Source organism: Cucumis melo, chromosome 6 (genome assembly GCF_025177605.1).
Source record: "Cucumis melo cultivar AY chromosome 6, USDA_Cmelo_AY_1.0, whole genome shotgun sequence".
NCBI classification, from domain to species: domain Eukaryota; kingdom Viridiplantae; phylum Streptophyta; class Magnoliopsida; order Cucurbitales; family Cucurbitaceae; genus Cucumis; species Cucumis melo.
Window position 1 is genome coordinate 23,292,505 of NC_066862.1, and position 144,179 is coordinate 23,436,683.

Genomic DNA, 144,179 nt, shown 5'->3' on the forward strand with positions numbered 1-144,179 from the left:
TCTCTCCTCCTCCACACTATCTTTTATCTTCACCAAATAACTTTGTTAAAATTATTCCAAAATAAACTATTATTAACCAACTCAAAGTAATTACAACTCTATCCTTAATTAACACAAGGTCAAAATAATCCAATCCCATAAACAAATTCGAAAATTACAAAATTACTCTTGAGACGAATACATGAGAAATCCAATCTGTTGGGGCGTTACATGGGGATCCTACTGATCGGCGTTCTACAACAGGCTACTGCTTCTACTTAGGCAATTCTCTCATTTCTTGGCGTAGTAAGAAACAAAGTGTTGTCTCTCGTTCTAGTACTAAATCAGAATATCGTGCTCTTGCTGATACTACCGCTGAACTGTTATGGCTTCATTGGCTTCTTGTTGATATGGGTGTTCCCCAGCAAGGTCCCACTCTCCTTTATTGTGATAATCGTAGTGCCATCCAAATTGCTCACAATGATGTTTTCCATGAGCGTACAAAGCACATCGAAAATGATTGTTACTTCATTCGTCATCATCTCTTGAGTAACACTCTTCTTTTGCAACCTGTCTCCACCACTGAGCAACCAGCTGATATCTTCACCAAAGCCTTACCATCTACTCGCTTCAATCAATTGCATACCAAACTCAAGCTGACAGCTACTCTGCCACCTTGAGTTTGAGGGAGGGTACTAATTTCAGGCTTTTATATATTACAAAAACTTTTCAACTTTCATTCTTTAAATTTGTATTGTTAATTAGAATTAATAAGATATTTAATTTTTAACTGATTTCTAAAATGTAGATGGAAAACAATTTCCATTTCAACTTTTCAAAATTTGCACACTTTAATTTCACTAAACTTAATATAATTCATTCAAAAAGTAGCGGGTAAAGAAAAAATCATTTGCATTCAACCTTTCACATCCTATATACTTTAATTCCACTAAACTTAAAGTATAGTTATTTCAAAAGGTAGTGGGAGAGGGTGTCTTTAATAATTATTTATATTACAAAAAATAAAATGAAAAATAAATTTACCATAAAAACCAAAGAATGATTTGGAACATAGAACTAAATTCAAGGATATAATGGAGATAAAAAAGTTTCTCCATATTGAGGTATTTATATATACTATAGATTATGATAGTGTTTTTAAAATACACACTTTTTATGCTTTCCTTTTCCTTGCAAAATTATTTTATCTACGAGTTAAACTTGTTAATAGTCATATATGGAGATTGTAGTTAAATTTATTAAATGAATAGCTTAACTAACAAGATTTAATTAAATCACATCAATTTCTATAAAATGTGTTATAATAAAATTGTAGAAGACATGCATCCCAACTAGTAATAAACTAGTTTGTATAAATTAGTGGAAGGTACAATTCGAACTATGTTTTCAAAAAATTGGTATTTCATGTACCTAATACATGTATACCAAAAAATGATCAAACACAAACTATAACAATCAAGACTATATAATTCTTTTGATCCCAAACATAGACTAACATAACCTAGATTATAGTACTCTCTGCACCCAAACACAAACTATAATAACTAATAGACAATTATAACCCACACACTATAATAACCAAAGATTATAATAATTCACCTTGCGACCCAAACACCCCTTTCGTAGTTAGGTGACGTATCATGATTGCTTGGTGTGTTCTCTTAATTTCAACACTAATCTTGTTTTATTATGAGATTGCAATTCATTTTTGCGTGAATCTCTCTTTAAATAGAAAATGATTAATAAAATTAATTCCACTTAAAAGATTGAATTTCTTAGCAAATTGTTGGAAGAACTCATACTTACTAAAACTCTTTCAACTCTCTAAATTATTCTCAAATCCATCACTCACAGAATCCCACCCTCTTGTTCTAATGCTAGAGAATAGTCAAAACGATACTTATAGTCATATATGTCCTAGACGCATGTTCATGATCGAAAAAACTTTTAGAAGATTGCATCAATTTTGAGCTACAACACGTAAGTTTTCAACCTCTATTTTTCCTCTCTCGAACTAGCATGCTTAATCCATTAAATTAATGAGTTTAGAGTGTTTTAGATCCTAATTTGCTGTTGCAAGCATATTGTTTACCTTTTCAAAGTCAAATTTACAGTAATTTTCTCTTAGAATAAAACACAAATTAACTTTCTTATTGGCGTAGGACATTATCTACAAGATCCAACGAATTATATTTTGTAGAAATAAACCAACGAACTTGACAAATTTACAAAAAGGGAGAAATATGTTTTATGAGAGAAAATGATGGTAAAAAAGTTTTCTAAAGTAAGATGAAGAAGAGATGTATTCATTGGATTATTCGTGGCCATTCGGTTGTGTTTTCTTCAAGTTGGTTATTTTTCAAGATATATGTATACTCATAAAACAATGCACCTTTACATGAATGATCACATACGATTTTTTTTCAATAATCTGTCCATGAATTGACCACATATGTCACACCCCTCCCCAAGCACCTGCTTGCTTGGCCCAGGATGTGGCATGAAGTCAACTGATATCGGTCCCTTCAAGAACGACACCAGCTAACCTTAACCTAAACCCATAAACAATAGACAACAACGAAAGCTAACACAAACTTTTAACAACAATAGGGTAGAACCCTTTTCATTAAAACAAACTTTATATAAGTTTTACATAGACAAAACACATTCTTATTTACATAGAACAAAACCTAATGACAGCCTTTCCAAAAACCTATGTCTCAAAGTACAAAAGGCTAATTGATCACAAATACAAAATAACAAGACACATACGATAACAAAAGAAACCCTTTAGCAGACAGGTAGCGGCGATTCAAGCTCTGAGGACAAGATTTCTACCTGGAAAGTAGGAAAAAACATTTTGAAGAGTGAGAGCTTAGAGCCCAAGGAGCTATGATAGTTTTCTTGGTAACTTTACATAAACTTAAATCATAAACCTTAATTAGAAATATTTCTTCAGAAATCCTTTGAACGGTAAACAATAAATCATAATCATGAGAGCTTAAATCTTAAAGCATTTAGAGAACAGTAACATAAAGTCTTGTTTTTCCTGCTCGAAACTCAAGTATCTACTCCTGGGAGGTGGTAGAGATTACTCAAGGCCAACTCCAAACCTCAGAGATGGTCATGCTCAATCCCTGTTCCTTAGAGATAGGCGTCTCTAGCTCCAATCCTGGAGATAAATGTCCTTATCTCAAATTCCTCGGCACCCCTTAATCCTGTCCCGTAATGGGTAATTTATAATTTTGCCCCATAGTGGGTAATTTAAAGACATCTTAGTTCCGGTAAAAACTATTATAAAACCATGAACCTTAAATCCTTTTGCAATAAGCAACCTTTAAATCATTTTCAATAATCCTTAAATATTCCTCAATAAATAGTAATCTTGGATAAGTACTTTAATCAATAACATGCTTGAAAATCATTTATAAAATAGCTTAAACATTAAAGATAAATCATTAAAAAACACTGGCTTAAGAACATGCTTTAAATCACTTTAATAAAATCATTTTCCATTCATAGATACAAGCTGAAATCCTTGGCCTATAAATTTGCCCGATCTTGTATTCTCCTAAAATAATGGTAAAATGGTCTAATTAGTTTCCTTTTACCAAGAAAATATCAAAAGTGTACTTAACAATTTTCAAAAATTACTAAAAGACCCAAAAATATGCCTTGACACATGTTGGCGTGCATGGGGTGGGCAACAGGCCTTGGCCACACGCGCTGGGCATGCTTGCGCTAACCTCAAGCGAAGGCACATTGCATGCCTCACATAATCGCGCATGCCTAGCATCTTGCACAACCCTCATGTGCACAAGGCTTGCCATGCGCCTCCATGATCGCACGCCTTGTGGGTGGATTGTGAGTCTAATGCCAACCCTAACCTTTACACACACTAACCTCTTTGTTCCCAAAAAACCATTCCCATTTCGCCAAACTTACCATGTCACTTGGCTAGCCACCAACATCCTAAAAAACTCATTTCTTGTCCAGAAACATAACCCGAATTTGAAAATTCAAAAGTAAAAATCCAGAACTCTTTTAAGGAAACTTCCTTCTGAATAATTGCTTAAAATTGTCTTAACTATCTTACCTAAGCTTTTAGCTCATAGTTCTAAAGGTTGAACTTTGTAGCCATATGAAAGTCCACCTTGATTAAATTCACCCGAATTTTGACCTTTCTTCTTTTCTTCAACTCAAACTCAAACCTCCTTTACTCAAAATCATACAGCAACCTTAATCTAAACATTTGACTCAATTTTTGATCTTCTAAGAGTAATTTCAATAAAAACGCACAAGTGAAATGGTTAAAATGTTCATCTGAAGGGACCTATTTTTATTAAAGCATGCATGAATCTTTATTGACACCTCCTACTAGCCGAAATCTAAATTAAGCATGCAAGGATACATGTAAAGTACTTCACCGACTCTTCATCATCCACTACAACAAATTTGGGCTTTAGCGACGTAAATTTTATGTCATAAAGACTTTCAACAACATAATTTTCGCGTCATTGAAGCCACTGTCAAGAAAGGCTATTTAACAACACGTTGGAAAACGTGTCATCAAATATGCTTAGATGACACCAAAATTGTGTCACTAATACATTTACCTTGATGCAATAAATATGTCATCGTTATCTATAACTCGACACCAATATATTGTCATCGATACCCTTACATTGACGCAAATCATGTGTCATCGTTATCTATACCTTGACACTAATATATTGTCAATAATACTCTTACATTGATCCTTTAAATTTGTCACCGTTACCTATTACTCGATACAAATATAATGTCACTAATAACCTTATATTGATGCTTTAAATATGTCATCGTTATCTATACCTTGACACAAATATATTGTCATTAATACCCTTACATTGACACTTTAAATGTGTCACCGCAATCTGTCACTCGACACAAATATATTGTCATTAATACTATTACATTGACAATTTAAATGTGTCACCGTTATCTATAACTCAACACCAATATATTGTTATTAGTACTCTTATAATGACGCTTAAAGTGTGTCACCTTTCAATATAACTCGACACTAATATATTGTCGTTGTAAATGTTTCGTTACAAAAAATTGTTGTCAAGAAATGTGCTTTAACGACATTGTTTCTATTTAAATAAAGACTTATATGTCGACACATGTTTGGTGTCGTTATTCTTCATTTTCGCAACACATATTTTTCTGTCATATATTTCTTCATTCAAAAAAATTAAATACTAAAGTTTAGCATTACCCACATATATTTGGAAAGATATTTATATTGATAATAGAAAATATAACTTACATTATCGGTAAAGATTTTACAAGAATCCAAAAGATAAATTTACTGTAATATTACATGTATGTGTGACCTAATCTAAACAAACTCACGCATAATTGAGAACTTGATCGATACCATGGTCAATGGATTCTTCAACTACCTGTAAATTTGAAAAAAATGAACCTTAGCCAACATTCATTACGTAAAATGCATAAGCATAAGCATAAACATTAAGTACATGTCAAACAAAAATCACTTTCTTAATAAGTAGACCAATAAACTTTCAAAATAAGCGTGCAAAGTTCATACAACCAAGGTTTTTAATAAAAACCTATAAGGAATGCAAAAGATTAAAAAACAAAAAACACCGACTACATAGGCATATGCATAAGCATAATATATAAATATTGCAAATGAAAGTTTCGATTCAATCTTTACTGACCAAACAATGTTGTAGTTTGCATCAAGTTGAAACTTAGCATAAACTTACCCTTAGGCCCCCCTCCTCCAAAGTAATTACAAAACACTATAATTCCTATAACATATGTCTAAGCGGATTGTACATAAAATAGCTTTTCAATGGCAACCACTGCAGGATAGTCAAAGCAACATATTAACATGATTCCTAAAACAAAATAGTTAAGTTACATTACAAAACATAAACACGCTTACCTCGTTCTTTTACTAAATCCCCACCCCAGATCTTAATTACCCTCCACAGAGGCTTCTTCTTTCTTGCAAGTTCGGAAGTCCTAATAATGAATAGTAAACTCCGTAAGTTATACAATTATTGTTTCATATGCAACATATTAACTCATTATTTGATCCCTAACGGAGTTCATGATAAATTCAGTTAACATCATTCTCAAAGTTATTCCAAGAACAAAAGTTGCAACCAATGTTTTGAGAAAACAATAAACAATGTAACAAATAACAAACAATCTAAAAATTTACATCAGAAAGTGACTACAAAAATCCAAATAATATATAAAATGCAGTTGCAAAATAAGTAACTTTCAAAACTTTCTTACCATGAGTATGGGAAGTGTTACTATCAAAGATCTTTTGTAGTTCCTTTTCTATCAAATTCAACCCAAAAAATCAAGTAGACAATATATTGATCCAAATAATCCTTGTTTTTCACTGGAAACCATAGCATAAGAAAACATCATCATTGACATACAACACATAATCAAATCTTTAATGGCTTAAATTGAGAAGTCCTAGTTTTGTATCTTATCCTCTTATAGTTTTTAATTTAATCTATCACTATTCTTAAATGTTAAAATTAGATAATAATGAAACTTACATAGCATGATACTTCATAGATTGACAGAAGTTTAAAAAAAAACAAAAAAAGTCATCCAAGTAAGAAAAATGAAAAAAAGTCATCCAAGTAAGAAAAATGAATTTTTTTTTTACTAATTGGAAAATGTAATATACTAGTTGCAAGCCAAGAACCAAGAAAAAGGGTAAGGAACTAACCAATTTAACTTGCAAAAAAAAAAAAATTTACTCTTATTCTTTACAATAGCTTGTTGGCAAGTTAGGATGTCGGATCCAAGGGAATGATTGCTAATAAAAATTCTTTAAACTAAAGCTTGAAAGGAAAGTGATTAGTAGAAAAAGGAAAACAAAAAAGAATATGTAGGGAAAATCAAGAGAATCTGTAACAAGAATCAAAACAAGTTGTTTTTTAGATACAAATTTAATTCACGAACAAAAAGTAGAAAAAGATGGAAGAAACTCTAAAACAAATTAAATACTCATTGCCCTCTTACCTTAGAAGATTACCATTCCATAGGATATACAAAACAATTGATGGAGTTTTTAGGAGAAAAATGGTAGAATGGAGAGGGAAGAATAAAGAAGATTGCTAGAGTTTTTGGAAGAAAAGTGACAAAATGGAGAGGGAAGAGTTCTTGACAAATTGAGATTTAGATTGAATTTTGGGGAAAATTGGAGTTGGATTAATGAATTTTGAAAGGAGAGTGGTTAGTAGAAAAAAAAATATAAAAGAATATGTAGGAATATCAAAAGGATTTGTAACAAGAATCAAAACAAGTTGTTTTTTATATGCAAATTTAATTCACATACAAAAGTTAGAAATAAATGAAAGAAACTCTCCAACAAATTGAATATCCATTGCCCTCTTACCGTTTTCGCGACACGAAGCGATCGACATCCTCAATTATTTAATCTTAATAAATAGTAGATTCGGACTCGCCACCAACCATATTATGGTCTACTTAAATTCAGATTTAAGGTTGAAACCAATTCAACCTTGATTGGAAAAAATCCAAGATTAACTCTAAAAAAATTTAGTCAATTGAACCTAAACCCCAATTAGAACCAAAATTAAATTAAAAAATTATTAATTTAATTACCTTGGTTTATCAAACTTAATCAAATGGAGGTTGAAAACTCATCTAAACTTGGTATCTTAGTGAAGAAGATGAAGAACCTTTCTCTTTTTCCTTTTCTTTTCAACTTAAATATTCCAATGTTATTTATAAACCCAAATAACAACAATAATATTTATTATTGTTATTTTCTTTTCCTTTTAGGATATATATATAATACGAAAATATACATATATCTTTATTCCTATTATCTTTCTTTAAAATAATTAATTATCTTTCATAATAATTAATTATTATTTATCTTTCTTCAAAATAATTAATTATCTTCCACAATAATTAATTATTATTTATCTTTCTCCAAAACAATTAATTGTCTTCCACAATAGATAATTATTATTTATCATTCTCCAAAATAATTAATTATCTTCCACAATAATTAATTATTATTTATCTTTCTCCAAAATAAATATCCTTTTATAAATAATTATATTGTCCCAAAATATAATTATTTCCCTTTTTCTCCCCTTAAATAAATATATTTTCTCTAAAATCAAATTATCTTTTCCTTAAATAATTATATTTGAACAAATATAATTATCTTTTCATTTCCCATAATAATTATATATATATATTTCCACATATACATATAATTATCAAATCTCCAACAAAATTTCTCCTCTACAATTTAATTAAATAGCATCTATAATTATTTAATTTAATTCAATCTCAACAACATCACATGCCAAAACCTCTAAACGAATTAAATATTCATCCAACAAATATTTAATTAATTTCAATTCCCACAAAATCAAATTATTCTTATTGAATGAATTCAAAATAACGCCCAATAAATTAAATCTAATTAAACAAAACTAAGATAATTAACTATTGTGGAAGATAATTAATTATTTTGGAGAAAGATAAATAATAATTAATTTTGGAGTTAATTATCTTAATTTTGGGGGAGTTACAAGGTGTTAGCACCCTACAACACCCACAGAAATGGTTACCAAAATTTATCATTTAAACTAAATTAAGGTTCACAAAACAAAACTTTTTATTTGTTTTTTTTTAAATGTCCTATGGTAATCAATTTACATATAAGAAAAAAGCTAAGCATGAAATGATAATTATATGTATGGCATGAGAGCCATTAGAAAAATAGAATTTATTCTTTTTGTTTCAAAATATTTTTTTTATTCACCTCAAGAATACCAAAATATCGAACTTTGATATTTTGATCTCCATCATAGGCGTTTAATGGGAAATTTCATATATCTAAAGAATTAATAAATTCCAAATAAAACACTACTCAGTCCCATTTTAAAATATAAAATTGTTGATATATTTTGTTTATAAACAATTTATGAATTAATTTTTCAAAATGAGAAATTTCATATATTTATGGAATTTAAATCATAAAATCCATAAATGAAAATTACTTTTTTCCTATCTCAAATTTTTACATCCATATGACAAAGAAAAATGAATTTTTTCATACATTTTGCAATTATAGAAATTGAAAAATAAATAATAATAATAATAATAATAGCAAAACAATGTGAAATATGATAAATGTAGGTTAGCATATAAAACAGTTGACATGATATGGTAAATAATACAGCAAACAATACAGTTAACAAATAATATAGGTTAGAAATAATATACAAGTTGGGAAATAATATACAGATTGAGAATAAATATATTTGAAATAATATAAAATAATATATTGAAAATAATATATACGTTGAGAAATAATATAGGTTTGGAAAATATATACAAAATGTAATATGCAGATTGTGAAATAAATATCAAACCTAACAAACTATTATGTCTTTCACAAGTCTAATCAATTAATTTCAAACATGCAACATATTTAATAAAAAGTAAACAAAAAAAAATTAACAACCAAATTAAATCCTAAATCTAACAAATTCAAATTAAACCCTAAATCTAACAAATTTAAATCGAAGGTAAATTAAACCCTAAATCTAACAAATTTAAATTAATTGGCTTAAACCTAACAAACTTAAAGTAGCAAAATACAAACGACCTAAATCTGCTAAATTTGAAGCAATGATAAATTCAATTAGCTTAAATCTAACAAAATTAAAGCAAGCAGAGGTAGTAAACTCAAATGACCTAAATCTAACAAATTCGAACACATTGAAATCAATTGGCCTAAATCTACTAAATTTGATGCAACAATAAATTCAATTGGCTTAAAACTAACAAAATTAAACCAGAGTAAACTCAAATGGCCTAAATGTAACTCATTTGAAGCACATTGAAATTAATTTAATTTCTAAATAGTTAATGTTCACAGGTAAATATATTTGGAATACAAAAGATATTTATATTATCTTATAAGTTAAAATTTTTATTCATCGTTAGATTAGTAGATTTATAATTGTGCTATTTTCAAATTTAAGTTTTGATTTTGTAGAAAATTTTATATTCAATAGATATGTTTTCATAAACGTAAATCTTGAACAAAAAAAAAAAATCATGTGTTCACACGAGATTTCTAGAGAATTGTAATTCGTGGAATTGAACTTTATATATTGATTTAAAGTGTAGTTGATACAATCTCTAATATTTACTCTTTTGATGTTTTTTCTTGAAAACAAATTAAAACTTAGAACTTCTTGTTTTTCGATCTTCAAGAAGTTGTGGTTGCAAATCGATTTGAGTTCAATCTTCTAGAATTCAAGGAAGGTTTAATCTTCCAAGTCTTCAATCTTTCAAAAGATGGCAATCTTAGGGTTGATAAGAACTTTCACGTCTTGAGTGCTTTTAGAAATTGGAATATTCAATTCTTTAGAGGTTCAATTATTCCTTCAACCAAAAATCCTCCAAATGAATGACAACATCTCTATTTACAGAGAAATTTCATGGGCTTTAGGTGGGCTTGGGCCCATTTGCCTATTGAGCTTGGACTTCGGTTTATGTACTTATTAGACTTGAGCTTGTGCTACTTGTTGGACTTAAGCTTAAACCTCGTTATCCTCTTTGACCCAATTTTTATATAGGGCCTGTAATTTGGTTGGATATGAGAAAACTTAATTACCCAAACCGAATCAAATTATAATTATCACAACTTTTGTTGTGATGATGTGACAGAGTTTAATCAAACAAATTTCTTGCTCAACATCATTTTTTTCTGCTTTTATAAATTCTTGTCACAAATTTTAATGTTTTTCTTTTATTTCATTACTTTAACATAATATTATATGATAGAAAGAATTTTAGAAGGATAACATAGGTTTTCGTTCAAAAGTAAGAAAAATTATTAATATTTGAACATGCTAGAATGTCGGCAATTATCCGAAACTTATTTTCTCAAAAAATTAAAAAGTTTTGAATATTATCTTTAGATTTAATTTTTAATTCATCTCTATTCATTAGCAGAAATATTTAGGATAAAAATATTGATAGACCAATTCAAATGAATTCAGACTTGCTAACACATTGCAGGAAATAAATTCAAGATCTATTAGATAAACATGAAATAAGATCTTCAAAAAGCCCATGGAATGTGCCGCCTTTTATGTCAACGCCGCTGTCGAAAACGTAAGGCCCTAAAATTTTGAGGTAGTTTCAACGATTTATACTAATTTTTTATGATTTAAAAATTTTTTTGGTGTTAAAATTAATTAGGTTTTAGAAGAGAAAAGGTAAAGAAAGAAAAAGGAAGGGTATAAATTTTAATAATATAATATAATAAAATAAAATATAATATAACAATAATATAATATAAATTATATTATTATTATTTATTTATTTATTTACTATATATATATATATATATATATATATATTAACCTAATTTCAAACCACCTCGAGCTCATCGCGTGCCACACAGCAACCCCCCTTCAGTTTTTCTTCTTCTTTCTTCGTTCTCCCAACAACCGCCGCCCGCCACACTCTAGCTCGTCTTCTCTTCTTCTTCACCACCCAGTCGCCACTAGCCATTGCGTAAACCTCTGCTAGCAAGCTCCGCCGCCGTCGTCATCATCTCTTCGTTCGCAGCAGCCCATCTCCGACTCTCTCTCTCTCTTCGTTTCACGTGTTCGGTTGACCAACGGCCAAGCTCGTCCCGTTACGCCTGTAGATCCGCCGACCCAACCGATCTCTATTGCGAAGTCTGGCAGCCGCGCGTAGTGCAGCAAGGTTGCGTCGCTTCCTTGTCGCCGGTCACCTCAGTCTCCCTCTTCCTGTCGCTTGACGCAACCTCTCGAGAACACAGTTGTCGTTCTTCTTCAAGCCTCGAGTCAAACCGAGAGTCGCGAGTCAAGCTGAGTAACGAGTCAAGCTGCACTGATTTAAGTCGACTCTAGCCGACGCGAGCTAAGCTGCCTCCCAACCCAAGCCGATTTTCCAAGCCGATCTCCCTGTTCACCAAGCCACTTAAGTCGTGTCCTTCCACACGGAGTCATGGTGACTCACGTAAGGGTGATTTAGTGAGTTTCCTAACGTTTTTATTAACCGATTCAAGTATAAATGTTGAAATAAAATGTTAGACTTATTTGGTTGACTTAACTTTTGATCCTTGAAGGTGTTGGAGAGGTGACACTCAAATTCTTGGGTTTTACGGAAAGTGTAGTATGGAGTCAACTCTTTTCTACTTGGTTGTATGTGAATGTTGCTTTGGAGCGTTTTAAGTGTGGATTTTGGTGGTGTCATTGTTTAAATCCTTATGTTTGTGTTTAGGTGAATTCGTTTAGACGTTGACTTGAACAAGGATTGTAGTTAAATCTCAGGTAAGGGATTTCTTACTACTGGACCCCAAACCAAAACGGAAAACGTAGTAACTCATATGAAGATTATACAATAGCGACTATACTGAATTGATTGATACATGTATGCTTAGAAAACATCACTAATATGCGTTCTTGACTGATTAAAGGTGACATGATTGTTAGTTGTAGCTTTGGAGCATTTTAAATGTGTGTGTGTGTGCGTGTGAATGGGTTGTTCCGTTGATGAGGCTTGGATGCTTAAAATGTTATGCGTAGTTTGTATATACGTGAATGGGTTGTTCTGCTGATGGAGTACGGACGCCCAGATGTTCTGTGTAATATAGTTATATGGATGGGTCGTGCTGTCACCTGAAATAGTGAGGTCGATGGAGTAAGAAAATCTTGATGTTATGTATAATTGAATTATGTTGTTGGGCTGCATATTTTTTAGATATGACGTTGATGGACTAAGGGTTCGGGACCTTATGTGTAAGTTGTGTATTTGCTGATGGACTGTATTGTAGACTAAATATAAATGTTATGCATAATATGGATGTTATGCATAACACATATTACTTGTAGTTGTGCTAGGGTTTGGACTGAGACGAAGTGATTGTCAAGTGAATTTACAAAGTGATGATTTGATTCGTTGACTGGATTTGGGTAATGTAACAGTATTGTGTGGATTGAAAATATGTATAGTTTGCAGCAGTAGTTTTTGCACTGAAGATATGGAGACATTACTTGTATGGTGAAAAGATATAGATCTTTACGGATCATAAATGCTTGAAATACTTCTTCACTTAGAAGGAGTTGAATATGAGACAGCAAAGATGGCTTGAATTAGTAAATGATTACGATTGTGAGATATTGTATCATCCAGGCAAGGCGAATGTGGTAGTTGATGCTCTTAGTAGAAAGGTATCACATTCAGCAACACTTATTACCAGATAGACCCCGTTGTATCAAGATTTTGAGAGGGCTGAGATTGCAGTGTCAGTAGGGGTAGTCGCCTCGCAGTTAGCTCAATTATCGCTGCAGCCGAATTTCAGATAGAAGATTATTGTTGCTCAACGTAACGATCCTTATTTGGTTGAAAAGCGTTGCCTAGCAGAAGCAGGGCATGCTGTTAAGTTCTCCATATCCCCTGATGGTGGGTTTTTGTTTGAGAGGCGCCTTTGTGTGCTGGCGGACAGTGTGGTTAAAATAGAATTATTGACCGAGGCTCATAGTTCCCGATTTTCCATGCACCCAGGTAGTACAAAGATGTATTAGGACCTGAAATAAGTTTACTGGTGGCATAATATAAAGAGTGAGGTGGCACAATTGGTTAGTAAATACTTGATGTGTCAGCAGGTTAAAGCACCAAGGCAAAAACCAGCAGGTTTCTCACAACCCTTGAGTATGCCGGAATGGAAGTGAGAAAATGTGTCTATGGATTTCATTACAAGACTGCCTAGAACTCTAAGGGGTTTTACAGTGATTTGGGTTGTTGTTGACAGGCTTACCAAATCAGCACACTTCATTCCGAGAAAATTCACTTATACTGCTAGTAAGTAGCCACAGTTGTACTTGACTAAGATAGTGAGACTGCATGGAATGCCAGTGTCGATTGCTTCTGATAGAAATGCCCGTTTCACTTTCAAGTTTGGGAAGGGTTTACAAGCTGCTATGGGCACGAGGTTAGACTTCAGTATAGCTTTCAACCCCCAGATTGATGGTCAGACTGAGCGTCTGAACCATGTTTTAGAGGATATGTTGCGTGCTTGCGCATTACAATTTCCAGGTAGTTGGGATTCTCACTTCCATTTGATCAAATTTTCTTATAATAAAAGTTTTCAAGCTACCATCAGCATGACATCGTTTAAGGCCCTGTATGGCAAATGTTGTAGATCCCCTATTTGCTGGGATGAGGTTGGTGAGCAGAGATTGATAGGTCCTGAGTTAGTTTAGTCAACTAACGAAGCAGTACAGAAAATTAGACCATGTATGCAGACCGCACAGAGTAGACATAAGAGTTATGCTGATGTGAGACGGAAAGATCTTGAGTTTGATGTGGGGGACAAAGTGTTCTTGAAAGTAGCCCCTATGAAAGGTGTCTTACAATTTGAAAAGAAGGAAAAGTTGAGTCCTTGTTTTGTTGGATCGTTTGAGATTCTGGAGCGAATTGGCCCTGTGGCGTATCGTTTGGCGTTGTTGCCCTCACTCTCGACAATTCATGACGTACGCCATGTTTCTATGCTGAGAAAGTATGTGTTAGATTCATCCCATGTAGTAGATTACAAGCCATTGGAGGCTGATGAAAATTTGAGTTATACAGAACAACCAATTGAGATATTGGCTAGGGAGGTAAATATGTTGAAAAACAGAGAGATCGCTTTAATTAAAGTCTTATGGTGTAATCACAAAGTTGAAGAGGCCACGTGGGAAAGAGAAGATGACACGAGGGCTCGTTATCCAGAGTTGTTCGAGGAATAGAACTTTCAAGAACAAAAGTTCCTTAAGTAGGGAAGAATGTAACGCCCCAAAATTTTGAAGTAATTTCAACGATTTATACTAATTTTTTAGGATTTAAAAATTTTTGGGTGTTAAAATTAATTAAGTATAGAAGAGAAAACGAAAAAAAATAAGTAAGGGTATAAATTTTAATAATATAATATAATATAACAATAATATAATATTTTATATTATTATTATTATTATTATTATTATTATTATTATTATTATTATTATTATTATTATTGTTATTATTATTAATTAATTAATTATATACATATATTTTAACCTAATTTCAAACCCCTTCAAACCGCGCCGCACAGAAACCCACCTGGTTTTTCTTCTTCTTTCTTCCTTCTCTCGACAGCCGCCGCCCGCCACACTCCGATTCATCTTCTCTTTTTCTTCTCTGCCTAGTCGCCACCACCCACTGCGTCTGCCTTTGTTAGCAAGCTCCTTCATCGTCGTCATCATCTCTTCATTTGCAGCAGCCCATCTCCGGCTCTCTCTCTCTCTCTCTTCGTTTCACACGTTCGGTCGACCACCGATCAAGCTCGCCCTGTCGCACCTGTAGATCCGCCAACCCGACCGATTACTGGCCACCTCAGTCTCCTTCTTTACGTCGCCCGTCGCAGCCTCGCGAGAACACAATCGTCGTTCTTCTTCAAGCCGTGAGCCGAACCGCTAGCCGCGAGCCTAGCCGAGCCCCGAATCGAGTCGAGCCACGAGTCGATCAGAGCCGACTCTAGTCAACCCAAGCCGAGCTACCTCCCAATCCAAGTCGATCTCCCTGTTCACCGAGCTACTTAAGTCGTGTCCCTCCCCGCGGAGTCACGATTAGTCTCTGTAAGGGTGATTTAGTGAGTTTCCTAACGTTTTCTATAGCCGATTCGAGTATAAATGTTGGAATAAAACGTTAGACTTATTGGTTAGGTTAACTTTTGATCCTTGGTGTTAGAGAGGTGACGCTCGAATTTTTAGGTTTTACAGCAAGTGTATTTTGGAGTCAACTCTCCTCTACTTGGGTAAGTCTGTGGGTGTTGCTTTGAAGCGTTTTAAATGTGAATTTTGGTGGTGTCATCGTTTAAATCCTTATGTTTGTGTTTAGGTGGATTCGTTTGGATGTTGACTTGAACAACGATTGTAGCTATATCTCAGGTAAGGGATTTCTTTCTACTTGACCCCAAACCAAGACGAAAAATGTAGTAACTCATATGAAGATTATACAATAGCGATTGTACTGAATTGATTGATGCATGTATGCCTAGAAAACATCACTAGTATGCACTCTTGACTGATTAAAGGTGACATGATTGTTAGTTGTAGATTATATATATAGATGTGAATGGGTTGTTCTGTTGATGAGGCTTGGATGCCTAAAATGTTATGCGTAGTTTGTATATACATGAATGGGTTGTTCTGCTGATGGAGTACGGATGCCAGGATGTTCTGTGTAATATAGTTATATGGATGGGTTGTGGTGTTACCTGAACTAATGAGGTCGATGGAGTAAGAAAATCTTGATGTTATGTATGGCTGAATTAGGTTGTTAGGTTGCATATTTCTGAGTTACGTCGTTGATGGACTAAGGGTTCGGGACCTTATGTGTAAGGTGTGTATTCGCTAATGGACTGTGCTGTAGACTGAATATGGACGTTATGCATAACACATATTACTTGTAGTTGTGCTAGGGTTTGGACTGAGACGAAGTGATCGTCAGGTGAATTTACAAAGTGATGATTTGATTTGTTGACTGGATTTAGGTAATATAACAGTGTTGTGTAAATTGGATATATGTATAGTGATAGATGAGACTGTTGACTAAACCTAAACTCTCTGACTGACTAAGCTTATAAATTGAACTACTAGTGAAATGATATTGTGATGTGGCTGTTGTAGACGGTTTAGTATGGACTGAAGGGTAATGGTTAGCTTTATCTATGGGGTAGTGTACCTTGCAGGCACGGTGTCCTTCGAGATTCCTAGATTGATATGTGTATCCGACGAGATCACTAGACTGAAATGTGTATCCTTCGGGATCATTAAACTGATATATGTATCCGACAAGATCACTAGACTGATACGTGTATCCTTCGAGATCACTAGAATGATAGGTGTATCCGACGGGATCACTATACTAATATGTGTATCCGATGGGATCATTAGATTGATATGTGTATCATTCGGGATCACTAGACTGATAAATATATCCGACGGGATCACTAGACTGATATGTGAATTCGACGGGATCACTAGACTAATACGTGTATCCTTAGGGATCACTAGACTAATTGATGTGTGCGTTCTACGGAACCACTAGACTGTTTTATGTAGGACACCCCTTAATAGGAAGCTAACTATTATTACTCCCAGCGAGCCCAGTAATGGGTCCCTTACTGAGTATATTTTTATACTCACCCTTTACTCTTTAACTTTTTCAGGCAAAGGTAACGCGAGGGGCAGACCAACGAGAGGCAAGAATGATGCATGAAGGTCATATGGACATGTCTAGTTTTTGTGCTTCCGCTGAACGTATTTGTTATTTCTGTTTCTTTTTACTTATTAAATGGTGTCATGGTTAGAACAATTGTTCTTCTGTTTTGTCTTTATGACTTCATGAATTATGATTTGAAACTTTTGGAAAGTGATTTAAAATAGGGCCTGAAATTGCTTCTCTTATGTATTGAAGATTTTTTTTATGAATCATAAACAGGTCTTTTTATGAGTTTGTGTGTTTTACTGTCGAGTCTTAGCAGTAACTAGTGACCTCAGCTTAGTCTGAAAAGATGGGTCGTTATAGAAAAGCAGCATGGAGTTCCAAGGTTAGTAATCAACTACAAACCTTTAGACAAAGTATAGGAATGGATTAGATATCCAATTCCCAATAAACAAGATTTACTCAAAAGAATTGAAAATGCAAAAGTATTTTCAAAATTTGATATGACATATGGATTTCAGCAAATTTTAATTTTCGAAAAAGATAAATATAAAAGTACTTTTAATGTTCTGTTCGAACAATACGAATGGAATGTAATGTCTTTTGGGCTAAAAAATGCCCCACGAGAATTTCAAAAAATTATGGATGATATTTTTAATAATTTTCAAGATTTTACAATTGTTTATATTGATGATGTTTTGGTTTTTTCTCCAAGCATAGAAAAATATTTTAAGCATATCAATATTTTTATGGATGTTATAAAAAGAAAATGGTTTGGTAGTCTCTCTATCAAAAGTAAAATTATTTGAAACAAAAATAAGTATTTTGGGTTTTGAAATCCACCTAGGAAAAATTAAGCATATTCAGAGATCAATTGAGTTTGTTTCAAATTTTCTTGACCAAATCCTAGAACAAATCCAACTTCAAAGGTTTTTGGGTTGTTTAAATTATGTATTTGATTTTATCTAAAACCTTAGGCCCATTTGTAAACCACTATACTAAAGGTTAAAGAAAAATCCAAAACCTTGGTCAGATAGACACACCCAAACTGTTCAAAAAATTAAGTCTTTAGTCAAATCAAAATAAAAATAGGCATACATGTTCTAAATACAAAAAAAATGTTTTTTGGATTTGAAGCTTGCATAGATTGTGAGTCGAGAAATGGATTGTCCAGATCGTATTTCGAATCTGCTTGCTCTTCGTCTTCCTATATGGAAGAAGATGGTGACTTTGAAGATGAAGAAGCATTTACTGCATGTTGTTAATAATAATCTCTGGAAATCTGCATCAATTGTGACTTGAGCGAGCGTTGCAAGAAGTTTAGATTTGTCATTTAAGAACTTGACGTTCTCTCTTTTATCAATGTCTTGCAGATATCCATTCTCGGCGAACCATTTCTTTATGTGTTTGATGGTGACATGTTGAAAATTGTATTTTTCCCACCATTTTATTTTGAGATTTTTTACCAACATCTTGTATTGAAGATATGATGTTGTGTTGTAGCTTCAACAAAATATCCATGGAATTTGAAAATAAAGGCATAATCTCATCGAATTATGAAAAGAATTCTCTTGAATTGTTCTTGAGAAATAAAAATATGATTCTTGAATTGGAGTTGGTAGAATATCATCTGTAAGACCAAAATTATTCCACCATAGAATAAACCATAAGGAAAAATTAATTTTGTAGGCGTTTTGACAAAAAGAAGTAAACCATGAGTGGTTCCTATTTGAAAACCAAAATACTATATATCAAGCTTTGATGTAATCTTGGTAAGAGTAGGATTGAGGAACGAAAGGTTTTCAAAGGGATTTTTCTGTAAAAATTCCTTAATTTCAAAGAGTTAGATTAATTGCTTTGAAAATTTTAAATCTTGAATAAGCAATTTTTGAAAGGTCGTTTTTGTCTGGAACATGAGTTATTTCTATAGACTCAGTGTCTACTACAATAAACTCGTAGAATTTTCTTGTTTTTCTGAGGTCTTTTGGAAGAAAATTAAAGTGCTTAGGAAAGATTTTTGAAACTGTCTCTTCTAAAGTGAGACTTTGATATTCGGGTTCTATGATAAGATCATAAACAATAACAGGTTTAAGAAAAGGAGATTTAATCTCAAGTCTTGACATAAACCATTTATCAGAGGTGACAACATGAGAATAAGTTGTCAGAGGAGTAGAAGACTCCCTATTGGATGAAGGAGAGCAAGAAGCCTCATTTGAACAACTCCGCCAAAAAGACATATGAGATTGGTCGAAGGCCTAGGTGGAGTTGATGACTCCGTAGGAGATCCAATCCGTATACTGGACAATCTTGATCTGGATCGGGTTACCATGGTAAACCCTAAATCCATGTCATATTGATCTACACTCATAGCCCTTTAAAGAGGTAGAGTTTGTTCTTCCTATAGCATTTCCCTTTTCCAAACTCATTTTCTTTCGAGAGAGAGTTTTTAGAAATGAGAGAATATTTTGGAGTTAGAAACTCAATTGATAGATAATCGGCTAAGGAGTTTTATTCTCCTTTTATAGGCATAACTTCAAAATCAAAGCTTTTTTACATCCATTGATAGTATGACTTACCATCTGACAAAAAATTATTTTGAGACAAGATTTTTTACATCTTTTTCGAACACAAATTTTGAGGCTCTAGAATTAGTTTTGATAGTGACTTTTTTATTAGTCAATTGTCCTTGAAATTTTTTAACACAAATAACTATTGCAAGTAATTCATTTTTTATTGTTGAGTAATTGTTTTTGTGTCATTCCAAATTCTTGAATGGAATCAGATTATTGATTTGGCCTTATCTAGACATTGTTCTTAAAGGGAAAACAACAAGAGACATGCTACAGCGGAATAATAAGGATCATTTTTTACTATATACGCATATAAACAATTTAGAAATTAACATGCATATGCTATGCGATGGACCTAAACGAAGAGCATAAAAGGTAAACGATGAACTTACCTTTTATAGTTCTAAACTTCTTATTCGATTCAATGCTTCCTCTTTACCTGAAAATCACGAGCAAGGACAACCACTAAGTTGACCTACTAATCTCAAGACCAAGAAAGAAGTTATGGGACTCGATTTGTGAAGTAAAACTTTAAGAGAAGGAAGGAGGTAGTGTATCGTTTAGGTAGTTTTTGAGAAAAACATCATCCTTTTCTCATTCTGTAATGAGAAGTTTATATATGAAATTTACATGCAAATTGCATGCAAATTATTTCATATAATCTCAACACCTAATTAATCCATTAACTATTTAATGAAAATAGTGGCTTCTAATTCATAATAGGCTGCCACATTGCCCACTAACTTTTAGTTAATTAAGTTATTAGCAAAGGGGCATTTTGGTCATTTGACCAATAAAGTCAAAGTCAAACTTTTTAACTTTTTACTATTTTTCTCGTCTTGACTAATTCTAACCTCCCGAGTATGAATCCACATTCATTTTCTAAAATTCAAATTATATTTGAATATAAATTCGGTTAAAGTTTTGTTTCTCAAAGTTAAAAATCAACAAGTTGACTTTTACAATTTTGATCGTTTCAAAAGTTTCCAAGCTTCTAAATATGAAAAACATTTTTATATTTATTTTTTTTAGAAATTTGAATTTGCTAGAATCCGAATTTCATATAAAATTTTGAAAATATTTTTTGCATTTACGTTTGCAATTCTTTTGAGTAAATCTTGTTTATTGGGAATTGGATATCTAATCCCTTCCAAAACTTTGTTTAAAGGTTTGTAGTTGATTACTAACCTTGGAACTCCACACTTCTTTTCAACGGCGTTGTGGAATATGACCATGGACTTTTTAAAGGTTTATCTAATAGATCTTGATTTTCTTTCCTACAGTGTGTTAGCAAGTTTGAATTCATTTGAATCAATCTAGCTTTAGTTGGGATATCGATTCTTTGAATTCTTTGGAATATGAAAGATCAACTATGTGTTTTTTTTCTTTTCCAAAATGCATTTGGTAAATTGGAACAAATTTATTTTTCAATTTTTAATTGAATTACTTTTATTCTATTTTGAATTGAAAATTCTTTAAAAAATTCTTTAATTCTTTTGTAATCAATTTTTCTTTTAGAAAACCAATTTGTTGTTGTTTTCTTTTTAATTGCTTACTTTTTAAAACATTAATTTCTAAAAATTTATGAATTAAAATTTGGAGTGATAAATTCAGAAATCAATTCTTCACCAAATTTCTTTGTTACTAATCCTTTTTTTTTTTTTGTTGTCGTTAAAGGATATAATTAAGTAATAAAAGATGTTCCAAGAATTAATTCTTGGTAAAGATCTATAACTAAAAGAAAAGATGTTTTGAAACAATGTTCTTTATTACAAACATGTACTTTTGAAAGTCTAAATTTTATATTTAATCTTTTTCCATTTGCTCCAGTAAGAACTTCCGTGGTTTTTTCAAAATATTTTGTACGAATTAAACCTTCTTGAATACAATTTTGATTAGTACCTAAGTCTGAAATCTTCTATTTTTAGTGTAATAAAACAATAGGGGTCTTTTAAAAAATATAACAAAGTGGCAAAATATTTACACTGTATAGAACAATTCCAAAAATGGAAAAAGCCCACAGGCCCATCGTGAAAAATACCAAAAATGCCTCATCAACCACGCTGTCAACAACGTACGCGTAATATATTTGGTACACGAATCATTTAGATTTGGCTATTGTTTGGTACACTATCGCTTAGATTTTGTCGTTCAGATTTGGTTATAATTTATTTTTTCAATTCTATCGTTTAATTTTGTTACACGATCATTTAATTTAGTTATGTTTAAATGTGGTTACATGATCGTTTAGATTTGGACCCAAATTTAAACGATTTTTTTTTAATTTAGTACGCAATTGTTTAGATTAAACTCAAAATTTTATACACGATCGTTTAGATTTGGCTAAACGATTTTCTTTAATTCTTTTGGTACACGATCGTTTAGATTTGTCTATACGACGATGATTTATTTTTTTTACACAATCGTTTACATTTGTCTACTTGAATCTAAATGATTTTTATTCAAGATTCTTTATACACGATCTATTAGATTTTGCTATTTTTTGTACACGGTTGTTTATATTTGATTGCTCAAATTTAGACGACGTAAAAAAAGAAGAGAAAAAGAAAATTCTTTATACAAGATCTTTTAGATTCTGCTATTTTTTGTACACGGTTGTTTAGATTTGGGTACCCAAATTTAAACGACGTAAAAAAAGAAGAGGAAAAGAAGAAAGACATGGAAAGAAATCGCAGTGAAGAGGAGAAGAAATATGGAAGAACAAATTTGGAATATTTAAAAAACGGCTAAATTCATGAACTTTGTTACACGGGCCGTAAATAGTTTGGTGTTTTGTTACATTTATGAAAATTACCCTTAAACAATACCATTTTTGAAAACTTATTCTTGAGATTAAATTAATTTCATGATTTAAATTACTTAAAAAATCTTTTCCTAAATCCAAATCTCCTATATTATCATTTTGTTTGATTTGAGAAATTTCTTTTTTAATTTCTAAAATTTCATACTTAAGTTGAGAAAGTTTTCTTTTTAAGCAATTAATTTCAAATTTTAAATCATCAATAGAAGCTGGTGTTTCTTCTTTTGGAGTTTTTAAAATTTCAGAAAGACTTTTTTCAGGTATTGTTTTCCTTATTGGAAATAGTTTTGAAGATGACTCATTTGTTAAAGAATCTCTAAGTGTTTCTAAAATATTTCTTTTTAATTCTTCATTTAAAACATGGTCAATACACTACAAGAGGTGGGTGTACTCCCGACGCCAAAAACGTCGAAAAAAATGAAAAGCCTCTTCCGACGCCGATCTAAGCGTCGACATAGCCTGCATCAGGAATTCCTCTTTCCCGACGCACACTATGCCAGTGCAACTTCCAGCATCGGGAAATTTTCTTTCCCGACGTTTCTTTCCGTCGGGAATTCCTTTTTATATATTTTTTTAATATTTTATTTTTACTTTTTTCCTTATAATATTTTGCTCAAACATTCACAATGATGTTCAGATTGCTCAAAAAAATTTCCTAACGTTTTGGATTAAATTTAAAAAAATTGAATATAAATTAAGAAATATACAAACACAAATTAAAAAAATATAATTAAAATTAATAATACGAATAAGTTCACTACAATAGATATAGTTCTCAAAATAGAAAAAACATAAACATAAGAAAAAGTCTCATAACGAGGTGCGTATGCGCGTCATTCTACACCTTCGGTCCTAAAAATGATATAAAAATAACTAAATTTAGTACATAATCATATATTTGCAAAAACTTAAGAATAATATAGACATATACGTACCGCAGAGCTAGAGATCATGTGGTGGTCCCTGTTGTGCACGAGTAAATTCTTCTATCATCTTTTTCATACTTTCCACTTGTGAAGCTAATGCTTGGTGATTTCTATCTTGTACTTCAATCCGTTCCAAAGCTTATTGAAGTTTAGCTTGTAATTCAATCTCTTTTTCTGTGGACTGCGAACAAGATGTCGATGAACTGCTTGCACTCGCCGTTCTGTGGGCCTTCGGCTTCGGTCCCCAACCAAGGCCTTTTAAGTAGCCTAGTCGTCTACCCAACACTTGATCGTATATCTCATCCTCAGAGAGTGGCTAACTACCCTCTAGGGTAGGTTAGGATTAGAGTTCCAGCATTTAATTCTGCAACAAATTTAAAAACTCTGTTAGGTAACGCGCAAAATATATAATGAAAGTGGATAATTAATAAGGGCATAACTTACATGTGCATCCTCGACGGCCTGCGACACGAATGTCCCAACTCGAACGTGTGTTTCCCGAAACAATTGCACACGATCGACCGACTCTCCTTTTCTCTCAGCAAGCTCATACTGTCGTTGTAGAAACGACTTGGACCCACTTCTATGATTGTAAGGCTGCTTCTGTCTAGCAGCCTTGTTCGTCCGTGATTGCTCGTGCATTAAAACAATTATATTGTTTATTTATATTGTTTATTTCTTATACATATTAAAACTTGTTATCATAATTAATCATGACAAATACCTGGAATGCACGGCTGATATAATGGTCGCAGAGGAAGCACCAATTCTCATCAGGTCCAACCAATGCGTTTGGTGGGTTGGCACGAGCCTCCTCCGGGTTGCTGTACTTTTTGAAATGTCTATGACAGTCGGCCCGAAACTCTTTAAAGGTCGTGACCATCTGATGCTCAACAAACCTGTTCATTGCTTGATCATTGAAATCAAGCACAAAGAATCGTTACACATTACAAACATAACACATTAGTTTAGTTAAAGTTAGATATGTTTCAAATGAAATCATATATAAATGTGTAGTGCATTTAATTACCTGGAGATCGCCCTTGACGACCTCAATACATTCTCTCCCAAAGTCTGCTCACTTAAGACAGCGGACGGGAAATGTCTTTCGCACGCACACGCCTATCGCCTTATAGAAGCAAACGGCGTGTGGAGAAATAGGCTTTTCCGCTCCAGGCGCGATCGTCATCGGAATGCGCCTATTTATTGCAACGTGGTGCTCTAACTTTAAGAGTCGAGATTGCGCATGTCTCCTAGGAGTCAGAGTCGCTTGTTAAGAAGAAGACCCTGCTCAATAAATCGATAATGACATATAAAGTTAGAAAAAAGAACATGAAATATTTGTAAGTTAAAATGAAAAAAATTCTTAGACTCACCCGTATTGTCGCCCACAAATGACGACCCTCCCACGATGTTATCTAAATTGTCCTCAAACTGAAGGAACATATCGTCCGTCTCTATAAAATTTGATCGTCGATATGACATAATGGCTATGGACATAGAAAACTAGTATTATAATACTCCTAGTGTTATGATAGTATGCGTTTAGGTGAAGGATTATGATAGGCGTAGTGTTATGATATGTGTTTGTTTCTTTTATAATATGCTTGTACAATTTTTTTTTTCTAATTTTACTTAGCTTTTCCCATGGTCATGTACCGCAAACAACAACAAAGACCAAAACTTCTTTATATCTAATTTTATGACAAACTCCAAAGAAAAATACAAAAAAAAAAGTCCAAAACTAACATATAAAATCCAAGAAAAAGTTTATATACACCAAGAGAAAAGGAAGATAGCAAACTATCAAGTTAAATAAGCAGTATTCTTAAATGAATTTTAATTCAATACTTCAAAGCTCCATGAACCATAATCAACAATAGTACCTAAACGTCTTTCTACCAAATTTTAAGACAGTTTCAAAAGAATAACACAAAAAGTTCAAGACCAACGTATAATCAAAGAAAAAGTTTATATACACATGAACCACCAAGCAACAAGACCTATTTTTTTATTTCAAATTTCAAGATAAACTAAGAACTTATGAACCATAATGATTGAAATAAAAAGAGAGATTAAAAATAACTTTAAATTACTAAATTGGAAAAACAAAATTTAAAAATTCACTTTGCTGGTGTTTTAAGATATGAAAGGGGTTTTACTCAAAGGGGAACTTGTTGAAAATGAGGTTTAACTGCAATGTCGATTTAAAATTGCTGGTGTTTGTTTAAAATCAACATTAAAAATTACTTTTTTCAACTTACATTACACACCGTGTCTATTCTTTTCATTTGGCATTGATCAACCAAACATGTATGAGAATGATAATATATATGGTATAACTTCAAGAATAATAAAATTTTTAGATTTAAATCTTGAAGTATTCTAAGAGTTGAATTTCACAGAGACTATTTATGCATTTTGTTTTTTTCTTTAAGAAAGTGTTTTTTGATACAACCATGGGGTAACTTAAGTGAAATTTTGTGGTCAGTGGACATGAATCTAAGTAAAGAAAAAAACAATAATTTTAATTTCTCACTTACCTAAATTGGCAGACGGCAGCGAGGGACAACGGCTGGACAGCGACGGAACAGCGGCGGAAGGGCGACGAAAACGACTACGGCTCTCGGCTTCTCCTCTCTTTTCCCCACTCGATTTCGGCTCTGTAAAATACAAAACTAAAACGATTAAAAAGGGGATTTCCTAACGTAGTGCTACGGCATCGGGAAATCCCCCAAAAAGCGTCGGGAAACGGGGAATTCCCGACGCGAATTAAACGGTTTTTCCCGACGCTTAAGGCTGCGTCGGAAAAAACCCATATTCCCGACGCCGCTCCCGACGCACTGTGCCGCAGCGTCGAGAAATCCCCCAAAAAACGGAGAATCCCCGACGCGCATTAAACGGTTTTCCAGACGCTTAAGGTTACGTCGGGAAAAATCCCTATTCCCGATGTCGCTCCCGATGCACTGTGCACGGCGTCGGAAATAGTTCGTTTTTTAAAATTAATTTACCCTTTTCCCGAAGAATACTTACCGACGCTTCGTTATGCGTCGGGAAAGAGTGTTTTCCCGATGCTTCTTCCGATGCGGTGTTGATGGCGTCGGTAAAGCCCTTATTCCCGACATTCTTTATGTCGACGTCCTTTTCGGCGTCGGGAATGCTCCATTTTCTTTTAGTGATAGTTTGAAATAATAAATCCTATTCGGAAGTTAAAATATTTATTTCATTTAAAACACATTTGCATGGGTCTTTGATACAATCCCATACTCTTGGCCCCTCATTTGAGGAAGATTGGCTTGAAACTTCTGAATCGGTTTCATCTGCAATTTTCAATATATTAAAGTCAGAAATATATGATGAATTTGAAGAATATTCTTCTTCATTTATCTCATGCATACCTCTTTGTGGACGCTTATTGACATAATGTCCTTCTTTTCTGCATTTGTAGCAAAAAAAAAATAACCTTTTTATTTGATTTTCCTCTTTTTTGAGTTTCCTTTTGCTGTTTTTCAGTGGGTTTCTTGTAATTTGAATATTTGTGATACCTCTTGGGGGTATAAGGTTTTCTATACCTTCGAGATTTTCTATAATATGTGGGTTTCATATTATAGTTTTTGGACGAACTTTTCTTGAAGATGAACCCGGTTCTTTGACTTTCTCAAATCCATATTGAGAACAAAATCTTCATTTCTTTCTTATGAAGATTTGAATGCTTTTGAACTTTGGTTTGAATCTTTATTTTGTTGTAGATATCTAAACCACACTCTATAACTTTAGAGGTTAATTGAGCATAAGTAAGGTTCTCTCAAGGTATTTGCTTAGGGTAAGTTTTGTTAAGAGAATTGTAGACACGTTCTGCCATTAAGCTAGGAAGTCCATCAATGAACATTTCTTTCCAGTGTCTAGTATTGAAATACTTGAAGATATAAATTCTTAATAAGAACATATCCATATACTATCTAAAATTTCCCATAGAGGAGTACTTTACATTTTTTATTATTTTCCTTTGATTTTCTACATCAGTGTCACTTCCTACATCGAAGTGCAAATTAATTCCATAGAGAAGAGTTTTTACAATGTTTTCTACTTCTTCTTCCACCTCTTGAGTTGCTGAAGTTCTTTCTTCAACTTTAATTATCCTTCTAACCTTTGCCTTATGTCTTTTTATTGCTTCTTTTTGTTTAGAGGTTAGGACATGATCCCAACACAATTTAAGACTTCCACTAAATCCATTAATTAGAAGCATCACAGCTCCTCTATTTGAATGACTATTAGATTCATAGGCTATGACACAAGTTAACATATTATTTAATATGTCATAGATTTGAAATTCTGGAGTTCTATCAAGGTTCCAAACATATATGGATTCTCCAATGAACTCAATATTCACTGAATATCTTTTTCTTTACTCTAAGCCTTCTTCTAGAAATGAAGGTCGATGATAGAAATTAATTTGATTTCTTTTGTTAATATACCTTCCAAAATTTATATTATTGATTTGTTTTTCTTCTTCATTGCCTGAGTAATTTTCAAAACCTTCCATGAATTGGGCTGCATCTTCTTCATTAATGACGTTGATTGAACTTTCTACCTTTAAGCTATCTAGGCGTTTGTTAATTTCATCTAGAAGATTTTGTTTCTGAGTTTTTATTTTAACATTTTTTAAGGGTGGGAAGAGATTAGGATTTTCTTCTGGAGAAGGATGATCAATAATGTCTTCTAATTTAAAAACTTGGTTTGCAATTGAGAAAGGCATTATGTTAGCATAATTGTTTTGAACTTGGATATTTTTTATTTCCTTATTTGTAGGAGCCTTGTGCTCTTCGGATTCTTTGATAATTTGAAAGGGTTTTGCTATAACATTTTCGTTATAAAAACTTTTGAACTCAACATCTTCTATCAGTGGAAAATCACCTTTGATTTCTCCTCTTTGAGTTTTCCACAATTCTTTTTCTTTGATTGTACAAACATGGTCAGACTCTTTTCTTTGGTTAAACCATCTAAAATATGCAATATGTTCTTGAAGTATTTCAAAGGGTTTTGAAATACTCTTCTCTAAATAGTTTCCTTTTCTGTTTTTGAAAAAAAAAAACAATTCTTTCAATACGGTTTTCTTAGACATAAATTCCTTTTGAAGAGATTCTTTGTCAAGCTCAAACTTTGACTCTTAAATAATTACATTTAATTAAAAACTAGTATCCATTTCTGTTTAGGTTGGAGAATTTGGAAGATTTTTTTCATAAATAATATTAAGTATTCTTTGATCTATTTTAACAGATTTAGTTTTGAGATTAGGAATCGACTCACTTCTAATACTAGATGTACTTGGTCTTAAACTCATGAAATCTGTAGAACTCATGTTTTCTCTAACAATAGGAAAACTAGGTGATTCATTTTCAAATTTGATTTCTACTTTCCCATCAGAATGCTCAATGTTGTGGGGAAGTTCTTTTTCTTTCTTTTGAGGGACAAAAGCGTTGTCTAAAACCTAGCGGAGATTTTTTGTAACTTCATCCCAAGAAAGGAGTTTTGGAACACTAACAAATGATTTATTGAGATTTGTTTCTATCAACATAGTTTTTCCTTTAGTTGAAGACAATAAAGTTTTTGGATGGATGGTAGTAGTCAAAACTTTATAAGTGACTTTGTAAACAAGGGTTAATTTTTTAACTCCTTCAAAATATAATCCTTGGCCAATAATATCTAAGCCCAAGGTTTTGAGAATGTGTGGATCATCAAGAGACACCATAAAATTTGGAAAACAATTAAAATAGACTGGGTCATTGGCCAAATTTGATTCAATTATTCCTAATAAAGAATTTGAAAAATCTTTGTGACGTTTATCGCGTAAAATTGCTAAACATAATTAAAGCTACTTGGATGGCTCCTATATGAAGAAATGAAAATTCTTTTGATGCTTTTCAATATCATTTCTTGGAAAAAATTGTATGGAATCAATTTTTACACAAAGATTTTCTTTAAAATTGAAAGTATTTTGGAAATAAATTGTTTTTGAATCAAGTTTGGGAATTCTCCAATTGAGAAAATCATTTTCTATTTTTGCAATACAAATTGATTCATTTGTCGCATCACTTTCACAAGAAGAAGCAGTATGTTGCTCCTTAAATTCTTTTTGAGTAAGATCTTTTGAAGAAGATTTAGAAGATAATTTTATTTTTATGAAATCAAACATTTGAAAATTTTAAGTTCTCATACTATAAATATTTATTTTTAAAATTTTATTAAATATAAAAATAAAATTTATTGGACCAAGAATCTATACCTATATGTGCTAAGACGGATTACTGTTGACCAACGATCTCACCACGCTTACTTGCGTCTTACTTCCACGACCACAAACTTAGAGACGGACATACAAGCGAACGTAGAATCTGGATCTATGAAATTGAATCTCTTGAATTCAACAAAATTTGAAGAATAAGATTTATTGTAGAGAACTAAAATTATCAAACTCTTCTCCCCAATAATGAAATTTGAAAAAGAATTGAAAAGAAATTGAACTTTTATTGAAGGTTATAATACCAATTGCTCGATGCTAACCACGGAGAGAATTAAGACAAGTCATAGTGTGCAGCATAAAATAGAAAAGCTAATCATTTGAATAATTTTTTTCCATAAAAATGATACAACAAGACAAGAGAAGGCAGACCTGAATCCAAAAGTTGATGAAAAATCATCATCAATAAAGACACAGATACAGGACTTCTTGAGAATAATGGTCCCCTCGTTAGTTATTTCAGTTAATAATGACAAATCACAAGTTCAATTACCACTCAATGACAGTCCTCCAACTACATGCTAAAAACCAAATTCTAAACCCATGAAAAAGAGAAATAATCAACACACAATTGAGCTAAAACATTGGAAAGCGATTTTAAGAACTTCCAACTTAACTTTGATGTGAAGATGAGTTTCAAATCAAAGAATTTTAGATAACTAATAAGAAGACTAGAAGAGTACCTTTTCATCACCACAGTCTCTACAACTGCAAGGTTTGGAACTCCAGCTATTTGGTTATTGCAAAAGTAAAAGTTAGAAACAAAGGAACAAAGCAGATGAGATGGAGCAAATAAATATCTGAAACAATCTGCTTCTTAGATGAGATGACAAAATATTGTTTTTAGATAAGAAACATTATTCATTGAATAAATGAAATAAGGGGAGACTCCATGCACCTAAAGTTGATTACACAATAGATTTGGACAAGGATTCAGTAAGATATATTTATAGTCTAAATTCTACTTAACTTCACCTCTAAATGACCTTGATTAAGATAAGAAAAGCAATCTGCTTATGGTATGGAAAATGAATTAGTAGAATAGAAAAATGAAATATCAGCAATGGAATTAAATAGAAAAAAAAAAGACAAAATGAAAGAACATTACTGTTATGGGAAGATGTTCTTACCTTTAACAAAGTTTTAAAAATTAGCTTCATAAGAGAGGAGAGTTAACCATCTTGACTAGTCTTCAAATTTCACAATTTATCAAACTTATTTGAGAAAGCAAAGAATATTAGGAACACGAAACTCGAGCTTTCTCATATCAAACACTTTCTTAACTCTAAATTGTTGTAAATTTAGATCCCCTATTTGTAACTATAGCTTCACTAATTCGAAGGTTTTCCTACAATATCAATGAAATGAATTCACGGTTTCCTATTAAAAAGATAAAAGAGCGTCATCTTAAATTAGCCAATGACCTTCACCACTCATGATATTTTAGCTAGCAATGTACAAGTACTATCAAACTTCTTTTAACATAGTTCTTCATCCAATCAGGAAGAAGTATGATGTTTAAGCATAATTTTATCCGGAATTGGGAAAGAGAAAGACTAACTTACCTTCTTTTTCTAACACAGCTGGAAAGCGTAGGGTTCCTCCTCCTACCCCAAAGTAATGTTTCTTTCCAGCCAAGTATACAACTCCATGAGGACGACTCAAGCACTATAAGAGTGTTCAAAACTCCATTACATAATGATACAATGAAATAATAGAAATAGAACGTTTCATCAGAAATTATATTTATACTCATACAAAATAAGATGGACGTGTCTATAAGTTCTACTTGTGTGATATGTCTTATACTTCATTGTTTGAGAAGTTGCAAAAGAAGCTCAAATAAAGTTATCAGGAACAACTATACATAACAAAGGTCATTGAGGTCATCAAACTCAAAGGTTAATAATGCTATAGAATAAGCAACAAAGTGACATAAGGATATAAATCACAAGCCCCTTGCCTCACATTAAGTAGTAAAAATAAAACCACTTTCATATTCTTTTTCTTAACAGGGAAACAAAATGCAGAACTCTAATATTTGTAACATAAGTGCAATAATGGATCCATTCAAAAATTTGGAAATAAACAAACGTTTTCTTTTACTCAGGCTTGCTATTTGAAAGACAATCAAAAGCTTACTACTCTTCTTAGCTTACACCATAGAGAGTTTTGGCCATCACTTCGGCTTTCTTTGCCTTCTTTTCATCCTTTGTTTTCTTAATTCTCTCCTTAATTTGTTTTCTTAACTTTCATATTGAGTATGCTAATGTCTAAATACACTAATAAAAAAGATCACTTCTGATGCTATGGAAATCGAAATAGTGAACTGAGCTGCAATGGTTGAACAACATGTTGCAATCGCTATACTTTGAGTTGCATAACAGACACAGGAAATTCGAATTGTATGCTTCTTCACCTTCTTCTTCGTCTGCATTCTTATCGTCCGATCCTTCTTATCCATCTTCTTGATCCTCCTGGGTATCATCTTCTTCTAGGACTTCTGAGAAGGAGAAACGAACGGAGATTGAGAGACTTCTGACCAGGAGAAACAGTCAGAGATTGAGAAGGGGAGACGATTGAACGCCGCCGACGGCCTGAGATGACAGGCCGAGACAAGAGGAGGAGCCAGAGAGATGGTAGAGGCAGCGTGAACTTTGAACCTTGCGTGAAATTGAAAAGTTGGGGAAGGGGAAGAAGATTGGCATTTTGGTGGGTATTTAGAGAAAAATAGTAAATGTGGGGAAAGTGTACAATAAAGGAAAAGAAATAAATACTCAGGGGCTGTTTGGGGTTAGGGTTGGGGCTGTGGGCTTAGGTTAGCCCAACCCTAACCCCCGTTTGGGCCCAATGTTAAGGAAACCATGTAGGGTTTCCTTAACACGTTTTCGTCTGCCCCTTCCAACGGCGATACGTGTGTTCTCCGTTTTCGTGAATCCGGTTTCGTCCTTCCCCGCAATCCGTGTTCCATTTCTTCCTTCAAACCGATTTCAATCTTCTCCTCAACCCTTCTTCATCAAAATCTTTTTCGTTTTTCTCTTCTTTCTGTCATCTCCCTCAACGAATCGATGTTTCGTTTCGTCTTCTCCCTCAACGAATGGATGTTTCGTTTCGTCTTCTCCCTCAACTTTTCTAGGGTTTGTGTTGGTTCTGTGTTGTCCGGTCGATTTGGTTTTTTTCGTCTTCATCCTTTAATCCATTCCTTCCTTTTGTATCGTTTTGTCCATTTGTTTCATCTCCCTCAACGAATCGAGAGATAGTTGTTTTCTTTCGTCTTCTCCCTCAACGAATCTAGGGTTTGTGTTGGTTCTGTGTTGTCCAGTCGATTTGGTTTTTTTCGTCTTCATCCTTTAATCCATTCCTTCTTTTCGTATCGTTTTGTCCATTTGTTTCATCTCCCTCAACGAATCGAGAGATAGTTGTTTTCTTTTGTCTTCTCCCTCAACGAATCTAGGGTTTCGTCTTCATCCTTTAATCCATTCTGCCGTTGCGTTTTCGCGATGAAACCGGATTTCGTTACGCCGAATCTCTCTCTACATCTCTCTCATCCGTCTTTCTCACTCCCGAAAGGACTTCTGTGTTTTTTAAGCCGACGATTTCGTTGGCTCCGAACACGATTTCCTTTTTGGAATCGTGGGTTTTGGCTCCTTCAAACCTCCTTGCCGCCGTGGTTCGATTATGTTGTCCGGTCTTTCGCTTGGCAATAATACAGATACTTTACTCTGCCATTGGAGCTTGGTAGGGAGGTATTGGAGTTTTCAATCCACTTTTTTTTTAAAGCCGATGATGAGATCGAATTTGTGTAATACTGAATTCTTTTGTAATGTATGTAGTTGTGTTCTGTATTATTCCGACCATGTCGTTGCTTTACCTATGTGTTCTGTATTCTTGCACCTATGTGTTCTGTGTTATTGGTTATATTTATCCGGCCATGTCTTCTGTATTCTTCCACCTATGTGTTCTATGTTATTGGTTAAATATATCCGGCCATGTCTTCTGTATTCTTGCACCTATTTGTTCTCTGTTGTTGGTTCAATTTCTCCGGCCATGTTACAATTTTGTTAGAATTGTGTTATGTCTTCTCTGTATTCTTACCAATTTTCTTACAATTGTTGTATTTTTTTACAATTGTTCTATTCTTAGCTCTCTGTACAATTGTTCTATGTCTTCTCTGTATTCTTTTGTTACATATTATTTCCTTAAAAAATTTGTTACATTTTTTTACAATTCTTGTATTATTCTCTGTATTCTTTTGTTACATATTATTTCATTAAAAAATTTGTTATATTTCTTCTATTCTTATCTCTCTGTATTGTATTCTTCTCTGTATTCTTTTGCCATGTCTTTATTGCTTTAACCTTCCAGTGTTGTCTCTTCCATGTCTTTTTAGTGTATGGTTTTGACTTCACATTTGCTTACAAAATTTATTACAATCCTTCTCTTCTGTATTGTTACATTGTTCATTTACTTTCATTTACTTCCATTTACAAAATTTATTTCTCTGTATTGTTACATTGTTCATTTACTTTCAATTGGTCTTGGTTTCTGTCCAGTGTTGTCTCTTCTTCCTTTCGGTCCAGTGTAGTCTCTTCTTCCTTTCTGTCCAGTGTTGTCTCTTCCATGTTTTTGTAGTGTATGGTTTTGGTATAGGTTTCAGTATATAGCCTTTGACTCTTTGGACTTTGCTATGTTTTATGTCAGTTGTAGCAGAGAGATAGGGCCTGTCTTTTATTGATAGATATGTTGCAGTTGGCTGAACTTTGGTCTTTATATTTTGGTTTACCTCCCTCCAAGTCCTCTCAACTTGCCCCATCTTTCCCCTATATATTACCACCTTTCCTCTTTTGATTCACTGCATTCTTCTCCCTCTTTGTATCCTCTCTGTGGTTCTAACTTATATTTTGTAAGTCCTCTTCTTCTTTACTGTTACCATGTATATTTTGTACCCTCTCTGTGCTTGTAACTTATCTTTTGTATTCATTACCGTTACCATGTATGTTGTCTCTTCCATGTCTTTTTAGTGTATGGTTTTTGTGATATGTTTTGTATACCTTTATGTCCTTTATTTTTTTTTTCTATAACTATGATGGAATTCCATTCATTATTTTGAATGGAATCAAAACTCTGAGGCTACTAAATTAAAATTAATCTTATTCTTTCGGTTTCCCGATTCAATCTTCATTTGGAGTAACATTTTTCGTCATAAAAGATATGTATATTTATTTTTTTTTCATACGTTTTTTATTGTGTTTTAATTACAAATAATAATCATCTTCTTGTCTTATGTAGGACGTTGCGACGAACGAGTTCGAAAATATTTGAAGAGGTACTCTTGTAATAGCCGTTTGTAGGCTTTCGATAATGTATTTTATTTTTATTTATTTTTTTTCGGTTTTGTATAATTTTATAATTAACATTTTGTTTCGTTTATAATATGTATATATAGAACATTTGGTTTAATTTTGTTACATATTGTATCCTATTAATTTTCTGTTTTTTAACAATTTTTTTCTATATAGTAATAAATTTTTTTTTCTATTGGTTTTAATTTTTTTCTATGTAGTAAGAACATTTTTTTCTCTATTAGGTTTAATTTTTTTCAACACACAATCCAAATACAAATTATATTTTAACCACAAACTTATTAAGATGTTTTAGCCAACCATAGATAACAATAATTTTTTTAAAAAAAGTTTCTTAAAGAAAAATGTATATCGGAAGAGAAAGAAGATTGATATTAATTTTCTGTTTTTTAACAATTTTTTTCTATATACTAATAACAAATTTTTTTTCAATTGGGTTTAGGGTTTATTTCTATATAGTAATAACAATTTTTTTTTTCTATTAGGTTTAATTTTTTTCAACATACAATCCAAATACAAATTATATTTTACCCAAAAACTTATTAAGATGTTTTAGCCAACCATAGATAACAATAATTTTTTTAAAAAAAGTGAATTAAAAAAAATAAATTGCGGAAAAGAAAGAGGATAGATAATTAATTAGTTGCATATATTTCTTTGAACACCGCTCAATTATATATTATTAAATAAAAATGATATCAATTTATCAAAAAGATTGAAAAAAAAAATTTATTTCCATGATAAATTTTCTTTGGTTTTTTAAAAAAAGAAACTTCTTCAAACGTCTTCTATAAATACTTGTTCAAACTTATTCAAAGTTCTTCATAAACTTCTTCATAAACTTTATTTTCCTTTTTTCTTATATTTTTCTTTTCTTTTAACCTTTTTTATGTTTTGTTTAAATTCTTTTTTTTTCAACCAATTTTATTTCTATTTTTAAAATACTTATTTTAGAACTAAAATACATTGTAAAATTTGTTGAAAATAAAATAAAATTATAAGTCATAATTCCAAATTACAAATTCCAAACTATTGTTCGGTTTTAAAAAAAAAATAGTCTTAAAAATTAGGGGTGTTTTAAGAAAAACAAAACACAAAGGAAAATTAGTTAAAAGGAATTGAGTTGAAAAATATTAGGAAAATAGGATAAACTTCCATTTGCAACTTATTTAAATTTATGTATAATTTTCAATGTTCTCGTCACTCATAATCTATTTTTTTTGTTCTATGTTTATGGTTTTACTAAATACGGATATTACTAAGTTTACATATCTTTTCACAATATATCGATATTGTACTACCCACCTAAAAAATTAATTTAAATTACTAAGTTTATGATATTTACAATTTAATTTAAAAATATTATACCACATAAAATATTAATTAACCCAACCCATTTAACCATTTTCCCAAATAAAATTTATCACAAAATCCACATAAACCTACCCACCTAACCCTTCCTCCAAACACATTTTATCATAAAATTCCCATAAAACTACCCACCTAACCCTTCCCCCAAACACATTTTATCATAAAATCCCCATTAAACTACCCACCTAACCTTTCCCCCAAACACATCTTATCATAAAATCCGCATTAATCCTGCTCATCTAACCCTTCCCCCAAACACATTTTATCATAAAATCCCCATTAACTCTTCCCACCTAACCCTTCCCCCAAACACATATTATCATAAAACTACCTTTTTAAACCCTTCCTCCAAACAAGAGTTATGATAAAACTAGGTTTAACTTAACACTAGTTTTATCTTAACACTAACCCTTCCCTAAATCAACCCTTCCCCCAAACGCACCCTCATAATTTTATTATTTACATTCAATGATACTTAAAACTGTCATAAATTCTTCAAATCTGAACAATTCCGTTTTTTCTGCCAAAAACTTGCGTTTTTAGCATTTATGACATTTTTTTCTCCTTCCAATTTCAATTTGACTATACCCAACTATCATAAAAACTCATTTCTTGTAGTGTTTCTAATTATCAAATTGACAATAATAGATCTTCCAATTACAAAAGTATTCAATATATGGACTGAATCTTGTATCCAAAAAGAAAGAAACAAAATAAAACTAAGAATTGAGTCGGAAGAGAATGTAAAGTTAAATGTTAAAGATCGAAGATGAAATAATAGAAATGATGATTATTTTAGATTTAGAAATGTAGAAGTTGCAGTAATTAGTACACTACATTTTGTAAATAATTTCTTTTTAATTTTCTATACTTATGACAATTTTTTATTTTATTTTATTTTAATAATATTTGAATTTGTCTTCCTTTTGACAGTGACACATTTATACAGAGTTGTCTTCCTTTCATAAGCAACAAATATTTGTAAATTTGTGTTATTTTAAATTGTAAATTTATAAGGGTAGACTGTGTTTTAATATATTTTACATTACAAGAAATATCAGTTACGATAGCATCCAAAAAACGTTATAAAAACGTTTCGATAGCGTTTTCGAAATACTACCGTAGCCGATGTTATTGAAAGTCCATGACTTTTCATAGCGTTTTTCCACCGCTATACCAACCTCTATAATATGTCCTCAACGATAACACAAATATGATGTTCTAAATGGCTATCGAAACGTTTTTATAGTGTTATTTATTACGTCGAAAAATCGCTATGAACTTTCAATAGCATTTTCAATAACATTGGAAAAATGCTATAAAAGACATTTTATAGCGTTTTGTTTTGCGTTAGAAAAGCGCTATAAAAATGTTTCAATAGCGTTTTTAATAGCATTTCAAAAATGCTATAAATTTTTTGGTAGCATTTTTTGTTACATTTTAAAAAATGTTATCAAAATCATTCAATAGCTGTTTAAAAAAATGCTATAAACAATTTTTTGTTGCGTTTTATGAATGCTGTCGTCGTAATCATATGGATATTTACATATGAAGTCGTGATTTGCCATACTATAAAGGTCTAATTGACATTCACCCAAATCTACAATCATAAATTTATAAAATAAAAAAAAGCATTATATTCATCCAAAGGTTATGTTTGAAACAATCATCAACGCTAAGTTTCAAAGTCATTAACTATGAGAACAAGTAAATTCTTAATTCAGTTAAAATGACTTCATATCATCAACACTAAAGTTTCAAAGTTCCAAATTTTTGATAGGATAAAAAAAGATGTTCAAATTGTAACAATAGTTCTATTATCCAACTATATATGTTGCTCCAATGTTTTCTCCACACATCAATCACCTAACAAAAAAATAAAAAGAAATATCATTATCTAACTCTAATAATAAATTAGTTAAAGAACTAATAAATACCTAATTCACAAAGTAGATTAAATTTCTTACATAGTTTGACTTTATCCATTGGTCATGCTACAATAGTACCCAGATACCTTCAGCAATGACTTCTCCTGAACACCCAATCTAGTAGCAAGCACTTATGGGGAGTCTTGGTAGTAACACTCTTTTTCAATAATAATATGGTTAGAAAAATCTCAAACAATAATAATTTAAAATAACAAAGATGATTAGAATTTATCGGTGGGGAATTTATGATTGGAGCAGGAGTAGGAGTACGAATATGTGTCGATGATGGTACTCTTCTAACAAGATGATTAAAATTGTCATCACTTGTTTTTCCTATATAAACAACATTGTCAAAATGTGCTATAAACATACTCAACAGTAAACAAAGCATGGAATATAAAAAAGATCATTAGGGGGGAGAAGGCATTAAAGAATGTCACAACATTTAAAACCTACTTCAACTAAATCTCACTACTCGATGGGCAGCAACCTAACAAGAGATCAAAACATAAAAATGACAGCAACTATAAAAAATGGCAGCAACAACATTCACATCAAGATGTTGACATTCACAACAAGATGTAGTTACCCATCTATAGAATATGGCAGCAACTATAAAATATGACAAACACTATAAAATATGGCAACCACTATAAAGAATACAAAAGTTTAACCAACCAAGTAATAATCACCATTAACACCAACAGAATAACAGTCACCATCACCATTAAAAAAAACTAACATAACAATGGCAAATAAGCAAAGACTAAAGAAAAATTATCTTAATCAATAATATGCAAATATTCACATTTATGCACAAATAAAAATCCATGAACTTTAAAAATTAATAATGCTGGAGAAATTGAGAACTTACCTTAACTAGGAGCTTGAAAAAGATAAAGATTCTTCAACCCAAACTTCAATGTCACCAATCCAGCGCGACCAATGGTAAGAGATTCAGTTTCTGGATCCAAGTCAATGTAAGTTATAATTGAGGGACAGGGCTACAATCAAAACACAACAAAAGTATCATATGTCGATAGCATCAATTATGTCCTACATTACATATGTCGACTAACATCTAATTCAATTAAACATTAAACAAAAATATATGTCTATAGTTAAACACTCCTTTCTCTAAAACCTACCTCACTAACTTTAACGATATTTACCAACAGTAAATCATCTATTGACTTTAACGATATTTTGTCACTTGTATATAAGTTCTTGTTCTAAACATTTTACACATTACCTTGAATATGAGATTAAAATTGGAAGAATGAAACTTTCTAAAAAAATTTGTAAAAGATCTTTAATCAATCTTCATCCGATATAGTCCTTACAATTATGTTTATACAAAAAAAAAAAAAAAAATACTTAACACCACCTTCAGTTTTATATATAAAAGAACAAAGAGAGCTTAAAGAAAGTTAAAATTTGAATTTATACAAAAATCATGGCCGCATATTCCAAAATTTATGGTTCAAGATTACATTTTTGAAGCTCTTGAAAGTCACCAAACAAATAAAAGAAAAACAAACAGAACAACGTCCTCTAACTCCTCTGTTTCCCCCTTTTTTAACATTACAATGAAAGCTTCGATTCTCTCATTCAAATCCTCTTTTGACAACCCAATTTCTTCTTCTTAACCTCCCTTGAAATTTCTATTTTCAATCTTCTTCTGCTTTCTTTTATCACTTGTCTCTTGTTTTTGTGTTTCACGGTAATTTGCACGATCTGATGCGAAGAATATTGCAACAAGAATAAGGTTTAAAATCATTTTAACTATCGAAAGGAGATATACCTACCTCACTAAACTTTAACCATCGAATCATCTAAGTAACAATTCAATGAAGAAAAAGATCATGAAGGCATACTTTAATCACATCATAAATTTTAGATCAAACTTTCATCACTCCAAATCATACTTTGAATAGTTAACATCTCAACTTAGCTATTGTAAGGGTGTCAAGAAAGCCATTAAATTTACATAAACAAACTAAGCTTAACAAACAATGAACGAAGCCATTGAATTGACAACAACAATTTAGCACAACACTATAGAAAGAAATGGTAGATGCTTCGCAACACCAATTAAACACAGTACAAAATGATGAAGTTTTGGCAGACAATTCACTAGTGAAAACAATACACTATAGACAAATTTCATCTGCTCAAGCTAGCTTTGCATCTGTGATGTTTCAATGAAAAACTCCAAGTCAATATACCTTTAATGTTCAATAGAAAAAGAGAAAATAACAAATAAGCATAAATTTCTTCACCTACACTCACCTGATTCAATTATACCTCTAATTCAAGGAGTGGGTAACCTCTAGATTTTCTTTAAATCAATCCATCAGCAACAAAAAGAAAAGAAAAAGAAAAGAAAAGAAAAAAACGCATCAACAAAAACAATAAGCAGGTGATGGAAACCCTAATTTTAAGGGAGATGGAGATCAACAGGAGACAGAGCCATATTTTGACTTGCCGAAGAATCATCAATAAATAGAGAAAAAAATACATACCTTTAGCCAGAGAACGAAGGTGAAAGAGGAACAGGGCGCTGGAGAAGGGAGAAGAAGAACGAAGAGTTGAAAAGGAACACCTAGCCAGAGAACGAAGATGCAGTCCAAGAAGAGAAACGGAACAGAAAGTCGGATAGGAATGAAGAAACGAGAAGAGGAACAGAATGAAGAAACGAGAAGAGGAACAGAGTTGTACATAAGACGAAATTAGAGAGAAGACGAATCTGAAGAATAGAGAACGTCTAGTTGGGAAGTAGACGAAGCCGGAGAAGGGAGAACACCTAGCTAGAGAGAAGACAAAACCAAGAAATAGATGGAGCTTGGAAATAAAGGTGATGGACTGAAGAGAACAGAGAAGACAAAGTAGGAGATTTCAGTTGTCGAGAAGAGAAGAGAAGAGAAGATGATGGAGAGAAGAGAGTCAATGGGAGAAGAGACGATCGAGTATTGCTTTTAGCTAGGTTTTGGCTCTAAATTGTTTTTTCGCCCAAATATATCTTTCACGCTTTTCTTTTTCTTTTTAATAACATTTTAGTTATGCTTTTTTTCATTTTTTTTCTCCCGCGCGCTTTTCTTTTCTTTTTTTATAACATTTTATAATAGGTGTTATTAAAAAATGTTATTGAAAGGCTAATCTGACGTAGTGTTAGTTATTTCATTATTTTCTTTTGGAACTTTGATTAGAATTCTGTTATCTTAAAGTTGTATTGAATTTTCTATTTAGTGATATGTTTTGATCTATTTTGAATGTGTTTGAATATATACAACTGTAACGACCTAACTTTTCGGACTAAGCTGAGGTCACTACTCAGTACTAAGACTCGACCACAAAACACACAAACTCATAAAGGACCGGTTACGATTCATTAAAAACGTTTTATAATATTACAAAAGTAGTTTCGGGCCCTATTTTAAATCACATTCACGAGAGTTCCAAAATATAGTGCTCAAATCATCAAACACAAAATCACAAACCAAATATTCTAACCGTGACTCGATCTGACAATGAAAATAACGAGTAACAAAAATACATCAGCAGAAGCATAAAGAAAACCAGAGGCGTCCATATGGCCTTCACGCATCCTTCTTGCCCCTCGTCGGTCTGCCCCTCGCCGTACCCTTACCTGAAAAGTTAAAGAGGAAAAAGGATAAGTATAAGATATACCCAGTAAGGGACCCACTACTGGGCCCGTTAGGGATTAACAGTTACCTTCCTATTTAGGGGTACCCTACATAAACAGTCTAGTGGTTCCGTAGAACGCACACATCAGTCTCGTGGTCCCGAGGGATGCACGTATCAGTCTAGTGATCCCGAAGGATACACGTATCAGTCTAGTGATCCCGAAAGATGCACATATCAGTCTAGTGATCCCGAAGGATGCACATATCAATCTAGTGATCCCGAAGGATACACATATCAGTAAGGTACACTACCCCATAGATGAAGCTAACCATTACCCCTCAGTCCATACCAAACCGTCTAGAACAGTCACACTCCGACAACGTTCATACTAACAATTCCGTCATAGGCTTCGCCAGTCAGACAGTATAGGTTTAAACGACTATATCCTCAGTTGCTATATGCATATCCAGTTCACACATCATGGTGACATCCTTTAGATCCAGGCAACTAGTCAAATCAGAATCGGACTCTTAGTCCTTCCACGACATAACTTCATAACTCATATCCAGACAATAGACTACCACATACCTAACATTAAGACTTTAAAGTCCAACGACATACGATTCCAGTTCACAACGTAGCCCACCAACACAACTACAATACACAGAACATCCGGGCATCGGTGTCTATCCGTAAACAACTCATTACACATGATGGCACACAAGCTACAACTAGCGGTCACGCTACCTTTAATCAGACAAGAGCATATAAGTGATGTGTATTAGTCAAACATGCGTCAATTCATTCAGTACAGTTACTAACGTATAATCCCCTGTGAATTACTACGTTTCCAGCCTCGATCCGAGATCCAGTAGTAAGAAATCCCTTACCTAAAACTTGGTTATGCCCCCTGATCGAGTCCATGCCCAACGAATCCACCTAAACAAAAATCATAAGGGTTTAAACGATGACACTAGTAAAAGCCACATTTTAAATTGTTCAAACAACATACATCGGCTTGCCCGAGTAAAGAGAGTTATCTCCAAATAAGCCTGTCGTGGAACCCGAGAACTTGAATGTCAACTCCCTAATACCTTCAAGGAACGAAAGGTAGGACCATGTCTTAACCCAAAATCTAAACTCGAATCGATTATCGCAACATTAGGAAACTCACTAAATGATTCTTACCGAAGGCTCACCGTGACCCGAAGTGGAAAGAAAATGGCTTAGGTGGCTCGGCTTGGCTCGGCTCAACTCTCGGCTCGCGACTCGACTCAGCTTGACTCTCGGCTCGCGGCTCGTGGCTCAGCTCGACTTGACTCGGCTCGTGGCTCGGCTCAGTCTTCGGCTCGCGGCGCAGCTCGACTCAGTCTTTGGCTTGCGACTCGGCTCGCAGCGCAGCTCGGCTCAGTCCTCAGCTTGACTCGGCTTGCGGCTCGGCTCAGTCTTCGGCTCACGGCTTGGCTCAGTCTTCGACTCGCGGCTCGGCTCGCCTCAGCTCGCAGCTCGTGGCTCGGCTTGGCTTGGCTTCGCAGATCAGATTGATAAAGGATGGCTCGGGTCGGGTCAGTTGGTTGGATCGGTTTGAATCGCTTGAAGACGGGGCAACCACGGTCGACTGGTTTTAAGGCGAACGACGGCGGTGGCGTTTCGCGGACGACGCACGAAGGAGCGACGACCGACTGCTCCGTAGAGAGACGACGAGCGGCGACAGATCTAGCCCCGCGTCTCTGTGGCTGTCGCGGCTCTGGCAGATCTGAAGGCCGACCGAAGTCGAAAGGGGCTGGGGAGAGGAAGCTGCCACACGCCGCTGACGACATTTGGCCGAGGCAGAGACGACTGCTAGCGCTGACGGAGAAAACGGTGGGGCTGTGTCGGACGACGGTCGGGCGAGGAAGGAAGAGGGAGAAGACGGACGAACGTGGAAGAGGAAGAAGACGGACAGGGGGGGTGTCGGCGCGCGCATTAGGGTTTTTTAAAAATAATTTATATATATATATACATATATATATATATGTATTAAATAATAATAATAATGTAATTAATAATAATGATAATAATAATAATAGTAATAATAATAATATAGTTAATAATAATAATAATAATAATAATAATAATAATAATAAATAATAATAATAATAATAATAATAATAATATAATTAATAATAATAATAACATAATTAATAATAATAATATAATTTATATTATATTATTATTATATTAATTTACACCATATTAATTAAAAAAAAAATTCACACTTCGATTTCTTTTTCTTCCCTCGTCAAAACCAACAAAAAAAAATTAACACCAAAAATTTTAAATTTTCCAAAATTAACATGAAATGACAAAAAATTTACCTCGAAAATTGGGGCGTTACAACAACATTTTTAACTCCTTTATTTTACTTTAGGAGCATTAACAACGTGGTAGTAATTAATAGTGATGATAAAAAAAAATCCAATAATAACATTTATGTTATTTAATTATGTAGGAGCAAACAAATCCTTTTAGAATCACGCAAGTACGTCACCCAAATCAGTAAGCATTTACGAGTTTGTTGATGATTTGGATTGTTCTTTAATTTCATTCCTTCTTTTATCTCAGGTCACATATTTACAATTTAAACTGTCATAAAAAGCATATACACATTTAGACTTTGCATGTCATCTCTCATCATCCAAATTTATATTCCAAGCATTCTAACATCCTTCCTCATTCCTCCAACTCATTTTATGTTCGCTACGAATTAACCTAAAGTATGATATGATAATACACTTATGATTTAGATTTAATTAACTAATAAATTTCAAATTTACTTGATCTTGAAATTTCACCAGCTATATATATAGATGATCAAAAGAGTTTTTTTGATAACGCACGTGTCTTATATCTGAAAAAAAAAAAAAGTCTTTTGCATAAATGTATAATCATTTTTCACCTTTCTTACTAGGTGTCTTTTCAAAGATATAACAAAACGGCAAAATATTTATATTGTATAGAATAATTTCGAAAACGGAAAAAGCCTACAGGCCCACTGTAGAAAATACAAAAAAATGCTCTTTTAATCACGCCGTCAACAACACATGCGTAATATATTTAGTACACGATTGTTTAGATTTGACTATTGTTTGGGTACATTATTGTTTATATTCAATTTGGTCATTTAGATTTGGCTACAATTTGTTTTTTCAATTCTATCGTTTAATTCGACTACGTTTAAAGTTGGTTACTCGATCGTTTAACGAATATTTTCAAGATTCTTTTATACACGATCGTTTCTATTTGGCTAAACAATTTTTTTTAAATTCTTTTGGTACATGATCGTTTATTATTTTTACATGATCGTTTAGATTTGTTTACACCATCATTTTTTTTTTCAAGATTCTTTAGTATGCAATCGTTTAGATTTGGCTAAACAATTTTTTTAATTCTTTTGGTACACGATCATTTAGATTTGTCAACATGATGGTTTACTTTTTTTACACGATCGTTTACATTTGGTTACTCCAATCTAAATGATTTTCTTCAATATTCTTTATACGCAATTTTTTAGATTTCGTTATTTTTTTGTATACGGTCGTTTAAATTTGGTTAAAAGAAGAGGAAAAGAAGAAAAACTATGGAAAGAAGTCGCAACGGGAAAAAGAGAATAGGAAAAGAAAAAAGATGATGGCAAGATTAAACAACATAAAAAAAAGAAGAGGAAAAAAAACGATACAAAGAAATAGTAGTGGAAAAAAAGAAGAGAAAAAGAAGAAAAGCGATGAAAGAAATGGCAGCAAAGAGGAGAAGAAAGACGGAAGGACAAACCTGAAATATTTAAAAAATGACAAACTTCATGGGCTTTGTTACACGGGCCGTAAATATTTTGTGTTTTGTTACGTTTATGAAAATTAACCTTCTTCTTAGTATTACCTACTAATTAATTAAAATTAACTATTTTTTATGCTATTAAAATTTATCGTTTAAATTAATTATCATACTACATTCTAAGACTGAAAATGAATAAAAAATAAATAAAGATTAATGTTATATTTTCTGCACTGATTCATAGTGTGAAGCTAGAAACAGAGTGATGCAGCATGCACAATTCAGACAAAATCAACAAAGCAATAAAGAAGCAAGAGAACACAACGATATATAGTTGTTCGACCGATTTGGTCAACATCCACTTTGAGAACCAACTTGGAAGGATTTTATTGAGAGTAAAAATTCAAGAAACAATTACAGAAATCTACGAGATCAACAATCTGTAATTAAACAAGGCAAACCCAACTATACCGTCAACTAAAATTTCAAGAATATGAGAGACCCAAGGATACCCTTTGAACTGAGAACCAAAACCCGCCGAACTAACCAAAAATCAGAACTCAAACTGCCCGAAACTTAGCGCTGCGAAGGTCGTCAGAGTATACCGTCACTGTCGTTGATCGTGACTTAAAAACCCCCGAAAACCAAAGCCCAATCACTGTCCAACTCACGCTGACACTGCCCATTGTTGAGTTGATCGAAAAACCACGCCGAAGCTGCCAGTCGCTGTGAAGACCGAAGCTGCCGTCGAGATCCGCCGTCGCTTGCTGACCAACTCTCTCTCTCTCTGTGTGTGTGTATGACTGTCGGTCGCTCCTCTCAATGTTTTTTTTTTCTTTTTTTTCTTCCCCAATTAACCTAATAGAAAAGAAGAAGATTGATATAATTGCAAAAATACTATTAGGCATAATTACCATTCTGCCCTCAATGTTAAAAAAACCCATTTTCAAACCTCTTAAATAATTTGTCACCTTTCACGGTTAAAATTGTAGATTTTGATACTTAAACGAAATCTAAATAAGGAGAAAAGGGAGAATTTTTATATTTCCTTTTTGCCCCTACAATTTTTTTTTAAATAACTACTTTGTCCTTTCATCTTTAGGACATGTCTTTTCAATGGATGCCTTTTGAGAAATGATAAAAACGTAGAGGTGCAACTTTATGTTAATAATATAACTCAACATGTGTAAGTTGTGTTCGAAAATTTGAGAATAGGGATCAAGGTAATTGTTGTGCTGTGACAAACCACTGTCTTGAAAGCAAGTTTGGCTGATCGCGGTGCTAATCGTGATGTTGGTTGCTTCCCAAGGTTAACACAACTTCCTAGTACTGACGTGCACTCGTCGGAATAGGGAATAGAAACAAAGACTGTGTTGAAATGCTTAGAACGTGGAGAGGGAAGCAAACATATGAGAAGAGAGAATTGGAAGAACGTTTTGGTGTGTTGAAACCAAATGAGTTTTGTCCAATTTATAGAGAACTGAAGGAGGTAGAGAGTGGACGAGAGTGATCGTCGACGCACGTTGAACAAAAAGATGGGGCGGTCATGACTGTGTAAACGATAGGATAAAAAGGTAATTATCAAAAGTATAAGGAATAAAAAATATACATCTCAACTGAAAAGACGACGGTGGGTCGCGCACGTGGAATGACAAGGGTATACTATCACCACCAACTTAGTTTGAAATTCCATTTGAAGGTTTAAGAATATACACTCACTAGTCACTTCAAAGAATAGCAATGTTAGACAACTACTTAACTTTGTTATTTGGGCCAAAGCCCATAAGTCATTTGTAACAAGTTGTTACAAATTTTATATACTTCTCTTTATAACAACATTTGGTATTTCCCAATTATGAAGAACCTATACCGAGATAAGTAGTAAAAACTTATACTTTTGATGGTGAACATCAATCATGTTTTTTTAACTAATCATTGAACTCGGTGCCTTGTACTATCAATCATTCAAGAGTAAGTAAAGACAATTGAAGTCACACAATTTCTCTTTATAACAAAGTATGTCCTTGTTACTGGTTCCATGACTATTTTAGAGAATTCTTGTTAGAATTTCCATAGAAAAGACACATTCCACTCACACTAGTGATTCGTCTTATAAAGAATATTGTACAAGCTATTTTCATAAATAATTATTCAACCACTTACAGAAATCATTAAAGCATAAAGCTTACCCTAAAACCACACATTGCATTGTCTCATCGTACTTAGATTGTGGGTAAGAATAAAATTCAACACAGTCCACACTAAGTTATCTAGAGTTTGGTTTACCCATCAAACCTAGATCATGGGATTTTCAATGATCAGTAAGGTTGAGTTGCCTTTTTGGTTAACCTTTTAAAATTATTAGCTATATATAATTTCATTTTGCTTGATGAACTTTTAGCTAACTCTCAAGTTGGATTTTTTTTTTTTTTTTTGGTGAGAGGATATGTGCAAGACTATCTTTTATCTTAATTATAGAATTCATTTGCGATAATTCCAGTAAGGGTACATAAGCCAGGTTAGAGGAAAATTATGTACCAACCCAAAGTATCCGGGTTGGCAAAAAAATAATGAACTCTATCGGTTCAATGTGCAAGCGTCAACCTAACCCAAGCCAACCCAAAAAATTCGAGTTGGGCCGGGATGGGTTGGTGGATTGGTTTTTTCTTTTTTCATCTCTTCATAATTTAGACAAATTTCCATATTGTTTTCCAATATGTAAAGTGAAAAAATTGTCATTCAAGATATATATATATATATATATATATATATATATATATATATATATATATATATATATATATATATATATATATATATATATATATACACCCCTTACTTGCATAACCCGATAACTCGACTCCAACTTTTTTTTCTTCAATTTTCTAACCCAACCCAATTCTTACGATTTGGGTTGGATAATATGGGTTGGTTGGATTACTAAATGCCCCTAAATTCTACTGAAATTCCACTAGAATGTAGTTGAATGTATTAAGTTTTCTCATCATATATATATACACTTTCAACTTCATGATTATATTCCAAGCTGAGCACAACATCCTTTGTACACCCATTCCACACGTTAGGTGTAGCTTATTCAGTAGCCCCTTATAAAGTGCTAAGCATGGTTCCTTGGTAACTTCTAGTTTGATCAGTCAAATCACAGAAAATAAATTTACTAATGAAGGTTACATATTCGGTCAAGAGGAAGAAATTTATATATATATATATATATGTCGAGACTTATCATTAATTCACTAAAAAGGTATAAGCTATATTCACACTTTAGGAATACCATGCGAAACTTTTTAAGCCCAGCTAAAAAATATACCAACTATTATGAATATTCTACATTAAAGTTAAATACTATTAGATGTCCATAACCTCCTTAGGTTACAAATTCATTTACTAACCTCCCCATCATTTTTCATAATTTTCTTGTCTCCTATTTATATTTGATTTTTTAACCTTTATTCTCACAACCTATAAACAGATGTTGTAGAAATCATTTGTATACACACCACAGTTGAGTTCAATTGTCTTCTCTTCTTCTTCTCTTTTCTATTCTTCTATTTGGTTGTTTCTTTGTTCTTTATTTTATAACATGTTATCAACACGAGTCTCACCACTTTGGAGATTGTGTAAAAATTGATTTTGATTCATGTTAAAGATCCACTAGAATCTTCTATAATTTTGAGGTATTTAAAATCCTGTTCAAGTACGATGAGTGTTTAAATTTTGTTGACTTTGTAGATGTATGTATTTGGTGTATTCATCATTTATCTTCTCAACACCATGATTCATCTTTCTTGAATTTAAACATAAAGTCGAAAGAAATTTAATTTAAACATGTGATAACCAAGTATGTAATATATGTGAACTGTGAAATTGTTTGCTAAGGTACATTTGTTATTAGTTTTACAATTTGATTTGATCAAATCGAAAAACTTTACTCATATTTTCATATATTTAATAAAAGTTGCATGTACTTTATATTCCTACTTTGGTAGAATGACTAAATAGAAAAATTTGCAATTGCATAGAGTTAATGAAAAACCAATCTTTAGTTGTTGGTTTCAAGTTATGTATGACATTTCAAGATAAAACTTTGTGATGTTAAATTTTGGGTGCATGAGATATGTATATCATGACATATGTGTTGAATAAGTATATATTCAAACTTAAATTCTATTTGAAATATATGTATATATGTGTGTGGTTACTATTTTAGACCATAGACAATTCTCGTATTTGTTCAGGAATAAAATTTATGTTTGAGAAACTTAAATAACCTTGTTTTGAGTGATCCAAAATAGAAAAGATATTGAATATCATGTATTTCTTGACTTTAATTTTTTCGTTAAATCTTATAGATTTGTCAAATATGCTATATCATTTTAGATGTATGTTAAAAATGTTATAATGTTATTTAGATTAAGGTGGTAAATTATGCCTTATTTTTAAATATAATTCTTATACTTTAGATATTTGATTGAGACGTTTTCTAATAAGTTTATATTTTCTATATCTTTAAATATGCTTGTTATATATATAGAATGTAAAGTTAGGATATTTGTTTTCTTAATCGAATTGCATTCTTCTTAACAAAAATTGTGATAATATTTCTTTTATTTTTCAAATATGAGAATAAGTATTCAATATTATCTTTAATTTTATTTGTTTGTCATGTTTATATCGAAACTTATTTGATTGTCATTGAATATTTAAATTATTCCCATTTGAACTTTGTGAGTGTTAAAAATTTTATATGTAGTGATTATATATATTTGATTAAATTCTCTTATGACAAAATTTATGTAACGACCTAAACTTTTAAATTAAGTTAAGATCATTACTTAAAAGATAAACATCAAAAGGCACTTTCTTGAAAAGAGGATAACTAAAAATTTTATAAAATTAATATCAAGATGTTCACAAAAATATAAGATTATCAAAATTAACAAAAATAATTTGAAAACATGCCCACAGGTTCTAACAATTTTAAAGAACTAAAAAAGAAAAAAAAAATCTTAAGTAAACTGGTTAAAATTTAAAATATTGAAAAACATATAAATAGACGCGGAAGCTAACTATGTCTCCATATGGCATGCCATGCACGGATCACTTTCTATCGCTCATCAGCTTCTCAAGTTCTCTACCTTAGCCAAAAATATTAAACGTAGGAAAGAGTGAGTATATATATACACTCAGTAAGAGACCCAATACTAGTCTTGCTTGGTGATCTGTTAACTTTCCATTAGAAACATAATCATAACGTCATGTGTCCAATGGAGCACACCTGAGTGAGTGATAGACCGTACGAACATCCCTAAATCATGCGAGTAATCCCTGGGAACACCCCTAGTCGTGAGAGTGATCGCAAGTACACACTCCATAAACATATATGCAATACATAGGTACACCCTTAATCGTGCGAGTGGTCCTGTCGGAACACCCTCATTCGTGCGAGTGACCTCGTATACACAATATAATTGTCCCCTATCCGTGAATGTGATCTGTAAGTACACCCCTAAATCATGCGAGTGATCCCGTATAACACCCTTAATCGTGCGAGTGAACCCATAGATAGGATCACAATAAAGGTTGGGTAAAAAGCTCAACAAACAAAATTAGCAGACACACCATAAACCAAAGCATGTAACATCATCATAAACATCATAACATGACATGAATATTAATAATCATAACGTCCTTATTCATGTGATTAATATATCATATATCATAAAAATCATAAACATACCAGTCATCAGCGCCAATCATAATATTCGTCATCATCATCAATTATAATATCAGTCATCATCAATAACATCCCATTGGGCATTTTTAGCTACCATCAATGCATAATCGTAAATACATGGAGTCTCTCTTAAATTCAGTTCAAAGGTCTAGTTGTAGAATCTCTTACCTGGAGATTAGCTAAAAATATTTCTTTGCTGATAGTAATTTCCCAATTAAAGCAGATCATAAACAGTAAAGGAAAATGAATATCTTAATAAAATTTACCAATGGCTAGTATCTAGAATTTCCCAATTTAACTTATCCAAAATTTAAGGTTGAAACCAATTCAACCTTGATTGGAAAAAAATCCAAGATTAAATCTAAAAAAAAATTAGCCTATTGAATCTTTAAAGAAATCTCAATTAAATCCAAAATTAAATTAACAAATTTTGCCTACAAATTACTAATCCTAACTATCTTAACTTACAAACTTAACCAAATGGAGGTTGAAAAATCGTCTAAACCTTAATGAGAAAATTTATCAATTAAATCTTCAAGCTTTGCCGAAGGGACCTATCACAACTAAAATTGGTAAGGCAGCAACGGTAGAAGATTATCTTAGTGAAAAAGATGAAGAACCTTTTTCTTTTTTTTTTTTAACTTAAGCATTCTAATGCTATTTATAAATCTAAATAATAACAATAATATTTATTATTATTATGTAACGACCCAACTCTTTATACCACGCTGAGATAATTACTACTCAAAAGGAAAATAAAATTTCTTAAATTAAATTTAAAGGTAAAACAAATGTTCATGGTCAAAACTTCAAATACTCATTTAAAATCATAAATACATAAATCAATGGAAATAAATCTCAAAATAGCAAATTTCTAGTTTGGGCCCTATCTAGTTTTAAAGAGTAAAATAAATAAAAGTGCATAAATACAAAAATCACAACTAATATCATTAGGCGGAAGCAAAACGTTTCATATGGCATGCCACGGTCACTTCTTATCATTTGCTAGCTTTCCTCTACTCTTACCTCAACCTCTGCCTGAAAAATTAAACATAAGAGAGTGAGTATAAAAATATACTCAGTAAGTGACTTACTACTAGTCCCGTTAGGTGGCTGTTAACTTCCTATTAGAGTCCTATAAAGTGGTATTTCTAGCTGACACGTTTCCGAACACGTGCAATCTATGACCCCGTAGGAACATCTCTAGTCTTCGGTAAACCCAAAAGAACACCAAGGACAAAATTGGTCTTCGGTGAACACAAGGAACACCTAAGACAAACGGGTCTTTAATGAATCTCGAGAGAAACACTAAGACAATCGGGCTATAAGTGACCCTGTCGAACCACTCGTAAACATATCATCTCATACTCGACTGGTGATCCCGTCGGACTACACAGTCATAAAAAAATGGTGATCCCAAGGGACACCCATATGGGTATGACTCTAATAGAAAAAGCTAACAGTACACCCTATCCATAGCATGCAAACATAACATAGCATCATCATAAACATGACATGAGCATTAATCGAAACATTCTTGATCATGAGATTCATACTTCATTCATAAACATCAACAACATCAAGTATCATCATCATAAACATAACTCAGTCGGATCTATCAATCATCATAAACAAGACTAGTCATGACTAGCAATTATCATAAGCATAAACACATTATGCATATTAGCTACATCAATGCATAATGGAAAAGTTACATGCAAGCTCTAACTTCAATTCGTAGGTTTAGTAAGAAAATCTCTTACCTAGAGATTAGCTTAACCAAATGTAATTCTGAGAGCAAGGTCAAGCTCCCAAAGAATCAATCCTAAACAGTAAGGGCAAAATACTAAGATAATAACTCAATTTGCAGTTAATTTAGGATCCAAAAATCTAGTTACTTCAGCTTACCCAAAGTTAAGGTCGAATTCAATTTACACTTAGTTGGATAAATTCCCAGCTCAGCTTCCAATTTAACCAATTTAATCCAAAATCTAAAATTACATTAATTAGAGTCCAAAAATTAATCTTTGATGAGTATGCCAAAAACCTAATCAAAACTTACAAAAATAGGTGAAAAGGGCCAAAAATAAGCTAGGTGGCTCAAAATGACTTGGCAGGAGGGGAAATTGGCTAGGCGGCTCGGCTGAAGAACAGGACAGCTCGCGGCTCGCGGCTCATGGCTGAAGCTGGCATGTATAGGAAACCTCGGTGCAGCTTGGTTCCAACAGACACACGGTTCAGGTTGGACTTTGCAAAGGCGCGACTCAAATCTAGCAGGCGCACGATGCGGGTCAGCTCGAAGAAGGCGCGAAGAACGACTCGAGTATGACTAGCGAGGGCGGATCTTGCGCACGGATTCGGTGAACGCGGATTGGGTTTGACGGATGATCGACTAATGGAGATGGAGACGACCGACGATTGACTGACACAGCGGCTTGCGTGACTCGACTGTTGTTCGACGTGTGGGACAAAACAGGGCGACGACTGGCGAAAAGGCTCAAACGAAGGACAAGTTGAACGACTGGGCTTCGGTCGACGATACGTGACGGTGCGAAGAGGCCCGTTGGTTTTGACGGCGAGGCTAGGTGGTGAAGGCAGCAGATTGACTGATGGCTAGGGTTTGTGAAGGAATTAGGGTTTTTTTCTTTTGTGATGAGAAAGAAGAAGATGAATAGGGTTTCTACGCATTCCAAGGCTATTTAATGAAATAATAAAAAATTATTATTATTTTTCTTTTTATCCTTCCCTTATTTTATTTTCAATAAAACAACTTCCTCTCCCTCTTCATTTAAACCCATCAAATCTACTTTTTAAAACTCAAATATCCCTCTCTCCAATCAATCACTTTTATTTTTCCCAAAATAACTACCCTAACATAATTATAACATAATTATTTCAACTTTAAATTTAATTAATTAATAATCACATATAATTAATCAAATTTATTCCAAATACAAATCTTTTATTAAAAGAAACAACCTTAATCAAAATTCTAACTTCAAACAATTAGATATTTCCAAAATATACAATAAATTTCAATCTCCACAAATCTAATATTCCAACAATTGAAACAAAATTACACCAAAATTTTTCAAAATTACACTTAAGATAATTAAAATTAGATTACCTTACTTTGGGGCGTTACAATCTTCCCTAAACTTTCGTCCTCGAAAGTTCTAATCCTCGAACAGCTTAGGGTACTGGGCTCTCATGTCGTCTTCTCTCTCTCATGTGGCCTCTTTTCTTTTCTTTAAATAATTATATTTCAACAAATATAATTATCTTTTCCTTTCACATAATAATTATATATATATTTCCACGTATACATATAATTATCAAATCTCCAACAAACTTTCCGCTCTACAATTTAATTAAATAACATCCATAATTATTTAATTTAATTCTAACTTCAACAACACTAAAAATTCACAACTTTACTTAATCCTCTTAACCTACAATTTAATCAAAATCTCAACAAACACCACATGCCAAAACCTCTAATTAATTAAATATTCATCAAACAAATATTTAATTAATTTCAATTCTTACAAAAATCAAATAATTCTCATTAAATGAATTCAAAATAATGCTCAATAAGTTAAATCTAATTAAACAAAACTAAGATAATTAACTCCAAAATTATCTTAATTTTGGAGGCGTTACAGTGTACTTATATCTTTACTAGTTTCTACACTACCTATTGTAATATCTTTAGTAATTTTGTTACATATAAAAAAAATATTTCTCCAAAAATATTGAAGTAGAATTAAGCTATGTTATCTTTAATTTAAGAATTATTAACTCACATTAATTTACTTTATTCTAATAGATCTAATTGTGATCTAGTTGACTATGAAGATTCAGGTTATTTATCAAACTTACGCAAGCTAGATCTTACATGAGTTACTTAGTACATATAGAAGATTTTTTATGTTATGACAGCTTAAGAAGCAGATCAGAACAACTACTTTAATCATGTTGTGATATTGATGATGTACAAAACCAGTCAATAGTGTTCTTATGTGAAGACAAAAAGCATCAAATGATGATATCAATATTTAACAAAAATTTTCAAAAGACAACTTGCCAGACTTATTTACAAACGCAATTATCAACTCCAACATTTGAAAAGCTTAAGCACAACATTCAAATGAGACAACTCGAAGAACTCAAATGTTGTACTCATGAGGGGAGTAAAAATACTGCATTTTTCCCTTGACTATGGTTTTTTCCATTAGGTCTTCCTAGCAATGTTTTTAACGAGGCAGTGTAGGCAGTGTTATTAAAGTATATAAAATGATGTACTTTTTTTCCTTCACTAGGATTTTTTTCCCATCGGATTTTTTCCTAGTAACGTTTTAACGAGTCATTTATTTTATATAATATGGACATCTAAAGTAGAGTATTATGAATATGCTACATTAAAGTTAAATATTATTCGATGTCCATAACCTCCTTAGATTACAAATTCATTCACTAACCTCTCCATCAATTTTCATAACTTTCTTGTCGCTTATTTATATTTGGTTTTGTAACCATTATTCTCACAATCCTATAAATAGAGATTGTAGAGATCATTTGTATACACCTTACGATTGAGTTCAATTGTATTCTTTTCTTCGTCTCTTTTCTATTCTTCTATTTGGTTGTTTTTTTTATCTTTTATTTTATAACACCAACTTTATTTTTAAGTTGTTATAACTTGGGAATAGTTGTTACTTTTCCCAAATACCCCAACACCATAATATAAAACATTAATTAGGTTCAACTTTTCCCTAATTCCCCAAATTTTAATTCTATTAGTTTTCGTGTTCACAAGACGAAACAAGACGTATGATTGATTATCTTTTTCCCATGTGGCGTCAAGGAACGTCTTTTACAAATATATATATTTATAAGCAACAAATTGAAGAAAAAGTAAATTACAAAGTAAAACCAAATGTAAAATCAAAGCCAATTATAATCTTGCGGTAGAATTGCAAAAATTTAAATGCACCAACAATAGTAAAACTTGCATATACAATACAGAATTGTTTTAAGATGAATAATATCATTAAAAAAAAGAAAGAGAAAAATGTTAGGACTACTTTTTATATCGAACAAAATTTATCTCACTCTAGTATTTGTTTATTTGACACATGAATTAATAAATTATTATCCAAGATCCAACAAATTAACTTTCTCGTTGTCTTATATAATAGAAGCAACACCTCATCTACAAAATCATCCAAAACACACTATAGTTTATATTATGAACCAAACTTAAGCATATTTACAAAAAGGAAGAAATGGTTTATGTAACGACCCAACTCCTTATACTGAATCGAAGTCATTACTAAATATAGAACAAGTGGTTTAAGTCATAAAATTTATTAAAAACGCGTAACGTTTAAGAAATTTTATTTATGAAAATTTAAACAAGGTAGTTATGCAAAAAGGTGTAATGCGTTCTAAAGTCCTACTCGGGCCCTATCTACATAAAAAGATGATAAGTAATGAAAAGTACTCGAGCTCAAATACGAAAGTCTAAAATAAGGATAAGCGGAAGCAGTAGCCCCTATGGCCCTCCACGGTCACTTCGGGTCGCTCGCCAGCTTGCCCTTGCCCTTGCCTCGTCCTCTACCTGAAAATATAAAATGAAGAGAGTGAGTATAAAATACTCAGTAAGGGACCCACTACTAGTCCCACTAGGTGCCTGTTAACTTCCTGTCAGAGTCCTGTAACTGGTACCCAATTTCTGGCACGTTCCCGAACACGTGCAACATGCGCTCCCGTAGGAACGTAACTCTGGTCTTCGGTGCCCCGGGGGACACCTAGGACAGTCGGGATGCGAGGACCCCATCGAGTCACTCGAGTCATATCTATATCCATGCTAGACTGGTGTCCCGTCGGACCACACAGTCCTCAATAGGTGGTGATCCCGAAGGACACCCATGCAGGTACGACTCTAACAGATTAAGCTAACATGTACCCTAATTGCAGTATACATACACATGGCATCAGCATATAACATATCACATAAATCGTCTCTACACTCTCCGTCTCGACATTCGTCGTATAGCCATAACAGCTCTCGCCACACATAACAGGCCATAGTATAACCATATCGTCAGTTGCATCATACTAACATTTATTTCAGGCATCGTACTGTCTAATTCTTAACATGAAAAATTGGAGCATACATAGTCTCATACTTCTAAACATGAAACTAGTAGTAGAATCTCTTACCTGGAGATTTACTTGTCGAGTCCTAACCGCGAGGCAGTACGCTTTCCAAGCGATGAGGTCCTAACTGTTTAATATGCCAAAATTCGTAATTAGGTCGCCAACGACTAACGGTTCAAGACCCATTTGAAATAACTTACCCTAGAAGGAGGTTGCAGTGCTCGAGCCCCTACTGAAGAAATCCCGCGCTGCAGCAATTACTTGGTCCAAGACGTCCCTTAAGGAAAATAATTTAATTTAATTAACGTCCGAAGCATGGAGTCTTACTGGGAAATGCCACAATAATTAATTAATTTACCAAAATTTAGGTGGATGGAGCCAAATTAGTCTTGGCGGCTCGGCTGGAAAAGGACAGGGACCGGTTCGGCTTGGCGCAGGCGCGGCTCGGCTCGGTACAGGAATTTACGCGTGCGGCTCGGCTTGCAACAGAAATTTACGCGTGCGGCTCGGCTTCGCAGAAGCGCGCGGCGCGGCTTCACACGCGGACGCGGCTCACACGCGGATGCACGCGGGCGCGGGTCGGGTTCCGGAAGATGGCGCGCGCTGGTTCGGGTCGCGGAGCGGGTTTTCGGACGGATCTTTGCGCGCGGGGCGTCGGCTTCCGGATTTCGGGTGGCGCGGCGGCTGCTGGTGGTCCGGCTACCGCGGCTTCGCTCGGCGACGGCTGCAGACGAGCGTTTCGGCTGCGCTGCGTCGAATCGAAGCGGCGCGACTCGGCTGGCTGTCGGGTTGGCTGCGGACGCGCGAAGGTGGCTTCGACTCGGCTTCGGGCGTGCGAGAGACGGCTGCTCCGACGGACGCTCGGCTGCTGGATCGGCTTGAACGATTCTTCCGACGCGGCTGGAAGCTCGGCGACGGCTCGGTTTCGACTGCAGGCTCGGCTGCGCTGCTGAACAGAGAGGGGAGATGCTTGGCGGCTCGGGTTCGCGGCGGCGGCGGCGTGCGGCGGCTAGGGTTTCAATAAAAAAAATTTCCTTTTTTCTTTTTTTCTTTTCCCCTCTTTCTTTCTTTGATTTTTTTTTCTCTTCCTCTTTACGCACGAGTCCCAAGGCCTTTTTATAAGAAAAAAAAAACTCTTTTCTTTTCCTTTTAAAAGCCCAAAACAACCCCTCCTCTCTCCCCCCAAATCTCACCAAAAACAACCAACTTTAGTTTAATAAGGCTTCCCTAATTATTTCCAATAAAAATAAAATAATAAAATAAAAAGTAATACTTATTATCCTAAACAAATAAGGATTCCCAACCTTAATTACTCGAGAAAATCAAAATGGTAAGGTTCTTCCAATAAATTTAAAAATTCCCATAACCACACTTAATATTGATGACAATGGCCAAAACAAAAAGAAATATCGAATTTGTTGGGCGTTACAGTTTATGAGAGAAAAGGTTGGTAAAAAGTTCTCTAAATCAATATGAAGAAGTGTATTTATAGGGTACATGAGATCATTTGAATAGTCGCATAACTTCTACAAGTCGGTTATTTTTGAAAAGACATATATATTCATGAAATAGTGTCACTTTACCCAAATGGTCATATAACATCTATCCAAAAAAGTCTCAACAATCGTCTGAGGAAGATATGAAAGCCTCCACAGCTTAAATAAACTTTGAACTCCTAAAGGACTATTCATGTTTTTCTTTTGTTTTCTTCTTTTTTTCGACAAGAGAGAACTTGAAGGTGGGAGTTGAGAAAATAAATTAGATGGCTTTAATGGATTCTTGGTTTTGTTTAATTAAATTTGATTTAATTGAAAAGTAAAATTTCATATGGGATAAATTTGAAAGATTAGCTATTATCATGTATGTGGATGTCAAGTTAGATTTTCGATGTTAGGGTTGGAGGAGTTATTGAACTCATTGTTAAGAGCACGTATGATTAAAAATGTCCATTATAAAAACATGAGTCAAATTCAATTAATATTAAAACTCAGGAAATAAACGTAATTTTACCTGAAGCTTTGGTTGACATATAAAATTTAATGGAAATCGCAAGTTTTAATTTATTGATTCATTTTGAGTGAATTATATACTTATATGTAATTGCTATTTTTAATTAAATATATCTTATGATCATATACGACTTAACTTTGTCTTTGAGATGCATGATTTTTTCTGTTCTAAGGGAAAATGTCCACATAACTCACCTATAGGGACGCTTTGCTCTTTTATATATGGCAGTGGGAGATAGGTAGTCAACAAAATATGAAAATTGCAATTTTTCTTTCTTTTTTCTTTTACAGGTTTCATACAATAATTTGGGTGAGTCCCAATTGAACCTGGACTTACCGTGTTCTCAAATACATATACATGTCAATTAAGCTAAGTTCACGTTGTCAAAAAAAAAAAAAAAACAACACATCTAAATTGATGACATTGTTTCTTTAACCAATAGACCATAAAAACCAGTAAAAAAATCAAAAAACTCAACCCCAGACCACATGTTCAAAATAAAACTACGAAAACTAGAAAAATGGAACATAACAATCTCAAACAGCAACAAATCTAAGTAAAAGGCAGAAAAACATAAAACTGCCCGAAAAAGAAATTAAAACCACATGATTATGTTATAACATAACTAATACATAAAGTTTTTTACTAAACGACAATTGTAAGGATGAAAAATAGAAGAAGAAAAAAAAAAAAAAAAAAACAAATCTTACAGACATCTATTTTGTTTTCGTCTTGAAATAGTATTAGATGTGAATACAGACCTAATTTAGTTTTTTCTTTTTTGTTTTCTCTTTTTAACTCTCAAAATTACAAAACACCAATTAAATCCGACCAACCAAATTGACTTGTCTTCTTCACCACCAAAAAAACTTCGTCAAACCCTAAATTTTATATCTTTTCAAACCCTCCATTCATTTTCCCTCTCCACTTTCTCTCTCCTATTTTTTTACATTGTATATAATCTCTCAATCTCCCGCTTCATCTTCATCCCTCCATCTCTCTAACATTGCAGTGTTTTCTCTCTTCTCCTTAGAGAAAATTACTGCACTCTCATATCAAATTTCATCTTTTTACCACTTTTTGACGTTCTAATTTTACTATGGCTTCTCAATCTGTTCTTGTTTTTGCTTTGATATTCGTTGCTGCTGTTGCTGGAGTTTTCGCCGAGGCACCCACCGAATCACCTTCAACATCTCCCTCGCCTAAAGCTTCCCCATCGGACTCTGAATCCCCTTCACCGTCTTCTTCTTCTCCTGCAGCCTCTCCAAAGGCCTCATCTGAGACGACATCCCCGTCCCCGGCAGCTTCTTCTCCATCTTCGTCCTCCTCCGATGCTCCAACCAGCGACTCGCCCACCAGCTCTCCAAAATCCTCCCCTTCCGTTTCTCCTTCTCCTGCCACTGACTCCCCCGCTGACTCTCCTGCTGCTGACTCTCCTGCTGACAATGTTGCCGACACCCCAACTGCTGCTTCACCAGATTCCGATGTCTCTTCTCCTCCATCCCCTGATGCGGCCGATGCCCCTACTGCCGCCGATGGCCCTATTGCCGCCGATGGCCCCACCGCGGATTCTCCTGCTGATTCACCCGCCGGTGATGACAAAAGCAGCGGTACTGATCTGAAACTCACCTCCGCCGTGGTTGGTGGTGTCATTGCCGCCGGATTCTATGCATTCTAAAAATAGCTTATTGATATAAGCATGTTTAGAGAGTATGGGTGACAAATTCTCACATTAAATGAGATTGTATTCTTTTAAGTTTATATAATTAAAATAAAACAAAAAATTAAGAATGTGTAAACCAAATCATCGAGGAAAAAAAAGTCGAATTATAATTTTGGACATTGTAATATACTCATTTTGGATTTATATAAAAATTTTACTTTTTGAAAAAACAAACTAAAAGATAAGTATTTATTGGTCCATCAAGATAAATATTACATTATTATTATTATTATTATTATTATTATTATTATTATTATTAGACGAAAGATATTGCTATTATTATTAGACTAAGATATTACATTAGCTTTTACTTTGTATATGCAACAAATTTACAATTATTTAACTAGATCAGATCTTTTAAAGTTACGATAAATTATGTCAATTATGTCACTACACTTTAGTGCTAAATCATATTTCAAAGGTGGATAGTTCATTTTCAACCTCCAGTGTTGGTTTTTTTTTTTTTTAGAATTAGAAATTCTAGAATCAAAATAATAAAAAAATGTGTCACTATATAATTTCTAATTTTGAGTTTCTAAATATAATTACTATTATATTATTCATTATAATAATAACTTGGTATAATTAACGATAACTTTTTTATAAAAATAATGAAATTAAAATGATAGGGTTTGTACTTTTTTTATTAAAAAAAAAAAAAAAACAATATATCGTCTATTCTCCCCTCAATCAAATATGAATACTACAGCTGGAGTTTTATGAAAAGAGCCAAAGCCCCTTATCGGATTTGAACCGATGACTTACGCCTTACCATGGCATTACTCTACCACTGAGTTAAAAAGGCCTATTTGATTCAATTTCTGAATTAGACACTAGCCACGATGAGTTGAGTGTATATAATTATTATAAATTATAAATAACAAGATATGTACATAAATATATCTTATCTACATAGTCGCTCATTGAGTAACGAAAAATTGGATTTATCTAATGAGTATAGGTAAAGTAGTATTAATGAGTATAGGTAGAGTAGTATTTTGATATTGGATTTGATCAATGCAATGAATTGTTTCATCATACGACCTGTCCCTAATTAAATTGATGAGCCTCATCCTAACGAAATGAATTTGATTCATACATGTACACACGAATTGAACATAGATATATTCACCGGATCATTGATAAAGCAATTCTATTTGGTGAGAAATGTTTTTTCAATAACTTGTTGATCTCTATCCCCAGATTTCAAAATTTATCGTTTTTTAATTTTTTGGCTTAGTGTGAGATCGAAATATACCTAACCTAATCTTAATAATGAGTGAAAGTATGAGAAACGGAGTTTAATCCTGTTTATAGCATATGACAGACCAATTCCCGAAGGGTACTAGCCCTCGTATTATTTAAATAAAAAAAAGAATATTTTGAATAGTTGAAAAATTACACGTGTCAAATATTTGAAAATAATAAGATTGGGTCACCTCAATTCTATAAATTATAAATATGATAATTTATTAATTAATTTATTTAATTTTGTTAAATATTTTTATAATGGCAAAACTACCCCTTTCAATTTGAAATCCTCTCCGTTTGCGATTTTTTCTTTTCTTTTCCAAAATTCAAATGTTCTTTTGTTTCCAAATTTTCGAATTTCCAGTCTTCCATTTCCGAATTTTTCAATTTTAGGTCTCCTCCATTCGATTTTACAGTCTACTTCCGGTCTACTTGACAGTCTCCTTTTTCTTAATTCGTATCGTGTAGATAGGATTTTCCAACTTCACTTGGAAACCACCGGCTTCCGATCGACGACCACTACTGCGGATGGCTTTAAGACGTTCGAGAGCCGTAAGTCGGCCGGTTGCCTTAGCTCCTCGGCTCCTCTGACGATTAAAGGTTAATTAAGAGTTGTTCATCCGCCATGGCTGAAGAGATTGAAGCTCGACTGCCGTAGTGTTAGCTAATTGGAATTTTTTGTGTGAATTTGGGATTACAAAATCTAGGAAGCTCAGGATTTGGGATCGGGGATGGGCCGGAAGAACTTCTTCTTCTTTCTTTATTGTTTACGATTTCTTGTTCTTGTTTGATTTTTATTTTGACCTATTCTTTGTTTACTATATATGTACGTTAGAATTAATACACATTAGTCATAAAAGTAAGTTTGACTATGAGTCAATAGAATCAACAACCATTTAATGGTGATCCCATAAGGATACTATATACACAGAGTATAGTAACCTAATAGCCAAAGTTAAAAATTACTATCATTAGTCCATAATATTCTAATTTAAACAATCTCGGTACTCCAATCATAGTTTATAAACATATCATATAAAATTAAATAAATATTTTCATTCATAACTGTCATGTTTCAAAGATTTTCATAATAAACCAAAACAGTCATACAGTAGATGCAAATTAATCCAACCAAATGCATAATCAATCTTACAATTGTCGAAGATCTGATAGTAAAATTAGAATTTAAACATTGGCTTGAAATTTCATTCTCGAACCAATCCCAGACGTAACGAGTTTAATTAATAATTTTATCATCAATTAAAATCCAAACCTTAAACCTCTAATACTTAACCAAATTCTCTATGGAATTCCAATCCTCCGGCCTTGTTAGAAGTCCACTAATTTCCTCCAAAAATTGACCAAATTAATCTTTCAAAATACAAGAACAACCTCCACTGGGCGGTTTGATCGAGATTAAGTGGATTTTAGTTAATTAAATTGTTTAATTTATTATTTAACTTTAAAATAATTATTTAAATTAATTCATCAGGGAAAAAAGAAAAGTTTTATATATTTTTTTTTTGTCAAAAGTCAAGGAAGTCAAAGGTTGACTTTGACCTTGAGTTAATGGTAGTGAAATTATCCCATTTATGATGGAATAAGGTATGTGTTTGGTGTGTTGTTCATCAAGCAATTTATCCAAATCCACTTTGATTGTGTTAAGGGATGATGATCTTTGAGATTTTTTGTTGAAATTTCTTCACTGTTCATCATATATAGCCTCTTTCTCACTCAAAAACTCACAAAATTGATCACTACATTGGTCCTACACTCATGTTCTAAGTTCAAATAACTATAGAGAAAACTAGGGTGGTTTGTTTGAGGAAAATTCCTGATCCATTACAATAATACCCTAAACTTATTTGTATTAAATTTTGAGACAAACTTACACAACAAGGTTCAACAATAAAATATAATTCTTAAAAAGGTTCCATATACATACAAACTACCACACAAATAGAACAAAATAAGAGTGTCAATCAAATCCATATTCTAGAAATAATTTTTGGCGCAACATCCAGAAATCTTAGGAACTCATTTGAATTAAATATAGTTTAATTTCTTTATATATACATAAGAACCACTAGACAACCAAATAACTTTAAATTACTAAATTAAATGTAAATATGCGAAAAGAAATTTTTCAAATTTGAAAAGCAAACCACTCAAACAACCCACGGTGAGCTACGACTATGGTGGCATGACAGTGGCTTGACAGTGGCACGGTGAACTACGACTATGGTGGCACAACGATTGGATAGTTGTGTGTTTGGGGAGGGTACGACAGTCCATGAATAAGTATGTGTGAAGAAAGGGTTTGAATAATAGTAAGTCTTGATAGAGAAGAAGAATTGGAGATGAAAGAGAAAAATAATTTTACTAAAATAAAATAAAAAAGAACAATGGGATTCTTTAATATCAATTTTAAATCAACATTAAACTTTTTATCTTTGATATCGGTTTAAAACGGACTTTGAAAATTCGCATTTTGAAAAATCAATATCTATGTTCAGCCTTTTCAATGGATATAATAGGAGGCTAATTTTTTTTTTTTTTAAGTGTTTGCTAATAACTTAGCTAATTATATTGTTCTCAAAAAATAGGCGGTGACGTTTTAAAAAAGAGCATTTTTATAATGAAACATAAAACATCCCGGGGAAGAAACTAGAAGATGTTGTCGAACTTATCCATTACAGAAGCTCCCCATTAATTAGTGGTGTCATCATCTTCTTTCAAAGGTTACATGTATACGCACTATTATAATTAAATTAAACATCAAAGAACAATCAAGAAACTTCATAAAATAATAATAATAATAATAATAATAATAATAATAATAATAATAATAATAATCATCATCATCATCAAGAAACTTCTAGGAATCAACCATCTTTTTCTTCTCAAAGCTTGATAAAGAAACTTATGACTCAAATAAAAAACTTTAGTAGTTCCATTGTATCCTTATGATTTTCTAGTTTTTTTTTCTTTTTTAGTTTTCTATTTTTAAAATTATATGCACATTTTTCCTACCCATTTTGTTACTTTATCTTTATATCTTTTTCAAAATATTTGCACTTTTAGGTAAATTTTAAAAACAATAACATTTTCCTAAAGTTAAGGTTTTCTAAGAAAAAATATTAATTGTGACTTTAAGTTAAAAGAAAAAAGAAAGAAAAAGAAATAAAACTCAAACAAAGAGATCTTGCGAAAGTAGTATTTAAACATAGGGTTTTTTTTCAAATAAAAAAATTAACAAACTATTTACACACTATTTACACTTTGTAGAATAAAAATACTAGAAAACAAAATTTAAATATTTTGTCAAATGTTTACTTTTTTTTTACAATTTTTCAATTGTATATTGTAATTTGTTTTTAATAAAATACTATTTTATTTAGGAATTTTTTAAAAAATAGAACAAATTAAAATGCGAAAATATTTACATCATATAGAACAATTTTGAAAAAGGAAAAAACTCACAACATGAAATAACAAAAATGCCCCTCGATTACACACGAGTAAAAAATTAAATGACTAAAACTGATTTTGTATCCCGTCTAAACAATTTTATACCCCAATCTAAACGATCTTATGTCCTTGGTACCAAGTCTAAATGATCTTAAATCCTTATACCAAGTCTAAACTATCTTGTACCATCATACCTAGTCCTAAACGATCTTATACCAAAATTAAATGATTTTGCTTCGCGATCTTGTACACTTGTACCCGATCTAAAGAATCTTTACCCATGTGTACCCAACCTCAACGATCTTGTACCTTTAAACCTAGTCTGAATGATCTTGTAACAAACCTAAACGATCTTGTACCCTTGTATCTAGTATAAACGATTTTGTACCCTTGTATCCAATCTAAACGATCTTATACCAAATCTAAACGACCTATTAGTGATAGTGGGGTCTATCTCTGTCTATCTAGGATAGACAATTGATCATTTAGATATTGGTACACGATCGCTTAAATCCAATACCAAAAAAAAAAAAAAGATGAGAGATGAAAAAGAATGAAAAAATCACAAACAAAAAGAATTGGGAAGAAGGATAAGTAATAATATAAAGAAATTAATAATACAAAAAGAAGAATAATAAATTGCATAGAAGAAGAAAAAAAAAGTCAAGTGAAGAATGGTCCTGTAATATTCAAAAACAACAAAGGACAAATCTAAAACTTATAAGTCCCTAAAATAATGGTAGCTTCTTGGGCTTTAATTATGTAAAAATAATGTTGGCTTCTTGGACTTGAATTTTTATATTACACGAACCGTAAATATTTTTAAATTTTGTTACATTGATGTAATTTAACTTTTTTATTTATGAGATTAGTAACTAGAAACCAAAAAGTAAAAAAAAAAAACCAAAAATAAAAAACAAAAACTTGATTTTGTTTTCTTACTAAAATTTCTTCCCTAAAAGCATTTCTAGGAGATGAGAAACATAAAAAATAAAAAACGTTATTGTTCACATGAGATTTTTAGAGAATTTAATTTTTTGGAGTTAAACTTATATTGACGTTGTATTTATATTGATTTGATTCGTTGTGGTTTGATCTCTAGTATTTGATCATCTAATTCTCTTTCATTTGAATGCTGACGCTTGATTTGAGAAAATATAGCATAGATAATGTTCTTGAAATTGGACTTTTGGAAGATGGAAGAAAGCTTGCATCTTCAAGGGAACTTCAATCTCCAGAGATACTCATTTTCAAGAATTAAAGAATCTTCTAGCTCTTGGGATAATTCTCTCTAGATGGCCTTTTAAAGTAAAAAACTTGTCCCCACAAATAAATAAAACTTCTCTATTTATAGAGTTCTCTAGTGAGTTTTATGGGCTTGGGCCTAGTTGGTCTATGAACCAAATTCATGAGCTCAATTACATGGATTTTAGTCATATTTAACATTTGGGTTAAATAAAGTTTTTTTTTTTTTTTTTGCTAAATTGAACTTTAACTCAAGTAACTAATATTTAATTGCACAAAATAATTAACTTGATCCAACAGTCACAATGAAGAAAACATGTGTCATAATCAGAATTGGTCAATTGATATCTTCAATTTCAATTTGGGACAAATGGTAACTTTTAATTAGTCCTAAATCCAATTATTTGTATTAATTAATTTGGTAAATGAGGTGCCAATTTATTATTGATCCAAAATTTCTTATTCAAAAGACATTTATCACAGTTTAATTTTATTCAAAAATTGAAAACAAAAATGGACAATTAGAAATATCAATGTTATCCAACCGTCTCACACGTCTTTCAAACAAAATAAAAATAAATAAAAAAACAGAATAAAAACCGGTATTAATTAAACAATGTCAAATGATGATAACCATTTCAAATTTTAGTTTTTTATTTTTCTTTGTAACTCTATTTTTAATTATTTTGTTTATTAAAAAACAATAATCATATATGTTTTGTCACTAATTTGAAAACAGAAGTTTTTTTCTTTTTTTCTTCGTCAGTTTTCTTCTTAAATTGAATTAAAAGAAAAATGTATTTAAAATCTTACTAGGAAAGTCCAATGAGAAAAATCATAATCAAGGGAAAAATAGTACAGTATTCCTATTTCTTAAGGGCAATATTTCTACTCAGATCCCCCATATGGATACATCACTTGAGTTCTCTAAGTCATCGCATTCCAATGTTGTGCACCATCTTTTCAAATGTTGATGTGGGTAATGCTTATGTGACTAAGTCCACCAAGTTGTCTTTTAAAGAAATTTGTTGAACACTGATGTCACCATTTTCTTTAAGGTCATGTGTATAGAAGAGTTTTGGTGGGATATACTTTGTTCTCTCTTCTTTTAATTTGTGTTATACATGCGGCATTATCTTCAAATAATATTGTCGGTAAATTTTTACTAAAAGACAAACCACATGTTTCTCGAATATGATCAGTCATTGACCTCAATCATACACATTCTCCACTAGCTTCATAGATTGCAAGAATTTCTGCATGATTCGATGAAGTGGCCGTGATGGTTTGCTTTACAGACCGCCAAGATATATCAGTTCCTTCACATGTAAACAGATAACCTATTTGAGATCTTTCTTTGTGTGAGTCAGATAAATATTCAGCATTCGCATAACCAACTAGATCAAAGTTTGATTTATTTGAATAAAACAAACCCATATCTATTGTCCCTCGAAGATAACGAAGTACATGCTTAACTTCATTCCAATGTTTTTTTGTTGGAGAAAAATTATATCTTGTTAATAAATTTACTGAAAATGCTATATTTGGTCTTTTGTTATTAGCAAGATACACTAGTGCACCTATTGCACTAAGGTATGGTACTTCAGGACCAAGTAATTCTTTATTATCTTCTTGAGGTCGAAAGATATCTTTTTTTACATCTAGTGATCGAACCACCATTGGAATGTTTAATGTGTGTGCTTTGTCCATGTAGAATCTTTTTAAAATCTTTTTTGTATATATCGATTGATGAATAAAAATTCCATCAACTAAATGCTCAATTTGCAAGCCAAGGCAAAATTTTGTCTTACCAAGATCTTTCATCACAAATTCCATTTTAAGATATTCTATTGCCTTTGAAAGCTCTTCAGAAGTTCAAATTATATTTCAATCATCAACATATATAGTTATAATCGCAAATCATGACTGTGATTTCTTAATAAATACACATGGAAAAATTGGATTCTTTTGATAACCTTCTTTCAATAAATATTCAATTAAGCGATTATGCCACATTCGTTCTAATTGTTTCAATCCATATAATGATCTTCGTAATTTGATTAAACATAATTCTCTAGACTTTGAATTATATGATTCAGGTATCTTAAATCCTTCAAGGATTTTCATATAGATTTCATTTTCCAAATATTCATACAAGTATGCAGTAACTATATCCATAAGATGCATATCAAGATTTTCACATACAGTCAGACTAATTAAATATCTTAATGTAATAGAATTCATCACATGAGAATATGTTTCCTCATAACCAATGTCTGGTCTTTGAGAAAATCCTTGTGCAACAAGTCGTGCTTTATATATAGTGACCTCATTATTTTCATTTCGTTTACGCACAAATACTCATTTAAATCCCACAGGTTTTACACCTTTAGGTGTATGAACTATAGGTCCAAAAACTTCATGTTTCGTGAGTGAGTTTAATTCTCCTTGGATGGCTTCTTCCACTTGGGCCAATACTTTCTATTACGACATTCGTCAACAGATTTAGGTTCATAATCCTCATTTTTATGAATGATATTATGTGCAACATTATACGCAAAAATGTTGTCCATAACTACATTAGTTCTATTCCATCTTTTTCCTGTCATGGTATAATTTATCAAGATCTCATTATTATCTTCATATACTTAAGTCTCTTCAACATTTTTACCATTAGTCGTGTCCAAGACTTTTTCTTGAATGTTTCTATTGTCAATTAAGTCATTTCGACTATTGGTCACTTTTCTTTTTCGAGGATTTTTATCCTTTGAACCTATCGGTCTACCACACTTTTGGTGCAATGCTGATTCATTAATTCTATAAACTTGCTGAGCTGGGATTTCAATTCTAGATGGAGCATTTGCAGCTGGAATATATGACTTGGTCACTTTCTTAGTATCTATAAATGCATCTGCCATTTTGTTTGCTACACTTTGTAAATGAATTATCTTTTGAACTTCTAGTTCACATTGCTTTGTACGAGAATCTAAATGAGACAATAGCGATACATTCCAAGCAATTTCATTTTCAAACTTCTTAATTCCTCCCCCTAATGTTGGAAAATTTGTCTCATTAAAATGACAATCAGTGAATCGTGCAGTAAATACATCTCCCGTCAAGGGTTCAAGATATCTAATAATTGATGGGGATTCAAATTCGACATGTATTCCTAACCTTCTTTGAGGTTTCATTTTAGAATTGGAACATATACTGCACAATTAAAAATTCACAAATGAGAAATATTTGGTTCCTGGCCATAAGCTAATTGTGTTGAGGAATACTTATGATAAGATGTCAGTCTTATGTGTATAAGTGCCGTTGCATGTAGAATAGCATGACCCCATATAGATAATGGAAGTTTTGCTCTCATAAGTAATGGTCTGGCAATTAATTGTAAACGTTTAATAAATGATTCTGTCAAACCATTTTGTGTATGAACATGAGCTATAGGATGTTCAATATTTATCCTAATTAACATGCAATAATTATTAAATGTTTGGGATGTAAATTCACAAACATTATCAAGTCGAATGTTTTTATTCTATAACCAAGAAATTGTGCACTTAATTTGATTATTTTAGTAAGTAATCTTGGAAATGTAATGTTTCGACTTGATAATAAACACAGATATGACTATCTACTTGATGCGTCAATTAAAACCATGAAGTATCTAAATGATCCACTTGGTGGATTGATGGGTCCACCTATGTCACCATGAATCCGTTCCAAAAATGTGTGTGACTCAACTCCCACTTTGGCTGGTAATGACCTAATAATTAATTTTCCTCGAGAGCAAGCAATACATGATGATTCATTGGATTGAAGAATCTTCTGGTTCTTTAGTGGATGTCCATGAGAATATTCAATAATTCTTCTCATCATTATTGACCTAGGATGACCCAATCGATCATGTCAAACAGTAAACATATTTAAATTCATGAACTTTGGGTTCATAGTTGCATATGTTTCAATTACTCGTATATGAGTATAATATAATCCAAAAGAAAAGGTAGGCAATGTTTCCAATATACGCTTCTCACGTGAAACAATAAATGTAATATAAAAATATTCTATATTATTTTTATTGTTAGTTTCAACATGATAACCATTTTGACGTATATCTTTAAAACTCAATAAGTTTTTTTTTGACTTACTAGAAAACAAAGCATTACTAATTGTGAATTTTGTTCCTCCAGACAAAATAAGGTTTGCTCTACCAAAACCTTCAACCAAGTTTGTAGAACCTGATATTGTATTGACATTTGCTTTAAGCATTGTCAATGTAGAAAAATATTTTTTTACTTTTAAGTATTGTGTGCGTAGTTGCACTATTTACCAAACATAAATTTTCATTATTCATCTTTGAGTTAGCAAAAATATGAGAAATGTCCATAACTCTTCATTAAAAAAAACGATTACAATAAGTCTCTTGGTAAAAAGAAAAAACTAACCTTGAAATGTAAATAATGTAAATAAAATGGTAAATGTTAAATAGAAAAAACATAATGCAAATATTAGTTTTGGACGTAATCATAATTGAAGGAAGTATTTGCTAATCCTTCATTAACATCATTTTTCTATTCAGAAGACTCAAGAAGTCCGCCACATCCAAATGGGTCATGTTGAAAGGGTCAAATACATCATCTTGATAGGAAAAGTTTACTTCCACATTCTTCCCTTTTTCCTTCAATGAGGCTTGATAGACGTCGACTAAGTGCTTGGATGTACGACAAGTACGAGTCCAATGACCATTCATACCACAACGGAAGCATTGATTTTCACCACTTTTAATTTTCTTATTTTGTGGAGTCTTCCTTCTATGATCATCATTTGTGGTTTTTTGAAATCTAAATGATTATTACCACGTAAAGTATAATTACTTCTTCTTCTACCACGGTCACAACCTCGACCATGACTACGACCACGACTTTGACCATTAATATTATTTCAAAATACAGCATTCGCTTCAGGGAATGGTATTGCTCCAGTTGGTCAAGATTTATGATTTTTCATTAATAACTCATTATTTTGTTCAGCCATAAGAAGGCATGATATGAGTTTAGAATACTTTTTAAAACCTCTTTCTCGATATTGCTGTTTCAGGAGCATATTGGAGACATGAAATGTTGAAAAGGTTTTCTCTAATATATCTTCATGAGTAACTTTTTCTTCGCATAACAATAATTTTGAATAAATTTTAAATAATGCGAAATTATAATTACTTACTGATTTTAAATCTTGCAACCTTAAGTGCATCCAATCATATCGAGTTTTAGGAAGAATCACACTTTTTTTATGATCATACCTTTCTTTTAAATTTTTCCATAGTTCATAGGGATCTTTTATCGTTAGATATTCAATATTTAGTCGCTCAAGAAGATGATGTCAAAGGAAAATCATGGTTTTCGCCTTTTATTGACTTGAAGTTGTGTTTCCTTCTTTAATCGTTTCTCCAAGATTTATGGCATTCAAATGAATTTCAGCATCAACCACCCATGATAAATAATTATCATCATTGATATCAAGAGTTAGAAATCTAATTTAGTAAAATTGTAGAGTGTCGTACCGGTAACGTACTATAAAATAAAGAACCAAAAACTAAATAAGAACATTGCAAGAACACAAAAGAAGAATAGAGAAAAGAGCGAGAAGAGAAGACAATTGAACTCACTTGTGGTGTCTTACAAAGGCACCACACTCCTCTATTTATAGGACATATCAAGGTTACATTAAGGAATTCAATGGGATAAATATTACAATATAAAATTGAATGAGAGTTATATGAAGATTGTAACCTAGTAGGTTATGGACATCTACATTTGTATATAATATATCATTATATTTACAATAAGTTTGTATTATTATATTACTTTTGGAAAAGGTTAATTTTTATATATATAAAAAAACCCACAAAATATTTATGGCTCCGGAAACAAAATGAAAAAACCCAGAGAACTATCCATTTTTTAAAAATATTTTTCGTTTGTCCTTCATCGTGTTTCTTATCTTCTTCTTTTGTGACTTTTTTCATCTTTTTCATCGTCTTTCTTCTTTTGTACCAAGTACTTTTTTCTTTTTAAATTTTTTTCATTTTTTTCAAACGAGATTATAAAGGAGTGTTGAGCAATAAATTTTGGCCAATTAAATTCCGCCACGTCATCAAAGTAAACATTGTGATAATCATAATTCGATTGGGTTTGGATAATTAAGTTTTCTCGTATCCGATCTAATTAAGCCCTAAATATAAATTAGGCCAAGAAATAATGGACCAAGCCCGTCAAACAAGTGGGCTCGAGGACAAACCCAACAAGAAAATGGGCCCAAGCCCAGAGTGCCAGGTGGGCTCAAGCCCAAGCCCAACAAGCAAATGGACCAAGCCTAAATCCAACAGACAGATGGACCCAAGCCCAAGCCCAACAAGCAAACGGGCCCAAGCCCATCTAAAGTCCATAAAATTTCTCTATAAATAGAGACATCTACCATTCATTTAAGAGACTTTTTGGTTGAAAAGAATAATCGAAGCTCTGAAGAATTGAAGACAAAAACTTCTGAAGACTCTCAAGACGTGCAACTTATCATCAACCTCGAAATCATCCTTCTGAAAGATCGAAGACTTGGAAGATCAAACTTTCCTTGAATTCCAGAAGATTGAAGCTCGAATTGACTTGTAATTACAACTTCTTGAAGATCGAAGACCACGAAGTTCTAAATTTTATTTTTTGTATTCGAGAGAAAGAATCAAAGGAGTAAATATTAGAGATTGTATCCACAATACATAAACCAATACAAAGTTCGATTCCATGAATTAAATTTCTCCTGAAATCTCGTGTGAACAATACCTGGTTGGACCTATCACGCCTAAATCGTCGGCTGGTCATTCTTACATCCTTGCAGGAACTGATTATTTTTCTAAATGGGTTGAAGTCGTGCCATTAAGAGAAGCAAAGAAGGAAAACATTGTAAATTTTGTTCAGACACACATCATTTACAGATATGGTATTCCTCATCATATCGTAACTGATAATGGAAGACAATTCGTAAACACTTTGATGGACAAGCTATGTGAAAAATTTAACTTCAAACAGTACAAGTCTTCTATGTACAATGCCGCAACAAATGGATTGGCAGAAGCATTCAACAAAACTTTGTGCAGTCTGCTTAAAAAGGTGGTCTCCAAGACAAAAAGAGATTGGCAAGAAAAGATTGGAGAAGCATTGTGGGCCTACAGAACTACCCATCGTACTCCTACAGGTGTTACACCTTATTCCTTAGTTTATGGCGTTGAAGCAGTACTCCCACTAGAAAGAGAAATTCCTTCCTTAAGAATGGCAATTCAAGAAGGGCTAACTACTGAAGATAATGCTAAATTACGCCTTCAAGAGTTAGAAGCACTTGATGAAAAGATACTGGAAGCTCAACAAGCACTCAAATGTTATCAAGCACGAATGTCAAAAGCCTTTGACAAACAGGTAAGGCCCCGATCATTTCAAGTTGGTGATTTAGTGCTCGCATTAAGAAGACCTATTATCATGACAAGGCATACGGGAAATAAGTTCAGACCTAAATAGGACGGACCCTACATTGTCAAAGAAGTTTTCACGAATGGAGTATACAAAATCATCCATCAAAACGGATTACGAATTGGCCTAATCAACGGCAAATTTCTCAAGAAGTTTTATGCCTAATCCAGTTATGTAAAAAATAAATAAATAAATAAATTTTGAACTACGTCATGACTTGATCCCTATATTATAAAAAGGGTCCGTAGGCAGCTTAAAGTTCACTTTAAGTTCAGTCACATGTATAAAAAAAATCATGCTTCATTGTCTGCTCATATGAAAACATGGCAAAATAAATGTAAATGTAGCTATATATATATATATATATATATATATATATATATATATATATATATATATAATCCTTCTGCATTATAATTCAACAAAAAAATTCACATCTACAAGGTTTGCAGCAAAAGAAAAGGGGGGGGGGGGCAAAGGGGGCATAATCAAAGCTTCCACTTGAAGTTCTTAAATTCTTCTCGTGCAGCTTCCATGCTCTTGATAACCGTAGCTAGTGCCTCAATCGCTTCCTCAGTAATAGCAGGGGTGCTTTCAAGGGTATTGACTTCATCTTGGAGCTTGGCAATTTCTAGTTCTTGTTGGTCTATGGCCTCCGCTTTTTCACAAGATAAGATCGACAGTTGTTCAGACTCAGCATTTATGATCCGAAGTCTCTTCTTCAGTTCCTTCCTTTCTAAAGATAACTCCGCGGTTCTTTTCTGAATAACTTTGGCATCTCCGCGTAGTTGTTTCATCAAAATCAAAGCTTCCTTGATGGCAGATGTCTTCTTATTTAATTGACGAGCTTTGTCCGTCGACAACAACTGTGCAGAATATGAAGATTGCACATCGTTAAAATTGTCTACCCTCTTAAGGTAACTATGTAGATACTCTTCAAGAGAAGTCAGGCCATCCGCATGGATCTTCTCAATCCCCAAGAGAACCGTCGCTATTTATGGCCTAAGTCTTGGGATATAATCAAAAGGAGTCCGCGTGATCTTATCTTGTATATCCTCCCACATACATAAGGCTGTTTTCTGGAAGAAGTTTGAAACCACCTTTTCACCAACCCACTGAGAAGGTTCAGGGTTTCTCGTAGTATGTTTATTAGAAGCGCCTAATGGTAATTCAGAAAACTTAAGGGGAGCATGTGTTGAGCTAACTTTTTGTAAGGATGCTTTAGGACAGGCACCTTCTTTGGATGAAGGGCTCTCAAGGTCTATTACCTCCACTTTCATCTTGCCTCGACGAATCTCCTCGAGAAGAGTAGATGGGCGTAAGGATTATTCAGCCGATTTATTGACGGGAGTTTTCGAGGTACCAACTTCTTTAAAGGCTGAATCAACTACGTGAGGTCCCATAAAAGATTCATCTCTGTCTAGCGCTATAAGTCCTTCAAGATGATCGTTCAATGGTGACTGTAGAAGTAAACAATTAATAAGTCACTTATGAAGAAGATGAACAAAACAAAAAAATTTAGAAGGGAAAACGTTCAAACCAGTGGTGGAACATCAGGAACTCCCAAAGCACTTAAACCCCTTCTGTCGGGATTATCACATGATACCTTCGCTTTCTTCAAATGTCTCTTCCAATGACGATCACTTTTGCTGCTATCGCTCTCATCTTTATGCTCATTTACCTCCTCCTCAAGATTAGGAGCCATCGCCTCAACCAATCGAATTTCTTTACCAACCAGGTTGCTCCCTCAGTTCTTGGGTAGTCTAGGTTGTGAAGGGGGAGGAATGGCACTACTCACCAAATGGTGTCTGTTATCCTCAAAATAGGTCATGTGCCTCGTGGTCCACCAGTCTGTAAACCGCTGAGTCACATGCTTGCAAGACTCTAACGAACGAGTGGGCAAGTATAGCTCAGATAAAGTGTTACGCCTCGTACATATTCTCTAGTGATATAATATATTATCCAGCGTGATCGCAGGTGACATGCTCCCTATATCATTAGGGATATCCTGGTAAAAGCCAAATTTTCGTCCAAATCGATACGGATTGTATGATGTTATGATCCAGGTATTTTCACAACGAGAGGACAAGTAGCAGGAACGCATGCTTACGAAATATAACGTTTGCAGAAACGATGAATCATGGGTATCAACCATGCGTTCATGTTTATTCCTGTTCTAGAGGTTAGCGTGCCACTAAATTCTCGCACCATTATGGATCAATTTTCGTGCCTCATATTTGTCAAAATAAATAGACCCGCCTTCGCCTAAAAAGTTAGTCATCTTAGGACCTCGAACTTTCGTGGGAAGTGGATAATGCGTGCCAAAATAATGGGTTAACCAGCCATGGACGTAATGCATGGGAAAGTGAAAGTCCATGGTCCTATCGGATTGGAGCCTTTGGTTATCAAACCTAGCCCATGGTATATGTTCGCCAAAACTGGAACTGCAAGACTATAAATAATGCCAGCGGCCATTAGGCTTGCAGCCCTAAATACTCCAAGACGAAGAAACGATCCTTTCTGAGGAAATACGAAAAGGCACAACCAGCAAGATAAGAAGGCAGCTAAATACAATTCATCCTTCAAATCATCCTGATTCCAAGTTTTGCAAATAACATGCTCTCCCTAGAAGACCACTCACGAGCTTGGATCTTCGAACCATCAGGGTTTTGAGTAGATTTAGAGCGCGACGCCTTCTTTTGCTTTCGCTTTGTTGGCTTATCATAGCTCCTAGATCCATGATACCAAAATGAAATCCAGGAGCCAATAGTTACTTGGAAGTCATTCTTAGAAGATTCTAAGCGACCATTCCTCTGCGTACAAACTATTGAGTAATACACCTGGAAAAGATATTGGCAGGTCGTCGGAAGACACTTCGTCTTATCCCGCGATGGAGATTAATTCTTTCAAAGAAGGGATCCTTTCCTCGTAGAAATCTCCCTTAATGGGAATACCCCCAAAGGACCATAAGTCCCACAAAGAAATGGATAACTCGCCTGCCATAGTATGAAAAGTATTAGTCGAAGGACACCATGCTTCACAAAATGCTCGAACAACATCACTATTACGATCATAAGTGTATAAAGAAGTTGTTACGGCGCCATATAAACGAGTACTATAAAGAAGTCGTGTATTTCGACCAACTACAAGCTTCAACCACTCCACATAGTAATCAGTAAAGCAGAACTCTCCAGGGACCTTGGTCACAGTACCCCAACGTGTTTTGCCTTCAATTAAACGTTGTCCAAGAGTGAGAGCTCTGCCAGAATTAAGAGCCTCATTGTGGATAGAAGATTTCAAGACCCATGCGCTTTTTCCCTCAGACAAAGGTATCTCCACGAATAATCTGGGAAGAACTGAGTTGTTGTCTAAGCGTGGCCAATGATCTGCAAAAGCGCCAGCCCAAGGCTTCTCCACAATGAGAATAAGTCCATCTTCTCTGGGTTGATTTCTATCAGAAAGTATTGCGAGGTGTCGAACTCCAGACAAGAATCGTTCCATGAAGTAAACCATCGTTCTGTAAAAGTAAATCATCACAATCAAATTAGTGCCGATGACATTGTTTTGGAACAAAGAATATACGAAAACAAAGTAGACGAAGCAGCAGGGCGTCATGATAGAGTTGCATCGCTATCACGAACAAACCCTAAGCGTCGAGGAAGCAGCAGGGCGTCATGAAAGAGTTGCATCGTCTATCACGAACAAACCCCGGACGTCGAGGAAGCAGTAGGGGTCATGATAGAGTTGCATCGTCTATCACGAACAAACCCCAGGAGTCGAGGAAGCAGCAGGGCGTCATGATAGAGTTGCATCGTCTATCACGAACAAACTCCAGGCGTCGAGGATGCAGCAGGGCGTCATGATAGAGTTGCATTGTCTATCACGAACAAACCCCAAGCATCGAGGAAGCAGTAGGGCATCATGATCGAGTTGCATCGTCTATCACGAACAAACCTCAGGCGTCAAGGAAGCAGTAGGGCGTGATGATAGAGTTGCATCGTCTATCACGAACAAATCCCATGCGTCGAGGAAGCAGTAGGGCGTCATGATAGAGTTGCATCCTCTATCACGAACAAACCCTAGGCGTCGAGGAAGCAGTAGGGCATCACGATAGAGTTGCATCATCTATCATGAACAAATCCCAGGCGTCGAGGAAGCAGTAGGGCATCATGATAGAGTTGCATCGTCTATCAAGAACAAACCCTAGGCATCGAGGAAGCAGTGGGGCGTCATGATAGAGTTGCATCATCTATCACGAACAAACCCCAGACATCGAGGAAGCAGCAGGGCGTCATGATAAAGTTGCATCGTATATCACGAACAAACCCCAGGCGTCGAGGAAGCAGTAGGGCGTCATGATAGACTTGCATCGTCTATCACGAACAAACCCCAAACATCGAGGAAGCAGCAGCGCGTCATGATAGAGTTGCATCGTCCATCACGAACAAATCTCAGGCGTCTTGGAAGCAGTAGGGCGTCATGATAAAGTTGCATCGTCTATCACGAACAAACCCTAGGCGTCAAGGAAGCAACAGGGCGTCATGATAGAATTGTATCATCTATCACGAACAAACCTCGAACATCGTGGAAGCAGCAGCGCGTCATGATAGAGTTGCATCGTCTATCACGAACAAACCTCGGACATCGAGGAAGCAGCAGGGCGTCATGATAAAGTTGCATCGTATATCACGAACAAACCTCAGGCGTCGAGGAAGCAGCAGGACGTCATGATAGAGTTGTATCGTCTATCACGAACAAACCCCGAACGTCGAGGAAGCAGCAGCATGTCATGATAGAGTTGCATCGTCTATCACGAACAAACCTCAGGCGTCATGGAAGCAGTAGGGCGTCATGATAAAGTTGCATCGTCTATCACGAACAAACCCTAGGCGTCGAGGAAGCAGCAGGGCATCATGATAGAGTTGCATCGTCTATCACTAACAAATCCCGAACGTCGAGGAAGCAGCAGCGCGTCATGATAGAGTTGCATCGTCTATCACGAACAAACCTCAGGCGTCTTGGAAACAGTAGGGCGTCATGATAAAGTTGCATTGTCTATCACGAACAAACCCTAGGCGTCGAGGAAGCAACAGGGCGTCATGATAGAGTTGCATCGTCTATCATGAACAAACCCCAATAGTTGACAGTCACAGAAGCAGGGCATCCAGGAGATCATAACTTCATATATACTCGCATGGGATCTCCAATTTTTTTTAAAAAAAGTCGTTAATAGTAAAAAGAAAAATGACCAACCTTTGATAGAGCTTTAAGTTGGTGCAAACCTGAAAAAAAATTTGGTAAGCTAGGGATAAAAAAAAAAAGAAAAAGAAAAAGAAGAGATTAACAAAAATAAATAAAAAAAATGAAAAGTCTTTCTTTTAGAAAAGGAAATATATATATATATATATATATATATATATATATATATATATATATAGTAAACAAAAAATAATAATAATAAATCATAAATAAATAAATAATAGATTTAAAAAAAAAAGAATAACAAACAAAGAGGAAAGTTAACAAAAAAAAAGAGAAGAAACTAATTGTTTTTAAAATAATAAAATATATATATATATATATATATATATATATATATATATATACGATAAATAAGAAAATAAAAGAAGAAAATTATATAAATCATATATAAATTAAAAAACAAAAGAAAAATAAAGAAAAAGAAAAGATTAACAAAAAAAAAAGTGTTTCTTTTCTAAAAGGTAAAAATATATACATATATATATATATAGAAAAAAATTAAAAAAAAAAACAAGGAACAAAAAGAATTATAAATAGATTAAAAAAAAAAAGAAGAAGAAGGGACCCCCCCCTTTTTCTCTTCTCTCTTTCTTTTCTCTCTTTTCTTTTCTCCTTTCTTTCCTCTGCGCTTCTTCTTCTTCCTCCTTTGTCTCTTCTTTTTTTTTCTCTTTCTTCTTCCTTTCCCATTTTTTTTTCCTTCTCCTCTACTTCTCTTTCGTAATTTTTTTCCTCTCTTCTTTGCATTCCATTCTTTTTCTCTCCTTCTATTAACTTATTCTTTAAAAAAAAACGACGAACAAGCAATGAGTCTTCGTACGATGGTGCAGCGGCGGTACAGACTAACAGAGGCGTGCAGCGGCAGAATGAAAAAGAAAATCAGCAAAAAAAAAAAAACATTTGTTTCTTCTTCCTCCCTCTTTGACAGTAAATAACATGAATGTTCTGCCTCTTTACATCTTAGCTTCAAGTATTTATAGGGAGTAAAAATAAATCATATCTAGGATTGTTGAGATTTGAGGTTATTTGAAGTTCAAATGGTCAAGATATAGAGAAAGTTGGGATTGTCCTTTTTTATATAAAAAAAGAAGAATATACATATATATAATTTTGTTAAAAGAGGAAGATATTTGAGTATTCTGTTAAAGAGAAAAAACTAACATGAAAAAAACAAAACATTTCAAAAATAAAAATATACATAAAAATAAATAATAATAATTAAAAAAGCTTTAATTTTTTTTTCTTTTCTAAACAGATAAAAAAATCCTTCTAAATATGTTAAAAGTATATAAAAAATAAAAATAAAATAAGTAAATTCATGCTAAATTTACTTCCTTCCATTTCTCCTTTTACAAAAAAAAAAAAAAAAGAAAATCGTGATACAACTTCAAAAATATAATAATAATAACAATGGCTTACATTTATGAATTGACAATATTCCAATTTCATTACTTTTAAGCTTCAATCTTCCAATTACTATTTTAAAAAAATTAAATTAAATTAAATTTCACATAGCGTTTTAGTCACTCATATCTGAATGCATAGTGATTAATTTGACATTTTTAATAGGAGCCAAAATCAAGAATAAATCGCTTGTATTTTTTGTTTCAGATTATTGTTTTTGAACTTCATCCACTCATGCAGGTGTACGAATCTCGAAAAGGGGACATTTGTTGAGCAATAAATTTTGGCCAATTAAATTCCACCACATCATCACAGTAAACATTGTGATAATCATAATTCGATTGGGTTTGGATAATTAAGTTTTCTCGTACCTGATCTAATTAAGCCCTAATTATAAACTAGGCCAAGAAATAATGGACCAAGCCCGTCAAACAAGTGGGCCCATGGACGAACCCAACAAGCAAATGGGCCCAAGCCCAAAGTGCCAGGTGTGCTCAAGCCCAAGCCCAACAAGCAAATGGGCCAAGCCTAAATCCAACAGACAGATGGGCCCAAGCCCAAGCCCAACAAGCAAATGTGCCCAAGCCCACCTAAAGCCCATAAAATTTCTCTATAAATAGAGACATCTACCATTCATTTAAGGGACTTTTTGGTTGAAAAGAATAATCGAAGCTCTGAAGAATTGAAGACAAAAACTTCTGAAGACTCTCAAGACGTACAACTTATCATCAACCTCGAAATCATCCTTCTGAAAGATCGAAGACTTGGAAGATCAAACTTTCCTTGAATTCCAGAAGATTGAAGCTCGAATTGACTTGTAATTACAACTTCTTGAAGATCGAATACCACGAAGTTCTAAATTTTATTTTTTGTATTCGAGAGGAAGAATCAAAGGAGTAAATATTAGAGATTGTATCCACAATACATAAATCAATACAAAGTTCGATTCCACGAATTAAATTTCTCCTGAAATCTCGTGTGAACAAGGAGGTTGACAAGAATCTTTAAAAAAAATCGTTTAGATTTGACTTTTTTAATGGGAGCCAAATCTAAACGATATGTACCACAAATGATCGTACAGCCAAATATAAACGATTGTGTAACAATTAATCTTGAAAATAAATAGGTCTAAATGATTGTGTAGACAAATTTAAACGACCAAATCTAAACGATTGTATACCTAAATCGTCAAATCTAAACAATCGTGTTGCTAAATCTAAACGATCTCGTAGTTAAATCTAAACGATCGCGTATGAAAGAATTTTGAAAAAAAATTGTTTAGATTCGGTTACCCAAATTTAAACTATCAAATCTAAATCTAAACTATCAACCAAATTTTAAACTATCTAAACTATCAAGATTTTGTACCAAACAACCAAATCTAAACGATTATACCAAATATAATATTGTTGACGAGACACTTTTATATTTTTTATTATGACATTTTTTGTATTTTTTGTTGTGTGTACTTTTAGGAAGATGCCGTTCAAAAAACTTCTTTTATATTTTTAATATATGAACATGTTCGGATTCACTATCGTTTTAGATATATATTGTTTTTACATTTCTTGAAAAAAAAAATTCAATTGCTAGTCAAATTTTAATATCTTTTTTAAAATATAAAAAGACTTTTTTTCAGATCTATCAAAACCTAGTAATTGTAAAAAGAAATGTAAAAAATCATAATTTCCAAAATCTAGAAACCCCAAATGAATATCATTTAAAAATGAAAATAATAATATTTAAACCAAAACAGTTGTAATTTATAATGAATTACATGAACAAAAAGTAAAAAGGAAAGGAGTGGAAGATGGTAGAACTTAATTCTCACACAAGCGTCCATTGATGGAAGAAACAAGAAACTTCAAGAAATCAACTTTTCATTTTTCCTTATAAAAACAATCCATTTCTCTCGTTCCTTCAATTTTGCAACAGAAAATAATTAAAAAGCCCAAAATAAATACACCCAAAATCTGATCGACAGTCTCAAATTAGTTCTCTCTAATCTCTCCATCTTCATTGCAAAAATGTCTTTGATTCTCAACGAAATCTTCGATCCATTTCTTTCTATGATTAACCAATGTCCTGTTTTGAATACCCCCACTGACTGGAAAGAGACTCCGGCTGCTCACGTCTTCATCGCAGATTTGCCCGGGTTGAAGAAAGATCAGGTAAGACGATACACGCATCGATAATCACTTTCTTGTGTTAAATTATGTATATCTCTCTAAATTTTTTAATTATATGTTTTCAAAATTCAGGTCAATAAATATTAAAAATTAAAAACAGAAAACTAAATTGAAAATCTTTTCAAATGGAACTTAATTAAATTTTAAAGATATGTTCCATTAAAAATGTCTATGCTATTTGATTGTGATCCATGAACTTTCAAAATTTTGAGTTCCTGAACTCGAGTGTGTGTACTAAACCATATTGTCAATGGCCTTGTTTCGATCTCGGTCGAATAGGTCAAGGTAGAGGTGATGGAGGACGGTGATGGACGGTTGCTGCAGATAAGCGGAGATAGAGGAGACGACGCTACTGCCGCTAATGACAAGAACGATGAGAGTAGTGGTCATAAATGGCGTCGTGTGGAGCGTTGTCGGGGGAAATTCTGCAGGAGGTTCCGGCTGCCGGGGAATGTGAAGGCGGATGAAGTGAGCGCGGCGATGGAGAACGGAGTTTTGAGAGTGACGGTGCCAAAAGAGGAAGTGAAGAAGCCGGAGAAGAAGGTGATTGAGATTGAAGGACTTTAGGAGCTCTTGGTCAAAGTTAGACTTCTTTTGGCTAAGAATGTGTATTATGCATGATGGTGTGTGCGCAATATTTGATCAATATGTTTGTATTTCCTATGTGTGAAATTAAGAAGTAAATAAATGGAGTCGCTTCGCTTGTGATATGGATAATGATTTTACACGGTGGTTTGGAACATGAGTTAAATTTGTCTAAAATTTTTACCTTCAAGTAACTGCATAGCCAAATCGTACGCCTAAACTAATTTCAAAATTAGAAGATTAACCATTTATCAAATCCTAATCAAGAAGATCTAATAAAATCAATTTAAGATTTACATGCTTTTTCATGTACAAATAGTCAAAAATATAGATTAAAATTAAGTTTATTAAATTAATATCAAAGTTATCCAAATTTAGTGGAATCAATTTAAGAAAAAATGTGTATTTCAAGTACCATATATATGTTTGAGAAAAAGAGTAGTGGAAATGTCACATCTCGTCTCAAAGTTACTCCATGCAACTATGTGGAGGTGTGACCACATAAACACCATGCATATCTCTCTATTAAATAACAGGTTGAATGCCTAGGCAGTAAAATTAACACAAAAATTACTTTAGTGCGAGATAAGAACTCATTTGGAATAGCGATTACTTCATTAATTGATAAATAAAACTAAACTTACATTTTGAACAAGTACAAGAGTCCATGCAACTGTAAATATAAAAGTCTCAAAACAACAATTTGCTCTGTTCGCCTAACTCTACATGTTACGCGAGTTGGAATATTGATTACTAACAAGATGAGGTGACTCGTTTATGGCACGGTAAGTGATCAAGATAGCAAGTCAAACGTTGGACGTCCTTCGCTACTTGAGAGGAGGGGCAGGAGAAAAATAAAACAAAATGTTTTAAGATTAGACAAAAAGAGTCTAGTGAGTGGGGGTTTTTCATCAATACATTAAATAAACAAAATCTCGCCATAACGAGTTGCAAAATTCTTTTCACAATACCACAGGGTATTAGTATGCATTCAAAAGAAATATGATTTCAAAGCAGAAGAACATTTCAATGCATTAGGCGATTTACCAATTCAAATACTATTGGCAAGCATTTATAAATCACTTAGAAACCATTTCCTTATAAATCATACCTCATAGGAAAGTACTTTGCATAACACATTTCAATGCATCTTTTGTATCCTCCCTAGCTCAAGTGTTTACCACACTCTAATTTCTTTTTTTTTTCTTTTTTACAAATTGGAATCGAAATCGATTTAAATTCATTCAAATACTAAAAACAATTAATGTAAATATAATAAAGTACCAAATGAAATTTATATTAAAAATAATTTAAAAATACACATTTGTAGTTCTAAAATTACATACTTAATGAAAACGAAAAATTTAAAACAAAAAACAAAAAACTAAACACATAATCTAAGTGTCTGTGTCCCATGAAAGTTTCTCATGCCTTCGAACCTACAATGACACGAAATTAAGTATAAATATATATCACCAATAATATGAAATTAAAGAATGTAAAAGTTGAAAATTACGTACCTCAATGAAATCAAAGTCTTCTCAAAGCCCAAGAGAGGTCTTCAATCATTTTCCTTCTTTCTTCCATCTATCAAGCTTGTGCTTCTATTAATCAAGCACTTTCTTCGTGCTTCCTATTACTCTCTTCTTCTACTACCTCAAGACGAGTTTTTAGCTTGTTAACCTCCCTGGCTGGGCCAGCTCTCGGTCAACAGATGTAGATGAAGAACTGTCAGCAGCATGTCGGGACTTTGGCTTGGGGCCTTAACCAAGACTTATTGAGTAAACCAATCGTCTACCTAAAATGGTCTCCCATATCTCGTCCCTTGAAAGTAGTAGAGAATCCTCTAAGGTAGGTTGGGACTGGAGTTCCAGCATTTGATTTTACAAATAAAATTTTTGTTAATTAAGTAAAACATGTAAATTAATTTTTGTGTGTAACAAGACAAATGACAACTTATAAACTTACATGTACATCCGCAACCGCCTACGAAACGAACTAGCTACCCTAAGCGTATGTTTTCCTAAATATCTCTACATGGTCGATCGGATGACCCCACCTTTCAGCGAGCTTGTATTGTTGTTGTAGAAATGACTTGACGCCGCTACTGTGGCTACTTCGCTCTAGCAACCCTGTTCATAGACGATTTCTTCAACATGCAAACAATTAAAATGTTACATTAAATAGAAAATGAAGTACCATTTGAGAACATTAAAAGTTATAAATCACCTGAAATTGATGAGTGAGGTAGTAGTCGTAGAGGAAGTGTCAATCATGCACCCGATTGGTCAATCTAAAGGGTGGGTTGCCATGAGCTTGTTCATGATCATTGAGTCAGCTACATAAGCCACTCTCACCCATACAAATCAAAGGATCGCCTTCATAGGCAGGAGTTCACAATTCACTCAGGATTCAGGTCAAGTCATCTATAGTCATCCTGGTGAAATGTAGTCTCAACTAGTAACGGTGTTAATAAGAGAGACTATTCATTTCATGCTCCGGTATTATACAAACTCTTTGTATAGAATACCCCCGCTCTAATGTCTCGACATGAATGATTAGGATCAAATCATTTGTAGCACTTTAGAAAAATTGTAACAACTACAAAGCAGGTTGTATTCGTAGTGTCACCAGGATAAGGTATCCAGCCTTATCCATTTACTACAGACTATTTAGGTTATCACTTAAACATGATCCACTTGTATGTCTCCACATACATGTTTAGGTTATAGAAGATAACCTTGGATGTTAGTTTATTGGTTTTGTGAGTTAATGCAACTAAATGTCAAATAAAATAAAACACTTTATTTTATTAGATAAATAAAAAGTTTGTATAATATATACAATTACAAACTACAAGATCACGAGATTTAAGGCATCAACCCCAACAGGAAGTACGTACTTGCGATACTCCGCAATTTTATCTATATTGTTCAAGATGTAACAATGGATCTAGCGCTTCTCTTCTTGTGATAGAGATCTTGAACTTTTTGCGCCTAATGGTCGTACCTTCTGTATAAACACTTCAAACTCACCAACTATCTCATCCTCGACAATGCTATCATCATTTCGTTCATCTCGAGAAAACTGAGTTTCAATCTCACTTAAATATCTCGAACATAAGGTACTTGATTCATTCATGACATATGCTTCGACAACAGATCCTTCGGGACGTGCTTTATTTCGGATGTATTGCTTCAGCGTGCTAGGCTTCTCTCAATGGGATACATCCAACTGCAATTAATCGGATCAGTGACATTTTCTTCATATAGTAAGTGAATAGCAAGATATACCATTACGCTGAAAAAAGCAGGTAGAAATATTCTTTCCAATTTGCAAAGTATGATAATAGTATTTGCTTTCAGCTGATCCAAATCACTTACTCTTATCGTCTCCGCGCACAGGTCGCAGAAAAAACTACAAAGCTCGGTAACAGCGGTGTACACATTTTTCGGTAAGTATACTCGAATACCAATAGGTAGAAGTCGATAAAGCAAAACGTGATAGTCATGAGTCTTAAGACCTTATATTTTCCTATCTCCCTTGTGAAATATTAGAAACAAACCCATTGGGAAACTTAATTAATTTCAGGAAGTTACAAAACATAACTCGTTCATTGCTAGCCAATGTGTAACTTGCATGGGGCTTCACCAATCTGTTACTAACTTCTATCAAGTGTAAATCTTTTCTTATTTTAAAATCATGAATGTCCTCTCCGAGCATTCATAGTATCCTTTGTTTTTCCTTTAATGTTTAACAATGTACCTACCAAGTTGTCACAAATATTTTTTTTCAATTGCAATACATCCAATTTATGACGTATTAGTAGACTTGACCAGTAAGGTAGATCAAAGAAGATACTTATTTTCTTCCAGTTTAGAGCTCTCTTTCTTTTTTTATCTTTCAATGATGTATGTTTACTCATCACTAGAAACTCAAAGAAATCTACTTGTTTCAAGATATCATGTCCATTCAGAACAACCAGAGAAGACCTACACTCTACACTTCCATCATGTAACTTACTTCTACGTCAAACATGATTATCTAAAAGATAATGTCGATTCTCATGAAAGCTATTTTTCCTCTTATCCTGAATGACGATTTATCTTCCATGCAGATAGGACATGCCTAATACCCTTTTGTACTCCATCTGGATAAGTCACCATACGTCGAAAAGTCATTAATAATCCATAACAAAGCTGCATACAACTAAAAAAATTGATCGATAAGAGAATCATACATACGAATACCAAGACTCCATAACTATTTCAATTCCTCAATCAATGGTTGGAGGTAACATCAATTTCCTTACCGAGACATCTTGGACCATGTATTAGCAATGACATGAAGAAATTAGACTATTTCATGCATTTTAAGGTGACAAATTGTAAGGAATTAACACCATAGGCCACATATTGTAGGCAGTACACATATGCCCAAAATGATTGAACCTATCAAAAGCTAATCCCAAACAAACGTTCTGTGGATTTGAAGCAAACTCAGGAAATTCAGAACCAAAATGCTTCTATCCCTCTGCATCAGCTAGACGTCTCAACACGCCATCCGTTTTGACTCGATCTCATTTCAGACGAGTCCTCTTGCGATACGAACAATCTTTGTAATCTTGGTAACAACGGAAAGTGTTGTAATACCTTGTGTTGGGTTTTTTTTCTCTGATAGGACTAGCCTTGTACAGAGACTCACCACAAGTTAGACAATGTGTTAAATCGGAGAACTTCTTCCAATACAACACATAATCCTACTTACATGCATGAATAGTCTCGTCTTCGAAGCCCAAGTCACGTAGCTTTTATTTTGCTTCATAGAAAGAACAAGGGATAGTAGTACTACACATTAGAAACTCACGTTTTAACAGTTGTAATAACATGTTGAACGACTTGTTACTCCAATTGTTAAGAACCTTGACGTGCATTAACTTAACCAAAAAGTCTAGGAATGAAAATTTCGAACAGTCGGGGTATAGCTCACGACGAGCTTGGTTTAATAACTCCTGAAATATATTCGCCGTCTCCTTTTCCACACCACTATTTAATGACATGTCATTCTCCAAACCTTCCTCCGCTATTTTTCCTTCGTGTTCAATCGGAGCTTGTAAATCATGTAATATTTCCAACATTTCATTATTTTCAGACTACTGGTTTCTTCAATATGGAAGGGGTCGCTGCTATTTCCTTCATGGAAAGGGTCGCTACTAGCTCTTTCATCAAATTTTTTTATACCTCTATGCAAGTTCACTAGCTCTCCATGATACACTCATTTTGTGTAGGAGGGGTACGCTCCTATGGTTAATAAATGTCTCTTCACATCCCTAATATAATGAGTCTCAATTCGAGTTCATACATCTCTTGCATGAACATCTTATCCATCCGTACTCATCGACGTGATACTTCGCAACATCTAAGAATTTGAAAACTCTCTCTCTATACTCAATCGATAATTTATTCTTAATGTTCATCCAACTCTTGTCCATCGTTAAACACTTAGAACATAAATACATGTAATTATCTTGCACTAAGGGCAACCATAATTCTAACTAAATAAATGAACCCTTACTTCTAACAAACAACTCGGGTCCACAAATAATAAATTACAAGCTACCATAACTGCAAGATAGCCACAACATATCAATAAAAAGTTTAAACTCTTCAATTTCATCAATATCACAATTTCAATAATTATTATCACAATTTCAATAATAATTATTTCATAACATATTACAATTGTTAAAATTTCGTCCACACGTATAATTTGATTCTTAAACAATTAAATATATATATAACTAAAAAATTTTAGCAACTTCAATTTAAAATTTAAATTACAAAGATATTTACTTATTCAATCTACAAAATTGTATACATTCTACAATATACATTATTCCCTAACATACACATACAATATGTATACAATCTACAATATACATTATTCACTAACGTACACATATAAAATTTGTACAATATACAATATACAGTTTATACAATATACAGTTTATACATACAATCTAATTTATACATACAATATACAATTTATACGTACAATATACAATATATAATATATACATACAATCTATTATATATTTTTTAGAAACAAACAAAAGAACAAAATACATTATTTTTACTGGTAGAGACGACGAACCAAATAGACGAGCAACTTCCAAAAGTCGTCGTTTTTGCCATTTTATTGGGGGTGTAGGCGCAAGAACCTTGATGGACAAAGTCTTTGGAAAACAAAACTCATTGAGGGTGCAGTTTTAGAACTCTCGACCATTGTTCACTCCATAAAGTAGCAATTTTTAATTGAACTATGTCTCTACAGTGTTATAGAAATTCTGAAAGACAGAGGTGACATCAGATTTGTCAGAGACAAGAAAGATCCAGGTGAGACGAGTATGTTCATCAATAAAGGTTACTAACCACCATTTCTTAGATGAGGTTGTTATCTTGGATGGTCTTCAGACATCACTAAGAATAAGAGTGAAAGGGTGGATTGGTTGGTATGGTTGTGAAGGAAAAAAAATCCAATGTTTTTTAGCTCGAATACATACATTACAAGATAAGGTAGACATATCAATTTTAGAGAAGAGATGAGGAAATAAATGTTTCATATATTGAAAATTAAAGTGGCCTAAACGAAAATGTCATAGCATACAGTCTTGTTCAAAAGTAGTAAAATAAGAAGATAAAACACTAGTCCTAGAAATGCTACTAGAAGAGGTGTCTTCATCATGGAGGTAGAGTCTCATACTATGTCGGGCAGTGCCAATCATCTTCCCCAAGCTCAAGTCCTGAAAATGAGAAAATCAGGTAAGAATCTCATGAGTAATCTTGCTTATAGAAAGAAAACTATAAGAGATTTCGGACACATGCAAAACATTATGTAAGGAAAACCCTGCATAGGGGACAATCTTCTCCTTTCCAGCAATGGAGCCAAGGAGCCATTTGCAATTCTAATTGTTTTGTTGCCAACACAAGGATTATAAGACACAAAATAATGTCTAGAGGAACTAGTCAAATGATCTATGGCACCAGAATCCAAAATTCAAGGGTTCTTCCCATTAACACTAATAAGACAGAAGGACTAAAGTATACCTTATTGGACAATGACATCTAAACTAGCGGGACTGAGATTCGTCTGGTTCCCATGTGGATTTTTTGTTCGAAACCTTAACCGCTTTGGAAAATCATATCTAAAAATTTATAATTCTTTTGAGGAAACTTTCTTCTGCAAAGTTGTTTAGAAATATCTTTACTTACTTACCTCAAAATTTTAGCTTCAAATTTCAAGCGATGCATACTATGGCTTCCAAAAAGTACACCTTGCTTAGATTTCTTTGAAAACTGACCTTCCTCCCTAACTTCAACTCAAAATCAAATCTCCTTTGCTCAAATTCATCTAACAGCCCTAGTCTAGCAACTAGACTCAATTTGTGAACTTTTGAGAGTAATTTCAGCCAAAACGCACAAGTGAATTGAGATAAATGCCCTTCTGAAGATACCTATTTATATTGAACCTTGCATGAACCTTTATTAACACCCCCTACTTACTGAAATTTAGCTAAATCATACATAGGAGACCTATACAATATTCATCGACTTCACCTCTTCATCACCTTGCCTAACCAAAATGTCTAAGCGTCCATTATCAAGCCAAACGCCTAACTAACCTCTAAACATGGCCTCAAGCACTTCTTCTTCCTTGCATGCAAGGCTACTCACCCTACACCATGCTACCTAGCCTCCTCGCCTAACCTTTTAATGCTCAATAATCTCTAAATGACAAGCCTTCTCGCCTTGGTGAACTTTAGCCGCCTCATGACACTCGTTTGGAGGTTATTCCCATGTAATGCCCCTCCAACAAATTCTTGGTCGCCTAGTTCAAGACCAAACGCCTAATAACCTCTTTAGAGGTTATTTTCTTTTGGCCGACCAACACACAACCAAATAACCTCTAAACGCCTAGTCTTTAAACCCTTGATACTTAGCCAAATTTTTCTCTTTTTCAACATAAAAATCTAACTTTCCTTAACAACTTCAACTTAATTTTCTTATTTCCCAAACACCTTTAAGACCTTCCTGGAATAATTTTCTAATTTTAATTCCTTTAAAATCCCTACTTCTCAAATCTTTAAACAAACTCAAGCTTTTCTAGAGTTCAGGGTTTACAATTGCGATGTGTGCATACAAGGCGATCTTTCTTTTTTTTTGAGTTTATCTTGGAAGAAGAAGAGGAGTAAGAGGAGTTTGTAGCAGAGAAGACTAATTATTTGATCTTGTTCGAGGGGTTTCGAGGTGATGTCATTAAAAGATCAACTCAAACATCAAAGAAAGTTTATTTGTAAATCCTAAATATTTTTATCAACGAACTAACAGAAAGGTAATAAAAAAGCAAGTTTGCGGTCAAATTTAAGGAAACTTTGTTTTGGAAAAGTATTTTTAGTCAAGAAATCAAGAATTCGAATTAGGAAAGGGGTGTTTCGTGAGAATCTTGGAATGAAAATTGAAGAACAAAGAAAGTAAATCTTTTTGGGTTTTTGATAAAATTGGACACAAAAATAGTTCTAAAGCAAGTGGGAATGGATAGTTTAGTCAATGTTTATGTCATTGAATGAATCCCAAATTGCAATTAAAATCAATACACAACAAATTAGTTCAAGAAACTAATTTATAACCTTATTTAATGAACAAGATTTGCAGTCGAAATTCATACTAAACTTATGAAATGCATTTTCATCTTAGAAATTTCCATTCATTCTTTTAAGTTTGCTTGAATATCTTAGGTTTCATCGTTATGATATTTAAAAGCAAGGGCAGTCTCTATCCTAAGACAGATTGACTAATTAATTCAAATGGGATCATACAAGAAAAGATTAAAAGAAAATGATGCTTAAAATCAATTCAAGAATTACCAATTTACAATATTGATTCAAAGATCATGCCTAACGCTATTAAAAATTAAACAAAGATTCATGCTCTCATGATTGATCAAGTCATTCAAACAAGAAACTAATACAAAATCAATTTTGAAATTCGAAACTAATGTGAAATCAAGATTGGAATTCAATAAACATTTAAATTAATTTAGCAATCAAAACATGGATTCTCAAGAAATATTATACTAAAAACTCGTTCCCAAGAAATACTTTTTAGTTCCTCATGGATGTTGTAGTGGCATCAAAAAGAAGGATGAACATCAAAAACATCTTCAAAAGAAGATTGGGAGAAATTTTATTAATGATTTTGGAAGAGAAAATTTACAATTAAATGTGTCCTAACTAATGGAAACTGAATGTAAGTGATTGTTTTTGGTAAAATACAAAAGAAATGGGAATTTATAAGGTTTGGCCAGCCAAATTGTGCAAAGGCTCGTGGAGACGCACATGTCAAATTTTGTAGCGTGGCAACGTTGGACATGGGTGTTGTTGTGCTGAGGTATAACCGTCACCAGCATTCTGGCGTTGAAAATGAGGACGCGATGCTACATTGCCTAAATTTGGTGCTCTTGGGAAAATGAAATCATCCCCCTATCAAGGGTATTTTCGTAATTATGTTGCTTTTTTTTTTTTTTTTTTTGCTTGATTTGGCTCTAGGTTGAGTCTTCTTGCTCCTTTTGACTTCTTTTCTTCCTTACATCAATATTTCTTACAAAACAAGGGATTTGATGCATAAGTAGGACCATCTCAAAAATTTTAACCTATGAAGTATGACACTTTCATAGTGCTATCCGATTCTTTCGAAAAGAACACAACAACATTTGTTCACTAGTAGAAAAAGGGTCTACAATGACGGTTAAATGTTGTCATTAAAGGTTTTCGTGACAGTTTTTTGGAGTCATTAATGCGATAGTCATGAAAAGTATTTTATGACAGTTGTAAAAAATTATCACAAAATGTGGTTTTCATGACATATAATAAATGTCATGAATGAAACATTTTATGATAGATTATAACTGTTAGTTTCGATGACAGTTAATAATTATCGCAGTTTACATTTTATGATAGATTGTAACTGTCATTATTAATTTTCGATGACAGTTAATAACTATCATTGTTTATTTTTATGACAGCTTATAACTATCATAGTTTACATTTTATGACGGAAAATAACTGTCATAGTTAAGATTCTATGACCGATATTAAATGTCATTATTTATCATTTATTACACTTTTTAACTGTCATCATTTTACTTACCATGACTTTAATTAAATGTCAATAAAACTTTTTCGGTGACAGTTTTATTTTTCAATTTAAATGTCATATTTCTGTTTTTAGTCATGGAAAGTATTTTTCAATTTGAATCCTGTATTTCTTGTCGTTCTGCCATTACACATACTATTACAAACATATGGAAAACGGTGAATGCTTTTATAGGCCCAACACACTTTGTAATATTGTTTTAATTGTTGGTACAAATGTGTTTTGGTACCAACAAACTATTTAAATAACAACATTTAAACAAAAAAAAATTCCTACCAAACTTACAAAAAAACCTATACATCAATGAATTGGCGTAAATATGGCTTCATTGCTCCAATGGATTGTGGCAAAACCTAATAAGATAAGAGAAGGAAAAAAATGATTCAACAAGACAACACATTCACCCAAATAAACACATCACATTGATTTCATGACGAACAACACACTTCAACAACATAGAGCACATACACACTTCAAGAATAATAACTTCTAAACTTAGCTAAATTCATCCCACAAACTAAGATAAATTACATACACACTTCAACAACACTTCATAATCAACAACACACTTTAACAACACTTCATGTGAATGAATCATAACCAATCAACCCAAACCAGCGTTCGGCTAGGTATGCGGTGAAGGATGAGGTTGGGTCCAGTGAAAGAATTTGCTGGGTACGGTGAAGATTCGGCAATGTGCCGTGAAGATTCGACTTGGTGCGGTCGGGCATTGGCTGAAGCTGGGCTGGTCGGGCGTTGGCAGAAGCTGGGCTGGTCAGGCGTCGGCGAAAGCTGGGCTAGTCGGGCGTTGGCGGAAGCAGGGCTGGTCAGCAGTCGGTGGAAGATTCGGCTGTCGCGCGTTGGTGGAAGAATAGAACGATGTCGGTTTGGGTTTGGGTTAAGGGAGGACGCGTGGAAGATGAAGAGGGAAAATGAAGATGAAGAAAAATTAGGGATTTGATGTGCTTTTTCAATAAAATTGGGTTTTTCTATTTTAATAAATTATATTTAAAAAAATCTTATACCTTTTTATGACACCAAATAACTGTCACGGAAAACAATATCCGAAAACAACGTCTTTTCCCGCCAAAAAAGCGCATTTTCACATATTATGACAATTGTTTCTCCTCTCCTCTCAATCTTTTTTCTTTAGAAATGTCATGGAAAGTCACTTTTCTTGCCGTGGTTATAGGCTAAGCAGAGTTGAGTGTGGTTTATCTTTGTTCGATTTCTTGACTGACCAAAGAGAAGGCTAGGTGAAGAGTCGGTTCTAGTTCCATAAGAAGTAACTGTGAGGAAGAGTCATTGAGGCTCGTGAGGAAGGCTATGACATATTTAGTTTAAAAATAATAAGTCAAATTCTTAACTCCGCCACAAGTGCATTTTTTGCATGTGCAGGCCAGACGATGAGATGCTAGTTCACTCCACAGAGTTTTTCAATTTTGTAAATTATGTTGCGATAGATTTCTGATCTTGACACAAAGTAGAGAAATCTATTATTAAGTGGAAAATCTGAGGTTGAATTCTTTTGTTGGTAACGCTGCCGAACATCAAACCATATCTCTCAAGTGGAATCGAAGAAATTAATGTTGGGAGCAATTTCGCTCAAAAGAGCATTCAAGATCCAAGCGGTCACGACACGGCTGCAATTTATCCATGAGTTTCTCAGTTCTTCAATAGATTGAGGAATAGTTCCATCAATGAATCCCAATTTGTTATTGACTATGAAGCTTAAGAGTGTTTATGCGACACCATGAAGCATAATTTGATTGAGTCAGAGGATTGGAGACTAAAACCAAGCTCATGCTATCAAAATGGTGAAGAAAATAGGGATTGGTGTATTAATATTTTTGAAAAAATAATGAGCGAAAACAAAGGAACTGGTAAAAGAGGATGGAGGTGGTGAAGAGTTCGATTGGGAAGGGATCAATAGATCTACATCGGTGGGGATAGGGATCCAGATGGCATGGAAGCAAAAGCCTAAACTTTGAAAAGCAGAGTTACCATGGTAAATAAAATTTGCTTAATTTCATTAACGAAGAAGATGGGTAATATATATATATATATATATAGCCAAATGTCAGGCGGACAATACAACAAGCAAAGCTAACAATTAACTGATTAACAGAAACTAAAGCTGATTAATATATTTAGTTTTCTAAACTACTCAAACCTATAAAAATATGGAAGTGTCAGTGTATGTATGGAAATTTAATACAAATGGTTTTTAACAAAGAGTTTGGGTAAAACAGAACACACGCCTCACTCCAATCGAGTGGCTGTGAGAAGACCGCAGCGTCCAAAGGAACCAAACAAAACCCATATTATCCAGAAAATCCATTAAGCAAATCCACTCTCGTATCATTTTTTTTTTTCTCTTCAATCCTTTCATTTCCAGTTCAAAAATGGAGCACATTCACTGGCTCTCCTCTCTGTGTAAGGTAATTCTGTTCTTCATTTCTCTTTTCAACTTCTTCTGATTGGGATGGGAAGTCATCCATAAGGACTCTGAAATTCATTGCCGTTTGAATTCTGGGATTATCTTATCTTTTCTCCTTCATTTCTATTGACGATGCATGTTCTTAGTAATTGGTGTCCAACTAGTTGCTCCGGCGTTGATTTAGGTTCTTATTCTGTAGTTCATAGGTCATGGAAAAGGATTAAGTGTTTTGGTTTTTCTGATTGTTGTTGTGGAAATTGGGGTTTCTCTTTGATTTCCTTTAACTTGAGTGTTTTGGGAAGTGGCTTTTGCTACGAGAATTCGAGATTTGTGTGTAATTGTGAGTTCCGCCATGGCTATTCTAAGCTTAGAGTTGTTCCATTAATGAAGCCGAACAGGAATTCTCTTGAGGCTTGGTGTTTATCTGCTTGGACTGTTGAACAACCAACAATTGGTGATGAACTCCCTAGGGTTGAATCAAATTCTAGAGATGGTTTGCCTGAGAGAAGATTGGATTGGGATGGTGATGACGACGACAATGTTAATGGTGGAAATAGTCATGGAGGAGGGAGCTTTAAAGATGAGGGAGAAATGGAAGGGGTGGGAGATGTTAGGGTTGATGTTCGTGCACTAGCGGCTCAGTTGCAGCTTGCTCGTACGGCAGATGATGTTGACCAGGTTCTCAAGGACATGGTTGAATTGCCTCTTCAAGTGTTCTCATCCATGATTCGGGGTTTTGGGAGAGACAGAAGGTTGGAGTGTGCAGTAGCTCTTGTTGACTGGCTTAAGAGAAAGAAGATTGAAACTAATGGTCGTATTGCGCCAAACTTGTTCATATACAATAGTCTTCTTGGTGCAGTTAAGCAATCGGGAGAGCTTTCGAAAATGGAAAATGTCTTGACTGAAATGGCACAGGAAGGAATTGTTTCAAATGTTGTTACGTACAACACGATTATGTCCATTTACTTGGAACAAGGACTAGCAACGAAAGCTCTTGGCATTCTTGAAGAGATGCCGAAGAAAGGCCTAACTCTGTCTCCCGTATCCTACTCTACAGCCTTGCGAGCGTACCGAAAGATGAAAGATGGGAATGGTGCTTTAGAGTTCATGGTTGAGTTGAGAGAAAGATATCATAATGGTGAAATAGCGAAAGACGATAATGTAGATTGGGCTAATGAGTTCTTGAAGCTCGAAAACTTTACAAGACGCGTTTGCTACCAAGTAATGAGGATTTGGCTTGTGAAAGGTGACTGTGCAAGCACGAAGGTGTTGCAACTTCTAATGGAAATGGATAAAGCAGGACTGTCACTTGATCGTGCTGAAGAGGAGCGACTTATTTGGGCTTGTACGTGTGCAGAACACTATAATGTAGCAAAAGAATTGTACATCAGGATAAGAGAAAAGCAATGTGGTATAAGCTTATCGGTTTGTAATCATGTGATTTGGTTGATGGGGAAAGCTAAGAAATGGTGGGCAGCATTGGAGATTTATGAAGAATTGTTGGAGAAAGGACCAAAGCCAAATAACATGTCATATGAACTAATTGTCTCTCACTTCAATGTTCTTCTCACAGCCGCAAAGAAAAGAGGAATTTGGAGATGGGGTGTTCGGTTACTCAACAAAATGGAAGAGAAAGGTCTTAGACCCGGAAGTCGGGAATGGAATGCTGTTCTTGTTGCATGTTCCAGAGCTGCAGAAACTTCTGCAGCTATAGATATCTTTAGGAGAATGGTTGAACAAGGTGAAAAACCCACTGTCCTTTCATATGGGGCATTACTTAGTGCTCTGGAAAAGGGAAAGCTATATGATGAAGCACGCAGTGTCTGGGATCATATGATTAGAGTCGGGGTGGAGCCAAACATCTATGCCTATACAACTATGGCATCGGTTTTCACCAGTCAAGGAAAGTTTAATATGGTTGAAGTCACTATCAATGATATGGTTGCATCAGGCATTGAGCCAACAGTAGTCACATACAATGCAATAATCACGGGATGTGTCCGTAATGGGATGAGCAGTGTAGCTTACGAGTGGTTTCACCGCATGAAAGTTAGAAATATCTCTCCGAACGAGGTGAGTTACGAGTTGCTCATTGAAGCCCTTGCAAAGGAAGGTAAACCAAGGCTGGCTTATGAGTTATACAGGAGGGCTAAGGATGAGGGTCTCAATCTTTCTTCTAAAATATATGATGCAGTTATCGAATCCTCTCAACTTTATGGAGCCTCCATTGATATAAGATTGTTAGGGTTGCGGCCACCTGACAAGAACAAGAGTTCATAGGTTAAAAAAAAGACTTCCAAAGAATGTATGTAAAGCTGCGGATGTTCCTAGGAAAAGCAGGAACAAGAAGGAAGCCAGTGATTTATGATCCCTCCATCAGTACTCTGAAGTCTGATCACTTGATTTGTGGACAAAGTATTTCAAGCGACTCAGGAGGAAGCCTATGACTTCTGATTACCTGATCCGAGTGCATATGGAGCTCAAAAACTAAAATGTCAATTGAAAGCGATGTGGCTGATGAAGTTGAAACTCCTGGGAAATCAACTTTGTACTTGTGCAGTATACAGTAAGACACTTTTCTCTGTTGATATGTATGGGAGTTTCATGGTAAAAAAAAAAAGTTGAAACAAAATATGTGATGTAGAAAGCCAAAGTAATGAAAGTACATGAGAATTTGTAGCTTTTTCCTTTTTATCTATAAAATGGTGTAAAGATGAAAGGTCTCTTGATCTAATCCCTTCGCAATGGCAACTTTTAATAAATGAGTTTTGGGTATTTGACTGTGTAATCCCTTTTGAGCAGCCTCGTTAGACCTTTTAACTTTGATTCCTATTACAAAAGTACTTAACAATAATCTTGTACCAGAAAGTTTGGTTTTAAGCTAAAACTATATATATGCATGTGTGGTTTACAAATTAATAGGTGTTAGTTCAACATTAGTCAAATTTGTTTCCAAAATGTGTAGTGGCTAACAAGATAATCTCCAAATTTAAGAAAAGCAAATTTAAATGAACCAATTGTTTTAATGAAACTTTCATCTTGCATATATCTTAATCTATAAAAAGAAAGAAGGTATCCTTTTTGCATCTTAGATTCCCTTCCTTGCTTTGATAGTTGGAGGGAATCCATTCCATTTCAAAAAAGTTGAATCTTTTTCAACTTTTTGGAGTTTTTGTCTTACAACCTCAAATCAACTTCTACAAATTATTTAACATACCAGATTTGTACTATATTAAATACAATAAAAATGTTAGATTCGATTCGTACTGTAAACTTCTTTTTGTTGTTTACAAATATTATCCAGACAGTTGAGTTGAGATATTTTAGTTAAACTGTTAAGTAATTTTAGGATGGATGAGTTTATTAAAATTAAAAGAATATGAAAATTAGTAGAAATACCACAAAACAAAATTAATAGCATTAAGAAAAGAATAAGAATCCACATGCAGGTCATGTTATTCTTTGAATAGGGTTTTCAGTTTCATATGTAGTTATTATATTTAGATTCTTCACTGGGAAACCAAATCTTTTAAGAAAAGAATCAGAATCTTAATTCACATTGCTCTCTACAACATCAAAATTTAATAATAATTGGTTGGATAAAAGTGATCAGAAATTTATATATGCCTTTAATTTCTCTCTTTTTATTTTATTTTATTTTATTTTATTTGGTTTTCGCTCAGACTTATTCCATTTGAAGAATAACTATTTCAGCATCTTAATTTCTTTTATAGATTCAATTTTAACAATAATTTGAAGAAAAAAAAACTGTTGGAACAGGTACTAACAATGGGTTGGAAGATAGAGGTGGGCTTTTAAACAAACTTAGGCGTAGCAAATTGGACACCTACACAGAATGCTTGATTTGGAATTTGAATATACACATGGTGATCTGGACGCCTAATGAAAGATGCGTCCAAATGAACACATGAAGATGGACAGAAGTAAAACACCTGGAAATTTAGCCGTCGACTCATGAAAATTCTACGGGGTTAACTTTAACGTAGACCTAGAATCTCCTCGCCTAAACCAAACATAAACTTGTTAGTAATAAGGTTGAGTAGCACGTTACACTCTTTTTAAGACGATTTGCGACTCTGTTCAGAGTGCAAAAAGTTATGATATTTCTACGTCACTTCAAGATAAATAGCTAAAACTTAATCAGAGTTGCACCAGTACCAATTGAAATACCAACACTCTTTTGATTTTGCTCGAAAAACAAAGACAAAGAGAAGTATGGAGATGACTTTTAGAAACATGAATTGTTGGAATAAATGATATTCCTTCATGAATAGTTGCATAAATTCATGAGAATAACCGAATTAAAGAAAAAAGACACGACTATTCGAATGGTCGCGATTAAGTCTTTAAATTAATTGCCCTCTTTAATTTGTGTACATAACATTTTTTCTTATAATTTTGTACCTCTTCAAAACTATTTATCTCTCTTTTCAAAATTGTAGAAGTTTGGTACATCCACAAAATTGCGTTCGTGTTACTTTAAAAAAAGAGAAAAAAAAAAGGTGACATGCTCTATTCAATGAAGCAATTATATTTGAAACTTAATTACTAGAGTGAGTAAAATTATTTTAAGAAGACAACGTGAATTAGTTAGATTCAGATCTTTAAATAACATTCTTAGACAAATTTTAAAAACAACACATTTCTGCTTTATTTAATTTGTGTACACCACTTTGTTTGTATGTGCAATTTTTTTATCACTTTTATTTATGGAAAAATTTTATGAAGGTAACAAAACTCCAAACTATTTACGGTCTATGTAACAAAACCCATAAAATTAGTCATTTTTTAAATATTTTGGGTTTGTCCTTCCATCTTTCTTCTCCTCTTTGTTGCGATTTCTTTCATCGTCTTCATCGTCTTCCTCCTCACTGCCATTTCTTTTGTCGTCTTTCTTATTTTCCTCTTTTTTTTCCTACTGAGATTTATTTTCATCGTCTTTCTTCTTTTCCTCTTCTTTTTATACATAGTTTAATCTTTTCATCGTCTTTCTTATTTTCCTCTTCTCTTTTTCCTCTGCGATTTCTTTCCATTGTTTTTCTTCTATTCTTCTTCTTCTTTTTTACGTCGTTTAAATTTAGGTAATCAAATGTAAATTATCATGTACAAAAAATAGTAGTATCTAAAAGATCGTGTATAAAGAATCTTGAAAAAAAATCATTTAGATTGGACTAACCAAATGCAAACAAGTAAACGATCGCGTAAAAAAGCAAATCATCGTGTAAATAAACCTAAACAATCATGTACCAAAATAATTTTAAAAAATCGTTTATCTAAATCTAAACGATCGTGTACTAAATATATTAAGTGCGTGTTTTATACCAAATATATTACGTGCATGTTCTATACCAACTTCTTATGCGCATAATGCCTCCGTTGGGTAATGCATGGACGATCCTACCTCAACACCTCACTTAAATGACACATCAACCATCTTGTAATTTGATCTAAACGCCTTAGGTGCATATTCATTTTAAAGAAGAGAACGTTTTTAGTAAGTAAACTAAAAAAGATTTGTTTTAATTAAATACATAAAACAGTTGTACATTTAATTGAAGAAAAAACTGTTTAGGAAATATTACATTAACAATCCCGCTTGAAAGTTTTTTTAACAACAAACTACTATTTTAATAATTGTTCTGATTTTGCCATGCAGTGATCACATATTCATCTATTAAAAGGAAAAAAAAAAGAAAGAAAACTGGTTTTAAGTATTGATATTAATCAAATGGTAAAAAAACGAATTTTTAATTCAACATTTAGAAATTAAAAGCTACAAACTTGTGACCTCTCGATTTATATATTTTGATCAATTTAAGTACGGTTAAGTTTGGCGTATAAGAAACAAAGTTTTGAAGTTCAATAAAAGCGAATAAATAGAAAGTTGGAGGAAACAACTTTTCACACATAAAACAATGTTTTGAACTACATTTGATGAAGTTGCTTTTCCTTAAATTTTTGAAATAATTTTTTTATAGACCTTTCAAGTTCTTAAAATTTTTATTTTAGAAAAAGTAAAATATAGGTCATAGTTTTTATTATTAGAATATAATGTTTTAATTAAATTAATGGTAGTTAATATTTGAATTTAAAAATTAGGAAATTAAAGCTGAGGTGGCCCAAACCACGCAGGTAGCTGGCCAAAGCATTCATAAAGGCTCCCTTCTTGTTGTTTAACTCAATTCAGTACAACATTTCAAATTTTAAATAATTATTAGTCATAAAGCGTCCCCACAAATATTTGTTGGAATCGGAACTGATTTGATATTTTAGGATTTCTTTCTTTCTTTCTTTCTTTCTTTCTTTCTTTCTTTTTATTCTGATAAACAAACTGGACATACAACCAACCGACGAAAACACACACCTAACACCCCAAGCATCAAAATACCATATGTTCTCTTCACGAGGGCTGTGATCACAAAAATAATAAACATAAACCATGCTTCCAACAAAAAGAATGACCTCAATGAAACCCCTTCTCAACCTCTGCTGCATAAGAAGTTGACGTCCTTCCTTATCAGAAATTTAATAATGTATTGCCTTATATTCCACTTCAATGCTCTCACTCAATTGGCACATATACCATCTCTTGAGTCGGTTGCTTCCATTTTCTTTTATTTAATTAATTATATTTAATAGATTTGGTTTTATTGTGCTCCACCCTATTAAATACTTTATTTGTTAGGGGTTAGTTCGAATTTGGCACATTTTGTAGGAAAAATAAGGTAAGAATGTCAAATACAAAATTGTTGTGTTGTAGCAAACCACTGGCCCACCACCAACACATTTAGTCTCACTCATAAAGTTCTTTAGCATTTAAACCCTCTTCCCTCTTGTAAATATTTCAATGTGGGAGAAAGTCATCAAGGTTTTCTCAACTTTGCTTATGGGCTTAGGCCCACAAGTCATTTCCAACAATCCTCCGCAAACAACTATAACTCCAAAGTTATCGGGTAGACAAATAAGAAACAGATCATTTTGACAATTCTATTATGAGCTAAGATAGGATATCAAACTTAAACATCAATATGTGAATATTTGAATTGATGCGTAATGAAACAAGGCAACAAGGTTGTTAAGGAGAATGAATTACATCTTAAACTTTCAATAGCACTGGTTGAGACCCTCACAACACACTTTTATTACTGTTTTTGGTTTTGTTTCTACAATATATATTTGTGCTTATTATGACCATGCACGTGAACCTCGGATCACCGTGAAAGCTCTAGAAAGAGATCTTTAAACTCTTTCATAGAAGGCGGCCACAACTTCACTATCGTGTTATGTGCTTCATCAAGTTTGTTGAAACAAACCACTAAAAAAGAGCCATGAAGACTTCATCATTGTCCATATAAAATATGCACCACTCAAAAGGTTTTAGTATCATCCATCAAGTCCATTTAAGGACTATCCACACAAAGAGTTATGGACCATCAAGTCTATCGCAACAGACCACCCAGTAAGAGGCTATAAACCATCAAGTCTATCGTAATAGACCACCCTATTTCAAGTGTTATGGATCATAGTGGAACTTTACACCTATGTTTACGGAGGAATCTAGAACGATCATTTTTCTAGTTAGTCCTTTGGTTAAAGAATCAGTCTGGTTCTTCTTAGATCTAACAAACTCTAAGGAAATAGTTCCTTCCTTCAACAAGTGTTTCATATCTCCATGTCTAAGATGTATATGTATTCTTTGCCATAATAAACATTGTTCTTGGCAATACGTTTTTCCATCGGTTTCTTATATGTTTTTTGACCGAGAAATTCTGGACTTAGTTGTTATCGGTTCATATGATTTTTCTTCTAAACAAGGATATACATTTGTTATCTGACCAAAAGTGATTATATATAATTGTTACTTATATTGTGACGATGTTGATTGTTATTAGAATGCAAAAATTAGCTCATAAACAAAATGAGAAGATTGAAAAAGTGAATCGTGAAAGAAAATTCCATCAAGTAAATAGCATCCCTGTAATTCATACTACAATAATAGGGCAGAGGTCAATTAGCATTCTTGTATTTAATCTAGTATTACAGGTAGAAGCTAATCATAAGGAGGAGGAGGAATTTGAGGAAGGATCTGAACAAGAACCTAGGGATGAATCTGATGATCAGGGAGATAAACCTAGAGTTTGTATTCAGCGACCTTTTTTATACATAAATCTAATTTTGTGCATGTCTTGTTGTTTTCCATTTGAGTTGAGCGAGACTAAGCCTCTTTTATTTTGTTGTCAAATTCTACTAGAAGAAAAGACACTCAAGGTATTATTGAGATTGAAAATTCTAACTTGGTCAAGCTAAAAACCTTGAAAGGTAGTGATGTTGATGTAAGTTAATATTCATTCTTAAATACGGTTTTACAATTTGAACATTGATATACAATTGATGTGTATTTTCACTTCACGTTGCAGTTGGAAAAACAACTGGACTTTCAAGGCGTGAAAGGTTGTTATAAGTTCTATTTTGTTTGTTTTAACGAATATTTAACATTTATTTAATTTTTATGATAATTGTTCTAGAAAATTTGTATATTTAATATATTAATAAATAGTATACATGACGTTAAATACATGTCAAATATACTATCTTACTTAAATCAAATATACAATTTTACTTGACGGAAAAATAGTATCAACTATACAATTTTACTTGACATGTAAATAGTGTCAACTATACAAGTGCGATGGATTACTTGACATTAATACAGTGTCAAGTAAGCATATGCTTGACGGTTTTTTAGTGTCAAGTAATCTGACTATACTTGACAGTCGATTACTTGACGCTTTTAAAAACATCAAATAAAGGTTTACTTGACACTGTATTAACGTCAAGTAATCTAATTTCTGTAGTAGTGTGACTATGAAAATAATCAAATACTTAAAAGAACCTCATGACCTTTATATACTCGAACTGTAGTCGAAGCATGCTTCTGAAAAAGCATTGTCCAGAAGACAATTATTCGTTCTGCACAGGCTTGCATACATACTACAATGATTGTCTCAACATGATACAATGACTAACTTCATAGAGTTGTAGCCTTGAACTACTTGGATCTAGCAAAACTCTTGGATATTTGCTCTCAACTCAACTTAACATCAAAGGAAAAAAAAAGAAAGGAAAGAAGGAAGAAAGAAGAGAATTCTTCGATCTGGAGTGAGATACCACAAATGAAGAACCAAGTTACTATTTATAGGCTAGCAATTTAGTAACTCCCCCCTGAATAAATTCATATAAATATAAAATTTGAAATATATGTTAAATTTAACTCAATTTAGTTGTTATTCGACTAAAATCATACACAACTCATTCAAGTCAAAGAAATTGCAAATTTATAACTCTCATATATGATAAAATGTCAAACATCATTTTATTTGATTTTCAATTAAAATTGTAGTTTCTAATAAATGAGTTTAATTTACACTATTAAATTTTTTTTTTCAAAATTAACCAACTTTCACTTTTTTTTCTTTATATTTATACATATATATATATCGGGGGAGTTTGGGAGAAGGAAAGGAAAAAGGGGCGAAAAGATTATGAAAAAAAGGAGGATTATGAAAAGGAAAGGATTATGATAATCCTTACTTGAAGGAAGAATTATGTAGGAAGGATTATGAAAAAAAGTTATTATTTCTTTTTTTCAATTCGTATAAATGTATTTTTTTTTTAAAAAAATTGTATTGTAAATCCAATACACAAATATTCGTATTTTATTTACTGAAATTTGGAATTTTTATAAAAAAAACATGTTTCATTAGCTTTCGTAAATACGATGTCAATTTTGAATGTTTTGTACACAAGTTTTCCGAGCCAAAAAATTAATTGATGTGTTACATGCGAAATAAATTACATATATTTTCTTTAAATTGGTGATGTAAGTGTAATATCGAAAATTGTGTATCGTTAACAATCGATTTAGGAAAGTGACGACCAACATAATAGCATTGAAACGAAATCAAATACAGAAAACACATGTTTTTTTCCGAATATCATTAAATGATGAACATCAATTACATCGTACATCAAGATAATGTAAAATAATAATAATAAAAAGTAATAAAAACCAAAACAAAAACAAGTCATGTAGTTCAATCGGACAGACAATCACGAATTATCGAGTAGAATGACCCTGCAGTAGGCAAGCTTCATTTCATCGGACAACTCTAAAATATAGTGTTAAAATAGTAATAATAAGAGATTTCTTAATTTAAAATAATAATAATAATAACAACAACAAGAATAACAATGAAATTGCGGAAGAAAGAGAAAGATTAGGAAGGAATAAGGGATTAAACCTATTCCTTTACCCAAACGTGGAAATGATTTCCTTCCTTTCCTTTCCCTTTTCCAAATAGTTTCCGATATTTAATTCTCTAATCTCTATAAGAGATTCGTATTTCGACGAGATTTTTCATTGATAATAGTGAAATATCTCACTCAAATTAAATCAACTTCTATAGCTCAAAATGCCTATTGCCAAGTGTTTTGACACATGCCACCACATAGACATGGGCATATTTGCTCTTGTCCATAACAAATGTGTTTTAGCTGAAAAAGTAGAAGCAAATAAGATGAAAAGGTAAAAGCAAACAACATTACTAAAGCAAACAAGGTTACTATACTTGAAATATGGGATGTGGATGTGGTTAAGTGGCAACATATTGTAAATTCAACATCACAGATTGCTCAAAAAAAAAAAAAAAAAAAAAAAAAGAAAGAGGAGAAAAAAAGAGAGAAGAAAAATGAACATCACACAATCTTTCGAATGTAGTCCATAAATTAATACTTCAAAATTTAAATATTCAATCTTTGGCTTAGCAAGCAATGCAAAAAGCATATAGGAAGAGTCATGTAGCTTCGTTGTAAATTCGATGAAAAGCAAACGGTTGGCACAGCGATTCGGTGTTCATTATTTTATTCTTCACTCAATTGTCCCCATTCAAACGCTTCTTTAACTGCTTCTATTTCAAAATCCATTTCCAAAACCCCAAATTCCTCTTGTCAATTTCAACTTCAGGATTCCACCCTTGTTCTTTTTTCTTCTTTTCTTGTGCCTTGCAATATTTTCAGATATTTAGCGCATTTTTGTGTCAAATTTTAACAGAATCGTTCGGGAGTTTGAGTTTGGGAACTTTATCTGCTGTAGACGGGTTTTTTGTGGTCTGTGCTTCGATTGAGGTTGATTTCAGGGATGGGTTTCTTCTGACTTCACTAAGATCTTCGAGGGATTGCTTGGTTGAGGCTGCCAATGGAACCTCCTAGGGGGTTCTTCTCTTGGCTATGGAACTTTATTTGTTTCATTCCCTTCTTTGTTGGCCTTTTGCTTTTGGGCACCATTAAAGGTTAGCTTCGATTTCTTAGCTTGGAAATTCTGCTATTTGTTTCCTCTTACATAGCTGTGCCGGTCAAGTTTCCATTTATTGTACACTTGCTTTTGGTCCCATACGAGATTTTACACCTTGTGATCTTTGTCTTAATCTTACTATATTAATTAGTAAAACCCGTTTTTAGTTTGTCAAACTTAGTTAAGATGGGTCCTGTCCTTATTTGCCATTACTCTGCCAATGAAACCCCTTGGTTTTACAGATTCTCTCAATTCCACTTTGGGTTATAATAGAGAAGTGGTTTAAGATATACAGTGGGAAAAACCAAGGGTCTTCTCCAAATTTTAGAATCTGAAGGAAGCCATGGTCACTATATGGTTTCTAGGGGGTTGGGGGATAGTATATGTGAGTATCTAATTGAACTTGAAAAGGACATTTTTATTGGTGGGAAAACTTGATGAATTGATGGATGTACATGAACATTCAATCTTGAGGAAGTTTGTGGGGTATGGTATAACACTATGTGAAGGGCTGCAGGAGGCTCATGAATTCAACGAGTGCAGTCGCTGAAAACACTATTGAGTTTTTGCTATTTAGAAAGGACAGGGTTGAAAAAGAGTACCATGGGAAATTTGTACAAAAAGTACCCTGCTTTTCCCTCTTATTAATGTTACTGGGGTTCCTCGGTTTCTATCTTGAGATTTGTGGTCTGGATAAAGTTTGATGACTGCAGATAAAGTTGAAGAGATTAAATGGGGAAAATTTTAGTTTGAAAAGGAATCCTTAGCATATCAAATAACTATAATGATGCCAATTACTGAATTGTATGTTTGAGTTTGACCTACCGACTGAATTGTTAATATAAACTTTTTCTGTTTAAAAAATAAGGTATCAATACCAGACTGTTGTTTCAGGTATCATTCTCTGCCCTCTGATATGTCTGCTGATGGTAGTTGGAATCTCTGGTATTGTACTAGGCCTTTGGCCAATGCACTGGTTCTGGACGTATTATAGCATTCTGAGGTTGGGCATTAGGAAATCTGCAAAGTTGTTTATTTATATCTGCTGTGTGCTTAGCTACTTCCATTTCTTCCATGATTTACGTCCACAGTTGATCTAACATTTTTTCCCCTGAGTTAACAGTGCCAAACATCTCGGACCTGTTTTAAAATTTGTTCTCTGCTTCGGAGCACTACCCGTTCCCTTGATTTTGTGGCCAGTGGTCAGCATAGTTGCAAGTATCATTGGTGGAGCTGCATATGGATTTTTTTCACCTGTACTTGCTACTTTTGATGCTGTTGGAGAATCAAAGGAAAATCAATTGTTTCATTGCATCTATGTATGACTATGATTAAGTTTTACCTAGTTCTCTATTATCATGCTTTGTTCTTGCTTGTATGATGAGAGACTTATATATTTGGGACATCAGGATGGAACTTGGGACACCATTAAAGGATGCTTCACAGTTATCCGAGATTTTGGGGACTTTTGCTACCATTCCTACAGATCATTCATGCAGGACCTACGCCAAAGAACACCTCCTAATGGGGAACACTATGAGATAAGGTTATTTATTTATTTATTAATTATTATTATTTTACCCTTTTTTTGTCTACATATCTGGTTATTGTATCATTTGAGTCATCTAAATGAATTATACAATACCTCAACATGATCTATGTGACAAAAGCATATTCATTAATATCAAATATGAAGCTTGGTTGAAAAGCTTTTTTTTTTTTCATTTTTTTTAAACGGAAACAAACCTCTTCATTGAAATAAAGAAATGAGACACTTATCCTCAAAATACATAACAAGAGATAAAAGCCTACTATCTAGTGGAATATTGAAAATACTATCTATTAAGTCTCTTCATTGGTTGATAAGCTAATTGAAAAAGGCATGGCTCTTGAAAATACTATCTATTACAATATTGAATGAAGTCAAAAGAATTGAATATCTTCATCTGAACACTTTTCTTTCAAGGAGTCAATGGTCAGTAGACTCAATACTACCATTAACCACGGACAAAATTTTAAAGAAGTGTCCTAATTCTTCTTCTTTAATCCATCATGGGGGTACTTTTGTAAAAATGTGGAGGCAGTGGGAGACAGAAATTTTCAAGAAGAAGAGCAAAATTTTATACCCCAACTTTAAATATTTTTAAACAGTGGGTTCCTATCCTGCTCTACCCATGGATGATAGGAAAGATGTTTTACATTTCAATTGTCTTTTCAGTAGAGAAGGTGGTGGGGATTTTTTGTGCCACAAAGTGTCAAACTACCATGTCATGGGCCTTCTAAAAATCTACAAAGGGGACTGCCTCTCTTTATTGTGTGGGCATAATTGTAAGAAAAAAGACATCATCTTGGTAAAATAGGACTGGGGAAGACAATCCTTTGGGGTTCAAGAAAGCCTAGTGCTTGGGAGGATTCTTTAGAATTTAGAAATAGCAAAATCTAATTGTTCACATTTGAGTTCTTTAATTAATTTTTTAATGGTTCCTCAAATGTAATTAATATTAATTTGAAAGCCTCTTTATATATAATACAAGGGCATACCATTAACACCATATGTTATATTCGTTGCTTACAATATGTAGGTAATAGTACCTTGGTGATGATACTAATGACCCATTGTTGACCTTATTCTCTGTTAATTTTTTTATAGGTTGCTCCATCTCCCTGGAGCTTTAATTGCTGGGGTTCTTGGTATTGTTGTTGATGTATTCATGATCTCGTTTATAGCCATCTTCAAAAGTCCTATTATGCTTTTCAAAGGGTGGCACCGCTTGTTTAATGACCTTATAGGTCGAGAAGGTCCCTTTTTAGAGACAATATGTGTTCCCTTTGCTGGCCTTATTATCCTACTTTGGCCATTGGCTGTTGTTGGTTCAGTTTTGGGCTCCATTGCTTCGAGCCTCTTATTGGGCGCCTATGCAGGCATTGTTGCTTATCAGGTTAAATTATTAAATACAAGTTTGATGGTGTTCATTAAATCTATTACCGTCAGGGTCTAATTAGCTTCTTCTAAATACATTTTATTTCTGTTAGTTTTATAAATACATGGATAATTGGATCGTAATCACACAACTGGTGAAGTGAGACTTCTGTTTCAGTTAAACAAATATTTTACATTTTCCCTCTTCATTGATTTTAGTTAAATACAAATTTTAATTATAATGATTTAATAAAGTTTAACTTTTTCACTTTTGTATCTTCATCTACATTTTGGAAAATTTGACTTTTTGCAATTTTCAGAGTTAAGAATGGACTTCAACGAGATTCATTGTTTGCATTATAGGCCATGTGATGCATGCTTTATGCCTATATACATCACCAATTTTTCGATCTTTTGTGGCTTATGTTTGCAGGAGTCCTCTATTTTATTGGGTCTTCGATATATTGTTGCATCCTTGTCGATTTATGATGAATACAGCAATGACGTTCTTGACATGCCTGAGGGATCATGCTTTCCCAGGTTTACTAAAGCACTTAAGTAGATAAATAAGTAGGTTATGCTCTCTCCTCCAATAGTTCTGATATTATAATGACTTATTATAATGAAGGCTGACTTATCGAAGAGTGGATGGGCAATCATTATCGGCAGGTCTGCATACATCCGCCTCAAGCTCAAGACCAAGCTCTTTTCGTGATCCGCCTTCACGCATGAATTCACTTAAGGAACCTATGATTGATCTGAAGCCGCTTGAGGTACTTTTGATTATTTTAGTCTGCATAAACCTTACTTGGGGATATTTTCTGCTATATCTCTCTGAATGGGTGTTTAAAGTTCTGATTTCTTTACCTCCACTTCTTATGTCCTATTGCTCCGATACTGAGTGGATTTATATTTATCATCTCTTAAGCTGCTTGATAGCTTGTTTAAGGCGTGTCAACACCATGGAGAAACTATGGTTTGTGAAGGAATAATAACGTCAACAGATATTGAAGATGCAAAGTCAAGCAAGGGAAGCCAAGTTATTAGCATTGGCTTACCGGCTTTTTGCATTCTTGAAGCACTGTTACGCTCTGCAAAAGCAAATTCAGCTGGACTTCTGTTAAGTGAGTGTTTGATTTGTCACTAACCTCTCCTGTATTCCATTAGACATGAATTATGATGATTTCTCTCTCGATCTCTCTTAGTTCTTTCAAATGAATGCAGGTGACAATGTTGAAATTTCTAGCACAAACAGGCCCAAAGATACCTTCTTTGATTGGTTTTTTAACCCGCTTCTGATAATCAAAGACCAAATAAAAGCAGAAAATCTTTCCGAGTCAGAAGAGGAATACTTATATAGATTAGTTCTGTTGAGTGGTGATCCTGAGAGGTTGAAAAATTCAACCACTGTAATGCCTCCACAATCGGAACGAAGACAAGCTGAACTCGAAGCAATAGCTCGAAGGTTGGAATTCAAATTTCAATTAGATACAGAGAACCTTTATATGCTGTTAATGTATTATTTGACTCAGTTTTAGTCTGATCCTTCTTTCCTTTTTCTCGTGACTATTTGGAGGCTTCGAGGAATCACTAAATCCATCTCAAGGTACCCAACTTTTAGGCGTCGTTTTGATAGTCTTGTAAAGAAGTTATCTGAAGAACTTTCGAAGAAAAAGGGTTCTTGCCAGTCAACTAACGGAAGTAGGTCGTTATCAAGGTCAAAGAGTGCATTTGGCAGATTGTTCAGTCAGAAATCTTCAAACGGCAAAACAAGCTACCGAGGGTCTGAGAGAGAATCTCAACCAGACGAAAGAGATATTGATATTGTTTAGGATGGATAGATCTTAATTAGGGACGAACTTCTGTAATTTTTAGTTCTTTTTCAAGTGTTACATTGATGGGGTGTACTTTTTCTTTTTGTAGTCCATATGTATATCTCTATAGGTTTGATATTTCTTCAAGTGTTCCAATGATTCTTCAATTCAACTGAACCTAATTCATTTGCCAGTACAGAACACAAATTTCCAGGTTTCAGCTAAAGCAACTGGGAAATTTGACATGAAACGAGTTGGATAAAGGTGGCCAATCTGAGAGAGTGAAGTGTGTTGGTTCTTCCTCTCTAGTATTCGAAGGAAAAAAGAAAGCTGTGATTTAGTTTCTTTTATCATATAACGTGTGCAATTACCTTAGAAAAACGAAATGTGTTTTGGTTCAAAAACGAAGTGTCTTGGTTCAGAAATGTTTAGATGGTTAAGTTGCGAACAGCAATATCCGTGACATTGAGAAGAAACTGAAAGAAGCAAAAAGTTTCTATTAGAGCGAAACTTACAGTAAGCTATAACCACCGCTCAACTTCTATATGCATGTCATGAAAATTTTTGTATTCTATATTTTGCATATATAGTAAGAGGTACAGAGAGAGAGTGAGTGAAGGGAGAGAGAGGAAATACACCATCACATCTCCTACTTGATTCTGCATCTCACTCATAAATCTTTTCTTCGGCCTTCTTTCACCATGTCTGTTGTCACCATCACCATCATCACTCCCTGGCAGTTTCAGAAACAGCAAAACCATTTTTTCTGCGTCCAAACACAAAATTGTAGTTAATTCTAACCAGATTAAGCCAAAATTGAGTTCAGGACTAAAATATCGATCTTGGTATCAATATTGAGATTTCTATTTTATGGATATATCAAATAGATATTTATATGGACGGATATTATTGCAAATATAAAAAAATTTATAAAGTTTATTTAGATTCATAATTAAGCTTTTACTTCCAAACTCAATTATGAATATTGTCGTTAGTATTCATTTTCATATTGGACTAAGTAGATGATATTTTTTATGTTTTATTAACATGTATAGAAGATACGTGAGATATAAATGGATATTTAATATCGATAATGAATCCTAGAATTTATGGATATTTTCTTGGATGAGCCAGCATTTTCTGATGTTTTAGTGAATGATATAATATAATGTTTTAATATGTTGCTTACCGTTTCTTGTGCACAAGTCCACTAAATAAAATTAGTGAGTGAAATTGCTTACCATGGGAGAATATTGATAATTTTCTTCTTGTCTGGATGTATTGTCTTTTGCTGCTGTGTTCCCAGGAGCCTCATTCGACTTCTTCTCATCTCTAGCTTTGCTAAATATTACTGTAAATCCTTCAGCGGATGCTGGGTTGTTGACATCCCACTCGCCAAACTTCGGCAAGGGGCGACCTTTATCCTGCTATAGACATTAGAAAAGTACAAGAACTCAGATCTTTTTCATTCATAATTATACTTGTGAATCCCATATTTGTCGGTTCTTCCATTGCTTTTTCTCTTGCATAGAATGTTCCATGTTAATGAGTAAATCTCTTCCTATCTTCTGTTTGCTTTTGGTTATTCATTTGACCATTTCCATGAAAGCAATGAAATAATTTCTGCTGATGTGGGGTATCAAACAAGGCATGTGTGTCGAGGAGAAAAGTAAATGAAAGCTATTCATGATCATATATTGATCATCATTCCCACGACGGAGGAAAAACAAAACAATAGATTCCAAATTTATGCCAGATTCTTTCCCATTCTGAATGTTCTATAGGCAACAAATTCACAAATTCCATTTTCTACCTGAAAATGATACAAAACATCATAGCTAAGCCATATTATAGAATTATATCCATAATTCGATTGATGGAATGCGAAAATGCATGGTCGATACAAGCAAATGTCGTTTATAATATAAAAACGTCATAGCTAAGCCATAACAATAGATTTGTTTTTTCCTTTTAAGATATGTTACGTTATCACAATTCACATTCCCCGAAAAAACTTTGCAAAATCTTCAGGCAGAAGATCAAACTCGCACAAAATCTTCATTCAGAGAGGATCAAACTCGATAGCATTGCAAATAGAATAGAAGGAGGAGAAGAGAGAATCTTACCGAAGCCATTAAAATACATTAACAAAGCTTTCTGCACAGAAAATGAAAGTGAGAGAGAGAGAAGGAAGAGGGAAGGAAAGAGGGAGAATGGGGTGTTGGAACCTAAAATGGGAATAACAGAAGCCGAGTATTTTGGTAACTCCATTTTAAGCCCATTTCTTAACTTCTCTAGCATCACTTCCACATTTCTTTCTTTGTTACTTTCACCTCTAACCCATTTGCTTTTATTTTGTTAACTCCCTTTTTTAAGGCTTTATATAATTTTTTTTTCATCTCTCCATCTTGTTTAGAATAACTTAGAATATAACACAACTATAAAATATTTAGCAGTTATGTAAAAAAACAAAACATACAAAGCATCTAAAATATTTTCATAATTTTTAGATTTTATTTTTAAATATTACACTTCTCTTTCTTCTTCTCGAAGATCTATTCATTTTCTCTTTCAAATTTCTTTATCTCCCTTCTAGATTTTCTTTATTGTATTTTTAAACGATTTATTTTTCTATTTAAATATCATATTTCATCTTCGTCATTTTCGACAAAATTCTTTTAAGCTACTCCATCTTCCTTATATTCAAGAATATCAATATCGTTTAAATATCATTTTGATATAATCTAAACGATCATTTACCATTTTCAACACGATCGTTTAAATTTGAAGCTGTTTTCCATCATTTAAAATGAATTACACGATCATGTTGTCATTATCTAAACAAACGTTTAACATGATTAATACGATCGTTTAACATGGTTAATGTAACGCCCCAAAAATTAAGATAATTTTGGAGTTAATTATCTTAATTTTGTTTAATTAGCTTTTTATTTATTGAGTGTTATTTTGAATTCATTTAACGAGAATTATTTGATTTTGGGCATTGAAATTAATTAAATATTTGTTAGATGAATATTTAATTAATGAGAGGTGTTGGCATGGGGTGTTTGTTGAGTTTTTGATTAAATGGTAAGTTAAGATAATTAAGTAAAATTGTGAATTTTTAGTGTTGTTGAAGTTGAATTTAATTAAATAATTATGGATGTTATTTAATTAAATTGTGGGGTGGAAAGTTGGTTGGAGGTTTGATAATTATATGTATATGTGGAAATATATATATAATTATTATGTTAAAGGAAAAGATAATTATATTTGTTGAAATATAATTATTTAAGGAAAAGATAATTGTATTTTGGAGAAATGATATTTATTAAAGGAGAAAAAGTAAAATAATTATATTCTGGGAAAATATAATTATTTGTAAAAGGATAATTATTTTGAAGAAAGATAAATAATAATTAATTATTAAAAAAAGATAATTAATTATTTTGGAGAAAGATAAATAATAATTAATTATTGTAGAAAATAATTAATTATTCTGCAGGAAGATAAATATTGATTCTGAAGTTGTTATGGTTGGGTTAAGATAATTCATATTGGAAGTTTGATTTATTGAAAAAGATTTGATTGATTAAATTAATTGAGGATTTAAGTTAATTTGAGATTTTGGAGGGAAAAGTTAGTTTTGGTGAAATTGGATTTAATTGAGTATATATATATATTGCAAGCAAATCGAGGCTACAACTTGATCTTCGTGGCACTTTTGTAAATATATTCTATATGTACCATTTTGTGCTCTTTTGCTCGAATTTGGGCCTTTTTACACCATTTGACTATTTTTCGTGCTAAATATATTTCTTACAAAATTTCAGGGGATTGATGCACAACATTTGCTAATGATGGGTAGCTTAACATAGAAAATATAACACTCTTACGGTGTTATTTACTCTAACAGCCCAACTAAAAGATTTTATTTATGAAAAGCTAAATGGTAAAATTTTCTCTAATAAAAAATTTTCCTTAGATAATCTTACTCGAGATATTATTTTTCTCAAAATAATTGGAATGAAATAGGAGTTAGGTGATGAATCTAAAAAATCATTTGATTGTAAAATCATTTTTGAACTAACACCTTAATAGTTCAAATGAACTTTGATTATATAAAAATTTCTCATTAAGAATTTGAAACCAAACATTAAAATGATTTCATTTTAAATATGTTCTACATAATTGATATTTTGGTTCATGTTTGCCTTAGTAAAGACATAATATATCAATGTAATAAGAAAAGTGAGCTCCATTTGATTACCTTTTTGGTGTTGTTTACTTGTGTTTTGCAATTGTACTGACATCTAGAGCACACCCCTAAATTTGTAATCAACAAACGCAACTTGATTGGCGAATCGAAAGTATTCAATCCAACATGCACCTGAAAGTTACATTGTATCGTTATTCTTATAACTGTTATGTGGTTACTATTACAACTGTCATTAGTTAAAAGTAATATAATTACATCTGTGATTTTAGCTGCTTGCAACTGATCACTAAATGAAATTTCATTAAGACTACATTCATTTTCATTACGGTTTTATAAATATGCCCTAGATGACCAAGTTAAAAGTACTTATTAAAAAAATTAAACACACACAAGCTTAAACCCTTTACGCGTATCCCTACGCCTATTTATACCGTCGAAGGGCCTTAAAAAATAGGATATCTCCCGATGCATGGAAAGACGCATCGATATAGAGTTTATCTCTTGCAGAGTAACGTTATGCGTCAGCATTAAATGCCTACTCTCGACGCCATTGGTCACTGCGTCGAGAGTACCCCTACATCTCCCAACGTGTACATATGGGCATCGACAGAAATGAACAAATTTAAATAATGATGGTGTATCTTCCGACGTAAATCATGTATGTATCAAGAGATTTAGGGGAACTCATTGGGAAGCGCAGGGAGTTCCCCTTTAAAAACCTCAATCTGTTCTTTACAGAACATATTTGAACGAAAGAGAAGAAGGAGAAAACAAAGCATGTCCCTACCTCTACCTTGTCCAAATCGAAAACCTTGACCACCACCGCCGTTCGCCGCCTGCCCTGTCCTACCATCCTTATTTAGATATATTTTAAATTTTTCCTTAAAACTCTTTGTTTTTTGAAATTTCCTCAAAATTACTTTGTTTTAAGACTTTTTTTTTAGATTTGTTTGATTAGTTGTTGATTGTAGAAGTTGCCTGAAAAACCCTTTTGTTGAATTCTAGAATGTTTTTTATTAATTGTTGATCGTAGAAGTCGCCCTGTTCACACGAGATTTCAGGAGAAATTAAATTCGTGGAATCGAACTTTGTATTGTGGATACAATCTCTAATATTTACTCCTTTGATTCTTTCTCTCGAATACAAAAAATAAAATTTAGAACTTCGTGGTCATCGATCTTCAAGAAGTTGTAATTACAAGTCAATTCGAGCTTCAATCTTCTAGAATTCAAGGAAAGTTTGATCTTCCAAGTCTTCGATCTTTCAGAAGGATGATTTCGAGGTTGATGATAACTTGCACGTCTTGAGAGTCTTCAAAAGTTTTTTTTGTCTTTAATTCTTCAGAGCTTCGATTATTCTTTTCAACCAAAAAGTCCCTTAAATGAATGGTAGATGTCTCTATTTATAGAGAAATTTTATGGGCTTAAGGTGGCTTGGGTCCGTTTGCTTGTTGGCTTGGGCTTGGGCCCATCTGTCTATTGGATTTACGCTTGGCCCATTTGCTTGTTGGGCTTGGGCTTGAGCCCACCTGGCACTCTGGGCTTGGGCCCATTTGGTTGTTGGATTCGTCCCCAGACCCACTTCTTTGACGGGCTTGGTCCATTATTTCTTGGCCTAATCTATATTTAGGGCTTAATTAGATCGGGTACGAGAAAACTTAATTATCCAAACCCAATCGAATTATGATTATCACAATGTTTACTGTGATGATGTGGCGGAATTTAATTGACCAAAATTTATTGCTCAACAAATGCCCCTTTTCGAGATTCGTACACCTGTATGAGTGGATGAATTTCGAAAACAATAATCTGAAACAAAAAATACAAGCGATTTGTTCTTGATTTTGGCTCCCATTAAAAATGTCAAATTAATCACTATGCATTCAGATATGAGTGATTAGAACGCTTTGTGAAATTTAATTTAATTTAATTTTTTTAAATAGTAATTGAAAGATTGAAGCTTAAAAGTAATGAAATTGGAATATTGTCAATTCATAAATGTAAGCCGTTGTTATTATTATTATATTTTTGAAGTTGTATCACTATATATATATATATATATATATATATATATATATATATATATATATATATATATATATATATATATTTTGTAAAAGGAGAAATGGAAGGAAGTAAATTTAGCATGTATTTACTTATTTTATTTTTATTTTTTTATATACTTTTAACATATTTAGAAGGATTTTTTTTATCTGTTTAGAAAAGAAAAAAAAGTTAAAGTTTTTTTTTAAGTATTATTATTATTTATTTTTATGTATATTTTTATTTTTGAAATGTTTTGTTTTTTTTCACGTTAGTTTTTTCTCCTTAACAGAATACTCAAATATCTTCATCTTTTAACAAATTCTTTTTAATTATTATTATTATTATTATTATTATTATATATATATATATATTCTTTTCTTTTTTTTTTTTAAAAAAAAAACAATCCAACTTTTTCTATATCTTAACCATTTGAACTTCAAATAACCTCAAATCTCAACAATCCTAGATATGATTTATTTTTACTCCCTATAAATACTTGAAGCTAAGATGCAAAGAGGCAGAACATTCACATTATTTACTGTCAAAGAGGGAGGAAGAAGAAACAAAGTTTTTCTTTTTTTTTTTGCTGATTTTTTTTCATTCTGCCGCCGTACGCCTCTGTTAGTCCGCACTGCCGCTGCACCATCGTACGAAGACTCATTGCTTGTTCGTTTTTTTTTTAAAGAATAAGTTGAGAGAAGGAGAGAAAAAGAATGAGATGCAAAGAAGAGAGGAAAAAAAATACGAAAGAGAAGGAAAGGAGAAGGAAAGAAAAAAAATGGGAAAGGAAGAAGAAAGAGAAGAAAAAAAAAAGAAGAGACAAAGGAGGAAGAAGAAAAGTGTAGAAGAAAGAAAAGAGAAAAGAAAGGGAGAAGAGAAAAGAGGGGGTGGAAAAAAAATCTATTTATAATTCTTTTTCTTCTTTTTTTTGTTTTTTTCTATATATATATATATATATATTTTTCTTACCTTTTCTAAAAGAAACACTTTTTCTTTTTTCTTTTTTCTTTTTTTTTTTCCTTTTTTGTTGTTAATCTTTTCTTTTTCTTTCTTTTTTATTGTTTTTTTTTATTTACATATGATTTCTATAATTTTCTTCTTTTTTTCTTATTTTTTGTAAATATTTATTTGTTATTATTATTATTATTATTATTTTAAAAACAATTAGTTTCTTCTCTCTTTTTGTTAACTTTCCTCTTTGTTTGTTATTCTTTTTTTTTTCCTGTTTTTTAAATATATTATTTATTTATGATTTTTTTCTTTTCTTTTCTTTTCTTTTTATTATTTTTTTTGTTTTCTATATATATATATATATATATATATATATTACCTTTTCTAAAAGAAAGATTTTTTTTAATTTATTTTTTGTTAATCTCTTCTTTTTTCTTTTTCTTTTTTTTATCCCTAGCTTACCTAATTTTTTTTTCAAGTTTGCACCAACTTGAAGCTCTATCAAAGGTTGGTTTTTTTTTACTATTAACGACTTTTTTTTTTAAAAAAAATGGAGATCCCATGCGAATATATATGAAGTTATGATCTCCTGGATGTCCTGCTTCTGTGACTGTCAACTTTTGGGGTTTGTTCATGATAGACGATGCAACTCTATCATGACGGCCTACTGCTTTCTCGACGTTTAATGTTTGTTCGTGATAGACGATGCAACTCTATCATGACGCCCTGCTGCTTCCTCGACATACGGGGTTTGTTCGTGATAGACGATGCAACTCTATCATGACGTCCTGCTGCTTCCTCGACGTTCGCAGTTTGTTCGTGATAGACGATGCAACTCTATCATGACGCCATGTTGCTTCCTCGATGTTCGGGGCTTGTTCATGATAGACGATGCAACTCTATCATGACGCCGTACTGCTTCCTCGACGCCTAGGGTTTGTTCATGATAGACGATGCAACTCTATCATGACGCCCTACTACTTCCTCGACGTCTGAGGTTTGTTTGTGATAGACGATGCAACTCTATCATGACGCCCTACTGCTTCCTCGACGCCTGAGGTTTGTTCGTGATAGACGATGCAACTCTATCATGACGCCCTATTGCTTCCTCGACATCTGGGATTTGTTCGTAATAGACGATGCAACTCTATCATGACGCCCTACTGCTTCCTCGACGCCTGGAGTTTGTTCATGATAGACGATACAACTCTATCATGACGCCCTACTGCTTCCTCGACGCCTGAGATTTGTTCGTGATAGACGATGCAACTCTATCATGACGCCCTACTGCTTCCTCGACATCTGGGATTTATTCGTGATAGACGATGAAACTCTATCATGACACCCTGCTGCTTCGTCTACTTTGTTTTCATATATTCTTTGTTCCAAAACAATGTCATCGGCACTAACTTGCTTGTGATGATTTACTTTTACAGAACGATGGTTTACTTCACGGAATGATTCTTGTCTGAAGTTCGACACCTCGTAATACTTTCTGATAGAAATCAACCCAAAGAAGATAGACTTAGTCTCATTGTGGAGAAGCCATGGGCTGGCGCTTTTGCAGATCATTGGTCACGCTTAGACAACAACGCAGTTCTTCCCAGATTATCCGTGGAGATACCTTTGTTTGAGGGAAAAAAAGCGCATGGGTCTTGCAATCTTCTATCCACAATGAGGCTCTTAATTCTGGCAAAGCTCTCACTCTTGGACAACGTTTAATTGAAGGCCAAACACGTTGGGGTATTGTGACCAAGGTCCCTGGAGAGTTCTACTTTACTGACTGCTATTGTGAGTGGTTGGAGCTTGTAGTTGGTCGAAATACACGACTTCTTTACAGTACTCGTTTATATGGTGTCGTAACAACTTCTTTATACACTTATGATCGTAACAATGATGTTGTTCGAGCATTTTGTGAAGCATGGTGTCCTTCGACTAATACTCTTCATACTATGGCGGACGATTTATCCATTTTTTTGTGGGACTTATGGTCCTTTGGGGGTCTTCCCATTAAGGGAGATTTCTACGAGGAAAGGATCCCTTCTTTGAAAGAATTAACCTCCACATCGCGGGATAAGACGAAGTGTCTTCCGACGACCTACCAATATCTTTTCCAGACGTATTACTCAATAGTTTATACGCAGAGGAATGATCGCTCGACATCTTCTAAGAATGACTCCCAAGTAACTATTGGCTCCTGGGTTTCGTTCTGGTATCTTGGATCTAGGAGCTATGATAAGCCAACAACGTGAAAGAAAAAGAAGGCGTTGCGCTCCAAATCTACTCAAAACTCTGATGGTTCGAAGATCCAAGCTTGTGAGTGGTCTTCTAGGGAGAGCATGTTATTTGTAGAACTTGGAATCAGGGATGATTTGAAGGATGAAACGTATTTAGCTGCCTTCTTATCTTGCTGGTTGTGCCTTTTCGTATTTCTTCAGAAAGGATCGTTTCTTCGTCCTAGAGTATTTAGGGCTGCAAGCCTAATGGCCACTGGTACTATTTATAGTCTTGAAGTTCTAATTTTGGCGAACATATACCATGGGCTATGTTCGATAACCAAAGCCTCCAATCTGATACGACGCATGGACTTTCACTTTCTCATGCATTACGTCCATGGCTGGTTAGCCCATTATTTTGACACGCATTATCCACTTCCCACAGAAGTTCGAGGCCCCAAGATGACTAACTTTTTAGGCGAAGGCGGGTCTATTTATTTTGGCAAATATGAGGCACGAGAATTGATCCATAATGGTGCGAGAATTCAGTGGCACGCTAACCTCCAGAACAGGAATAAACATGAACGCATGGTTGATACCCATGATTCATGGTTTCTGCAAACGTCATATTTCGTAAGCATGCGTTCCTGCTACTTGTCCTCTCGTTGTGAAAATACCTGGATCATAACATCATACAATCCGTATCGATTTGGACGAAAATTTGGCTTTTACCAGGATATCCCTAATGATATAGGGGGCATGCCACCAGCGATCACGCTGGATAATATATTATATCACTGGAGAATATGTACGAGGCGTAACACTTTCTCTGAGCTATACTTGCCCGCCCGTTCGTTAGAGCCTTGCAAGCATGTGACTCAGCGATTTACAGACTGGTGGACCACGAGGCACGGGACCAATTTTAAGGATAACAGATACCATTTAGTGAGTAGTGTCATTCCTCCCCCTTCACAACCTAGACTACCCAAGAACCGAGGGAGCAACCTGAGTGGTAAAGAAATTCAATTGGTTGAGGCAATGGCTTCTAATCTTGAGGAGGAGGTAAAGGAGCATAAAGATGAGAGCGATAGCAGCAAAAGTGATCGTCATTGGAAGAGACCTTTGAAGAAAGCGAAGGTATCAGGTGATAATCCCGACGGAAGGGGTTTAAGTGCTTTGGGAGTTCCTGATATTCCACCACTGGTTTGCACGTTTTCCTTTCTAAAATTTTTTTGTTCTGTTCATCTTCTTCATAAGTTATTTATTAATTGTTTACTTCTCCAGTCACACTTGAATGATCATCTTGAAGGACTTATAGAGCTAGACAGTGATGAATCTTTGATGGGACCTCACGCAGTTGATTCGGCCTTTGAAGAAGTTGGTACCTCAAAAACTCCCGTCAATAAACCGACTGAGCAATCCTTATGCCCATTTTCTCTTCTCGAGGAGATTCGTTGAGGCAATATGACAGTGGGGGGAAAAGACCTTGAGAGCCCTTCATCCAAAGAAGGTGCCTGTCCTAAAGCATCCTTACAAAAAGTTAGCTCAGCACATGCTCCCCTTAAGTTTTCTGAATTACCATTAGGCGCTTCTAATAAACAGACTACGAGAAATTCTGAACCTTCTCAGTGGGTTGGTGAAAAGGTGGTTTCAAACTTCTTCCAGAAAACAGCCTTATGTATGTGGGAGGATATTCAAGATAAGATCATGCGAACTCCTTTTGAATATATCCCAAGACTTAGGCCAAAAATAGCGATAGTTCTCTCGGAAATTGAGAAGATCCATGCGGATGGCCTGACTTCTCTTGAAGAGTATCTAAATAGTTGCCTTAAGAGGGTAGACAATTTTAACGATGTGCAATCTTCATATTCCACAAAGTTGTTGTCAACGGACAAAGCTCGTCAATTAAATGAGAAGACATCTGCCATCAAGGAAGCTTTGACTTTGGTGAAACAACTACGAGGAGATGCCAAAGTTATTCAGGAAAGAACCGCGAAGTTATCTTTAGAAAGAAAGGAACTGGAGAAGAGACTTCGAAGCATAAATGCTGAGTCTGAACAACTGTCGATCTTATCTTGTGAAAAAGCGGAGGCCATAGACCAACAAGAACTAGAAATTGCCAAGCTCCAGGATGAAGTCAATACCCTTGAAAGCACCCCTGCTATTACTGAGGAAGCGATTGAGGCACTAGCTACGGTTCGCAAGAGCATGGAAGCTGCACGAGAAGAATTTAAGAACTTCAAGTGGAAGCTTTATAATGCAGAAGGATTTATATATATATATATATATATATATATATATATATATATATATAGCTACATTTACATTTATTTTGCCATGTTTTAATATGAGCAGACAATGAAGCATGATTTTTTTTTTATACATGTGACTGAACTTTAAGCTGCCTACGTACCCTTATAATATAGGGATCAAGTCATGACGTAGTTCAAAATTTATTTATTTATTTATTTTACATAACTGGATTAGGCATAAAACTTCTTGAGAAATTTGTCGTTGATTGGGCCAATTCGTAATCCGTCTTGATCGATGATTTTGTATGCTCCATTCGTGAAAACTTCTTTGACAATGTAGGGTCCGTCCCATTTAGGTGTGAACTTATTTTCCGTATGCCTTATCATGATAATAGGTCTTCTTACTGCGAGCACTAAATCACCAACTTGAAATGATCGGGCCCTTACCTGTTTGTCAAAGGTTTTTGACATTCGTGCTTGATAACATTCGAGTGCTTGTTGAGCTTCCAGTCTCTTTTCGTCAAGTGTTTCTAACTCTTGAAGGCGTAATTTAACATTGTCTTCAGTAGTTAGCCCTTCTTGAATTGTCATTCTTAAGGAAGGAATTTCTCTTTCTAGTGGGAGTACTGCTTCAACGCCATAAACTAAGGAATAAGGTGTAACACCTGTAGGAGTATGATGGGTAGTTCTGTAGGCCCACAATGCTTCCCTAATCTTTTCTTGCCAATCTCTTTTTGTCTTGGAGACCACCTTTTTAAGCAGACTGCACAAAGTTTTGTTGAATGCTTCTGCCAATCCATTTGCTGCGACATTATACATAGAAGACTTGTACTGTATGAAGTTAAATTTTACACATAGCTTGTCTATCAAAGTGTTTGCGAATTGTCTTCCATTATCAGTTACGATACGATGAGGAATACCATATCTGTAAATGATGTGTGTCTAAACAAAATTTACAATGTTTTCCTTCTTTGCTTCTCTTAATGGCATGGCTTCAGCCCATTTAGAAAAATAATCAGTTCCTGCAAGGATGTAAGAATGATCAGTCGATGATTTAGGCGTGATAAGTCCAACCAGGTCGAGTCCCTAAGCTTCAAAAGGCCATGAAGCTATTGTCGGATGGAGCGGCTCTGGTGGCTGATGTATAAAATTTGCATGGAATTGACAAGCCTCACAATACTTCACAAAATGCATCGAATCGTGGATCATGGTAGGCCAGTAGTAACCCATTCTTTTCAACTGATATTGGAGCTTTAGACTAGACTGGTGGACACCACAAATACCTGAATGAGCTTCTTCTAAGGCCTTTGTCGATTCCTCTTTTCCTAGGCATCGCAGCAGAAGTCCCTCATATGAGCGTCAGTAAAGTGTGTCTCTGTAATAAATAAATCATGCAGCTCTTCATGTATTTCAGCTCTATTCGAGGATCGGTGGGAAGTTTTCCATGCTCCAAATAGTTTATAATGGGCTGGCGCCAATCTTCTTCATCAATTGCATACACAGATATCACATCAGCTTCTTCGTATTGACTTTCAATTGAAGGCACAATCCATTTTTGGCAAAGGGAAATGTTTATTGGTATGTCTTCCGAGACTGTTAAAGCAGTGGCCAAATTTGCAAGTGCATCAGCTTTCTTATTTTCTGATCTCGGTATATGCTCCAGTATTATGTTGTTGAATCTGTCCATCAATCTTCTAGCATATCTAAAGTAAGGCTTCAAGTCTTGATGCTTTACCTCGTACTGATAAGAGAGCTGATTTATGATTAACTTCGAATCGTCGAATATTTCTATGCACTTTATCCCAAATTATGAAGTCATTTGGAGGCCGATAATAAGCGTTTGGTACTCGACAACATTATTTGAACACAACTCACCGAGTGTGAAGCTATATGGCAACATATGTTTCTCAGGAGAAATGAAGACAATGCTGACACCAGCTCCACTTCTTCATGCCACACCATCAAAGAACATGATCCAAGGCTCCATGCTTTCAACAAACAATACTTCCTCATCAGGTAAGTCGTCACATAACTTCCAATTTGATGGAACTGGATGATCAGCCAGGAAATCTGCCAATGCTTGGCCCTTCACTGCTTTTTGGGGGATATATAAATATCATATTGTTGGAGTATAATAGCCCACTTCGCGAGGCGTCCCGAGATGACTGGCCTTGATAAGATATATTTGACAGAATCAACTTTTGCCACCAAATGTATAGTGAAGGCTTGCATATAATGTCTCAGTTTATCTATTGCAAAGAAGAGGGCGAGACACATTATCTCAATTGGAGAATAATTTAATTCAGCTTCTGTCAGAGTTCTACTTAGATAGTAGAGTGCACATTCCTTACCCTTATCATTTTCTTGTGCAAGTAATGCCCCGAGCGAAGTCTCTTGAGCCGCAATATACAATATTAATGGTTTTCCAGCTGCAGGCGCACTTAAGACCGGAGGGTTGAGCAGATACTTCTTTATGCTATCAAATGCATTTTGGCATGACTGGTCCCAATCAAAGATTGCATCCTTCCTCATTAGTCTCTGGAATGGTTGACATCGATTTGCAAGATTAGATATAAATCTTCTAATGTAAGTCAAACGACCTTGCAATCGTCTCAATTCGTGTAGGTTCTTTGGACTTGGCATCTTCTGGATAACATCAATTTTTGAGTGATCAACTTCGATGCCACGATGTCTCACTATAAATCCCAAAAACTTCCCTAAAGTTACACCAAATGCACACTTGAGAGGGTTCATTCTTAGTTGATATTTTCTGAGGCGATCAAGTACAAGCTTCAGGTCTTTCAAGTGATCGCATTTCTTCTTGGACTTGACTACAAGATCGTCAACATAACATTCAATGTGTTTATGCAGCATATCATCAAAGATCCTTTGCATAGCGCGCTGGTATGTAGCACCTGCATTTTTTAAACCGAAAGGCATTACCTTATAACAGTATATACCTTTTGGAGTTCGAAATGTTGTTTTCTCCTCGTCATCTAGAGCCATTCTAATCTGGTTATATCCTGACGACCCATCCATGAAAGATAAAGCTTCATGCCCTGCAGTTGCATCTATCATGATTTCCATGATAGGCAAGGGAAAATCATCTTTTGGACATGCATTATTTAGGTTGCGAAAATCGACACAAACACGTAGTTGGCCATTCTTCTTCCTTACGTGAACAATATTAGCTATCCATGTTGGGTACTTGACTTCACGAATAAATCCAGCCTCAATGAGCTTATTTACCTCTTCCTTGATTTGAGAAATGAGTTCTGGTCGAAATTGTCGTTGGGCTTGCTTGACTGGCCGATGCTCTGGTTTGATCGTTAAGTGATGAACGACCACCTTTGGATTGAGTCCAGGCATTTCCTTATATGACCATGCAAAGACATCTTTATATGCTTTGAGTAAGTTCACATACTCATTTTCATCACTGTCAGAAAGTTGGGTGCTTGTGAAGGTTGGACGAGGTTCTTCTTTCGTACCAAGATTGACTTCTTTTAACTCATCAACCGTTGATTGACCCCCATCCTCAAGTGATAACGGACCCGCTTTAGCATCCTCTTCAAATATATCATGATCAGATGTCTCTTCTATTGTAACATGGCAACAACCTGCCACATCTACTTCATCTTCTGGTTCATTATCTTCAGGTCAAGTAAAAACAACATCATGTCGCTTTACTTTCAATGAACCCTCTGTATTTACTGAGACGAACATCTTTCTTTTCATTCTTGATGGAACTGCACTACGAATTTCCTCGTCTCCTGTCACTAGGCTAGATTTGTTTGAGACGGATATGGAGGCTTTCTTTTGGCCTTTTGTTACTGACACGCTTAACCTTTTGAAGGCAGATTTTCTTGTGGTCGGAGTTGGGTTTATAGATTGTACTTTCTTTGCATTTGTGTTTAGCCTTTGAAAGGCAGAAAGTCGAGTGGAGTCGCAGGTTGAAGCTTGATTATTGTCTTCTGCTATCGATGTACTCACCCTTTGGAAGACTGAAGGACGTGTAGCAGAATCTTTGCTTTCTTCAATTGTAATGTGGCATGTATTAGCAACTTTTGCTTTTCCTTTACCAGTTATTCGAACTGGTTCAAAAGACTGATATCCAATGCCAGCTCTGGAATTAGGTATAGAATATCCTTGTTTCTGAAGCTTCTTTTGAGTAGGGGAAAGCTCAGGCCTTTCGTCAAATATTTTCATGCTTTTAAGCTCAGTACGAGTTGTAAAGTCATAACCCGCCTTTGCCATCAACTTATATGCCTTTGGGTCGAATCTCTCAACTGTTCGTCTTTCTGGAAGGTATGCTTCTAAGTCCTTTTTCTCATTTTTTTTGCTTCTCCTTTCTCTATCTTGGTAAGCAGCGGTGAAATTTTCCTTTAATATCTCGTTGTTTTTTAGCGTCAGGTTTTTCGAACGTTCTACAAATGGTGATTCTTCCTTCTTACGTCGGGACAAAGGAATATAACGTAAAACAAGGGGATTTGAGACTTCCTTTTGTAAGGTTGCTATCTTTTCAGCCTCTGGCGCCATTGACTTAGTTTCGGTCGTTAATTCATCATTTTGTTGACTATTGAGTGCATCCCCTTTATTTGATTTCTTGCTTGTGATCATTTCTTGCTCGTTCTTAAAAGTGCCCTTAGTCACTGGAACTTCAGTTGATATGACTTCACTCACGTCTTCACTTTTTGTATAAAATTTTGCATCAGTGAAGTGAGACTCAACCTTTGTAAATGGCCTAGAGTCAACATCAACCTTCCTAATTCACTGTTTATAAAATTTGAAGCATTGATGAAGCGTGGAGGTTACTATTCCATTTTCATGTATCCATGGACGTCCCAATAACATTTTATAAGTAGTCCTCAAATCGATCACATAGAATATTGTGCTTGCCTGTAAATCCCCTATGACGATCTCCAAACGAACAGTGCCTATTGCCCGTTGTACTCCTTGATTAAACCCTTGAATCACCAATTTACTATTTAATAACTCTTCCACTGAGATACCTAATTGATTCATTGTTGACTTGGGCAGAATGTTGACGGTGGAACCGTTATCTATGAGAATTTGATTAAGCTTTTGCTCTCGAACGTATCCTGACACATATAAAGGTCTATTATGAAGCTTTGACCCAAGTAGCAAATCTTCATCACTGAATGATATCGACATACAACAAGAATCACACGCCTTCGTTGGTGATGTAACAATAATCGAGACATCATCATTTTTTAATATCTCGATGATTGTATCCTTAACTTCTCGCGATAGTGTCAACAAATCATTTATGCCTAAAGGAAGCAAATCCTCTGGCTTGGGTGTCTCCTCCATTGCATTTGAGGGGAAAGTGTCCTCCTCCGTCGTACTGGTAGTATGATACGAGACTATTTCCATTGGAAAGTTTTTTGGGAAGAAGTTCTTTAGAGTTATTAGTCGTCGTGGTCGAGAAAGCCCCTCAGTTTCTTCAATAATCGGTAGAAACTTTCTCAGGTTCTTTCTTGTGTTTCTTCTTTGAGACTTACCCTTGCTCCTGTATTTTCGGTACGAGCCAGATTCTTTTTGGGAAAAACTTTGCTTGCGCTTCTTTCAACGCGTTACCAGCGTCCATCCCTCTTCAACATTATCTACTTGTTTTTCTTCTTCTTTGGGGCCATCAGCCCGAAAGTCATTATTTTGTAAATCCTCCGGTGAAGAATATATAACAACAGGTTCCAACGATCCAAATTGGATTAGACTCCCTATAGCAGACAATCTACTATCTGACTGTATGATTACTGCGGCATGATTTGTTTATGCCACATCATCAAGTTTTAGCTCGATCTTTTTGTCTAGAGCTAACTTTAGAATCAACTCCTTCAACACAAAACATTTTTCAACGGGATGGCTGATGACCCGATGATATTTACAGTAATTGGGATCATTTACTCTCCCCATTTCTGCAGGTCGTTTACATTCGGGAAGTTGAATGAGTTGTTTTTCCAATAGTTTGTCTAACATGTCAGGTAAGTCAGAGTCTGGAAAAGGATAAATTTTTTCTTGCCTGTCTTTCAATGTTGGACGTCTTTTTTCACCTTTGTCTTGGCGTTTTTTCATTTTCTTTTCCTTTGAGACAAGCTTCAAAGGGGTCGTACTGACGACCATAGCCTCCTTGGTAACACCCTTCAATACCTTCTGGGTGCTCTTCACTTCTTTTTTTTTTTCTAACTTCTGGGACTAGTAAATCATTGTTTTCTCTATTAGCAATACTTAGCTCCATATCATGAGCTCTGGTTGCTAACTCTTCAAAGGTACGGGGTTTTATTCGCTGCAAGATGTACAGGAGCCCCCAATGCATTCCTTGAGTGCACATTTCAACAGCTGATCATTCAGTTAATCTATCTTTGCAGTCAAGGCTTAATGCCCTTCAACGATTAATATAGTCAATGAATGGCTCACCTTTTCACTGCTTGGTTGCAGTTAACTCTATCATGCTAACAGTACGTCGGGTGCTGTAGAAACGGTTAAGAAAGTCCCTTTCAAGCTGCTCCCAACTATCAATGAATTCAGACTCCAAGTCGGTGTACCAGTTGAAAGTGTTTCCTTTGAAAGTTCGAACGAACTGTTTGACTAACAAATCTCCCCGTGTACCAGCAGTTTCACAAGTTTCGATGAAATGAGCAACATGTTGTTTTGGGTTGCCCTTTCCATCAAACTGTTGAAACTTGGGTGGTTGGTATCCATGTGGCATCCTCATATTGTCGATCCTTTTCATATATGGCTTGGAATATAAAGAGACGGTTTGAGTAGGTCCACAGTATTGAGTTTTGATGGAGTTTGCAATCATCTCTTGCAGCTGCTGGACAGACAACCATGCGATCGAGGTAGACTTTCTTGCATAATTGCTTTCCCTTTGTTAACATTTTTATAATGTGTGTGTGACTTGATTCAGCAGCGTTACGACTTTCAATGTGATTCTTCAACGATGCAATCTCAAAATCCCTTTCTTCAACTGCCTTCATGAGTATATTAATCTTTTTTTCAAGATCTGCCATTCTGTCTTCGATTGTATCCACATCAGTTACCATAATTGACATTATATTTGGCTGCGACGCCTTCTCGTTTGAGCGCTCAGATAATGAGTTGTGTTCGTCAATTGCAGGATTCTCTTTGATTACAATTCCACCTTTTGGTGGCTTAGAGATTTGCTCCCAAATATTTTTTGCAACATCAAAAAGAGGCATATCTTCAAATGACTGAATCTTCCTTGAGCAGCTGTGAGTGTTTGGCCGCTTGCCGATGTCACTGAGAGCTTTGGAAGTGTTGCCTTGAGATGTCATGATTTTCTTTGGATGTTCTTCAAAAAGAGAAAGAGATGAAAGGTAGAGATGGTCTGACCGGGCGTGCCAAATTGTTCACACGAGATTTCAGGAGAAATTTAATTCGTGGAATCAAACTTTGTATTGTGGATACAATCTCTAATATTTACTCTTTTGATTCTTTCTCTCGAATACAAAAAATAAAATTTAGAACTTCGTGGTATTTGATCTTCAAGAAGTTGTAATTACAAGTCAATTCGAGCTTCAATCTTTTGGAATTCAAGGAAAGTTTGATCTTCCAAGTCTTCGATCTTTCAGAAGGATGATTTCGAGGTTGATGATAACTTGCACGTCTTAAGAGTCTTCAGAAGTTTTTTTGTCTTTAATTCTTCAGAGCTTCGATTCTTCTTTTCAACCAAAAAGTCTCTTAAATGAATGGTAGATGTCTCTATTTATAGAGAAATTTTATGGGCTTTAGGTGAGCTTGGGCCCGTTTGCTTATTGGGCTTGGGCTTGGGCCCATCTGTCTGTTGGATTTAGGCTTGGCCCATTTGCTTGTTGGGCTTGGGCTTGAGCCCACCTGGCACTCTGGGCTTGGGCCCATTTGCTTGTTGGGTTCGTCCCCTGACCCACTTGTTTGACGGGCTTGGTCCATTATTTCTTGGCCTAATTTATATTTAGGGCTTAATTAGATCGGGTACGAGAAAACCTAATTATCCAAACTCAATCAAATTATGATTATCACAATGTTTACTGTGATGATGTGGTTGAATTTAATTGGCCAAAATTTATTACTCAACACGTCCTAAATAATATGTATGTTTTTTATGTCTAGTAATTTTAGGATTCGTTTTATGGATGAATGTTGTTAGTGAATGTTATTGTTGTGTACATTTTAGTTAAGTTTTGGTTGAAAAGTGTTGCTTTGGAACTTTTGGTTGAATATTATTGGTGAAAACTATTGCTTTAGTTAAGTTTTGGTTGAAAATTACATAAAACTTTGTTGTAACTTTGAAAGACCATAACTTTGAGCATAGTTGTTCGAATTGTGCGATTTTTTTTATGCACGTAACTTTTCGAGATCTACACCCTAGGCAAGCTGCCAAACCAACCTTTCATCCAAAAAATGTCTATTTTGGCCCCCAAATTAGATCACACAATGTTTTTCATCAAAGTTTCATTGTTTTGAAGTTTGGAACTACCACCTTGAAGTTCCTCTATGGTTCTAAAATTTGTATCTTATTTCTTTTATATGTAGTAACAATACAAGAACATAAAAAAATTATGTGTGGTGGTACCCATATGTAGCTACATCCATGTTCCATTGTTTTAAAACTTTTTTTTTAACTATTCGTTTGGTCTTACTAGAGCCCATTCTTATAGGTTGTCTTCTCACTGTGAGCTTTTTTGACCCATGTTTTCTTGCACTATTTATACTTGATTTATGTCATAGATAATTGATTTGAATTAGTAATTGATTTTTTATCATTATTTTTCAGGACCAAAACAATGAGTTTTCTGTCAACTTTAACCTAGAAGACTACAAATGAATGCTTTGTTTTATATTGTAGAGTTCATTTATGTGACCTTGATATTATTCTTGGTGTTCTTAACCTTCACCGACTGATACATATGAACTTACAATCCTAAGAGAACTTAGACTATCTTTGTAAATTTTATGCTTCATAGACTTTCTTTGTGGAACTTAGACTGTTTTTGTAAATTCCATGCTCCATATCTTAGACTATCTTTGTAAATTCCATGCTCCATTCACTCTTATTAGCAACATTGTATTTTTTTTTTTGTGTACATTGTTATAGACTAAGTGTTTGGAAAGAAACAAAGAGTGGTGGATCCAGAAATTTTTTTTAGGACACTATATAATAAACATGGTGTAAAATTTCAAATATTGAAATTTGCAAAGACAAGACTTGAACACAACAACCTAGTGGTCGAAGATTAGGAGCACAACCACCACACTACGTACAACTATATTTTATTTAATATAATCAACTAATACTTCAAAATTAATATTAAAATACAAAACCGATAATGTGAGGGGGGCACATACCCCCACTGGTTCTACATAAATCCGTTAGAGGTTGTAGCAATAAAAAAAATGTGTTGCAAGGTAAGCGATATATATATCTTCCATTTAATATTGGAAGATATTTTGTTTTTAAAAAAAATAGAGGATCTCCCGACGCACAACATGATGCATCGGGAGATTGTGGAGAACTCCCAGCGCCATACATATGGCATCGAACGTCGGGAGATCCTCTTTAGACACATTTTTCTCTGACCTAGATCTCGACAGACCTTTTGGCATCGAAAGATCCTTTTCCGACACATTTTCGTATACCTCCAAACGCGTTTGTACATCAGAAGATTTTTTTTTTTTTTTGTAGTATTAAACACTTATGTAACTTTTTTGCAAAGAAAATTTATATAAAAAAATTTATCTTAAAACTAACCATTACCGTTTTATGAAATATACAGAGACCTGGGGAGGAATAATGAATTTGATTTATCCTTGTTGACAGGTTTGGAAGTGGCATTAGTTATGTAGTTGTGTAATTGAGTGATATGCACTTGCACAGGATAGAAGATGGCTATGTTGAAGTTATCTAGGCGTTGAAAATTTCTATAAGTAAAATATACTTCAATTTTTTTTTTTTTTAATTTTAAGTTAAGATGACAAAGTTCTTCTTCTTTTTTTTTTTTTAATTGAGATGCATTCATGCAAATAAAAACTAAAAAGTAATCTAATTGTTTCTTAAACAATAACTTTTTCAAATATTCCAGGTTTACTCTTCCTTTTGTCTTTCTTCTTTTCCTATCTGCGACTTTTTTCTTTTCATGTCTTTTTCTCTTCATCTTCTACAATTTTTTAAATATTTCCATTTGGTCCTCCTTTTAATCTTCTTTCTTCTGTAATTTTTCTTTTCTTTCCATCGTCATTTTCTCTTCTTCTGTAATTTTTCTTTTATTTTTTTTTTCAGGATACATGATAGCCAGAACAAATCAATGAAAATGTTTTAACTAACACTTCCAACAAACAGTTTTCTCAATTCCATTTTAAACACCCCCTCCTATAAAAAAATTCAACATAACCCCCTTAAATTTTCAAATTCAAATTCAAATATCTAAACCCCTCAAATTTTTAAATCATTACCCCACCTCTTCAAATTCATAATCAATATTAAAACCTAAAACTAATTCAAAATCTAAATCCTAAAACTAATTTGAAATGTAAATCCTAAAAAACTAATTCAAAATATAAATATAAACCTAATTGTTTAACTAAACTAAAACTAAAACTGAACAATAAAAACTAAAAAACTTACGGGAATGAAGAGTGGCGGCGACAGACGATGACGAATGGCAAGACGGTGAGCGACGATGAACGGTGAGATGGTAAGCAACGATGAGCACAGTGACAGCGACAAGTTCCTCGGTAGTGGTCTCTCTATCTCTCGTGTTTCTCTTTTTTTTTTTCTCTCTTTTATTTTTGTCTTTCATAGAACTGAAAGAGGGATTTTATAGGGAAACTCTCGACGCATAACGAAAACGTCGGGAAAACACCCATATTATCGATGCCATGCAACTAACATCAAGGAAAAAAGAAATTAATATTTAATATATGTTTCCTTTTTCCTGACACCATAAGTGTCCACGTTGGGAATATTAGAGCCATCCTCGACGTATGTATACAAGGCGTCGGAGAAAAGAAATTTATTATTAAATTATTTATTTTTCTCTGACATTTTTATATGTACGGCATCAGGGATGATTTGGCTTTGTCCGATGTCAGAAGTCCGACGTCGGGAAAGATTCACTTTGCTATTTCTCAACATCTCTTACCCCGACGAAATTTTGTGCAACAGGAGAACCCCAATTTCTTGTAGCGTAAATACTTAGTTTCCTTCCTTTCAAGGCACCTAATTCACTTCCTCTTCTTGCCTAGCTTCTTCACCAAGCAGCTCAACTCTTAGTTCTTCCTTGACAACTTAACAGAATGACAATACCTTCTTTGATCTCTTCAATCTTATTTATACTAATATTTTAACCCGATTAATCATCATCAAACCTCTCTTTACCTGCCAGTTCCTACTTATAACTTTACACATGTCAACTCGTAGTTCATCAAGCCATGCAACCAACCTAATCGCTCAACACGTTGCAAGCTGTTCACTCAAGATTAGATATTTTCTTGAGATGCTAACCTTATCTTCTCGAGAGGCTAAACTCTTTGTCCCTGCCTTCTTCTTCTCACATCAGACTACAAACGCCAACTTCCTCTTCCAGACTTCACCTTGTGTTACCACAACAAAACATCTAACTCTTCTTGCAACAAAATTCCTACTTTACTACAACAACACTTAGCACAATCTTTCATCCCGCATCACTTTTCCTTAAAATGCAACCTTCTTTGCATAAACGCCTCTTTTAGCCAAAATAGTCCTTTCATCAAGACTTCTCTTAACATGACTTTCCTTTTCTGAATTTAGGCCTCACACTTTCTAAAAAAAAAATTATTAATAAACATACAATTAAGACTAAATATAAATTTTCTTAAAAAAAGTATGGGGCTATGATAACGTATTGAAAAGTATCAAAGCTAAAATTGAACCAATGCCAAAGTACGCAGACAAAAAAGAAAAAGAATATATGTATCCAATAGTAAAATTATTTTAAAAATCAAACAATAAATACTTCTAGGATCTTTTAAACCTATTTCAAGAAAACTTAAAAGAATCATTTCAAAATTCAAGGACAAAATGAGTTTACATTTGTAAATCTAGAACTACAAAGGAATTTGTGAACCAAACACACATATTCATTAAAACTTGAGGACTAAAAAGGTTTTTCTTCCATTTCGTTTAACACCCTCGGCGTAAAGAATGTTTTCTTTTACTGGGTCTTTAAAAAAATATAACAAAGCAACAAAATATTTACACCGTATAAAATAATTTCGAAAACGGAAAAAGCCCACAGGCCCACCATGGAAAATATAAAAAATGTTCTCTCAACAATGCGCGTAATATATTTGGTACACAATCGTTTATATCTGGCTATTGTTTGGGTACACGATCGTTTATATTTAAATAGCCAAATCTAAACGATATTTTTTTAACTCTCTATACACTATCGTTTAATTTGGTTACACAATCGTTTAGTTTTAGTTATACAATCGTTTAAATTTGGGTTGTCAAATCTAAACGATTTTTTAATAAGATTCTTTTGGTACACGATTGTTTAGATTTGTCTACACGGTCGTTTATTTTTTTTGTACACAATCGTTTAGATTTGACTACCCCAATCTAAATCATTTTTTTAGAATTTTTTGTACACAATCGCTTAGATTTTGTTATTTTTTTTGTATACGATTGTTTAGATTTAGGTCAAATCTAAACGATGTTTTTTTCAAGTCTTTTATATTTAGACACGATCTTGAACAACCAAATAAAAGTTTGAAAAAAATATATCTTTTATATTTGATACGCGATCTTGAACAAAAAAAAAAAGAAAGAAAAGAATGAAAGACGATGGAACAAACGAAGAGGGAAAGAAAGACAGAAGGGCAAATCTGAAATATTTAAAAATTGCTAACTTTATAAACTTTGTTACACATGTCGTAAATATTTTACCAATTTATTATATTTATGAAAATTTTCCTTCTTTTATTTTAATTGCATGTTTTCCTAGGAAGGATATCAATTTCCAATTACAATAATTTGTCTATGTTTAATTTAAGATGAGGAATTTGATAGGAGTTTTCAATATTCCCCGAAACTAAAAATTAAAGAGGGATGAAAGAGTTGAAATCTTCCTCTAAATTCTAGTTCATAGTTGCCTTCAAGAAGTTTCTTTCTCTCCCTATCAATATCCGTGTTTCTTTTTCCTTTTTTTTTTTTTTTTTTTTTATGAAAATGAAAAGTTGGATTCTTAAAAGGAGAAATTTAGATAAATAATTATTAAAATAGTGTAGTTTTAAGAACATGGTAGATTTTGTTTTCTCCCTCCAGTATCTTAGGTTAAATGCAAGATAATGCTCTTTCTCTCTCCAATGTCTTGAGTTAACCTAAAAACACCTATACTAACTAACTACATGCTAACTACATGAGTGTCCGATCTTGTTACACAAAATTAGTCTCTCTATCTATATTAATAAATTTATATTTTAAATTTTGAATTAATTATATCATGCATCTACTATTAAACTATTGTTTGATTTAAATTAAAATAAATAGTATACCATGAACCGTGTGCTCGTTTAGATAGTAGATGATCGTTTACATGTCTAAGTTGTGGAGCTATTGTGGGAAATCGTTCCCAAGTCCATATTTAAAGAAGTATCAATGAACCAGAGAAATTTTACGAGCATCTTGTTTCAATGCTTTGCATAAAGATTTAATTTATCTTCAATTTTAAAAGTCCAATCGTTAGGTTTTTTTTTTTTTTTTTTTTATAATTATATAGATCTAATTTTTGAACTTGACTTAATATTATGGTCTCTTTCTAACATTTATATGTTGTTTAATATACATGCCCAAAATATGATAGATTTAGTAATATAACTTAATATCATAACATGTAAAACCCTAAATAATGTAGTAATATGGATATAACATAATTTTAATATCAAAACGAAACCATAGATTTGCTAATAACGTGCTTCTAATTATTAATTTTCCTATTCTAACATCATAGATCAATATTAGATAAAAAGAAACTTACAAATTGAATAACGATTATACTTTTTCTCTCTCTCTCTATATATATAATATAATATAATATAATGGGAAATTTTGATATAAATTATTAAAAACATAAAAAATTATTTATTATTTTTTTTACCACTTTCTATAAAAAATAATGCTTATTATTATTTTTCTTTTACTGCATATATAAGAAGAGAAAATATTTATTATCTAGATTATTTTTCTTAAAAATATTTCAATTACGGATCATTATTAAAAAGCGGTTCAACAATCTTATTTATTAATAATTTAAAACATACGATTATAGATTTTCATAAAATTAGTGACAAATGAATGGAAGATAAAATACATAATCTATAAAAAAAAAAATTGAAATTTCAATATGGTTTGATTTAAAAGACAAAAATCTCTAATTATTTAAAAATATCCCTACAAATTTCTCCTTCTAATATTGGAAGGAGGAAGGCAATAATCAATTTTAAATTTTCACAAAAGCACTGAAAAAAACAAAGGTAAACCCTAAACCTAAATCTAACAACTTTGTTTTAGAAAAGAAAAAAAAGCAAACAAAGAAGAATGTAAAGAGGTATGATGTATTGATGTGGAACTAACATGGAGTTTATGGAGGACACACGCCCACGCTCCCATGGCGGCAAAAATGACTGTTCAAAGATTGGTCCACGCTACCACCACCATTCGACCGTCCACGGTTCTCCACGTCATCCTTAAACTACGTAGTCTTACTAATCCACCGCACCAAATTCATCTCCACCAAAACTCTTCTAAACTCTCGTAATTATTCTTTTAACTAATTTATTTATTATAATATATATATATATATATATATAATTGCAGTTAGTGATAAATCTATTCGAGACTAATACTTTGGTGGGTTGGGACAAATGCAAAGTAGAGATGTTAGGCTTGTGAGAGAACTTTTTCTAATTTCTCTTTAAAAAATGAGGTTAGCTAAAATTTTCTTCATCCAATATATATGTGTGTATGTTTATTTATAAAATTCAAGTTTTTCCATTTAAAAGATAGGTTGAAATGAAAGATCAAAAATTAGATAGGATGAAACTTTAAAAACCTAAAAAACATGTTATTTTGTAAAAAGAAAAAAAGAGTCATCACATAGAGTACCAATCAATATCTCACTGGAAGATGTTTTTTGAAAATAAATTGATCATTATCCATATTTTTATTTTCTCACGTAAATCTTTACGTAATCAAAATTTAAAATATCAGTACCTGTATAAATGCTAATGTATTAATTTAATAAAAATTTAAATTTCAATCAAAACTTAAAATTTAATTTCATAACATAATATGATTCAGCTAATGCATTAATTTAATAAAAATTTAAATTTCAATCAAAACTTAAAATTTAATTTCATGACATAATATGATTCGGTTCTTTTTAGAAAATATAAAAATATAAGAGAAAACTTGAAAACAAAGATTTTTATGAATATATTAAATATTAATGAAAAAAAAAGATAGAAAATGATTTACATTGATTAATATTAATAATTTTTTATCGTTTATTTTTTTAAAATTTTAAAATTGTCTTTTCACTGTAGAATAGAATGGATGAGAATGTGAACAAAAGTTTAATATCAATATGCCACAGAACAACCAAAGTTATATAAATTTTCTTGAATCTTCCAACTCTTTTAAAAGATTATATAGTGAATTAATCATAATTCACAAAATAATTATATAAAAAAAATACCAATTATTAATTAATATAAAATCATATCAGTTAATCTTACCGTGACGGATAGCGCAAAAGCTTGAGATTTCCACACTTCCTTTCTCCTTCCGATAGGTTTCTCTCTTTTCTTGGAGGCAACAATGGCCACCGGAATCCTGAGGCGGGTATTATCTAGGGTTTCTGCATCTTCACCTTCAAGGTTCGTTCGAATTCGAGCTCACGCTTCTGAAGCTGAAGCTCAGCAAGTCGAGCAAAAAGCGACCGCCTCGTCGAACCTAAAGACATTCGCAATCTACCGATGGAACCCCGATAGTCCTTCCAAACCAGAGCTTCAGGAGTACAAGATCGATCTCAAAGAGTGCGGCCCAATGGTTCTTGATGCGCTTATCAAAATCAAGAACGAGATCGACCCGTCTCTTACCTTCCGCCGCTCGTGCCGTGAGGGGATCTGCGGTTCCTGTGCGATGAACATCGACGGATGTAATGGGTTGGCTTGCTTGACCAAGATTCCCTCTGGAGATTCCTCCACGATTACGCCGCTGCCTCATATGTTTGTGATCAAGGATTTAGTGGTGGACATGACCAATTTCTATAACCAGTATAAGAGTATTGAGCCGTGGTTGAAGAGGAAAAGCGAACCGCCTGTACCCGGGAAGGAGATTCTTCAGAGTAAGAAAGATAGAGCTAAGTTGGATGGAATGTATGAGTGCATATTGTGTGCTTGCTGTAGTACATCATGCCCCAGCTATTGGTGGAACCCGGAGTCTTATCTTGGACCAGCCGCTTTGCTCCATGCCAATAGGTAATTCGTTCATTTTGATTTTTTTGGTTAATCTATGCTTCTTTTTAGAAATGAATGGAAAACAGGGACTTCTTAGAGGAATTAAGAAGTTACTTGTGGAGGTTGTAGCATTCAAAGGCGTGTTTATTTAGTTTCATTTCGGGTGGATTGAAAGCAGTCAGCAATAATTTGATTATATGGGTTCTATTTTTGGGGCTTAAGGTGCGTTTTAAACTTTTAAGGAACTTGAAAGCAGTGGCTATAGTGAAATGGAATGCATAATAAAACAAAAAAGCCTTGAGATGGTAGACCACTGGCCTATCCTGCATATGAATATTGCGAACTATAGGATTTCTAGTGTATAATAACTAGTATTGCCATAAAAGTAGAGAAGGGAAACCATTGATATATGGTCTTCCATCGAAGAATTAGAAGGAAGAGAAGAGCTAAAAACGAATGATGGGACTTGTCAGAAGAAGGGAAATTCTGTTTATGGAAATGAGAGAAAGAACAGATGTCAGAGTGTCCGAAAGAATTGAAGAAACTGGAGAAACTTTGAGGTATGCCAAAGCGTGTATTTATCTGCAATCAGTGAGCCTAGAGTTTGGGCACAGCATATGCGTAGGTGTGTCTACTAGGTGGAGAAACGTTTTATTGGGGTTCTACAACAAGCATATTTGTACACCTCTTGCGGTACTAACAGTATCAAATCAGTTGTGTATTATTCACACAACTTTTAAACCCGCAAGGTTCTAATCAGGTTCTCTTCTTAGTTCTTGGAAGGTGCTTTCCTCTCTTAAGGAGCTGGGGAAATTGGTACTTGCATGGATGGACGAACTTTTATGATGTGATTGATTGCCTATTGTATAGAGAATCAAGTGATTTATTTGGTTGTTTATCACTGTTTAACAAAGTCATGGTATGTCTTTGAAGATTTTATCTGAAACTCATTTGTTTGATTTAGTTTCTTGTTGAGTTTCAACCTCAGTCCTTACTTTTTAATAGTTCACTAGGTAAAGAGAGAGTGGACGGATTGAATGATCTGTCTGGAATTCTTTTTGCTGATATTAAATAAAAGAGCTTTTGGTCCACAAAAATTACTCAAGAGTAGTCAACTTGATTGGTGATGTCCGGAAGCAAGATTGGTGCCATGCTTCCTAAACCATCTAGAGGTTAACGTTTTATAAATTACAATCTAGGAGAACTTTATTCAACATTTTACCGGTATCGTACGTGATGGAGAAAGTTGTACTTATTCTATGTGCTATTTGATTGGCTGTATGAGAACTTAGAAGGAATAAGTACTATGGGGTAACCCATGTAAAATAATAGGGGATCAAAGTTATGAGTTGAAGTGATGATGTTTGCTTAGGATTTGTATCCTATGAGTTTCTTTGACTACCACGTATAGTAACGTCTACCAATTCTTCATGAAAATGAGCTGTGTATAAGCTTACCTAAGACTCACCAATATTTAAAAAAAAAAATGCAAAATAGAAAATAAAAATTTCGAAGCAATGTGATTAACAGTGAAAGTTTTACATCTACCTGAAATATCTTTGTATTCAACCCTTACCCTGCATTCATACTAATTCCAGACTTCATAATTTCAATTTTTATTTATTTATTTTGACGTAGGCTTCATAAGTTCATGTTGTATCTTATCTCATGTAATTTCATGATTTACTTGTTCCTTTCTTTCATCTCACAGCGTCCTATCTGTCACCATGTCACCACTAATTGCAAGAAGATAACACATCATTTCTTGGTTGTTTTATTTCAGTTTTCATTGAAGATAAGTTTTCAATTTCAAAATGGTCCCTTTAATCCCATTTGTGTACATGCACAGGTGGATAAGTGATAGCCGTGATGAATATACCAAGGAACGACTTGAGGCAATAAATGATGAATTCAAGCTCTATCGTTGTCATACTATTCTGAACTGTGCCCGTGCCTGTCCAAAGGGTTTGAACCCTGGAAAACAGATCCAGCATATCAAAAGTCTTCAGCTTCTGGGTTGAGCCTAAGTTTTTAGGTACAATGAGGCATAATAATGTTCTTTTGATTCAGTTATCGGTTACAGTTATCGGTTATATTTTGAGGACTAATGAACGGTGTGGTTTTGATTTAATAATTTGTGGATCATTCACCTTCCACCCATTCTGTACTTATAATTCGGGTATATTTAAGTATTTATCTGTCTCCATATAAATATTATTTGGCTTCATCTTAAGTTGCTGAACCAAGATCATCCTTTATTCATCTTATTTGATAAAAAATGGCTCGTTTGAAAGTCAAATTATATATTGTTGTTAATTTTTGTTATAGCGCTATAGGGGGAGAAGACGGACCCAGGTTTTGTTTCATTTCCCATTGTCTGTCGATGTTGTTTTCTTAATCTACCTTGGGCAGGTTTTCAAATTTCCAAATTGATTGTTAGAAAACGATAAACAGACGAAAAGAACACACAGAGAGGGTAGACAAACTATAGTGAAGGGCATGCAGTTTTCTTGTGAGATATAGAATACTAACCTCATGTGGTTCTTATGACATTTTTCATTTATGTTGATACTAAACAA

At 33.6% G+C, this 144,179-nt stretch overlaps 5 protein-coding genes and 1 long non-coding RNA gene across 12 annotated transcripts; 5 read left to right on the forward strand and 1 right to left on the reverse strand.

The window, feature by feature from the left end:
- Window positions 1-23,427: 23,427 nt before the first annotated feature.
- Window positions 23,428-31,160, reverse strand: LOC107991051 (uncharacterized). 6 transcript variants are annotated; one of them, XR_001762907.2, is made up of 8 exons: window positions 31,074-31,160; window positions 30,627-30,672; window positions 26,189-26,308; window positions 25,022-25,135; window positions 24,676-24,932; window positions 24,090-24,544; window positions 23,655-24,009; window positions 23,428-23,571 (listed from the first exon to the last, which is right to left on the reverse strand). It is a non-coding gene; the product is annotated as an uncharacterized LOC107991051 (long non-coding RNA). The 6 variants fall into 6 exon arrangements; XR_001762906.2 differs by lacking the exon at window positions 31,074-31,160 and having other exon boundaries at window positions 24,090-24,554; window positions 30,627-30,809; XR_007821737.1 differs by lacking the exon at window positions 31,074-31,160 and having other exon boundaries at window positions 25,022-25,102; window positions 30,627-30,808.
- Window positions 31,161-60,965: 29,805 nt separating this feature from the next.
- On the forward strand, window positions 60,966-61,893 carry LOC103491750 (uncharacterized). The gene has a single exon (XM_008451821.3). It carries the CDS (start codon window positions 61,096-61,098, stop codon window positions 61,672-61,674), a length of 579 nt encoding a protein of 192 aa, XP_008450043.1. The 5' UTR covers window positions 60,966-61,095; the 3' UTR covers window positions 61,675-61,893.
- Window positions 61,894-83,618: 21,725 nt separating this feature from the next.
- On the forward strand, window positions 83,619-84,768 carry LOC103491749 (class I heat shock protein-like). The gene is made up of 2 exons (XM_008451820.3): window positions 83,619-84,040; window positions 84,338-84,768. The coding sequence occupies exons 1-2, from the start codon at window positions 83,897-83,899 to the stop codon at window positions 84,623-84,625; spliced, it is 432 nt and encodes a 143-aa protein (XP_008450042.1). The 5' UTR covers window positions 83,619-83,896; the 3' UTR covers window positions 84,626-84,768.
- Window positions 84,769-97,112: 12,344 nt separating this feature from the next.
- Window positions 97,113-100,069, forward strand: LOC103491748 (protein LOW PHOTOSYNTHETIC EFFICIENCY 1, chloroplastic). The gene is made up of 2 exons (XM_008451819.3): window positions 97,113-97,295; window positions 97,685-100,069. Exons 1-2 carry the CDS (start codon window positions 97,260-97,262, stop codon window positions 99,572-99,574), a joined length of 1,926 nt encoding a protein of 641 aa, XP_008450041.3. The 5' UTR covers window positions 97,113-97,259; the 3' UTR covers window positions 99,575-100,069.
- A 7,900-nt stretch (window positions 100,070-107,969) lies between these two features.
- On the forward strand, window positions 107,970-113,537 carry LOC103491747 (uncharacterized membrane protein At3g27390). 2 transcript variants are annotated; one of them, XM_017045373.2, is made up of 11 exons: window positions 108,043-108,206; window positions 108,426-108,663; window positions 109,560-109,668; window positions 109,789-109,984; window positions 110,075-110,211; window positions 111,316-111,604; window positions 112,019-112,125; window positions 112,214-112,358; window positions 112,514-112,709; window positions 112,810-113,050; window positions 113,162-113,537. In XM_017045373.2, exons 2-11 carry the CDS (start codon window positions 108,570-108,572, stop codon window positions 113,415-113,417), a joined length of 1,770 nt encoding a protein of 589 aa, XP_016900862.1. In that variant the 5' UTR covers window positions 108,043-108,206; window positions 108,426-108,569; the 3' UTR covers window positions 113,418-113,537. The 2 variants fall into 2 exon arrangements, with proteins under 2 accessions (XP_008450040.1, XP_016900862.1); XM_008451818.3 differs by having other exon boundaries at window positions 107,970-108,663.
- Window positions 113,538-140,753: 27,216 nt separating this feature from the next.
- LOC103491745 (succinate dehydrogenase [ubiquinone] iron-sulfur subunit 2, mitochondrial) lies at window positions 140,754-143,899 on the forward strand. Its single transcript, XM_008451814.3, has 2 exons — window positions 140,754-141,621; window positions 143,450-143,899. Exons 1-2 carry the CDS (start codon window positions 140,960-140,962, stop codon window positions 143,619-143,621), a joined length of 834 nt encoding a protein of 277 aa, XP_008450036.1. The 5' UTR covers window positions 140,754-140,959; the 3' UTR covers window positions 143,622-143,899.
- Window positions 143,900-144,179: the final 280 nt, after the last annotated feature.

Bases quoted from the DNA above. Each gene is read 5' to 3' on its own strand.
- LOC103491750 (XM_008451821.3), top strand. From the start codon at position 61,096: ATGGCTTCTCAATCTGTTCTTGTTTTTGCTTTGATATTCGTTGCTGCT.
- LOC103491749 (XM_008451820.3), top strand. From the start codon at position 83,897: ATGTCTTTGATTCTCAACGAAATCTTCGATCCATTTCTTTCTATGATT. The intron at 84,041-84,337 runs GTAAGACGATAC...TCGGTCGAATAG, and splicing joins CCGGGTTGAAGAAAGATCAG to GTCAAGGTAGAGGTGATGGA.
- LOC103491748 (XM_008451819.3), top strand. From the start codon at position 97,260: ATGGAGCACATTCACTGGCTCTCCTCTCTGTGTAAG. The intron at 97,296-97,684 runs GTAATTCTGTTC...CCATTAATGAAG, and splicing joins GGCTCTCCTCTCTGTGTAAG to CCGAACAGGAATTCTCTTGA.
- LOC103491747 (XM_008451818.3), top strand. From the start codon at position 108,570: ATGGAACCTCCTAGGGGGTTCTTCTCTTGGCTATGGAACTTTATTTGT. The intron at 112,710-112,809 runs GTGAGTGTTTGA...AAATGAATGCAG, and splicing joins TTCAGCTGGACTTCTGTTAA to GTGACAATGTTGAAATTTCT. The intron at 113,051-113,161 runs GTTGGAATTCAA...GACTATTTGGAG, and splicing joins CTCGAAGCAATAGCTCGAAG to GCTTCGAGGAATCACTAAAT.
- LOC103491745 (XM_008451814.3), top strand. From the start codon at position 140,960: ATGGCCACCGGAATCCTGAGGCGGGTATTATCTAGGGTTTCTGCATCT. The intron at 141,622-143,449 runs GTAATTCGTTCA...GTACATGCACAG, and splicing joins GCTTTGCTCCATGCCAATAG to GTGGATAAGTGATAGCCGTG.